This window comes from Petromyzon marinus, chromosome 63 (assembly GCF_048934315.1).
Source record: "Petromyzon marinus isolate PM22_M1 ecotype Great Lakes invasive population chromosome 63, UKy_Petmar_22M1.pri1.0, whole genome shotgun sequence".
NCBI lineage: Eukaryota > Metazoa > Chordata > Hyperoartia > Petromyzontiformes > Petromyzontidae > Petromyzon > Petromyzon marinus.
Window position 1 is genome coordinate 4,125,978 of NC_133729.1, and position 109,044 is coordinate 4,235,021.

The 109,044-nt window shown below is 50.7% G+C and overlaps 2 protein-coding genes across 4 annotated transcripts; one reads left to right on the plus strand and one right to left on the minus strand.

Annotated features, from left to right (window-relative positions):
• Nucleotides 1–32,686: 32,686 nt before the first annotated feature.
• SHCBP1 (SHC binding and spindle associated 1) lies at nucleotides 32,687–76,092 on the minus strand. The gene is made up of 14 exons (XM_032977473.2): nucleotides 75,970–76,092; nucleotides 75,175–75,348; nucleotides 73,157–73,272; nucleotides 71,206–71,507; nucleotides 66,598–66,690; nucleotides 65,671–65,910; nucleotides 63,310–63,499; nucleotides 60,930–61,050; nucleotides 56,858–56,989; nucleotides 56,227–56,345; nucleotides 54,448–54,534; nucleotides 49,120–49,279; nucleotides 39,802–40,007; nucleotides 32,687–38,652 (listed from the first exon to the last, which is right to left on the minus strand). Exons 1-14 carry the CDS (start codon nucleotides 76,001–76,003, stop codon nucleotides 38,530–38,532), a joined length of 2,097 nt encoding a protein of 698 aa, XP_032833364.2. The 5' UTR covers nucleotides 76,004–76,092; the 3' UTR covers nucleotides 32,687–38,529.
• Nucleotides 76,093–83,314: 7,222 nt separating this feature from the next.
• On the plus strand, nucleotides 83,315–105,143 carry ANAPC7 (anaphase promoting complex subunit 7). Of its 3 annotated transcripts, XM_032977487.2 has the most exons (12): nucleotides 83,315–83,842; nucleotides 87,006–87,183; nucleotides 88,120–88,239; nucleotides 91,265–91,376; nucleotides 92,228–92,381; nucleotides 93,159–93,301; nucleotides 94,770–94,887; nucleotides 95,512–95,708; nucleotides 97,093–97,317; nucleotides 99,211–99,361; nucleotides 99,681–99,894; nucleotides 104,094–105,143. In XM_032977487.2, the coding sequence occupies exons 1-11, from the start codon at nucleotides 83,742–83,744 to the stop codon at nucleotides 99,886–99,888; spliced, it is 1,707 nt and encodes a 568-aa protein (XP_032833378.1). In that variant the 5' UTR covers nucleotides 83,315–83,741; the 3' UTR covers nucleotides 99,889–99,894; nucleotides 104,094–105,143. The 3 variants fall into 3 exon arrangements, with proteins under 3 accessions (XP_032833378.1, XP_075910105.1, XP_075910106.1); XM_076053990.1 differs by having other exon boundaries at nucleotides 99,681–105,143; XM_076053991.1 differs by lacking the exon at nucleotides 83,315–83,842 and adding an exon at nucleotides 85,339–85,427 and having other exon boundaries at nucleotides 99,681–105,143.
• Nucleotides 105,144–109,044: the final 3,901 nt, after the last annotated feature.

The following is a 109,044-nucleotide window of genomic DNA, read 5'->3' on the forward strand; positions in this document are numbered from 1 at the left end:
GTGGCACGGCCTTCATGAACCCCATCAAGAAGAGAGAGACACCCAGACCCAGGGCTCGAACCCAGGCACTCAACAGCGCTGGCTTGGTGATTGTGACACGGCTTTCATGAACCCTATCAAGAAGAGAGAGACACCCAGACCCAGGGCTCGAACCCAGGCACTCAACAGCGCTGGCTCGGTGATTGTGGCACGGCTTTCATGAACCCCATCAAGAAGAGAGAGACACCCAGACCCAGGACTCGAACCCAGGCACTCAACAGCGCTGGCTTGGTGATTGTGACACGGCCTTCATGAACCCCATCAAGAAGAGAGAGACACCCAGACCCAGGGCTCGAACCCAGGCGCTCAACAGCGCTGGCTTGGTGATTGTGGCACGGCCTTCATGAACTCTGTATATTTGGTCGACAGCTCAAGCTCGCGAGTAGAATAGAAAGACACGCAAAGCCGTGGTGTTCACGTTTAAAATTACGTTTCAACAGAACGCAATGTGTTGGATTAACTAAGACGGTTCTATTAAAGTGATTTCCAAGTAAAAAACGCTGAAATTACCCTTGGCAATTTCAGACGCTCACGTTTTCTTTACATCATTAAAGATATTTATCTGTACAGAATGAACACAAAATATCTTTAAAGAATAATAAAATGTATCTTTATATAATTAAAAAAAATATCTTTACGTTCTAAAAATATATACCGTTAGAGATATAATGAGAAATAACTTAACAAAATAAAAATCATTCCTTAGATAATAAAAACATATCTTTACATGAAAAATATATCTTTAAATAATTAAGAAATATTTTTAAGTTCTAAAAATGTATATATCGTTAGAAATATGATGAGAAATATCTTAACAAAATAAAAAATAATTCTTTAGATAATAAGAACATATCTTTACATAATAAAAAATATATAAATATCTCTTTACAAAATAAAGTAATGTTTACCATTCAAAATCATCTTTACGATTAAAAAATATCTTTATATTAAATATATATAAATATTTCCATGATTTTCATAAAACCGCCAGGCGCTCAAATGAGAGCGGAGAGTTCTCGATCATGGGGATGATTTAACCGCTCGTGATGCTCTTTAAGGATCGTTCTAATATGTTCCCTTTTTTATAATATATACACTTTAATCATTGTGCCTAATTTCACGTTCCATTAGCGACTCGGCGCGCAGACTTCTAACGCGACTCGAACAAATTAAGCGGCTGAAAAGTCTCTCCCTGGAACATCCGAGCGGTCTTGCAGACCCGCCAAATGCCACGTGTCTTACGTTTCAATGCGTCGGACTAATGTGTTCTTAGGAAGACTGTTACATCTGTATATGTATGTACCATTACTAAATCCGTATTTTTTTTACATCACGATTGCTGAACACGGGGACCAAAGTCCCCGAAACGCCAAGCGGTCAGCGACAAACAGCACTGTTGAAGGTTGTAATGGATACAAGTGCAACGCGTTTCTTAAACTGAGAGAGAGCTTATTGTTGCTGTTGGAGCTTGGGGGTAAAGATACGATGATGATGGTGGTGGTGATGGTGGTGATGATGATTGGTGGTGGTGGTGGTGATGATGGTGGTGGTGGTGGTGATGGTGGTGGTGGTGGTGATAGTGGTGATGATGGTGGTGATGATGATGGTGGTGATGATGGTGGTGATGATGGTGATAGTGGTGATGATGGTGATGGTGATGATGATTGTGGTGATGACGGTAATGATGGTGATCGTGGTGGTGATAGTGGTGATGATGATGGTGATACTGATGGTGATCGTGGTGATGATGATGATGATGGTGGTGGTGGTGGTGGTGATGATGGTGGTGGTGGTGGTGATGGTGGTGATGATAGTGGTGATGATGGTGGTGATGATGATGGTGGTGATGATGGTGATAGTGGTGATGATGGTGATGGTGATGATGATGGTGATAATGATTGTGGTGATGACGGTAATGATGGTGATCGTGGTGGTGATAGTGGTGATGATGATGGTGATGATGATGGTGATCGTGGTGATGATGATGATGGTGATGATGATGGTGGTGGTGATGGTGGTGGTGATAGTGGTGATGATGATGGTGGTGGTGGTGATCGTGGTGATGATGATAGTGATGATGATGATGGTGGTGGTGGTGGTGATGGTGATAGTGGTGATTATGATGGTGATCGTGGTGATGATGATGATGGTGATGATGATGATGGTGGTGATGATGGTGGTGGTGGTGGTGGTGATGGTGATGATGGTGATGATGGTGGTGGTGATAGTGGTGATGATGATGATGGTGATCGTGGTGATGATGATGGTGATGATGATGGTGGTGGTGGTGGTGATGGTGGTGGTGATCGTGGTGATGATGATGGTGATGATGATGGTGATCGTGGTGGTGATGATGATGGTGATGATGATGGTGATGATGATTGTGGTGATGACGGTAATGATGGTGATCGTGGTGGTGATAGTGGTGATGATGATGGTGATGATGATTGTGGTGATGACGGTAATGATGGTGATCGTGGTGGTGATAGTGGTGATGATGATGGTGATGATGGTGGTGATGGTGGTGATGGTGATGATGATTGTGGTGATGATTGTGGTGATGACGGTAATGATGGTGATGATGGTGGTGATGATGATGGTGATGATGGCGATAGTGGTGATGGTGGTGATGGTGATGATGGGAGAGGAGATTCCAGAGTGGAGCAGTGCGAGGAAAGACGCAGAGAGAGAGAGGTAACATGTGGTGCGGTGAGTGGGTGAGAGTGTGAGTGAGTGGGTGAGTGGAAAAGTGAGTGAGAGGCTGAGTGAGTTAGTGAGTGGGTTAGTCGATGAGTGAGTGGGTGAGGGAGTGGGTGAGTGGGTGAGTGGGTTAGTCTATGAATGAGTGGGTGAACGAGTTCACTGGTGAGTGAGTGGATGTGTGAGTGGGTGAGTGCTTTGGTTAGTGGTTGTGTAAGTAGGTCATTGAGTGAGTGGTCAGTGAGTGGGTTAATTAATGAGTGAGTTTGTGGGTGATTGAGTGGGTTAGTGGATGGGTGAGTGGGTGAATGGGTGAGTGAGTGGGTGTGTGAGTGGGTGATTGAGTGGGTTAGTGGATGAGTGAGTGGGTGAGTGAGTGGGTGGGCGTGTGAGTGGGTGATTGAGTGGGTGCGTGAGTGGGTTAGTGGATGAGTGAGTGAGTTGGTTAGTGAGTGGGTTTGTGAGTGGGTGAGTGAGTAGGTGGGTTAGTGGATGTGTGAGTAGATGATTGAATGAGTGGTTAGTGAGTGGGTTATTGAGTGAATGGGTTCGTGGATGAGTAAGTGGATGAGTGGGTTTGTGAGTGAGTGAATGCGTGGATTATTGGATGAGTGCGTGGGCGAGTGGGTGTGTGAGGGGGTGAGTGAGTGGCTGGGTGAGCGAGTGAATGCGTAGGTTACTGATTGAGTGGGGAGTGAGTGGGTCAGCGATGAGTGAGTAGGTAATTTAAGTGAATGTGTTAGTGGATGAGTGAGTGGATGAGCGAGTAGGTGGGTTAACTACCTCGCCTGCTTTGCAGGAGGTCGTTGGCTTATGGCCAACACCAGTGTCTAAGCATCGCCACTGGGGAGACAAAGGCGGTCGGGCGTGGTGGCTGGCCACCCACCCACCCCCTCGTGTGCCGTTCCGGCCCACATAGGTGCTGCTCGCTAACAGCACTTGCCCCTACAGTCTGTTAAGGCTACACGGGGTGGCTCGGGGGGGCTTTGTCTTTGTGATTATTCGCACACTAGCCGAGTATTCTAATGCGCCCTACCCTCCCAATGCAGACGTCATTTTTGGTAAAGCCAATGAGGCAAAGGCGCAGCCCCTGCAAGGGCTCACCCACACCACTGTGGCGGAGCTCACTCTCAGGGCCATCCGTGGACATTCCACGTTTCCATGGCGAGCGCCAGTCCCTCCGCGCAACGACCGCTGCTGACTTCCCACGAAGTGGTTTTTAATTTATCGACCTTGTACACGCTGATGATGATGATGAGTTGGAATGACCCACAACCACGATTTGAGATTTGTAAACATCTGAAGAAGAAGACGACGTAAAGTAAGAAACGTGAACAAATAATCTAACAATGCGAGTTAAAATCAGTTTAACACTTAGTAGGGCTTTCGCGAACAATATCATCCACAAAGGAGGTTTTTGGGTTAGATCGCGTTAATATATAACCGTGTCATTAAACCCGCCACCACCCCGACACAGCCAACTAAGTGACGGTCTTGTCGCGTAAACAAAACCGTGGCCAAATCGTTACAAGTACAGCACCAGCGGTTGTGTCTTGGAGGGTAAACCCCGCTACAGCACTTTACAATCCGACTAGCCGTGACGTTTCGCCGGTAATGACAACAACAACAGCAACAGCAGCCAGCATCATCAGGCGGCAGCCACAGAGTTGTGGAAGACAATCTTCCTCCCGCTTCGGTCTTAAATAGACGGGGAGGGGGATAAATGTGACGTCATCACTTGTGAGCCAATCAGGTGCGAAGACCAGAGGTGGGAGTGGGGGGGGGGGGTTATTGTGTGCATACACAACGTGCCAATTCGATATTCCCAAAGCTGTCAACCCCGAATCAGCGCCCTACCTCATTACAGACCAATTCAGAACTTACTGGTCACCCCCGTGCCCCTTAGCAATCTCAACGTTCATCCCACAAAGTCCCATCACAAGGAGAGAAACACAACAGAAATAGACACAAATATTCATGTTGCCCGTATTGAAACGGCTGTTACGCCGTATCGAGCTGAACAATTTCCCTGTACAAGCCATGCGGAGTAAAGCAATAAGGGGTAAACCGTATGGCTTGAAACTACTGTACACTACACTACTATACACTACACTATACACTGCACTACTATACACTACTATACAATATACTACTATACACTAAATTTCGATTTAAAGCTTTCGTGACTGCAAGGATTCATCTTCTTTGGTTCTTTCGGTAAAGACACCACGTAGAATGAGAAATTAATAAAATAAAATAACACAATAAAATTCTCACGACGTTTCGGCCACAACACAAGTGGCCTTCATCAGGTGAAGGGACGAGACTGTCTGGAGGACAGCGCTGGAGCGAACACAGCTGCGCTGTCCTCGAGACACTCTCGTCCCTTCACCTGATGAAGGCCACTTGTGTTGTGGCCGAAACGTCGTGAGAATTTTATTGTGTTATTTTATTTTATTATTTTATTCTCATTCTACTATACACTACTATACACTACACTACTATACACTACTATACACTACTGTACACTACACTATACACTACTATAATTTCATACCTGTCAACCACGTATCAGTGCCCTACCTCATTACAGACCAATTCGGACCTTAGTGCTCACCCCGTGCCCCTTTATAAATCTCAACGTTCATCCCACAAAGCCCCATCGCAAGGGAGAGAAACCTAAACAAATTGACACAAACACATGTTTGATGGTTGGCCGTCTTCAAGCGGCTGTTACGCCGTATGGAGCTGAACTCTCAATTTCCCCCTGGGCACGAGAACACGGAGCAAATCGGACTGGGGACTGACAGCTCCTGGACTGTGTTGGTCGCCACCCGTGGACCCGATGAGGCGGCGAGGACTTACAGAGTTTGGAGTCACGGACACGGCAGACTTGGCACGGTTCATTTAAACTTTAAATTGTGTTTCGGAGAGCTATTAAAATGTCAATCGCTTCACGTGATTTAAATCTCGAGGAGAATGTTTTTAAGTGAAGTACAAAAACAATATGAACCTTGACAATTCGTGTTCTTGGTTCTTTCGGTGAAGTCTACGTGAGCCAAACATATGAATCCCTGCAGTCACGAAAGCTTGAAATCAAAATCTGACAATTCATATTAAGTTGCCATTTTATTATGACATAATGAAACGGATTAGTCTTCGTGCTTCGAGTGCAGGGGGAATGTGAGATGAGAAATCATCACGGTGTGCTAGGAGATGTTAACTACCTCGCCTGGTGTCTAGGAGGTCGTGGGTTCGATCCCTACCCTGACAGCCTGCTGCTGTGTATTTGGAGTTTGCGTGTCTCTCTCTCATCATCATCATCACGGTGGCTAGGAGATGTTAACTACCTCGCCTGGTGTGCAGGAGGTCGTGGGTTCGATCCCTACCCCGACAGCCTGTTGCTGTATTTTTGGAGTTTGCGTGTCTCTCTCATCATCATCACGGTGGCTAGGAGATGTTAACTACCTCGCCTGGTGTGCAGGAGGTCGTGGATTCGATCTTGACCCTGACGCCTGCTGCTGTATATTTGGAGTTTGCGTGTCTCTCTCTCGTCATCATCATCACGGTGGCTAGGAGATGTTAACTACCTCGCCTCGTGTGCAGGAGGTCGTGGGTTCGATCCCTACCCCGAGAGCCTGCTGCTGTATATTTGGAGTTTGCGTGTCTCTCTCATCATCATCATCATCACGGTGGCTAGGAGATGTTAACTACCTCGCCTGGTGTGCAGGAGGTCGTGGGTTCGATCCCTACCTCGACAGCCTGCTGCTGTATATTTGGAGTTTGCGTGTCTCTCTCATCATCATCATCATCACGGTGGGTAGGAGATGTTAACTACCTCGCCTGGTGTACAGGAGGTCGTGGGTTCGATCCCGACCCTGACGCCTGCTGTTGTGTATTTGGAGTTTGCGTGTCTTAACATGATACGCCACTTCGTTGAGCTATTATTCGTGAAAGCCAAGGTCGATTCTGAAAAATAAATGCATAGCAGCTCAAGTGGGGCCTTACGCCTGATAAAATAAAACATAGTTTATCGTTGTTCTTGGTTCTTTCGGTAAAGTCACGTAGAAGGGAAACATTAAAATAATAAAAATATAAAACAATTTTATTGTTTCCCTACTACGTGACTATACCGAAAGAACCAAGAATATGAATCCCTGCAGTCACGAAAGCTTTAAATCAAAAACATAGTTTATAGTGGTTCAAGTTTGAACGACTACGTCCTGTTTTCCGTTACAAAAAAATATTATAATACCCCGAAATGCGTAATTCGACAAACGCAAGTTTCGTTACAACGAACTTTGTATTATCATTTAAAAAAAGATAGTAACATATTAAATACCTAAATACTCTAACATGACTACATAAAATAAATCGCCTGCTGATGGACGTTTGTGTTGCGCCCGAAACGTCGTGATTTATTTTATTTTCCACCTACTACTTTACCGAAAGAACCAAAAATAATTGCTGTGGATTCCTGCAGTAACGAAAGCTTCAAATCAAGAATGACGACATGAGTCGCACGTGTGTTGATGGTACGGTGCCATAGAAATGAATCGTCAAATTACATTTCTTCAAATTTCTTCAGTCCGTTGCTTTTATTAACGTCAACACTTGTACAGGATGGAATACGTTAAATTATGACGTCACCCTGCTGCTGCTCTATTTAAGACTGGGAGCAAGTGAGGGCTTTACCATTCTGGCGAATTGCCCGATGATGCTGGATGTAATTAGCAGCGAAACGTCGTACTCAAATTTTAAATGATGTTGATTCACTCTTCAACACGCCGGTGGGCTAAAGTAGTGAACTATTTGTCCTTTGTAAACGTGACACATTTTTTACTGTTTGGCCGTGTCGGGTGGTGGAGGGTTACGACACATTTATAAATAACGCGATCTAACCCAAAAAACCTTTATTATAATGAAATACAATATTATACTGGTAGGAACCTCCTGGTTACACCAGCCCACAGGGGATTATTGTGTCCGTCCGTTGTGCATCCAAAAATGGGAGGGGTGGGGCTGGGTGAGGAGGGGAGGGTGGGGAGAGGCTGGGTGGGGAGGGGCTGGGTGGGGAGGGTGGGGAGGGGCTGGATGGGGAGGGGCTGGGTGGGGAGGGGCTGGGTAGGGAGGGGAGAGTGGGGAGGGGCTGGGTGGGGAGGGTGGGGCTGGGTGGGGAGGGGCTGGGTGGGGAGGGGCTGGGTGGGGAGGGTGGGGCTGGGTGGGGAGAGGCTGGGTGGGGAGGGGCTGGGTGGGGAGGGTGGGGAGGGGCTGGGTGGGGAGGGTGGGGCTGGGTGAAGCTGGGTGGGTGGGGAGGGGCTGGGTGGGGAGGGGAGGGGTGGAGCTGGGTGGGTGGGGATGGGCTGGGTGGGGAGGGTGGGGCTGGGTGGAGCTGGGTGGGTGGAGCTGGGTGGGTGGGGAGGGGCTGGGTGGGGAGGGGCTGGTCACCCCGTGGTGCCCTTATAAAACTCAACGTTTAACCTACTCACGCCGGCTTGTGCCCGCCCTCACAGTCGGGCATATTGTGCGGAATACACCACGTGCCGCCATTGTTGACCCTGGCCATTGACCGAGCAACCCAACGTTCCTACCAGCTCCCTCCGCAGGAATGTGTTTTACAAAGGTCATTGTTTACAACGCGGGTGGTCAGTTACGAAGGCTGGGAACGCTCCCCCATGGTGCTCATGTGATAAGTTATTAACGATACGAAGTTACAACAGACGAACGAAGCTGTATCGTGGTAATCGTCGTATCGCGAGAGTTGATATCGTATCGCGAGAGTTGATATCGTATCGCGAGAGTTGATATCGTATCACGAGAGTTGATATCGTATCGCGAGAGTTGATATCGTATCGCGAGAGTTGATATCGTATCGCGAGAGTTGATATCGTATCACGAGAGTTGATATCGTATCGCGAGAGTTTATATCGTATCGCGAGAGTTGATATCGTATCGCGAGAGTTGATATCGTATCGCGAGAGTTGATATCGTATCGCGAGAGTTGATATCGTATCGCGAGATTTGATATCGTATCGTGAGAGTTGATATCATATCGCGAGAGTTGATATCGTATCGTGAGAGTTGATATCATATCGCGAGAGTTGATATCGTATCGCGAGAGTTGATATCGTATCGCGAGAGTTGATATCGTATCGCGAGAGTTGATATCGTATCGCGAGATTTGATATCGTATCGCGAGAGTTGATATCGCGAGTTGATATCGTATCGCGAGAGTTGATATCGTATCGCGAGAGTTAATACCGTATCACGAGAGTTGATATCGTATCGCGAGAGTGGATATCGTATCGCGAGAGTTGATATCGTATCGTGTCCTGTATTGCGGGAATTCGACGACGACGTTGACACGCGTTCACACTTGCACCTGCAACCTTACAAAGATAAAGGTCCCCCGTGTAGCCTTCACAGCCTATTGGGGCAAGTGCCGTTAGCGAGGAGCACCTGTGAAGGCCGGAACGGCACACGAGGGGGTGGGTGGCCACCATGACGCTCGACCGCCTTTGTCTCCCTAGTGGCGATGTCTACCACACACCGCACCAGGTGCTCATTTGAGGCTGAGTCGACCTAGGGGGAGGCCCAGGACCGGTTCAGATAATCGTCACCGGTGTTGGCCGTGAGCGGGAATCGAACCCGGGTGGCCGGGTTCGGAGCGCAGCGTAGTGCTAACCGCTGCGCCACCGCTCCCCACTTGATCATCTTACGCACAGCAACATACACTCGCACACAAAGACAAAGCTCCCCCGTGTAGCCTGCACAAGCTGTCGGTCCAAGGGCTGTTAGTGAGCGGCAACTATGAATCCGGCACGGCACACGAGGGAGCGGCTGGGGTGGTCAGCCACCACGCCCGGCCGCCTTTGTCTCTCCTCGTGGCGACATCTACGCACCGCACCAGATACTAATTTGAGGCTGAGTTGACCTAGGGGAGGCTCAGGACCGGTGCAGTTAATCGTCACCGGTGTTGGTCGCGAGCCGGAATTGAACCACGTGTTTCGCCGAGGTCTTTCGCAGCCCAGCGCGCTAACCATTGCGCCACCGCTCCCCGCGTAGAGACACACCACACACACCACACCACACACACCACAAACACCACACACACCACACCACACACACCACACAAACCACACAAACTACACCACACACACCCACCACACACCCACCACACACACACACCACACACACCACACACCCACCACACACACACACCACACACACCACACACACACACCACACACACCACACACACACCACACACACACCACACATACCAATCACACACTCACTACACACACACACCACACACACACACCACACATACCACACACACCACACGCACACACCACACACACCACACACACCCCACACACCCACCACACACTCACCACACCACACACACCACATCACACACACCACACGCACCACTGTAACATCCGTTTGCACACACCACACACACCACTCACACACCCACTACACACACACACCACACACACACCACACACACCACACACACACACCACACACAAACACCACACACACCACACGCACCACTGTAACATCCGTTTGCACACACCACACACACCACTCACACACCCACTACACACACCACACACACCCACACACCCACACCACACACACCACACACACACCACACACACGAAGTGCCGCGAGTGGAGGTAGGTGGGGGTGAGACTATTTGGCGAGATTTGCTGCTTCCACGTGAGGTTACCAGGCCAACAGATTTCCCCTTCTCCGCTCCACCCCCCCGTGAGCTGCATGCGAAATGAGGAATCTCAAAGCCGCGTCGGGGTAAGGGATGTCGCGTGGGGAGCGGTGGCGCAGTGGTTAGCGCACTGCTGCCCCCAGCTGAGCCGCAGCACCCCCGACTTTGAAACCCGCGCACGGCCAACAGCGTTGACGATGATCTGAAGCGACCCCACAGCAGCTCACCCCCTAGGTCGACTCAGCCCCAAATGAGTACCTGGTGCGGTGCGTATATGTCGCCACTTGGGGGAGACAAAGGCGGCCGGGCGTGGTGTGCCGTGCCGGCCTTTGTAGGTGCTGCTGCTACTCGCTAACAGCACTTGCCCCTGCAGCCCGTTACAGGCTACACGGGGGATCTTTGTTGTCTACGTGGGGAGCGGTGGTGCAGTGGTTAGCGCGCTGGGCTGCAAAATCACGGAGACCGCGAGGTTCGATTCCGGCTCGCGGCCAACACCAGTGCCGATTATTTGAACCGGTTCTGCCCTGCCTCCTACTCCTCCCTCCCTCTCAACCCCTAAGTCGACTCAGCCTAAAATCAGTGTCCGGTGCAGTGTCGAAATATCGCCGTCTCTTGTGTCCGCGTCCGAGTGAGATTCCCCGTTTTACGACTGCTGTTGTTGTTGCTGTTGTTGTTGGTATTGTTGTTGCTGCTGTTGTTGGTGTTGTTAGTGTTGTTAGTGTTGTTGGTGTTGCTGGTGTTGTTGCTGTTGTTGTTGGTGTTGTTGTTGGTGCTGTTGTTGTTGTTAGTGTTGTTGTTGTTGGTGTTGTTGTTGGTGTTGTTGCTGTTGTTGCTGCTGTTGTTGGTGTTGTTGTTGATGTTGTTAGTGTTGTTGTTGGTGTTGCTGTTGTTGGTGGTGTTGTTGGTGTTGTTGCTGTTGTTGTTGGTGTTGGTGCTGCTGTTGTTGTTGGTGTTGTTGTTGCTGTTGTTGTTGGTGTTGTTGTTGGTGCTGTTGTTGTTGGTGTTGTTGTTGGTGTTCTTGGTGTTGTTGGTGTTGTTGTTGGTGTTGTTGGTGCTGTTGTTGTTGGTGTTGTTAGTGTTGTTGGTGTTGTTGGTGTTGTTGTTGGTGCTGTTGTTGTTGGTGTTGTTGTTGTCGCTATTGTTGCTGTTGGTGTTGTTGCTGCTGTTAGTGGTGTTGTTGGTGCTATTGTTGCTGTTGTTGGTGTTGCTGTTGTTGGTGTTGTTGTTGGTGGTGTTGTTGGTGTTGTTGTTGGTATTGTTGTTGGTGTTGTTGTTGGTGGTGGTTTTGTTGGTGGTGTTGTTGGTGTTGTTGTTGGTGTTGTTGGTGGTGTTGTTGGTGCTGTTGTTGTTGGTGGTGTTGTTGTTGTTGGTGCTGTTGTTGGTGGTGTTGTTGGTGCTGTTGGTGTTGTTGTTGTTGGTGGTGGTGTTGTTGTTGTTGTTGGTGCTGTTGGTGTTGTTGGTGGTGCTGTTGTTGCTGGTGCTGTTGTTGTTGGTGTTGTTGTTGCTGTTGTTGGTGGTGTTGTTGGTGTTGTTGTTGGTGTTATTGGTGTTGTTGTTGGTGTTGTTGGTGTTGTTGTTGGTGCTGTTGTTGCTGGTGCTGTTGTTGTTGGTGCTGTTGTTGTTGCTGTTGGTGTTGTTGGTGTTGTTGTTGCTGGTGCTGTTGTTGTTGCTGTTGGTGTTGTTAGTGTTGTTGTTGTTGGTGCTGTTGTTGCTGGTGCTGTTGTTGTTGGTGTTGTTGTTGCTGTTGTTGGTGGTGTTGTTGGTGTTGTTGTTGGTGTTATTGGTGTTGTTGTTGTTGGTGTTGTTGGTGTTGTTGGTGTTGTTGTTGGTGCTGTTGTTGCTGGTGCTGTTGTTGTTGGTGCTGTTGTTGTTGCTGTTGGTGTTGTTGGTGTTGTTGTTGCTGGTGCTGTTGTTGTTGCTGTTGTTGGTGTTGTTGTTGCTGGTGCTGTTGTTGTTGGTGTAGTTGTTGGTGTTGTTGTTGCCGCAATTGTAGGTCGCCTCTGAAGCTGCCACTGAACAAGAGCGATGAATGGCAAGAAGAAGAAGACGAAGATCCGTGCGTGAGAGATTTTATTTACTCCCCAAGGTTGTCATCATCGTCGTCGTCATCGTCGTCGACGACGTTCAGAACGCATCACGTTCCCGTTTGCTTTGACGCCGTTAGAGTGCGCGCGGGCGTGTATGTGTGTATGTATGTGTGTATGTGTGTGTATGTATGTGTGTGTATGTATGTGGTGTATGTATGTGGTGTATGTGTGTATGTATGTGTGTGTATGTATGTGTGTATGTATGTGTGTATGTATATGTGTGTGTGTATGTATGTGTGTATGTATGTGTGTGTATGTATGTGGTGTATGTGTGTATATATGTGTGTGCATGTATGTGTATGTATGTGATGTATGTGTGTATGTATGTGGTGTATGTGTGTGTATGTATGTGTGTATGTATGTGTGTGTATGTATGTGGTGTATGTGTGTATGTATGTGTGTGTATGTATGTGTGTATGTATGTGGTGTATGTGTGTATGTATGTGTGTGTATGCATGTGTGTATGTATGTGTGTATGTATGTGTATGTATGTGATGTATGTGTGTATGTATGTGTGTGTATGTATGTGTGTATGTGGTGTATGTGTGTATGTATGTGTGTGTATGTATGTGGTGTATGTGTGTATGTATGTGTGTATGTATATGTACCGTTCCGGCCTTCATAGGTGCTCGCAAACAGGACTTGCCCCTACAGTCTGTTAAGGCTATACGGGGGATCTTTGTATGTATGTGTGTATGTGGTGTATGTGTGTGTGTATGTATGTGTGTGTATTTATGTGTGTGTATTTATGTGTGTGTGTATGTATGTGAGTGTATGTGAGTGTATGTGTGTGGATGTGTGTGTGTATGTATGTCTGTGTGTATATTTGACCCCCTGCTGATTTTGTACGTTTGCCCACTGACAAAGAAATGATCAGTCTATAATTTTAATGGTAGGTTTATTTGAACAGTGAGAGACAGAATAACAACAAAATCCAGAAAAACGCATTTCAAAAATGTTATAAATTGATTTGCATTTCAATGAGAGAAATAAGTATTCGACCCCCTCTCAATCAGAAAGATTTCTGGCTCACAGGTGTCTTTTATACAGGTAACGAGCTGAGATTAGGAGCACACTCTTAAAGGCAGTGCTCCTAATCTCAGCTTGTTACCTGTATAAAAGACACATATCCACAGAAGCAAGCAATCAATCAGATTCCAAACTCTCCACCATGGCCAAGACCAAAGAGCTCTCCAAGGATGTCAGGGACAAGATTGTAGACCTACACAAGGCTGGAATGGGCTACAAGACCATTGCCAAGCAGCTTGGTGAGAAGGTGACAACAGTTGGTGCGATTATTCGCAAATGGAAGAAACACAAAAGAACTGTCAATCTCCCTCGGCCTGGGGCTCCATGCAAGATCTCACCTCGTGGAGTTGCAATGATCATGAGAACGGTGAGGAATCAGCCCAGAACTACACGGGAGGATATTGTCAATGATCTCAAGGCAGCTGGGACCATAGTCACCAAGAAAACAATTGGTAACACACTACGCCGTGAAGGACTGAAATCCTGCAGCGCCCGCAAGGTCCCCCTGCTCAAGAAAGCACATATACATGCCCGTCTGAAGCTTGCCAATGAACATCTGAATGATTCAGAGGACAACTGGGTGAAAGTGTTGTGGTCAGATGAGACCAAAATGGAGTTCTTTGGCATCAACTCAACTCGCCTTGTTTGGAGGAGGAGGAATGCTGCCTATGACCCCAAGAACACCATCCCCACCGTCAAACATGGAGGTGGAAACATTATGCTTTGAGGGTGTTTTTCTGCTAAGGGGACAGGACAACTTCACCGCATCAAAGGGACGATGGACGGGGCCATGTACCGTCAAATATTGGGTGAGAACCTCCTTCCCTCAGCCAGGGCATTGAAAATGGGTCGTGGATGGGTATTCCAGCATGACAATGACCCAAAACACACGGCCAAGGCAACAAAGGAGTGGCTCAAGAAGAAGCACATTAAGGTCCTGGGGTGGCCTAGCCAGTCTCCAGACCTTAATCCCATGGAAAATCTGTGGAGGGAGTTGAAGGTTCGAGTTGCCAAACGTCAGCCTCAAAACCTTGACTTGGAGAAGATCTGTAAAGAGGATTGGGACAAAATCCCTCCTGAGGTGTGTGCAAACCTGGTGGCCAACTACAAGAAACGTCTGACCTCTGTGATTGCCAACAAGGGTTTTTCCACCAAGTACTAAGTCATGTTTTGCAGAGGGGTCAATTTCTTATTTCCTCAATAAAATGCAAATCAATTTATAACATTTTTGACATGCGTTTTTCTGGATTTTGTTGTTGTTATTCTGTCTCTCAGTGTTCAAATAAACCTACCATTAAAATTATAGACTGATCATTTCTTTGTCGGTGGGCAAACGTACAAAATCAGCAGGGGATCAAATACTTTTTTACCTCACTGTAGCTACGGGCCCCGCACTTTCAAGGGCCCCGCGCTAAACGCTTTCGAGCTGTCAATTCCGGTTCAGTGATTCTGCACTTGCTCTATCACTATAGTACTATACCGCTTTCGACTTTCACGAACGACTGGGTGTTTACGGTTTTTGCGAATTGTCGTATTTTCTGGCTGTATAGCAAATAAATAAAAAATACAATTACTTTACAGTGCGATTAAAAAATGTGTGTTTTAATATTTACGTGTCTTTTTTTTAGGGCCCCTTTAATACATCATGCTGCAGGCCCCGCGACAGCTTCATCCGGTGCTGGTTTCACAGCAGATGTTCTCCCATGTATTATTGGTTTTGCCATTTCAGTGACACCCCCCCACCCTCCAGATCGCCTCTTGCAACTGAGACTTAACGAAGCTAAACTCTATTTTTATTGTATCAGGTGCAAGGCTCCAATGAGCTGTAGAGAGAGCTTCATCTCAGAAGCGATCTTGGCTGTCACAGATTAAAATTATTACAGGTCTGCGAAGTTGCTGATCGTGCGGATATTCAGTTTGACACGTATTTGGCTTTCGCGACCAATATTATCCACAATAGAGGCGGGTTTTTTTTTTTAGGGTGGGGGTGGGGGGGTTGATCGCATAAATATAAATGTGGAAATGTATAACAGTATCCACATACTCTAAATGCGTGGTGTTCATTCTAAATGTGGAGGCCACGCACAGTGATGAGTTGAGTTCGTTGTTGTACACGTGGTGTACGTTGAACTTCTTTCGCACCGTACGCAGCCAGCCGTGCTCATTGGAGGTTCGCGGGGGGGGGGGGGGCGGGGGGGACAAACTACTGAACACAACAAAAACCAGGTCTAAAGACATGAGTTCGTCGATCTAGATTCTAGACGATGATGATTTCAAAGTGCCGCCATATGGGGAGGAAGAGAGAGCGTTCCAGACGGCCGCAGGAGCAGCGCGTCTGAAAGCACCGCACGATAATGACGACGACGATGTCGACGATGACGACGATGACGACGACGACAAAGACGACAATGACGACGATGACGAAGTTGATGACGATGACGACGACAATGACGATGGTGACGACGACAATGACGACAATGATGACGACAATGACGACGATGTCGACGATGACGACGATGATAATGATGACGACGACAATGACGATGACGACGATGACGACGACAGTGACGACGATGTCGACGATGACGACGATGATGATGACGACAATGATGACGACAAAGACGACAATGACGACGATGACGAAGATGATGACGACGACGATGACGACGACAGTGATGACAATGACGACGATGATGACGATGATGATGATGACGACAAAGACGACAATGATGACAATGATGACGATGACGACGACAATGACGACGATGTCGACGATGACGACGACAAAGACGACAATGACGACGATGACGACGATGATGACGATGATGATGATGACGACGACAATGACGATGATGACGACGACAATAACGACAATGATGACGACAATGACGACGATGTCGACGATGACGACGATGATGATGACGACGACAAAGACGACAATGACGACGATGACGAAGATGATGACGATGACGACGACAATGACGATGGTGACGACGACAATGACGACAATGATGACGACAATGACGACGATGTCGACGATGACGACGGTGATAATGATGATGACGACAATGACGATGACGACGATGACGACGACAGTGACGACGATGTTGACGATGACGACGATGATGATGACGACAATGACGACAATGATGACGACAAAGACGACAATGACGACGATGACGAAGATAATGACGACGACGATGATGACGATGATGACGACAGTGACGACAATGACGACGATGACGACGATGATGATGATGACGACAAAGACGACAATGATGACAATGATGATGATGACGACGACAAAGACGACAATGACGACGATGACGACGATGATGATGATGACGACGACAATGACGATGATGACGACGACAATGATGACGACAATGACGACGATGTCGACGATGATGACGATGATGATGATGACGACGACAAAGACAACAATGACGACGATGATGAAGATGATGACGATGACGACGACGCTGATGACGATGCTAACGACAATGACGACAATGACGACGATGACGACGATGATGACGATGACGACGACAATGACGACGACAATGACGACGACGATGATGACGACGACGACGCGGTGACCGCCATCTCTGCTCGATGGTTATCCACTATTTTCGGGTTGTGTTTTGTACACCACTGCCAACGCAGCAGTGATGGCCAATTCATTGGTATGACCCCCCGACCCCCCTGCATCCATCATTGGTATGACCCTCCCCGACCCCCCCCCCCGTACCCATCATTGGTATGACCCCTCCGACCCCTCCCCGACCCCCCCCCCCTCTGTACCCTTCATTGGTATGACCCTCCCCGACCCTCCCCCCCATACCCATCACCATCATTGGTATGACCCTCCCCGACCCTCCCCCCCGTACCCATCACCTTCATTGGTATGACCCTCCCCGACCCCCCCCCTCTATACCCAACATTGGTATGACCCCCCCGACCCCCCGGTAGCCATCAGTCGGCACGAGTACACGGGAAGTGCCCCACGTGGTGCAGCCCACGTGGGTCTCGCGCCGCGTGTCGAGGGGCCACGCGGAGCGTCCCAGGGGGAGGGGGGGGGGTCGCTCCCCCCTCGTGACGCTGCCGTGACGTTACCGTGACGCTACCGTGACGTTACCGTGACGCTGCGGGCGTCACTTCAGCGTCACGAGACGACGCGCGTCGCACGCTCATCGTCATCGACTGCTACTGATGATGCTACTGATGATGCTACTGATGATGCTGCTGATGATGCTACTTATGATGCTACTGATGATGCTGCTGATGATGCTACTGATGATGCTGCTGATGATGCTACTTATGATGCTGCTGATGATGCTACTGATGATGCTACTGATGATGCTGCTGATGATGCTACTGATGATGCTGCTGATGATGCTACTGATGATGCTGCTGATGATGCTACTGATGATGCTGCTGATGATGCTACTGATGATGCTGCTGATGATGCTACTGATGATGCTACTGATGATGCTACTGATCATGCTGCTGTTGCTGTTGCTGCTGCTGTTGCTGCTGCTTCTGCCATTGCAGTAGTGCACACAAACACAATTAACAACTACAACAAGTCAACAGCAACACTCAACACACTCGTCAACAACAAGACTGTGGCCTTGGAAGTCTGTGGGTCTCTGTGTGAGTCTATGGGTCTCTGTGTGTGAGTCTATGGGTCTCTGTGTGTGAGTCTATGGGTCTCTGTGTGTGAGTCTATGAGTCTCTGCGTGAGTCTATGAATCTCTGTGTGTGAGTCTATGGGTCTCTGTGTGTGAGTCTATGGGTCTTCGTGTGAGTCTATGGGTCTCTGCGTGAGTCTATGGGTCTGTGTGTGACTCTATGGGTCTCTGTGTGTGAGTCTATGGGTCTCTGTGTGTGAGTCTATGGGTCTCTGTGTGAGTCTATGGGTCTTCGTGTGAGTCAATGGGTCTTCGTGTGAGTCTATGGGTCTATGTGTGAGTCTATGGGTCTCCTTGTAAGTCTGTGGGTCTCTGTGTGAGTCTATAGGTGTGTGTGTGAGTCTGTGGGTCTCTGTGTGAGTCTATGGGTCTCTGTGTAAATCTATGGGTCTCTATGTGTGTTTATGGGTCTTCGTGTGAGTCTATGGGTCTCTGTGTGAGTTTATGGGTCTTCGTGTGAGTCATTGGGTCTTCGTGTGAGTCTATGGGTCTCCTTGTAAGTCTGTGGGTCTCTGTGTGAGTCTCTGGGTCTCTGTGTCAGTCTATGAGTCTCCTTGGAAGTCTGTGGGTCTCTGTGTGAGTCTTTGAGTCTATGTGTGAGTCTATGGGTCTCTGTGTGAGTCTATGGGTCTATGTGTGATTCTATGGGTCTCCTTGTAAGTCTGTGGGTCTCTGTGTGAGTCTATGGGTCTCTGTGTGAGTCTATGGGTCTCTGTGTGAGTCTATGGGTCTATGTGTGATTATATGGGTCTCTGTCTCAATCTGTCTGTCCGTCTCAATCAATCAATAAATCACTCTCTCTGTCTCAATCAATCACTCTCTCTGTCTCAAATAATGTCTCAATCTGTCTGCCTCAATCAATCAATTAATCAATCTCTGTCTCAATCAATCAATCTCTCTGTATAAACCAATCAATCAATCACTCTGTCTCCCACACACACACTCTCTCTCCCTCTCCCACGCTCATCACTCGCCATTCATTCACACTCCTGAGATTAATTAGCGGGGATTTATGTTTCGAGAAGAAAAAACCCATCATAATAATAATAACAACACGGTGATTTATCCCGCGCAACAGACCGCACAATGCAGACCAGGGCCGTGTTAAGTATGACAACAGCACCCAATGCGTCACAAGAGCAACAACAGTAATCGTCATCGTTAAGACGTTCAAAGCGCTCTGGTGACAAGAGACTACGTCACTCCCCACCTCTTCGTGTGTCTTTGCCAGCCTCTGCAGACTGAAACTGTTTGCATTCATTCGCTTTCCCGCACGGGGCGCCAGGTCGAACCCGTGGGTTGGAGTGACATCATTCAGGGCACACTTCTCAAGACGCCCTCTGAGATTGCGTTCCAAATTTAAATGCAACGCGGAGCCCACTGCAAGCGCCCCCTCCACGCTGCTGCGAACTAAACGACCGCACGGCAGCTTCTTCGTCGTCGGTGCGTGGTGGAAATTCCACGTTCTCTTGTCGGGTGCGCGCGCGCGTGCACGTGTGTGTGTGTATGAGTGTCCGCGTGACGAACGACCAGCAGTGCAGGGCTGATTTCTCATGCGGGGGCGACTCGTTACATTGCCCCCCCCCCCCCCCCCCGGAGGCAGGGACGTGCGGTCAGGGGAGGCAGGGCAGGCAGAGCCTCACCTGTCATACTCCAATGAAAAGAGCTGTTAGGAAAAGTAAAAATAATAATTAAATAAAACTTTCGATATTTTTTCCCCCCCCCCTTCCCCCCACTGATCTGTGTTGTCTCATTTCTGTACGATTGCAATCGTTTTTTAGAGTCAAAATCGCCAAATTTGCGGAGCTCCGCTGCGAATACAGGCAGAGACGAGAGGTGAGGCAGCGACGCGCTCTGCCTCCCCTCTGATTGCGCAACCCCTCGGAAACCGGATGGAGCGCGGGCAATAAGCTCGCGCCTGTTACTATGCCTCTGTAATGACTAGAATCAAACAGAGACGGCATTTATAACACATATCAAGGGGGAAAATGTTGAAATTTTTCGAAACAGCTGTTTTCATTTGAGTATGACAGGTGAGGCTCAGCCTGCCCTGCCTCCCCTGACCGCACATCCCTGGTTGAGTGACCCCCCCCTACCGCCTCCTACTCTGCGAGTATCAAGATCGTGAGACACCGGGTCTCCTGGAGCCCAGCCTCAAGGCTCTACTCCTGACATGCCGGTCTCGCAGAGTTTGCGGGATTTTAAAATGCAAAGTGCCTCCTTGTTCGCTGGGATTAATGGCATTCTCTCAGGATCAGCGGCTTCGCTGTTCATTTGCCTGAATCCTGTCAGCCGCCAGCAACTCGCAGTGATGTTGGCCGCTCGTCCGCACATTCCCAGCGCTGTTTGGGCGACGCTCGTAGGCAATGTGTAGAAATACAAAAAAAATAAGATAACAATTATCATGAACGACATTGATAAGCGCCGCTTTGCGCTGAATTATTTAATGAACTCCGCTTTTGTGACGGCGGTGAGTTAATGAACAATACATCTTACTCGGGCATTTAATAGTTGTCGTTGTTGTTTGCCCAGGGAAACCTGAATCAAGATGTCGCGGTATGGAGGGGGGAAGGCATGTTGTTGTTGTTATTGTTGTTGTTGTTATTGTTGTTGTTGCTGCTGCTGCCGTGCATAATCCAAATTGAGTAATTTGCGGCCCTACACTATCGCCATCGGGGATCATGCGCGCGTGTTTAACGTTTTGTGTTCCTTTGCAAAGGAAGCGGCCGAGAGCTTCTGAAGCACCCCCCCCCCCATACAGAACGAGGAGTGTGGTGGGGGTGGACACGCAGGAAGACACCCGGGTGGGTCGGGAATTGAACCGAGGGCCCTTCTAGCTGTGAGGCACGTGGATTACCGCTCCGTCAACGCCACGCTGCCGTACAAATCTAAAGCCAGAACCTCAGCGGTGACAGCCCCGGGGCCTTCAACCCTGAGACACGCCGCGGTGGCTATGAGATGTTGACTACCTCGCCTGGTATACAGGAGGTCGTGGGTTCGATTCCGACCCTGACGCCTGCTGTGTATGTGGAGTTTGCGTGTCTCTCTCATCATCATCATCATCACGGTGGCTGTGAGATGTTAACTACCTCGCCTGGTATGCAGTTTGTCGTGGGTTCGATCCTGATCCTGATGCCTGCTGCTGTGTATGTGGAGTTTGCGTGTCTCTCTCTCATCATCATCACGGTGGCTAGGAGATGTTAACTACCTCGCCTGGTATACAGGAGGTCGTGGGTTCGCACCTCCCCTCGCCCCCTCACCTGGAGGTGCGAGATGACATTTCTGGGGGGGGGGGTAGCGAGACACGGTCAGATTTCTTTCGAATTTAAATCGACATTAACCCCCCCCCCCCCCCCCCACGGCTACGTGTTTACTAACGTTGTAACATTTTTGTTACAATTGAGACGCAAACGAGTTGCAAGGCCGCAGTGAAGGTGAGGAATCCACGTGGCCTAGAAGCGTCACGTGCGACGCCTTCTTTTCACAGATACCAACTTGTCGTTTCGCGCCTCCTCCATCAGTACGGTTGGGTATGTACGGTGTGAAAGAAGTCCAACATACACACACGTGTATAATAGTGCAGTGTATAGTAGTGTGTACGTGTCGTGTATAGTGTAGTGTATAGCGTAGTGTATAAGAGTGCAGTGTATAGTAGTGTACTGTATAGTGTAGTGTATAATAGTATAGTGTATAGTAGTGTAGTGTATAGTAGTGTAGTGTATAGTAGTGTATAGTAGTGTATAGTGTAGTGTATAGTAGTGTAGTGTATAGTGTGGTGTATAGTAGTGTATAGTAATGTAGTGTATAGTAGTGTATAGTAGTGTATAGTGTAGTGTATAGTAGTGTATAGTAGTGTATAGTGAAGTGTATAGTGTTGTGTATAGTAGTGTAGTGTATAGTAGTGTATAGTGTAGTGTATAGTAGTGTATAGTGTAGTGTATAGTAGTGTATAGTGTAGTGTATAGTTGTATAGTGTAGTGTATAGTAGTGTATAGTGTAGTGTATAGTAGTGTATAGTGTAGTGTATAATAGTATAGTCTAGTGTATAGTGTAGTGCAGGGGTCACCAAACTACGGCCCGCGGGCCGAATCCGGCCCGCGACGTCAGTCCATCAGGCCCGCCGACGGCACTTGAATTTGGTTGATAAAACGTATGGAACACGAGACGTTGTGATACAATTTAAATATTGTTTAGAATACTAGGAGATCTTCACGCGTGCGGAGACCTCCTGACTGCTATGTGCCTTAAATTTACTATTTCAAATTATTGTCTCTAGATGTTCTTGTTTATTGTAATGTTTGCTTATTTCGCGCCATCCCAAGTCCTTCCCAGGCTCGTGGTAGCTCCGCCTACGCTCTGACGTTACCATGGTTTCCATGGCAACGTCATGGCAACACGTTGCCGTGGTTTCCATGGCAACGCCATGGCAACACGTTTGCCATGGTTTCCATGGCAACGACAAGGCAACACGATGCCATGGTTTCCATGGCAACGTCATGGCGATACGTTACCATGGTTTCCATGGCAACGTCATGGCAGCACGTTACCATGGTTTCCGTGGCAACGTCATGGCAACACGTTGCCATGGTTTTCATGGCAACGTCATGGCAACACGTTACCATGGTTTCCATGGCAACGTCATGGCAACACATTACCTTGGTTTCCATGGCAACGTCATGGCAACACGTTACCTTGGTTGCCACGGCAACGCCATGGCAACACGTTACTATGGTTGCCATGGCAACACACACAAACACGCATCTTTCCCGTCCCCAGATTTTCCAGCTGGTCAACACAGGTCCGACGCTCCAGAAATATTTACTTCTTTTTGCCTGTCATCCATTTTATAGGTATGTGACAAGGATTTATTTGTTTGACAGTGATAGGTCAGTGAACTACAAGTGTGATTAGAGGTCATAAAGTAACAAACATAGAATAACAATGCCATCGAAGCCTCGTGTTATTACGATATTATTATCCCTAGCTCAGAAAAATTCCCCGGTCAAGGTGTTTATAGGCTGTTTATTTAGGCCCGCCCTATTTATATATTTTGTAAACCTTATTACGTGATATATTCGATTACCAAAGGTACTTATAAACTTTATGTGTACCTTTGGTGAGCCGCAGCTTCACCAGTGACACCTGACTCCTCTGCTTTTCTTGTGTTTCAATAGGAAATAATTCAATGTCTTTTTCATTTTCAGATCCCGTTTTCTTCACCCGTCATTATGGATACTAAGAAAAGTGAACGCCGACTGTCGCGTTTTCAATGAAGAATGTGGAGTAAAGTACTTCTTCGTGGAAACAAAGGACCAGAAAGCTAGTTGCATAATATGCAGCGAAAGAGTGCAATCTTCGGCGTCACTATGAAACAAAACATCTATCAACATATTCCAAGTTTTCTGGAAAGTTACACTCTGAGAAATATGAGTCCATGAAACGTGGTTTTAGAAACTCAAAGAAATCTCTTCACGAGAAAGTTTGCTGAAAATGAATCTGTCGCTCGTACAAGTTACAAAATAGTGCATAAGATGGCAGAACGATAACCGTTTACTGATGGCAACTTCATCAAAGAGTTTATGATGGAAGCAGCAAATGACTTGTGTCCTGTGAAAGCCGATTTGTTTGGAAGTATCAGCCTTTCGGCAAGTTCAGTTGTGCGGAGAACAGAAGAACTTGGGGAGAACATAGTGCTACAGATACGCGAGAAAGCTCGGAATTTGCTGTGGTATCCTCTGGCGCCGGATGAATCTGCTGATCTCCCGGGTACATCCCAACTTCTCGTGTTCATTCGTGGTGTCAATTTGGACTTTCAGATAACGGAAGAGTTGGCATCCGTTTGCGGCATGCATGGAACAACAACTGGAGAAGACATTTTCATGGAAGTGCAAAAAACCTTGCAAGACTATAACCTTCGGTGGAATCAGCTTCGAGGTGTTACAGTTGATGGAGGAAAAAACATGGCTGGAGTGAGGAAGGGTCTGGTGGGGCAGATCAGGACTCAGTTGGAAGATTTGCAAATTGCGGGCGCTCTGTTCATACATTGCATCATACATCAGCAAGCACTCTGTGGGAAAGACTTAGATATTTCTTGTGTACTAAAACCAGTCGTTCCTGCTGTGAACTTCATTCGGGGACATGCACTCAATCACCGTCAGTTCCAGGCTTTTCTTGAAGAAATGGATTCTGATTTCTGTGACTTGCCTTGTCACACAGCAGTGAGGTGGCTCAGCTGCGGTAAAGTCCTGTTTCGTTTTTACAAGCTCCGATACGAAATAGATGTTTTTCTCACTGAAAAATATAGAGCTGATCCACAGCTGTCAGATCCTACCTGGCTGTCAAAGTTGTCATTTTTGGTCGACATCACATCCCACATGAATGAACTGAACTTAAAACTTTAAGGAAAGGATAACCTCGTCTGTGATCTCTACAGAATCATCAAAGGATTTCGGAGAAAGCTGTCATTGTTTGAAGCACAACTGGAAGGAGAAAACTTCCCTCATTTTCACTGTTTCAAAGAGTTTTGCGCTACAATCGCTGAAGATGTCAACCTAGATTTTCCGAAAAAGATTATTCGTGACTTGAAGAAGCATTTTTTGAAGAGATTTTCAGATCTTGACAGAATTGAGAGTGACATTCTTCTGTTCCAGAATCCGTTTGATTGTAACCTTGATGATGTGCCAGTTGAACTACAGTTGGAGCTCATTGATTTGCAAGCAAATGACTTGTTGAAAGAGAAGCACAGATAAGGAAAACTTGTTGAATTTTACCGCTGCTTACCTGATGTTGAGTTTCCGAAACTGAAGAAATTTGCCGCTGGTACGGCATCAGTGTTTGGAACAACTTATGTCTGTGAGCAAACATTTCAAAAATGAAGTATGTGAAGTCAACTCATCGAACGAGATTGACTGATGAACATTTGAAAGCAATTCTCTTGATTGGTTGCAGCAATTCCAAACCAAACATTGATGATATCTTGAAAGCCAAACGTCAGTTTCACAAATCTCACTCACCTTTTTTGCTGCTTAGTTTGTGAGATTCGGATATGTGCACACTAGGTCTGATGTAACTATCTATCTTTTTGCTAACGTCGCCTTCTTTGATAACTTTTTAGTAAATAAATAAGGTTGTTTGTCTTTGTTTTTTTGTGCATTGCACACCACTCACCCATGATTAACATGGAATGCTAAACTTAGTTTTTCGTCTTTTCTCCCCGAGCTTTCGTTCTGGCTTGCAAGTATTGAACAGAATGTTTATGCGGCCCGCGCTCGTCATTCTTTCAGTTATCCGGCCCACTGTGAAAAAAGTTTGGTGACCCCTGGTGTAGTGTATAGTAGTGTATAATAGTTTAGTGTATCGTAGTGTATAGTGTAGTTTAAAATAGTGTATAGTAGTGTCGTGCATAGTAGTGTAGTATATAGTGTAGTGTATAATAGTGTATAGTGGTGTCGCATATAGCAGTGTAGTGTATAACAGTGTCATGTATAGTGTAGCGTATAGTGTCGTGCATCAGCATCATCATCACGATCCATGGGCGGACAGCCCCGTAGTAGGTGTCCCACTGCACGTTTCGTCAACTGATCCTCATGACGGTACCCTGGGGGGGAACCAAATAATACAAAAAAACGGGCCGAGGCAATTAAAGATTTTATCTCTGGGACACTTTTTCTTTTATCCAGGGGTTGTTACTCAACTCCGCGGCTGGGGTTACCAATCAATCCGAAATCGGTGGCGCTAACTCCGCGATGTCGAAGCGCAGCGAGGACAATGATAGCGTCGAAACCCCCCGATGGCTCGCGTCACGCGCGCCGCGTGCAGCTCGTCGAGATGAGTCATGGTGCTATAGTTCACCCGGCGTGCTATTGTTCACCCGGCGTGCTATGGTTCACCCGGGGCGCTATGGTTCACCCGGGGTGCTATGGTTCACCCGGCGTGCTATTGTTCACCCGGGGTGCTATGGTTCACCCGGGGTGCTATGGTTCACCCGGCGTGCTATTGTTCACCCGGCGTGCTATGGTTCACTCGGCGTGCTATGGTTCACCCGGGGCGCTATGGTTCACCCGGGGTGCTATGGTTCACCCGGCGTGCTATTGTTCACTCGGGGTGCTATGGTTCACCCGGCGTGCTATTGTTCACCAGGGGTGCTATGGTTCACTCGGCGTGCTATGGTTCACCCAGGGCGCTATGGTTCACCCGGGGTGCTATGGTTCACCCGGGGCGCTATGGTTCACCCGGGGTGCTATGGTTCACCCGGGGTGCTATAGTTCACCCGGGGTGCTATGGTTCACCCGGGGTGCTATTGTTCACCCGGGGTGCTGTGGTTCACTCGGGTTGCTATGGTTTACCCGGGGTGCTATGGTTTACCGGGGGTGCTATGGTTCACCCGGGGTGCTGTGGTTCACCCGGGGTGCTATGGTTCACCCGGCGTGCTATGGTTCACCCGGGATGCTATGGTTCACCAGGGGTACAGCCATAAGATTCAAGTGTTTTCTCGACTTTCCTCTCTGTCTAATGGTGCCAATCTGCTTAAGTCGTGGCCACGTCTCTCGTGATGACGATGTCGTCCTCGTCAACCCACCATTCTCTGTTGGGTTCTTACTCTCTCCTTTCCGGCTCGTTCCATTTCCCCCCCCGAACACCAACAACAACACGGACAATAACAACACCAACAACAACACCAACAAGAACACCAACAACACCACCAACAACAACACCACCAACACCAACAACAACACCAACAACAACACCAACAAGAACACCAACAACACCACCAACAACAACACCACCAACACCACCAACACCAACAACACTAACACCACCACCACCAACAACACCAACAAGAACACCAACAACACCACCAACAACAACACCAAGAACACCACCAACACCAACAACAACACAGACAACAACAACACCAAGAACACCACCAACAACACCAACAACAACACCAACAACACCACCAACAACACCACCACCAACAACACCAAGAACACCACCAACAGCAACACGGACAACAACAACACCACCAACAACACCAACAACAACACCAATAACACCAACAACACCAACAACACCACCACCAACAACACCACCAACAACACCACCAGCAACACCACCAACAACACCAACAACACCAACAACAACACCAACAACACCACCAACAGCACCAACAACAACACCACCAACACCATCAACAACAACACCAGCAACAACACCAACAACAACACCAACAACCGCACGCTTTCCATCTCCTAAATTATTTCGGTAAAGTCACGTAGATAGAAAATAAAAATAACAGATAATAAAATTAAATAAAACAAAAGACTAAAAACACAACTAATATATTTAAAAAAAAATAAAAGCACAAAAAACCCACGACGTTTCGATCGCAACGCAAGCGGACTTCATCAGGCGGAGAGACTTCACCGCAAGAACCAGGAATACGAATTCATGCAGTCACGAAAGTTTAAAGTCTAAACTTTGTGACGCTTTCCATTCTCCTGTAGTCGTCCACGCCACTCCACGGTCCTGTGGCTAGAACCGTGCTCGGTTCGCCTTCTCGTCACTGCGCTGGTGTGTGTGGTGTGGTGTGTGGTGTGTGTGTGGTGTGTGTGGTGTGTGTGTGTGGTGTTTGTGTGGTGTGTGTCTGGTGTGTAGTGTGTGTGTGTGGTGTGTGTGTGTGTGGTGTATGTCTGGTGTGTGTGTGTGGTGTGTCTGTGGTGTGTGTGGTGTGTGTGGTTTGGTGTGTGTGTGTGGTGTGTGTAATGTGTGTGGTGTGTGTGTCTGGTGTGTGTGTGGTTTGTTTGGTGTGTGTGTGGTGTGTGTGGTGTGTATAGTGTGTGTGGTGTGTGTGTGGTGTGTGTGTGGTGTGTGTCTGGTGTGTGTGTGTGTGGTGTGTGTGTAGTGTGTGTGTGTGGTGTGTGTCTGGTGTGTCTGGTGTGTGTGGTGTGTGTGTAGTGTGTGTCTGGTGTGTGTGTAGTGTGTGTGTGGTGTGTGGTGTGTGGTGTGTGTGTAGTGTGTGTGGTGTGCGTGTGGTGTGTGTGTGGTGTGTAATGTGTGTGTGGTGTGTATGTGGTGTGGTGTGTGTGTAATGTTTGTGTGGTGTGTGTGTGTGGTGTGTGTGTGGTGTCTGTGTGGTGTCTGTGTGGTGTATGTGGTGTGTGGGCATGGTGTGTGTGTGTGGTGTGTAATGTGTGTGTGTGTAATGTGTGTGTGGTGTGTGTGTGTGTAATGTGTGTGTGGTGTATGTGTGGTGTATGTGATGTGGCTGTGATGTGTGTGTGGTTTGTATGTAATGTGTGTGTAGTGTGTGTGTGATGTGTGTGTGCGTGATGTGTGTGTGTGCGGTGTGTGTGCATGGTGTGTGTGCATGGTGTGTGTGCTGTGTGTGTGTGTGTGGTGTGCGTCTCTCTCGCAAGGCCGGCCTATCAGCGACGGGGTTGGGTTTTGGGTTTTGGGCCCAATTCCTTTAAGCAAATAAATTCTCTTTAGCACGTTCATCGGAAATCATAAAAAACAACAACCTCGTGCAAAGCCCATCGAGGCTGATTGAACTTCCCTGACCCCCTGACCCCCAGCCCGCCCGCCAGCCCGCCCGCCCGCATTTTTATTTGCACCGGAGCAACGCGAAAATAGCTTTTATCAGAATTTTGATAAATAAGAAAGGAGGGAGAAGGAGGGGGGGGGGAGTCTGGAGGCTGTAGGGGGCTGGAGGCTGGAGGTGGTGGTGGTGATTGTGGTGGTGCAAAAAAAATCAACTTTGAGTGTGAGAAGAAAGGGGTTGCCCCGTACCCCCGCGCCGAGGTGACCGCTGGGGTCAGAGGCCTGCTGAGCCCCGGAAGATGGAGAGGAGAAAAAACAGGAGGAACATAGACATTGAGTAGGGAGAGAGGGGGTAGAGAGAGGGAAGGGGTAAGAAGGAGGAGAGCAGAGCGTGGAATCTTTTGTGAAATCTTTCATTTAAACAGGGGGGGGGGGGAATGATGAATGAAGTAAAGTGCCGACTACACCGAGCATCTTCTTGTTTCCTCTGATCGTTAAAAATAAAAGAGAGAGAGAGAGAGACAGAGAGAGAGAGAAGACAAACGGAGAGTCGTGAGGTGCCCCCCCCCCGCCCACCACCACGAATTTTGCCGTCACAAGCCGAAGATTCTAAAATGGATGGGACGATTAAAGAACATGAAAAAACAGAACAAGAGAGGCGGGTGGAGCTCGTCGCTCATGTCCAGGGGGCAGTCGTCGCTGGAGACGGGGAGAGAGGGAGAGAGGGCGCGGTGGTTGATCGACGTCGATGATTTCTCATTGTGACGGGGGAGCGGTGCCACGTGACGCACATCGTGGGGGCGCCTCGCTGGCTAGATGTTAACTACCTCGTCTGGTACACAGGAAGTCGTGGGTTCGATCCAGACCCTGACGCCTGCTGCTGTATATTTGGAGTCTGCGTCTCTCTCTCATCATCATCACGGTGGCTAGGAGATGTTAACTACCTCGCCTGGTGTACAGGAGGTCGTGGGTTCGATCCCTACCCTGACAGCCTGCTGCTGTAATATTTGGAGTTTGCGTGTCTCTCTCTCTCTCTCCCCGTGGTCGCGTGGATTCTATCCGGCTCCTCTGGTTGTTTTTCCCTCCACATTCTAGAATCGACGTCACGCACTTGGAGTGTTTAGCCACTGCTGTACGTGTCCACGTGATGATGACGACGATGATGATGATGAGCCACTTCCGCTGACCTCTCATTTGCGGTAGCGAGGTGGCTCCTGACAAAGAGCTACACAGCTCAGTTGGGCCTTTTCCTGATAAAATCAAAAAATAAAATAGTTTTAGGTTTAGTTTAGGAGTGCTGCTATCGCCCGAGCCCAAGGTCATCGCGTGTTGTAGGCCCTTCTTACAGGCCCTCCGTTTCCTGTTGACTGCTACAGCTGTAGAGGCAGCAACAGCGAGGGTCGATGGATCACACACGGATGGGATTGCGAAACTCCCTTCTGCCCGTGGGTGGGCGTCGAGGAGGGGCCGTGCCCCCTTGGCTCTGCCCCGCGAGAAGTCGGCGCAGGATAAAGCGTGGACTCCATCTGTTCCACCTGCGTGGGATAGAGCGTTGCCTCCTCGCACGCGTTTGGGGTTTCTCCAGGCTGTTATTGGTGATGTAGATGACGATGCTATTGTTGGTGATGTCGATGTTGATGATGTTATTGTTGATGATGATGTTGATGTTGTTGATGTTATTGATGATGATGATGTAGATGATGTAGATGTTGATTATGTTACTGTTGATGATGATGTAGATGTTGATGATGTTACCGGCTTGACGGGGAGTGACAACAGCTGATGATGTAGTATGTATATATTTGATGCGCAATGTAATTTTTCTACAAGCTCCCCTCCCCCATCAACGGAGTCTCTCTCTCTCTCGCTCTCTATCCTTCCTTCACTTAAATCTTCTTTCCGTTTCCCAGCCGTGACCTGCCGCGCGACTCCTCATCAACGCGCGGGCACCTAAGCCAACGACATCCGAGACCCTGGGGTTCAAGGGCCTGCAGGCAACTTTGTTCCAATCCCACGGGCCTCGCAATGGTTTCGACGGTATCACGGGAGCCAGCAAACATCCGTGGACGTTCAGTTCAGTTTCATTGTATTTAGGCAGAGCGCCCTGTGAGCCATGCGGCCCTTGACTCGGGCGCAACCGCAACAAACAAAAACATGAACAAGCAACAGACGTGAGAGAATCTTCACTTAAAGCGTCCGTCACTGCGGGAATTCATATTCTTTGGGTCTTTCGGTGAAGTCACGTAGCTAGGTAAAATTTCACAAAATAATAAAACATCACGACGTTTCGATCGCAACACAAGCAATCGCCTTCAGGTGAAAAAAGTACAGCAGGCGGACTGCCGAGGCAGGAAGAAATACAGCGAGAGAGCTACTGCAGCCAAAGGTTATTAAGGTTTCAGATGGGTACAACCCAAGGGTAAGTGGGCGGGGCTAGAGATGTAATTTGCAAGTCAATGTAAGATCGCAGAGCTAGGAATACCTCAGCTTATTATGTCAGCATTAACCACAATACTTGTGGTCAGAATGCAAAAGACCCAAAGAATACAAGAGGCGTGAGGTTCAAGCCCTGGTGGGCGCGGAGTGCTGGGCCGGTTTCTCCGTATCACGGGGAGGTGTTGCACGATAACGGTTGTGAAAGAATGCATTGAGCCAGCGACTCTTGAGATCCCGAGTTCACGTCCCGGAGACCAGGTGTCTATCCCACGCAGTTCGTACTGGCCTCGGCATCGTCGGCGAAGCGGGGGGGATGAAAACAAATCTGCGCTCCCGGGTTTCAAGCCGTGGGTTCTGGGTGTCTCTCGTACTCTCTCTCTCTCTGGGATTCACGATGGCTACGACTGATGGACTGCGCCCAACACCGCTCAGAACCCGAGTCTGAGCCGCCGGGAATGCGTTACGCGGGCGTTGGAATCGGCCCAGTGCCGGATGAAGCGAGTGCGGGGCCTGTAGCGAAATTAACCTTATGGCTGGACCCCGGGGTCCCGAATAAACGGAAGTCAAAATCGTAATGAATGCATTTATTTTTTGGCGACTCCGTCCCACCGCGCACACAAACGCCGCGACCCGCCTGGCGCGGATCATTCTGTCATGTCGTGTAGTCCAAGTACAGCAGCGAGGATGAATGCGCAAAAGAGCTGAACAAGCGAATGCGCTCCACGCTCGGGTATGGGCAGGATCATAATAAGTCTTATCCAAAGCTGCTCAAACTGCCTACACGACTTAAGTCCTTTATTTGTCATAACGGTATGCATAACACAGTGAAACTGCTCTCTTTAATCTTCATTATTTGTGAGCTACAAATATCTGCAGCCAGGATCAATCGATGGCAATCCTATTCCCTGCAAATATTTAACAGATGAGATGCGTTGCACCGTTAATTCCTCCTGTTTGATAATACTTCTCTTGTCCGTATGCATCTGTGCAGATAGGTTTGTTTTTTTTGTATCGATGCGGATAAGAGGAGCGGCGACCCACTGCTCTGTAGAGTAACTTTGGTATTCACGCTTGTTACAATATGAACAGCGCATTGCAAACGCGTACTATTTTATGTACCGTTGACAAAGTGCGTTCACAAATCCACACTGAGAAACACGATGATTGACAGAGGGGTGTAAATTATGTTCCATCGTGTATTTAAATAGAGGTACTGCAGGTAAGCAGTTGTCAGTTGTAAAGGCATAGTTTAACAAGACAACACTTGCCACCATCCTTCAAACCCATTGGTGAGAAAGAGCAAAGTTTTTGCTTACATTATAGCAAATATTGACTTAAAGCTTTCGTGGCTGCAATAATTAATATTGTTTGGGTCTTTCGGTAAGGCCAAGTAGACAGAAAAAAAACACGGTAGGACCAATACCTCAACCCTGGCTGGTCATTGTTTTAATGCTGTGGGCACACACGAAATTGATTTTTCCAAGACGAAGGTACTCTGCAAGCCCACTGGCTATCAACAAAGATTCGTTCATGAAGCCATCCAGATATATAATCACAGAGACAATTTCAACCGATGGGTACAAACTGAGCAATCATTGGAAGGACGTTATTAACCAGTTTAAGTCATAGCTGGCTGTGATGTTCCCAGCCGACCACCTTCCGATGTTAGTTGTTATTTTCGGCTCTCTGATTTTTTTACGTTAACAGATTAAATTTCTCACACGAACACAGCCACCTCGCGCGCCATCCTCGAGGCTGCTGCTTCACGATCTCCCATTAACATGCTCATCTCTCACATTAACATAGCCACCTTGGCACGCTCGCCGTGTACAAGGCCCGGCGGTCTCCCATTAACATGCTCGTCTCTCACATTAACATAGCCACCTTGGCACGCTCGCCGTGTAGAAGGCTCGACGATCTCCCATTAACATGCTAATTTTAGCCTGGCACCCCTCTGATTGGTGGAAAGCCCACCACCGCCGCGTTGGCATTGGCTGCTGACATTTGGGCTACGCCCATTTAAAATCTTTATAAGCAGTTGTCTTTAGAAGCTAACCCCCTTTTCCTGAAGACAACCGCTTGTGTTGCGATCGAAACATCGATATTTTTTCTGTCTACGTGGCTTTACCGAAAGACAAAGAATACATTATAATAGATTGTTTATGCGAGAGCTTATGGGACCCTGGGGTCCCGCCATAAGGTTCATATGTTATAAAGAGGCCCAAAATGAAATAAACACTTAAATATTAAAACACGCTAATTTTTTACTTGCGTAGTAAAGTTATTGTATTTTTTGCATTTTCTATACAGCCAGATAATACGACAAATCGCTAACTTCAAACACCCGGTCGTTCATGAAAGTCGAAGGCAGTATAGTACTATAGTAATAGAGCGAGTGCAGAATCGCTGAACCGGAGTTGGTAGCTTGAAAGCGTTTAGCGCGGGGCCCTTGAAAGTGCGGGGCCCGTAGCTACTACTACATTTGTAGCCACTTTTGCTACCAGCATCATCCGGCACTGTATTAGCCGTGTCAAAATACCTCCCTCCAAAGCGCTTCACTCAATTTCTTCAGAACCCCTTTCTTGTTTCCTTATTTCGTCCTTCTTCACAACCACCTTTTCGTGTTCGGTTTGCGCTCCTTCAGTACAGTGACACGTGGACTCCGTCGCGTGCGGGCGCAGGCCCATTCATAGCCGCCCGCTCGCGAGCAGCATTTGCCTCAACAGTCCCCAAAAAGTCTAAATTTTGACTTAAAACTTTCGTGACTGCAGGAATTCATATTCTTGGTTATTTTCGGTAAAGTCACGTAGGAAAAAAAAAATGGAAAATAATAAAAGCTTAATAAGAGCTTTGATTATTTTCAATGTTTTTTATTATTTTATTACTTTTGTACATCGCGAAAGAAGTTGAACGTGACCTGTGCATGCGCCGGGTTAGAATACACCACTCGCAAGTGTCTCTAGGCCCAAGTTTCAAGTCCAAGTCGGGGGTTGCCTCAGCTCATCATCATCACCACCAACATCCCCCCGGGCTTGATCAAAACGAGTAACCGCTTTGCATGTACGTTGAACTTCTTTCGCACCGTACACAGCCAATCGGAGGTGTGGGGGAAGGAGGACGACAAAACACGTGGGAGGCCGAGAGTGGTCGCCGTCACGTGGACAGACCGAGCCTCCGCCGCCCGCCCTGCCATGGGAACGTGGAATGTCCACCACAGGCGCCAAGAGACGCCCAGCTGCGACGAGCGCAGCGCCCCGCGCATCTCTTCGCACACATTTCTCAGTTACGATTTTGTTGTTTTGTAATTGTTTATTTATTGTTACACGTTTTGCTTTAAAATTGTACACACTGAGCTTCACGAGCTGACGAACACTCGGGGGGGGGGGGGGGGTTTGCCACGGGGTCACGGTTTCGCAAGAAGACGCGAGAGTCGCGATATGTGACGACCATCATAACGGCATCAGTTCCCCCCAATAAAAACCCTGAAATTCACATTTTTTTACCAAAAAGATTTGTTGTACTGCCCGGTACGAAGTCATCGCCAACACCCCCGCCCCGCTGGTGGTCACATCTGTGAAAAAGAGCCTCACGGATAATCGGATTCCTCCTGCAGTCAAAATACGGATTCCGATTCCGAGTGAAGACCGCTTGAAAGTGATCTAAAACGGGCGCTCACTCGGCGGCTTGAGCCTGCCGCGATCATTACAAATCTTTACAAATCGTTACAAATACGCCGGCTTGCGAAAAATAACGCCGACGTCAGCATCGCAGCGTCGGTTGACCCCCCCGACAAGGCAATTTTAACTAACGTTGAACCGGCGGACCCGTTTCGCGACCTTTCGACCGTCGGTTCGAGTCGTTTCGAAACGAAAAAAAAAACGTCAAAGCGGTGCGACGGGGGGCGGTCGCGGACGACGCTTCGGCCAACGGTCGCGGTTCCTAGCGCCGCGCGGGGCTCGCACGTGGCATCGCGGCCAAAGCTTCGACGGGCCAGACGGATCCGCGCGCCTCTTGCCGAGGCTTCCTGCGAAGCGCGCGGATCCATCGGGCCGTCGCGAGGGGCGGCTTCCGGCGACCTGCCCCCCCCCCCCCCCCCGAGGCTGACGACGGCGGCTTCCGCGCGCGGTTGGCCACGGCGCGTCGCGAAAGGAGCGCGACACGCGGACGCGCACGTTGCGCCGCGAGCGTGCAAGCCCCGGGTGGTGGTGGGGGGTCTCCTGGAGAGAGGGGCTGCCTTCTTGCAATTCTGCCGGGGGGCTGTCCCCTGTGTAGTCGCTGCAGCAGCGTGCCTCAGGAGGATAACATCAGCACGCGTCGCATATACGCAAAGCTTTCGGTAGGTGTATCCGCGGAACAAGAAATATACATTAACGTTTTACTCTCAAAGCAATTGCAGGGCTGCGCCTTTGCCGTTAATTAACAAACAAAAAAGTCACCTTAAAGGCAAACAAACGTAAGCTCTTAAATAGATTAGTTATTTATTTGCACTTCGCCATCGGATAAAATTCCCAGTGAGGAGCCAGCGGAGGCCGAGCGGGCGAGGAGTCGCCCCTCCCGCGGCTCCTCCTCACGGCGGAGCCCCCCGGCGTCGTCGGGGGCTCCGTGGGGAGCCTCCTCTTCAGCTGGGGGGGGGGGGGCTCCCTCGTCAGCCGCTCCACCGCTCCCATTGCACCACACACACAGCGAGTCACTTCGCCACGATGAACCCAGGACCGAGAGGCTGGGTTAGAGTCCGGGTGTGAGCTGTCCTCAATGAACCCAGGACCGAGAGGCTGGGTTAGAGTCCGGGTGTGAGCTGTCGTCAATGAACCCAGGAGTGACAGGCTGGGTTAGAGTCCAGGTGTGATCTGTCCTCAATGAACCCAGGACCGAGAGGCTGGGTTAGAGTCCGGGTGTGAGCTGTCCTCAATGAACCCAGGAGTGAGAGGCTGGGTTAGAGTCCGGGTGTGAGCTGTCCTCAATGAACCCGGGACTGGGAGGCTGGGTTAGAGTCCAGGTGTGAGCTGTCGTCAATGAACCCAGGAACGAGAGGCTGGGTTAGAGTCCAGGTGTGAGCTGTCCTGAATGAACCCAGGACCGAGAGGCTGGGTTAGAGTCCAGGTGTGAGCTGTCCTCAATGAACCCAGGACCGAGAGGCTGGGTTAGAGTCCGGGTGTGAGCTGTCCTCAATGAACCCAGGAGTGAGAGGCTGGGTTAGAGTCCAGGTGTGAGCTGTCGTCAATGAACCCAGGAGTGAGAGGCTGGGTTAGAGTCCAGGTGTGAGCTGTCATCAATGAACCCAGGAGTGAGAGGCTGGGTTAGAGTCCAGGTGTGAGCTGTCCTCAATGAACCCAGGACCGAGAGGCTGGGTTAGAGTCCGGGTGTGAGCTGTCCTCAATGAACCCAGGTCTGAGAGGCTGGGTTAGAGTCCGGGTGTGAGCTGTCCTCAATGAACCCAGGTCTGAGAGGCTGGGTTAGAGTCCAGGTGTGAGCTGTCCTCAATGAACCCAGGAGTGAGAGGCTGGGTTAGAGTCCGGGTGTGAGCTGTCCTCAATGAACCCAGGACCGAGAGGCTGGGTTAGAGTCCGGGTCCTCAATGAACCCAGGAGTGAGAGGCTGGGTTAGAGTCCGGGTGTGAGCTGTCCTCAATGAACCCAGGACCGAGAGGCTGGGTTAGAGTCCAGGTGTGAGCTGTCCTCAATGAACCCAGGACTGATGAGGATGGGTTAGAGTCCGGGTGTGAGCTGTCCTCAATGAACCCAGGACCGAGAGCCTGGGTTAGAGTCCGGGTGTGAGCTGTCCTCAATGAACCCAGGACCGAGAGGATGGGTTCATCGCAGCGACGTGAAATCTGCAGGCGGTGGACCCGCCGTGTGTGTGGTGCAACGGGAGGGGAGGAGCGGCGGCCTCTAGCGGCAAGCGAGGGAGGATCCCTCACCTCGTCACTACTCCCTCACCTCGTCACTCCGCCTCTACTCGTCACTACCCCTTCACCTCGTCACTCCGCCTCTACTCGTCACTACCCCCTCACCTCGTCACTCCGCCTCTACTCGTCACTCCCCCTCACCTCGTCACTACCCCCTCAACCTCGCCACTACCCCCCTCACCCGCGCCACTCCGCCTCTCTACCGCTCACCTCGCCACAACTCCACTCTCGCACAGCGGTGCCGCTGCGGCTGCATCACTCCCAACGGGGATTCAAAAAGCCACGGCATAATTGCGCGCACGTGCACACATTGCAACGGTCTGCATCAAAAAGGCGATTAACCCGATCGAAGCGAAAACAACGCAGAGCGATCGGGGTGCGCGGAACGGCGATGCGGATGATGAAACGTGACCGCTCGTACACCCGGACGGGAAACGTCTGCCCTGCGAGGGCGAGTGCCGAAATATAATTTGCGGACAGGGCACGCGGGCGGCTTGGGAGGTTGGGACGAGAGCCCGGCAGGAAAGAGCCGCAGGTGGCATCGGGGAGAGGAGGAGGTTGGTGTGGATGTGGGACGCGCGTGGAGGATGGATGGAGGAGGACAGGGTGAGCGACTCGGTGGGTCGAGACTGGAGCGTGGCACGAGAGCGGTGTGGACGCCACCAGGAAGAGGAGGTGGGATGCTTCTTCTTTGGTGCTTTCGGTAAAGTCACGTAGAATGAGAATAAAATAATAAATTGATAAAATAAAATAATAATATTATTGCGTTATTTTATACAATAATATTATTGTGTTATTTTATTTTATCAATTTATTATTTTATTCTCATTCTACGTGACTTTACCGAAAGAACCAAAGAAGATGAATCCTTGCAGTCACGAAAGCTTTAAATCGAAATTTGAGGTGGATGCTGATGAGGCGGGACGCGTGCGCGGGGTGCCGGAGGTCAGGTGACCACGACGGACGCCGGAGTGGCGCCCAGGCGGCCAGCGACCAAGGTGGCGGAGGCGATGACGATGATGATGGAGACTGTAGGAGGAGCGCACGAAGCACGTGCCGACTGTGTAATCAAGGAGAAGCCCCCCAAACGTCAGATGGTAGTGGTGGCGAGATTGCAAGAGGGTCGGGTGTCGACCTGAGCAACGGCCGCGGGATCTGGCAGGGGGGAGGGAAGGAAGGGCGAGTCGTCGCGGCACCAACATCAATGATGCCACGGTGAGGTCCTCCGATCTGGAGGTTGTGAGATCCTCCGAGTCCCTCCGACGTGCTGCGGCGGTGGCGGCCGCGTCGACCGATGGGGGCAGGGCGTGGGGGGCAATGACGCCGGACGGCCCCCCCCCCCCCCGCCCGCGCAGGAGTCGGTCAGTAGTAGAGGATTCCGAAACTGCCCTTTCCGTTCTGGTGGAACGAGTTGCCCACGATGGAGATGAACATCTCGGCGGGAAGGTCGCCCGACGTCTCCGTCGCCGCGCCTGTCCCGCACGCCTGCCGCGACGACGACGACGACGACGACGATGCCCGCCAGACGCACCCCGACGTGACGGGAGGGGGAGAGGCGTCGGGAGGCAGGAGACAGAAGCGCGAGCGAGCGAGCGAGTCAGTGAGCGAGCGAGTCAGCGAGCGAGCGAGTCAGCGAGCGAGCGCGTCAAACGAGACAACTGCGCCTTTGGAGAGAAACGGCGTTTCCGTTGCGGAGAGCGGCGGCGCGGGAGATTAGCGCACGGCGCTGTGGGCCCAGCGATCCCAGTTTACCCTTTCTGGCAGTAAAATAGCTGTGCTGAGATGTTAAAACAGCAAACAGAAACATTTTGGCAAGGAATCGTGTCTGCATTAACCGCATGTACTTGTGGTGAACACGCAAACGGACAAAAAAACACGCTCTGGTAGTATACGATGATGCGTCGTCTTTAAAACGGATTGGTCCACACGAGAGGAGAGTTTTATTTAGGGTCTCGTCTCAAACCGGCGTTAGACCAGAGGAAGCCAAAAGGTGCACAGAGCAAAGGCAACGCCACTTTTAACATCTCAACACAGCCGTTTTATTGCCAGAAAGGGTAGATACCTATTCTTAGATTGTGATACTGGCAAGGGATGGTCCCGTGATCCAGTCTGATTCTTTACCAGGGCTCGTGGTCAGCATCAAGCAATATCCGAATCGATGCCGGGCCACCCGCTCTCCTTCGCTAAGCCCACACTCGCGCATGTGGTGAAGTATGGTCAAACAGCCGCCGTGATCAACACGGCATGGGGCGGCAAGCCTTTATATCCAACAGTGGATTGACGGTGGTTGTGAATTATTCCATTGCGTGACCGCAACGTGTGTGGTCAGAGAGACCCTTAGGAACACGCGACTGTGGTTTACGAATCTAAAGTTTCACTTTATCGGTGCGATGTGCGAGTATATCGCTGTGACCCCCCCCCCCACTAAAACCAGCCCCCCGCCATTACCTCTCTAAAAACAAAGATCCCCCGTATAGCCTTAACAGACTGTTGGGGCAAGTGCTTGTTAGCAAGCAGCACCCTGGGGGAAAAGAGAGAGACAGAATACACAACGGTCGGGGTCAAGCTCGAACCCACGACCTCCCGCGCACCAGGCGAGGGAGATAACATCCCGCCACCGTTTCCGTCAGTCACCTGCGTTTCCATCGGCTGCTCAGAGTTGGCGGCGGCGGCGGCGATGCTTTCCCTCCACTCCCTCTTCGTCTGCGACGAGTTCATCAGCTCCACGGCGATCGCCTCCTCGGGCTCCAGCAAGTCTGTCGTCGTCGCCCGCCCGCCATCGCCGCCCCCCTCCTCCTCGCCCTCGTGAAACGGAAGCGACGGGCTCTGTCCGAGGTTGCCTGCGGTTGCAACGGGTGGGAAACGCAGGGTCCGGCGAGAAGGGGCGATCGGAGTCATCGGGAATCTTTGTATTAAGTTTTGTTAACAGTTCTTTTGAGGCATCCATGCCCGCTCGTCGCGCTCGCTCGCGCATCGTCAACCGCTCGCCCACCGTCACTTTCATCATCGTGTTATTTCACGCATCGTCGTATTTACAGTATGCACAGCAAGCAAAAGCGCTATCCGGCACTTTGCCATCCAGAATGCTCCATAAACCGGGAGCTGTCATAGACTGTAAAGGCCCACCGAGCAACGTAGCTCTTTTTCAGAAGCAACCTGATCACAAATGATAGCCCAACGAAGTGGCTTATCACGTAAAAATGTATAGCGGCCAAATACTCTTGAATGCATGTTGATTCTAAACGTGAAAGGGGAAATAACCGGAGGTCGGGGAGAAAAATCCACACGACCACGGAGAGGGAGACGGAACACGCGCAAACTTCCGAATATACAACAGGTGTCAGGGTCGGGATCGAACCCACGGCCTCCTGCATACCAGGCGAGGTAGTCAACATCTCGCCCCCATCGTGAAGCCATTCGGCGTCTTGCCGTGCGCTTATCGAAGATCCGTTGTTGTTTACGGAAGTCTCAGGGATCTGCCGAGTGGTGGTGCTAGCGGCAGCCTGTACACAGAGTACTGTACTGTACCACTGCATACTGCACTCACTGTACTACTGTATACTGCACTCCGCACTGTTTCACTGTACAGTACTGCTTTTGCATTACTACCGTGCATTGCACTGTATTACTGTGCACTGCACTGTACTACTGGGCACTGTGTGGCGCCACTGAACTGTACTACTGTATACTGTTCTGTGTTACTTGTACTGTACTGTATACTGTACTCTAAACGGGCCCCGTTGCTTCTCTACAATCAACTTGAGAATAATCCACAACGGACTGGCGAGTACCTTTGTGCAAAAAAAACATACATCGATCATTGGAATCGTAGTTCAAATGTAGGCCTAGTTAGTTTATTTCGTTTTAAAAAAGGGTTTTGCGCGCTCGGAATATTTTGTCGCACCGTAGGCACGACTCCCTGATTCTTGGAGGTTCAGGGGAAGCACAACAGGGGTGGTAGTGCAGCAAAACGCTCTGCTGTCCCCGGCATCCGTGTGGGAGATAAGATCCGATGAGCTGTGGAAGCTCTTTTTCACAGATGTCCAGTGAGGGGGCACAGGGCGAGCGAGTTACCGCAACGACCAATACAACAACAAAACAACAGACAGAGAGAGCGCAAGATAGAGAAGGGGTTGTGAAGTGACGAGCATACACACGCAGACAGTCCCCGGGTTGCGCAAGACCCGACTTACGGAAATCCCACCTTAAGGAAATGCTCCCAAGAATCGTGTTTGAAAAAAGATCCGAGTTCAACTTGCGGGAATGTTTGCCTTGGTTACGTAAGCAGTGTGTGGGATGAGTCGAGGGTTCTGTATTGGGTTCTGTATGGGATGAGTCGAGGGTTCTGTATTGGGTTCTGTATGGGATGAGTCGAGGGTTCTGTATTGGGTTCTGTATGGGATGAGACGAGGGTTCTGTGTGGGATGAGAGTTCTGTATGGGATGAGACGAGGATTCTGTATGGCATGAGGGTTCTGTATGGGATGAGACGAGGGCTCTGTATTGGGTTCTGCATGGGATGAGACGAGGGTTCTGTATGGGATGAGACGAGGGTTCTGTATGGGATGACACGAGGGTTCTGTATTGGGTTCTGTATGGGACGAGACGAGGTTCGCGTGTCTCGGCACACGAGCGATAAGTGTCGGACGAGACGAGGCTTCCGTATTGTATAATTGTTCTGCATTGCACCACGCTGCCGCGCCAGACGAGAGACGGGGGCTGTATGTCGCCCAGAGATAAGGGCTTCCAAACAGATCGGTCTACGGGCTCGACGTCGCGTCTCCCTCCACGGGGGGGTTGGGGGGGGGCCGTCGTTTCTTAACCCATTTTCTCCGGGGGCAATGAGGCGTTCCGGCCGGCGCACTAAATAAACCCGCCGCATTCGTCCCAAGTCAACTCCGACCGATGAACATACATCGAAAGCCCCGCTTTGCAGCCAACGATAGATAATTTCACTTTAAAGAAATTTGTAAAAAAAATAAACTCCCGCCGACATGAACCTCGGCACACGGGTCAATGGTTCCGACCCCGTGGGGAAACGCGCGGATCGACGCGAGAAAATGCTACAAGCGGCACTGATCGGGATCTCGCCGATCAACAGAATCAATCCCTCCAGAGCGCTCGCTTGCTCGCTCAGGTTCGCAAGCACGTGGTTGGGGTGGGGGAGGGGAAGGGCTGGGCAGAGCCGCCGAGTTCAAATCCCGACCGGGGTCTGCACATTCCCCGTACGTGGCCGGGGTTGCCACGCGCGCGTTGCTGGCGGAGCGGTGACCACGCTCGTTGCATCGCGGCGAGAAGGGACTCGGTTCGATTCCCGGTCATCACCTGATGATGACCGTTTGTGTTATGGTCGAAACGTCGTGAGAATTTTTATTGTTTTATATATATTTTATTATTTTATTGCTTCCCTTCAACGTGACTTTACCGAAAGAGCTAAGAATATGAATTACTGCAGTCACGAAAGCTTTAAATCAAAAGGTTAAAACCACTTACGCAACATTGCCCTCGATTGCTAGACTAGCTATTTACTATTTTTAAAAACTTTACCAGGCAAGGCCCACTGAGCCACGTAGCTCTTTTTCAAACGCGGCCTGACCACCAATTGTAGCTCAACGGAGTGGCCTATCAACGTCACGTGGACACGTAGAGCAGCAGCCAAATACGCTAAACGCGTGACGTCGATTCTAATTTTGGAGGGGGAAAAAATCGGGAGGACCCGGAGAAAAATTCACAACGACCACGGGGAGAGGGGACACGAAAACTCCAAACACACAAGCAGGCGTCAGAGATCGGGGTAAAACCCACGACCTCCTGCACACCCGGCGAGGTAGTAAACATCTCCTAGCCACCGCGGCACCACGGCGATTATACCCGTCTGTGAAACGTAGCGCCTTCGCGACAGCTTCACACTGTGCGAATGATGCCAACACCAAATGTACGACTTATTTTTATCATAACTCTTACGAGCTTAACCCCTGCCTCCCACCCTTCTGCCACTTGTTCCCGAGCGTTCTTCATGCGATCTCAATGTAGCTTTTCCATCCTCGCAGAGGGTTCGCTTAATGTACCTAGATGGTTTCACTTCAACCCTCGGGTTTGCAAGAGCTTAGAAGGTGCATCACTGGTGGCCGGGCTGAGAGACTCGCAACATAGGGTCTCAGTCTGGGTTCATCACGGGCAGCTCAGACCCGAATTCAAACCCAGGCTCTCAGTTGGTGTTCACCACGGGCAGCTGAGACCCGGACTCAAACCCAGGCTCTCAGTCTGGGGTTCATCACGGGCAGCTGAGACCCGGACTCAAACCCAGGCTCTCAGTCTGGGTTCATCACGGGCAGCTCAGACCCGAATTCAAACCCAGGCTCTCAGTCTGGGGTTCATCACGGGCAGCTGAGACCCGGACTCAAACCCAGGCTCTCAGTCTGTGTTCATCACAGGCAGCTGAGACCCGAATTCAAACCCAGGTTCTCAGTTGGGGTTCATCACGGCCAGCTGAGACCCAGACTCAAACCCAGGTTCTCAGTTGGGGTTCATCACAGCCAGCTGAGACCCGGACTCAAACCCAGGCTCTCAGTCTGGGGTTCATCACGGGTGGCCAAGTCCCGGACTCAAACCCAGGCTCTCAGTCTGGGGTTCATCACGGGCAGCTGAGACCCGGACTCAAACCCAGGCTGTCAATCTGGGTTCATCACGGGCGGCTGAGACCCGGACTCAAACCCAGGTTCTCAGTTGGGGTTCATCACAGGCGGCTGAGACCCGGACTCAAACCCAGGCTCTCAGTCTGGGGTTCATCACGGCCAGCTAAGACCCGGACTCAAACCCAGACTCTCAGTCTGGGGTTCATTACGGGCAGCTGAGACCCGGACTCAAACCCAGGCTCTCAGTCTGTGTTCATCACGGGCAGCTGAGACCCGGACTCAAACCCGGGCTCTCAGTCTGGGGTTCATCACGGCCAGCTAAGACCCGGACTCAAACCCAGGCTCTCAGTCTGTGTTCATCACGGGCAGCTGAGACCCGGACTCAAACCCAGGCTCTCAGTCTGGGGTTCATCACGGGCAGCTGAGACCCGGACTCAAACCCAGGGTCTCAGTCTGGGGTTCATCACGGGTGGCCAAGTCCCGGACTCAAACCCAGGCTCTCAGTTGGGGTTCATCTAGTGGCTGGTGAGAGGCTCCTCTTGGTGAAGAGGCTGCCGTTGCCGACGGGCTCCGCGCCCGTCGCCTCGCGGGGCCGTGCCCCCGGAGCGACGGCGATTTCAGAGTCTCGCGGAGCCGTGCACAATGATCTTTGATATTCATTAATCTTTTTTCCCGGAATCCGATCGACTGTACGTATGCGGTCGATGGGAGAATTCAATTTTTGTGAATCCACCTTTGGTCACGTGGTCGGGGTGGCCTCTGAATTGTCCATTAGTTTGCTTCCCAACGATCGCCGTAAAACGAATTACGTGCGCAATGCGGGACAAATGGGGCCTTGCAGTCCTTCTAGTCGGTTTTGTCTCTCCGTTCGGACAGGAGAATGATTTAGGCATCACTTCACGATTGACGAATTTCATTTCCGCGCAGGCATTTAGTCAAATAGGTTCACCGATTGTGCTCCAACAATTGGTCCCGCTTCCTTCATGTTCACGCGCAGTCATTCCATCTCGTGCAGGAGCGTTCCCTGTGCCCACGCTGCCAAGGACAGCGTTTGACTGCTCGAAATGCGCCATCGCTTCCATCTGCAAAACGGTACAATCCCTGGCAAAACGTCATCTCGGTTTTTTTTCGCTGTCGAGATGCGCATAAAATTCCTCCGCCAATTTTACCATTTTCACCCCTTCCCGCTCTCATCCGCGGAAGAGTCACCCATGACATAAACAAATGCGGCTGGGCTGCCACGTGATGTTTTCGCGAATAATCGCCCAAAACCCTCAGCCGGGCGGTGGTGGCTATGCACATGGCCTCTGCAATCCTGCAGCGCGGAGGCGGCGAAGGTTGGTGGATCGTCGCACGACCATATTCCCTGGCTTGCCAGAAGGCAGTATATGTTGATTCGATGCAAATAACCCAACCAATAAGAGGTGGTGCACATTCTCGGATTAACGTGATGCATTGCAACTTACGCGACGACATTAACCCCTCTGGTCTTCGCACCCGATAAGCTCACAGAAGTCACATCACCTTTACTCGCACGCGTAGGTTGTACTGCGGGTACTCCAGTGTGTCCCCCCCACATGTATATCACATGTATAATCACTCGTTAGTGGGGGTTGGATAAACATCCAAAAATATGATCACAGAGCTTGGGCGATTGTTAAGTCTGTGGAATCCCTCGCCTCTGAGTCTAAGGAAATCTCACAAATTCGTAACTTTCACTTAGATTTATTTTTATTACATAAAATATATTAGATATTGTACAAGATCCATACTCTTTGGTTCTATTCGGTAAAGTCACGTAGGTAAAAAATAAAATAACAAAAATCACGACGTTTCAGCCACAACACAAGTGGCCTTCATCAGGTGAAGGGACCGTGCTGTCATGAGGACAGCGTTGGAGTGAGTCCTCATGACAGCACGGTCCCTTCACCTGATGAAGGCCACTTGTGTTGTGGCCGAAACGTCGTGATTTTTGTTATTTTATTTTTTACCTACGTGACTTTACCGAAAAGAACCAAAGAGTATGGATCCTTGCAGTCACGAAAGCTTCAAATCTAGAATTGTACAAGATGTTTTTTTTTTAAGTCTCAACGGAAGTGGCTTATCATGTGAACATGTACAGCAGCCAAATACTTCAAAAGCACCTTTATAAATGTGGAGGGAAAAGAAAATAAAGAGGGCCATGAAAAAGAAATCCACACGACCACGTGGAGAACATGCAAACTCAAAAATACACAGCCGTCAGGGACGGGATGGGGGACCGAACCCCGACGCCCTCCTGCACACCTGACGAGGTAGTTAACATCTTGCCACCGCGGCGCCGCATAGCGTGGCAGGAGGAGGTTGCGGTGGTCGGGAAGCGCCTGCGGGGGCGTGGAAGGATGGGGCACGCAACGTTGGAGGTCGGGACGTAGGGCGTGGCAGATCGGTGCTGTAGACGTTATCGTGAGGCGCTAGCGATGGGTGGGACGCACGGTATGCAGGGCGGTGGAGGAGGGATAGGGTAAACAGGTTGGAGGTTGGGAAGAGAGAGTGGTGCAGGAGGCGGCAGGGATAGGTGGGACGCAGGGTGCGCGGGGTGGAGGAGGGCAGGACAGCGAGACGAGCATTGGAGTGGCACCCAGAGGTCAGCGACCAGTGGGGAAGAGAAGACGTAGAGACAAACGCGGTGGCGGAGGTGAAAAGGGCAGACCCCGGGGGGGGGAAGAAAAAAAAAATCGGGTGTCAACTGTTCAACAGCTCGGTGGACCTGGCAAAAACGGAAGGAAGCGATGGCGGGGCTGTGGTTGTTGTGGCACCGAATGGCACTGGCCGAGACTGACCTTGACAAGATCCGCCCCCCCCCCCCCCCCGACACACAAAGACGTGCGCCGATAGAAATCAACGAGAGAGCGCGCCAATTTGACGCGTTTTTAAACCCACTCGAATTAAGGGAAGGAACCGTCCGAGCGCGATCATTACCGAGTCGTGGAAGCGGGCCGGCAGGCTTGCTGTGTAATTCATTATAATTTCCAACAGAATAATCCCTCTTACTCCGACTACATCAATATTGCCATGGCTTAACTAGATAACAGCTGGTGGTGTCCAATAATAAAGCCACCCCCGTCCCACTTGCAACGTCTATTATCGTCGAATTTTTTTTTATATATATACACAAAAAAAATGTCTTCACACGGAGGATGATTATCACGCTGCGGGGCGTTCGGATCGCAAGCCGGAGGGGGTCGCGGGTTCGAATCTCGCTCGTCCGTCGACCCGGACGATGATCGTCATTATAATCGTCGTCATCTCTCCGTGATCGATAAACAGCAATTGGTGTCCAATAATAAAGCCACCGCCGTCCCGCTCCTAATGTCTATTCTCGTCTAATACTTTTTTTACAATACTTATTTTTTTGCACTTCACGCAGAAGATGATTATCACGCGCTGCGTCTTTCCGCTGCGGTGCGGGCCGTTCGGATCGCGAGCCGGCCATCGACGTGGACGATGACCGTCATTATCATCATCATCATCCACAAAATGAGCGCCAGCTGGTGAGAGGTCAACACGTTGCTGCTGTGCGGCGCCATTTGTCAATCCACTGCTAAACGTATCTTTTTCCTGTGCCACGAAGTAGGACCGTTGCCCGAAACGTCACCTATCATATATAATTCCCCCCCCCCCCCATTTAAGGGCACACACACGCACGCGCGAAGTGTTGATGACGGACGCGTTGAGTTTCCACTCCTTGAACGAGGGCATGCCCGCGCTGTGCAAAGCCAAGGAGGTCATAACGACCACACTTCGCCACGCCGGCGAAAGCTGCGAGCGTACACATGGGAGAGTGCACAGGCAGGGTTTACGGTAAGTGGATTCGTTCCGCTGCCATCTGCTGCCCGCCGCGTAGCCCCCCGAATGCCGGCATATGACAACGGTGGTCACCTGCCCGAGCAATATCCAGGCTCGGCCGCGCTGGGTTCCCCACATCTGACGACATCGTGCACATTTCCACGTGACCAGTTGGCCTGTGGGCACGTCTACGGCACTGCAGCTCCCCTGCTGCTGGAGCAGCCTGCTGCACCGTATTTGAGTCGACGCTTCTACTACCCTGTTATGAACTGTACCTTGTGTTCGTCAATCTAGATGACGATTTAAAAGTGCAAAGCTTCAGTGGCTTCCTAATATCGGAGGGAAGAGCGTTCCAGACGGCCCCATCACCAACATCATCAACATCACCAGCATCCCCCACTCCCTCATCATGCCCGTACCTCCTTAACATCAACACCATCGACATCAGCATTACCACCACCATCACGTACATATATGCATGTTGAACTTCTTTCTCGCCGTACGTAGCCAACCGTGCTAATCGGTAGTGAGGAGGGGGGGGGAAGGACAACAGACCTAACACAAAAAGCAGTTCTAAAGAAATGAGTTTGTCAATCTAGATTATAACTTAAAATTGCATAGCTCCAGTGGCTTCCTGATATTGGAAGGAAGAGCGTTCCAGACGGCCGCAGAAGCGCGCATCTGAAAGCGCCGCGCGACGATGCGGTGACCACCATCTTTGTTCGACGGCCAGCAGCCAAAAGCCGCTGCTGCGAGGATTACCGGAGTCCGCGTAATGATGGCGCGTACTCCTTGATCTTAAATCAACGGAGGTCAACTTCTGTGGGCTCCGCCCCTTCCTATTTAGGCCCCACCTTACCCCACCCCCTTCCTGATTTCGCCTCAGCACTTTCCCTTTTTAGGCCCCACCCCTTCTTCGTTAGGCCCCGCCCCTTCTTCTTTAAGCCCTGCCTGATTTTTGTTTTGATCCCACCTCTTCTTTAGGCCCCGCCTGCTTTCCTTTAGGCCCCGCCTGTTTTCGTTTAGGCTCCGCCCCTTCTTCTTCAGCACCCGCCTATCTTTGTTTAGGCCCAGCCACTTCCTCCGGACATGGAGTCGGCCTGGCTTTAGTGGTGACGGTGGTGGTGGGATGTTATGTAAGAGGGGTGGAGAGGAGGGGGGTGCACGTGACCCAGTGGGGGGGTAGCAGGTGGGCGCTAAGTCAGTTGGGGCAGCAGGGGTGGGGGGTGACGTCACGAAGACGACCCAAGTCCCTCTTCGAGGAGCAGTATAAGATTTGGTTACACGCGTCGTTTACGACAATTTCCTTCATACGACTGCTGCTGATATTGATGACGACGATAACGATGTTGGAGAAATATCGAACCCCGTCCAGGATTTGAACTCTTAACCCCTTCGCCCGTGGGTCAATCGCTCCGACTACATCACGGCATAGCCGGGGGTAGATGGGATTAATAAAAAAACGTTTTATAAAGAAACGCCGAACCTACCGGATGCGTTGTTGAGCGAAATTTGGCCGTGCTTCTCCACGTGGCACCCGGGCTTCAAGACTTCTGGTTTCACGAGGCTGACGCCATGGCCGTCGTTTTTGCTGATGAGGTTGTTCCTCATGGACAGCTTGGGCATGTCATAGAGAGACTCCATGAAGTCCTGTGGCAGAGAAGGGGGCGAGGTGAAAACCTGGGATCATGGTCTCTTCGAGTCGAGGCTAAAGACGCTATTCCTGAAACCCAATCGACTGGAGCAGAGTCTCAAGATTCCGAACCTGGGACCCCATCTCCCAGAGAAGAGTCTCAAGACTCCGACCCGGAGACTCAGTCTCCTGGAGCAGAGTCTCCAGGACGAGGTGATTATACTATCTCTGCAGTTATTAGCAGTGGAATATATATGTAGCACGTACAAATTATTTAAAAACAATGGCTAAGTATTAAGGCAGATAGCGCCACCTGGTGGAATAGGTAGGATGTGTCTCTAAATTAAGACCTTGACATTTGGCTAATGCTTAAACCGGTAACGCTAACACACGAGCCCCATACGCTACCATTAACACTCGCGGATACACCGACACTTAGCATTAACAGCAACACTAACAATTACCTTATACTGAAACTAAACACCAGTCCAGACACAAGCCCTTGAACGAGCCCAGGGGGGTCGGCAAACCTGCAGTTCCGGAGGACCGCACGCGGCTCTTTAAATGACCGCTTTGTGACGTCGTTTATGAAAGACCGAGCCGTAACATTAGCGGTATGATCACCATGAACACAGAGCCATAACACTAGCGGTATGATCACCATGAACACAGAGCCATAACACTAGCGAACATGCGAACCTACTTATAACAGTAGCCCCGAACAACACACTAGCTCATACACCAGCCCTGACTCTAACAGCAGCCCTGACTCTAACCCTGACAATAACACCAACCCTGACTCTAACACCAACCTTGACACTAACACTAACCCTGACTCTAACACCGGCCCTGACTCTAACACTAACCCTGACTCTAACACTAACACTGACTCTAACACTAACCTTGACACTAACACTAACCCTGACACTAACACCAGGCCCTGACTCTAACACTAACACTGACACTAACCCTGACTCTAACACCGGCCCTGACTCTAACACTAACCCTGACTCTAACACTAACCTTGACTCTAACACCGGCCCTGACACTAACACTAACCCTGAAACTAACACTAGCCCTGACACTAACACTAACCCTGACACTAACACTAACCCTGACTCTAACACTAACCCTGACTCTAACACTAACCCTGACTCTAATACTAACACTGACACTAACTCTAACACTAACCCTGACTCTAACACTAACCCTGACACTAACACTAACCCTGACACTAACACTAACCCCAACTCTAACACCGGCCCTGACTCTAACACTAACCCTGACTCTAACCCTGACTCTAACACTAACCTTGACTCTAACACCGGCCCTGACACTAACACTAACCCTGACTCTAACACTAACACTGACTCCAACACTAACCCTGAAACTAACACTAGCCCTGACACTAACACTCACCCTGACACTAACACTGACTCTAACACTAACACTAACCCTGACACTAACACTAACCCTGACACTAACACTAACCCTGACTCTAACACTAACCCTGACTCTAACACTAACACTAACTCTGACTCTAACACTAACCCTGACTCTAATACTAACACTGACACTAACACTGACACTAGCTCTAACACTAACCCTGACTCTAACACCAACCCTGACTCTAACACTAACCTTGACACTAACACTAACCCTGACTCTAACACCGGCCCTGACTCTAACACTAACCCTGACTCTAACACTAACACTGACTCTAACACTAACCTTGACACTAACACTAACCATGACTCTAACACTAACCCTGACTCTAACACCGGCCCTGACACTAACACTAACCCTGACTCTAACACTAACCTTGACTCTAACACCGGCCCTGACACTAACACTGACACTAACACTAACACTGACACTAACACTAACCCTGACTCTAACACTAACACTGACTCCAACACTAACCCTGAAACTAACACTAGCCCTGACACTAACACTAACCCTGACACTAACACTAACACTGACTCTAACACTAACACTAACCCTGACACTAACACTAACCCTGACTCTAACACTAACCCTGACTCTAACACTAACTCTGATTCTAACACTAACCCTGACTCTAATACTAACACTGACACTAACACTGACACTAACACTAACACTAACCCTGACTCTAACACTAACACTGACACTAACACTAACCCTGACTCTAACACTAACCCTGACTCTAACACTAACACTGACACTAACCCTGACTCTAACACTAACCCTGACACTAACCCTGACTCTAGCACTCACCCCGACACTAACACTAACCCTGACACTAACACTAACCCTGACACTGACACTAACACTGACACTAACACTAACCCTGACTCTAACACTAACCCTGACACTAACACTAACCCTGACACTAACACTAACCCTGACACTAACACTAACCCTGACACTAACCCTGACTCTAACACTAACCCTGACTCTAACACTGACACTAACACTAACTCTAACACTAACCCTGACACTAACACCAACTCTAACACTAACCCTGACACTAACACCAACTCTAACACTAACCCTGACTCTAACACCGGCCCTGACTCTAACACTAACTCTAACCCTGACTCTAACACTAACCTTGACTCTAACAGCGGCCCTGACACTAACACTGACACTAACACTGACACTAACACTAACCCTGACTCTAACACTAACACTGACTCCAACACTAACCCTGAAACTAACACTAGCCCTGACACTAACACTAACCCTGACACTAACACTAACACTGACTCTAACACTAACACTAACCCTGACACTAACACTAACCCTGACTCTAACACTAACCCTGACTCTAACACTAACCCTGACTCTAATACTAACACTGACACTAACACTAACTCTAACACTAACCCTGACTCTAACACTAACCCTGACACTAACACTAACCCTGACACTAACACTAACCCCGAATCTAACACCGGCCCTGACTCTAACACTAACCCTGACTCTAACACTAACCTTGACTCTAACACCGGCCCTGACACTAACACTGACACTAACACTGACACTAACACTAACCCTGACTCTAACACTAACACTGACTCCAACACTAACCTGAAACTAACACTAGCCCTGACACTAACACTAACCCTGACACTAACACTGACTCTAACACTAACACTAACCCTGACACTAACACTAACCCTGACTCTAACACTAACCCTGACTCTAACACTAACTCTGACTCTAACACTAACCCTGACTCTAACACCGGCCCTGACTCTAACACTAACCCTGACTCTAACACTAACACTGACTCTAACACTAACCTTGACACTAACACTAACCCTGACTCTAACACTAACCCTGACACTAACACCAGGCCCTGACTCTAACACTAACACTGACACTAACCCTGACTCTAACACCGGCCCTGACTCTAACACTAACCCTGACTCTAACCCTGACTCTAACACTAACCTTGACTCTAACACCGGCCCTGACACTAACACTGACACTAACACTAACACTGACACTAACCCTGACTCTAACACTAACACTGACTCCAACACTAACCCTGAAACTAACACTAGCCCTGACACTAACACTAACCCTGACACTAACACTAACACTGACTCTAACACTAACACTAACCCTGACTCTAACACTAACCCTGACTCTAACACTAACACTGACACTAACACTAACACTGACTCTAACACTGACTCTAACACTAACACTGACACTAACACTAACCCTGACTCTAACACTAACCCTGACTCTAACACTAACACTGACACTAACCCTGACTAACACTAACCCTGACACTAACACTAACCCTGACTCTAGCACTCACCCTGACACTAACACTAACCCTGACACTAACACTAACCCTGACACTAACACTGACACTAACACTGACACTAACCCTGACTCTAACACTAACCCTGACACTAACACTAACCCTGACACTAACACTGACACTAACACTAACCCTGACACTAACACTAACCCTGACTCTAACACTAACCCTGACTCTAACACTGACACTAACACTAACTCTAACACTAACCCTGACACTAACACCAACTCTAACCCTGACACTAACACCAACTCTAACACTAACCCTGACTCTAACAATAACCCTGACACTAACCCTGACACTAACACTAACCCTGACTCTAACACCAGCCCTGTCACTAACACTAACCCTGACTCTAACACTAACACTAACCCTGACTCTAATACTAACCCTGACTCTAACACTAACCCTGACTCTAACACTAACACTGACTCTAACACTAACACTGACTCTACCACTAACCCTGACACTAACACTAACCCTGACTCTAACACTAACACGGACTCTAACACTAACCCTGACTCTAACACTAACCCTGACTCTACCACTAACCCTGACACTAACACTAACCTTGACACTAACACTAACCCTGACACTAACACTAACCCTGACTCTAACACTAACCCTGACACTAACACTAACCCTGACACTAACACTAGCCCTGACTCTAACACTAACCCTGACTCTAACACTAACCCTGACACTAACACTAACCCTGACACTAACCCTGACACTAACACTAACCCTGACTCTAACACCAGCCCTGACACTAACACCAACCCTGACACTAACACTAACCCTGACACTAACACTAACCCTGACTCTAACACTAACCCTGACTCTAACACTAACCCTGACACTAACACTAACCCTGACTCTAACACCAGCCCTGACACTAACACTAACCCTGACACTAACCCTGACTCTAACACTAACCCTGACACTAACACTGACACTAACACTAACCTTGACTCTAACACTAACCCTGACACTAACACTAACCTTGACTCTAACACTAACCCTGACTCTAACACTCACCCTGACTCTAACACTAACCCTGACACTAACACTAACCCTGACTCTAACGCTAACACTGACTCTAACACTAACCCTGACACTAACACTAACCCTGACACTAACACTAACCCTGACACTAACACTAACCCTGACACTAACACTAGCCGTGACTCTAACACTGACACTAACACTGACTCTAACACAAACCCTGACTCTAACACTAACCCTGACACTAACACCAACCCTGACTCTAACACTAACCCTGACTCTAACACCAGCCCTGACACTAACACTAACCCCGACTCTTACACCAGCTCATACACTAGCCCTGATCCGGAGTCTCACCATGATCAGCACACCCTCGCGGCAGTGGTGAATTCCATTGCCAATGAGGGTGCAGGTGCTGCCTGGGTACACCTCCACTCCCGCTCCCTGCACACACACACAAGCAAAGACAAAGATCACCCGTATAGCCTTAACATGCTGTTGGGGCAAGTGCCGTTAGCGAGCAGCACCTATGAAGGCTGGAATGGCACACGAGGGGATCGGTGGTGAGTACCGCGCCCGGCCGCCTTTGTCTCCCTCGTGGGGATGTTTACACACCGCACCGGGTACTCGTTTGAGGCCGAGTCGACCGAGGGGAGGCCCAGGACCAATTCAATAATCGTCACCGGTGTTGGCCGAGAGCAGGAATCGAACTCGCGCTAACCGCTGCACTATCACTCCTGATACACACACACACCCCCAGACAAAAACTAAATCAGTAGGACAAGGTCTCTTTCACGAATCCATCTCATCACGCAATAAATAAAGGTATTACAAAACACACCGGCCACACGGCCTCGTGGAGGTGTCATCATTTCAGCGGCACCGATCCACGGGACCGGTTTACGACAGCGCAGGTGGAACCGATGCCCTCCTAACGCCGCGTTGACGAGAGGCCCGGGCACGCCATCCCCTCCCCGCGTGTGCCGCGGCCTAGAGGGCCGTAACCTGAGCTTGCCCTGCGCGCACCGTGCGCAGGGCAAGCTCAGGAGGCCCCAGGGGCAGGGGTCGGCACGCCTGCGGCCCTGGAGCGGCGTGGCACTCCGGGGCCTCGTTAAGGACCGCGTTGCGGCTCTCGCGATGTTCAGTTTGGGATTATGGTTGCCGAGCCCTGTCCGTGGGAGTCCAGTTTACCGTGGGTGTCCAGTTCACCGTGGGTGTCCAGTTTACCATGGGTGTCCAGTTCACCGTGGGAGGCCAGTTTACCGTGGGTGTCCAGTTTACCATGGGAGTCCAGTTCACCGTGGGTGTCCAGTTCACCGTGGGTGTCCAGTTTACCATGGGAGTCCAGTTTACGGTGGGTGTCCAGTTTACCGTGGAAGTCCAGTTCACCATGGGAGGCCAGTTAACCGTGGGTGTCCAGTTCACCGTGGGAGGCCAGTTTACCGTGGGAGTCCAGTTTACCATGGGTGTCCAGTTTACCATGGGTGTCCAGTTCACCGTGGGTGTCCAGTTTACCATGGGTGTCCAGTTCACCGTGGGAGGCCAGTTTACCGTGGGTGTCCAGTTTACCATGGGAGTCCAGTTCACCGTGGGTGTCCAGTTCACCGTGGGTGTCCAGTTTACCATGGGAGTCCAGTTTACGGTGGGTGTCCAGTTTACCGTGGAAGTCCAGTTCACCGTGGGAGGCCAGTTAACCGTGGGTGTCCAGTTTACCATGGGAGTCCAGTTCACCGTGGGTGTCCAGTTTACCATGGGAGTCCAGTTTACCGTGGGTGTCCAGTTCACCATGAAAGTCCAATTTACCATGGGAGTCCAGTTGAACCATGGAAGTCCATTTTACCATGGGAGTCCAGTTTACCATGGGAGTCCAGTTTACCATGGGAGTCCGCTTTACCGTGCGAGTCCGATATACCATGGGAGTCCAGTTCACCATGTCCATGGGAGCTTCGTAAGCCCATCGGATTTCTCCAGGATAAATTATTCCGATTGTGATCAGCAGTATTGGGCGGCCGCAACGACCCCTTGACCGAACTGGAACAGGAAGGTTGTGACTTTACCGAAAGAACCAAAGAGAATGGATTCCTGCAGCCACAAAAGCTTCAAATCAAGAAAGAAAGCTGCGGCATGAATGCTCACCTTTGCCCCGTAGAGGTCACAGTTCTTTAAGGTCAGGTGGGCTTTGGGCCTCACCGTGACCCCGGAGGTCTCGCACTGCAGCACGCATTCGTGCAGCTCCGTCTCTCCACGGAGCACACCTAGGGGCGGGACGGTCACATGGTGGCACGTGCGCTTCGCCGCCGCCGCCGCTGCTGCTAATGACAACAACTGCTCGTAGTGATAACCATGCTACTGCTGCAAATTAATGAATGTTGAACTTCTTTCGCACCGTATGTAGCCAGCCGTGCTGATCGGAGGTGATAAATAATGATTATTTAGCAGCTGCCACTGCTATGCCACAACTGTTGCTGCTGATAATATTAGTTCTGCTACTGCTCTTGCTGCCGATATTTCCACTGTTGCGACTGATGATGATGATTCTGCTGCAGCTGATGATGTTGCTACTGCAGCTGATATTACTGCTACTGATAATGCTGTTGATGCTGCTGGTGTTCCTGCTGATGACGATGCTGATGACGATATCATTTGCTGCTGAAAATGTTGTTGCTGCTGCTGCCGATTCAGCTGCAGCTGCTGCTGCTGCCGATTTAGCTGCAGCTGCTGCTACGCTGATGATGCCGATGATGAGTGGAGGGTGTCGCCCACTCACGCAGGATGCCCTCGGTGGCGTCGTGCTGGATGAACTTGACGTTGGAGATCGTCACGTGCCGCGCGCTGCACTCCACGAACACGTCGCTGCGCCCGCTCATCTCGATCACCACGTCGTCGGCGACGCCGAACCCTGAGAGAGGAGAGACGCTGCAGCAAGGGGTCCCCCAACCGGCTTCCAGCCAGCGATGACCGACGCTCCGCCCGGGGGCCCAGTGGCCTCCCATCCCATCTCTACATTGAGGAAGCCCCGTGGCCTCCCATCCCATCTCTACATTGAGCAAGCCCCGTGGCCTCCCATCTCATCTCTACATTGAGGATGCCCCGTGGCCTCCCATCCCATCTCTACATTGAGGATGCCCCGTGGCCTCCCATCTCTACATTGAGGATGCCCCGTGGCCTCCCATCCCATCTTTACATTGAGGAAACCCCGTGGCCTCCCATCTCATGTCTACATTGAGGATGCCCCGTGGCCTCCCATCCCATCTCTACATTGAGGAAGCCCTCATGGCCTCCCATCCCATCTCTACATTGAGGATGCCCCGTGGCCTCCCATCCCATCTTTACATTGAGGAAACCCCGTGGCCTCCCATCTCATCTCTACATTGAGGATGCCCCGTGGCCTCCCATCCCATCTCTACATTGAGGATGCCCCGTGGCCTCCCATCCCATCTCTACATTGAGGAAGCCCCGTGGCCTCCCATCCCATCTCTACATTGAGGATGCCCCGTGGCCTCCCATCCCATCTCTACATTGAGGATGCCCCGTGGCCTCCCATCGCATCTCTACATTGAGGAAGCCCCGTGGCCTCCCATCCCATCTTTACATTGAGGAAACCCCGTGGCCTCCCATCTCATCTCTACATTGAGGAAGCCCCGTGGCCTCCCATCCCATCTCTACATTGAGGATGCCCTGTGGCCTCCCATCCCATCTCTACATTGAGGATGCCCCGTGGCCTCCCATCCCATCTCTACATTGAGCAAGGCCCGTGGCCTCCCATCCCATCTCTACATTAAGGAAGCCCCGTGGCCTCCCATCCCATCTCTACATTGAGGATGCCCCGTGGCCTCCCATCCCATCTCTACATTGAGGAAGCCCCGTGGCCTCCCATCCCATCTCTACATTGAGGAAGCCCTGTAGCCTCCCATCCCATCTCTACATTGAGGAAGCCCCATGGCCTCCCATCCCATCTCTACATTGAGGAAGCCCCGTGGCCTCCCATCCCATCTCTACATTGAGGAAGCACCGTGGCCTCCCATCCCATCTCTACATTGAGGAAGCACCGTGGCCTCCCATCCCATCTCTACATTGAGCAAGCCCCGTGGCCTCCCATCCCATCTCTACATTGAGGAAGCCCCGTGGCCTCCCATCCCATCTCTACATTGAGGATGCCCCGTGGCCTCCCATCTCATCTCTACATTGAGGAAGCCATGTGGCCTCCCATCTCATATCTACAGTGAGGAAGCCTGTGGCCTTCAATCTCATCTCTACAGTGAGGAAGCCATGTGGCCTCCCATCCCATCTCTACATTGAGCAAGCCCCGTGGCCTCCCATCTCATCTCTACATTGAGGAAGCCCCGTGGCCTCCCATCTCATCTCTACATTGAGCAAGCCCCGTGGCCTCCCATCTCATCTCTACATTGAGGATGCCCCGTGGCCTTCCATCCCATCTCTACATTGAGGAAGCCCCGTGGCCTCCCATCTCATCTCTACAGTGAGGAAGCCATGTGGCCTTCAATCTCATCTCTACAGTGAGGAAGCCATGTGGCCTCCCATCCCATCTCTACATTGAGGAAGCCCCGTGACCTCCCATCCCATCTCTACATTTAGGAAGCCCCGTGGCCTCCCACCTCATCTCTACATTGAGGATGCCCCGTGGCCTCCCATCTCATCTCTACATTGAGGAAGCCATGTGACCTTCAATCTCAGCTGCACACCGGATGTGTGGGCAAGCTCCGTGAGCACGGCCTACTGTTATAACCGGGTCTGTCCGGGAAGGCGGCTCACAAAATACGGATGCACCAGGTGCCCCACATCCAGTAGGCCTCTCGCTATGGCTACCGGTAACATGCCTCCGACTCCAGGCTACCAGCACTCCGGCCATCACCCACTGGGGAAAAGGTCACTGATAGCGATCGCCGCAGCATTTGCTGCGGCGAAACAGTGGCTGCTCAAAATCTTGTGGCAGCTGCCGTGGCGTTTGAGTTTGCGTGTCTCTCTCCCCGTGGTCGCGTGGATTTTTTTCACCGGGTCCTCCGGTTTTTCACTCCACATTTAGAATCAACATCGCACATCTAGATTATTTTGCTGCTATAAATTCCCACGTGATAAGCCACTTCGTTGAGCTATCATTTGTGGCCAGGTTGCTTCTGAAAAAGAAGCTAATAGCTCAGTGGGCTTTACCTGGTAAGATAAAAAAAATTGTTCAGTTGTATTTGCGTATTCTAAGTGATTTATTTACCTTCCCTATACTTTGCACTCCGATCGTGTTTTTGTACTATTTGTTGTTGTAACGTTCTGACCCCGTGCCCCTACTTGACATCTGTGAAAAAAGAGCTTTAATAGCTCATCGGATTCCTCCAGTATAAACAAATATTCTGATTCTGTAGTGGGCAACAGGGATGGCAACTTGCAATCGGACCGCCCGACCGTCACGCTCTCGTCGCGTTGACAAACGCAGGTAGATTCGAGGCAGCGCGCGTGCGAGGACGTGGACGGACGAGAGAGAAAACCGCCAACGATTGCTTTTCTGGCCTAATTCGACTCAAGTTTCGAGTTGATTTTGCGTTTTAACCAGGTGAGAACTCGGGAGAGACCAGGATACGGCAGTCTCGTTCGTAATAGGTGACCTTGGTGGCCAACATTACGAAAGCAAGAAAAGTTAATAGTACAGCAACGAAGCGAGCAATCAACTGCTGAGTAACCCATGTGACCCTCAATCTCCATTCATCTGTCCACCAAGTTGCACACGGTCGCTCAGGGTCAACGCGTTGCTGGTGATAGGGCCGTCGACAACGGTAGCTCTAGAACTAAAACAAAACCGAGCTATTTTACACGCTTTTATTTAACTCACTCTGTTGTATCCTCAACTCTGTCTGTTGTTGTACCCTCAAATCTTGTAACTCAATTTTAACCCACTTCCCAATGTGGTATCGACTGCAAACTTGGTATACGTATGTCATACTGATGACAATACAATATTCTATCATTAAAAACAAAAAAATATATATTTTTAAGCAATCTTTTTTATATCTTATGTTTCGGCTTGGGTTTAATTGTCCACGCTCAACTCACGTTGGCTGTAAATCACCACGGGTCCCTTACGTTGTGGCGAGCTTCGGGGCCACTTCCTGGAGTCGTGGAGTTCTGCCATTAACTAGTAGGGTACATTTCATTGAAGCGTGTTTTTAAAAAAAAGTATTTTTAAATATTACTTATTTTTTATTTTACCAGGTAAGACGCCCCCCCACGCCCACCCCTGCCCCCCACTGAGCTGTGCTGCTCTATTGTCAGAAGCGACCTTGGCCATCACAACTGATGGCTCAACGAAGCGGCTCATCATCATCATTACGCGGAAATTTAGAGCAGCCAAATACTCTAAACGAATGTTTCTAATTGTGGAGGGAAAAACTGGAGGACCCCGAGAAAAGTCCAAGCGACCGAGGGGAGAGAGAACACGCAAACTCCAAATAGACAACAGGTGTCAGGGTCGGGATCGAACACACGACCTCCTGTATACCAGGCGAGGTAGTTAACATTTCCAAGCCACCGTGGCGCCCGAACATTGCCCTAGGTCAGCAGCCAAAATAACAAGGGCAGCCGTTTTTCTCGAATTAGTTTAAACAAAAAAAAAACCAAACAGCTCAACATTTCAAGAGCCGCGAACCCACGTGAACACGAGACGGTGACCCCTTCGTAAATAACATCAACGAAGCGGTCCTTAAAAAGAGGCCCCCCCCGTAGCCGGCTCAGCGGCACTTTACGACTTCCGGCACGCCCACACACAAGGGGGGGTGCCGTGCCGGGGGGGGGGGGGCGGCCGTGCGGGGGGAACGCCGGCTCAGGCCACCCACCCTCGATGCTGACCGACTCCGCGATGCTGCAGAAGCCTTCCTCGGAGTAGACGCCGGGGCACAGGACGATGCGGTCCCCCTCGTAGCACGCGTCCAGCGCTCCCTGCAGGCTGCTGTGGAACTGCATGCGCGCCCAGCAGGGGTTGGGCAGGGGAACAGAGAATTACAGTAGAACCCCTCTTAAAGACCACTCCTTTTAACGACCGATCGCTTAACGACGGGCCTCCAGAGCCCAGGGTAACGTTCGATGCTATCGGAACGAATTAAGCCTTTAACGTGCATTTCCTATACTCGCTTAATGACCGGTTTCGTGGAAACAATTACTGTCGTTAAGAGCGGTTCTCCAGGAACAGCCGATCTTCGATTATCCGGCGACTACGGAAGGGGGAGGGGAGCTCCGGATTTTTTAAAAAGCCGGATAATCACTCGCCGTAATTATTTTAAACAGCTTATTTTTGGACATTCTTGCATGACGTTACATTTTTAGGTGTTGGGTGTATTTTTTGGTGAGGAGGGGGGGGGTTGGCGTTTTAAATTTGTTTACTGTATAAAATTGACATGAACAAACGTACAGATAGACGAGCATAAATATGCACCTGTAAAAAGTTACTATATTGCTTGTGCCGTGCTTACCACTCCAATGTGGAAGACTCGGCGTGGGGCGATGTACGTAGCACTACTACGCTCTTGTTTCAACACCACCATGTGTCTGACGTTCGCCGGACTGATGCGGCCATTAGACCGGTACGCCGAATTACACAACGCAACTTTTCGCCGGATCGCACCGTCTATATTTTATGCCTTTGTTACCGTAGTTGTTAGTTATGAAAGATGTACACACGTGCAGTATTTTCATTGCTTAAGTTGTATGTAGTGTATAACGTAGTGTATATCTAATATTTACCACTGAATTCAAGCGTAGCTGCTTTTATCATCAAACACGTGGTGGCGATCGCTGGACTGGTTTGTAGTAAGTTGTATGTAGTGTATAATGTAGTGTATAATATTAATGCAGTGTATATAATATGTATGTAGTGTATAATGCAGTGTATATAATATGTATGTAGTGTATAATGCAGTGTATATAATATGTATGTAGTGTATAATGCAGTGTATATAATATGTATGTAGTGTATAATGTAGTGTATATAATATTTATGTAGTGTATAATGTAGTGTATATAATATGTATGTAGTGTATAATGTAGTGTATATAATATTTATGTAGTGCAGAGCTGGGGAACGTCCAGCCCGCGGGCCTCATACGGCCCCCGGGCTCGACGTTTAGTCTAGCCCTGCCAAGGCAACCGCAGGCGGGACTCGAAATTCAATTAATCCAGGAGCAAACCTGGAAAAGCAGTTGCGAGTAGCAGCAACATCATCGATACCAGCTAACATCATACGCCTCGCCAAAGAGAAGCAGTTCCAGCCATCACATTAGGGGCGAGTTAATTAAATGTTTGACCAAATATAACAGGCTAATTTTTAAGTTGATGATTTTGCATGGCCTGCGAATGATGTTATCAATATCCAAATGGCCCTTGGCAGAAAAAAGGTTCCCCACCCCTGATGTAGTGTACAATGTAGTGTATATAATATTTATGCAGTGTATAATGTAGTGCATATAATATGTATGTAGTGTATAATGTAGTGTATATAATATTTATGTAGCGTATAATGTAGTGTATATAATATTTAACACTGAATTCAAGCGTATATGCTTTTGTTGTCACGCACGTGGTGCCGATTGCCAGACTGGTTGGTTTGTAGATAGTTGTATGTAGTGTATAATGTAGTGTATATAATATTTATGTAGGGGGGTAACTTTGCTACACGCTACGGTAGTGAGATGTTAACTACCTCACCCGGTATACACGAGTTCGTGGGTTCCATCCCAACCCCAACGCCTATATATTTTTGAGTTTGCGGTGTCTCTCTCCCCGCGCTCATGTGGACTTTTTTTCCAGCCCCCACGGTTTTTCCCTCCACACTCAGAATCAACGTCGCGCTTTTTAGAGTATTTGGCTGCGATACATTTCCACATGAGCTGTGACTTGTGGGCTGGGTCACTTCTGAAAAAAGAGCTAACGTGACTTTACCGAATAGAACCAAAGAGTATGGATCCTTGTAGTCACGAAAGCTTCAAATCTAGAAGAGCTATCGAGCTCAAATTTGCCAATCATTATTGTCGACCCCTACTCTATGCGAATGACGTCACCTGTTCGTTAATGTCCACTGTGCAGCAGGCGGCGCTTAAGTTCCACGGTCAAAATACACACCGCGGCATTCACCAGGGAGGCCTGCCGGATCTGAACCGCGGGGGGGGGGGGGGGCCACGTCAACACCGCTCCCCCCACCCCCGCCCCCAGCCCAACCCTCACGTGTATCATCCGGTCGTCGTCTCCGCCGGTGCCGGCGCCAAGCGACTCGGCGAGCGAGCGGGTGAGCGCGCCGAGTGTGGCGGGCGACGCGGAGCGCGCCACCACGTGCGCCGCCGCGGCGCCGTCGGGCCGGGGACCGCGCGCCACTCGCGCCACTCCCCCCGCACTCGCCTGGTATCCCAGCACGAAGCTGAACAGGGGGCGGGCGGCGACAGCAGCGGCAAGGACAAGATAACAAAAAAGAGTTTCGTTTTGTTGGTATTTTTTTTATATATATGTATACGCGATTTCTTTGCCTTGCCCATAATTTTTCGCTTCGGTCGTGTTTTTCGTATTGGTGTTGGTAACGTTCTGAGACCGCGCCCCTTACTAATGCTGATTGACAAGATATACATTTATTATATTTTCGGCAAAGCAAACTTCCAAAAGGCAGAACCACGATATAGGCATCAACAATATTCGAATTTGCGACATTATCATATTAATAATATTTATTTATACTGGAGGAATCCGATGAGCTGTAAAGCTCTTTTTCACAGATGTCGAGTAGGGGCAGGTCAGAATTTTACAACAACAAACAATAGTAATACAAAGTACAAGAAAAGTGAACAAATCACGAAAAATATGAATACATCTATTTTCATGTTACCAGGTAAAGCCCACTGAGCTATTAGGTTATTTTTCAGAAGCTACCTGGCCACAAATGATAGCTCAACGAAGTGGCTTATCACGTGGAAATTTATAGTAGCCAAATAATCTAAAAATCCACGCGACCACAAGGAGAACACGCAGACTCCAAATATACAGCAGGCGTCACGGTCGGGATCGAACCCCCGACCTCCTGCTTACCAGGCGAGGTAGTTAACATCCCACCACCGTGACTGTTGCACTGCTAATTACTCAATTGGGATAAAGATCTTCAGTACAGCCTTAACAGACTGTTGGGGCAAGTGCTGTTAACGAGCAGCGCCTATGAAGGCCGCTATGGCACACGAGGGGGTGGGTGGCCAACACCACCTCCGGCCGCCTTTGTCTCCCCAGCGGCGATGTTTATACACTGCACTAGGTACTCATTTGAGGCCGAGTCGACCTAGGGGAGTCCCACGACCAGATCAGATAATCGTCAGTGGTGTTGGCCATGAGAGGAAATCGAACTCGGGTCGCCGGGTTCGTAGCGCAGCGCGCTAACCACAACACTACCGCTCACACACACACAAATAAACAGCGATCATCGCCCCCTACTGGAAAACTAACGCCCCAGGTCACTCCTGCAAACGACACTCATACTGCTGTCCCACGTTCTCGACGTAGCTCAGTTGGGCCATACCTGATAAAAAAATATATATATACACAAAGAGTCCCCGGGTTACGTAACGATCCGTAACCCGAATTTTCCATATCTCGGAAATTGAACAATCTTCCCCCAAAATCAACGATAAATTCCCACCACTTGGTCGCTTTCCAGTCATCATTACAATACAATTAAGGGTGACACTGCACTGCAAGTTACGAGACGACGTGGCGGCTATACGCACGGTAACAATGTAACAGCGCGACCAAGTGCGGGGCGGCTGTACACCACCGCCTCGGGCAAGATCCTGCACCGACTTACGCCTCGCTCCGCGGTATTAATCCGCAACCTCACCGCGCTTCACTACCTGCGCTTACGTAACTAAACGCAAACACATTGGCGTATTTTAAAAAAACAAAATGCTTAAACACGAATCGTAGGGGCATTTCCGTTAGGTCGGATTTCCATAAGGTCGGGTTCTTCCGCAACCCTGGGACTGTCTGCATATCTATGAAACTGGGTTTACTACCAGGCTTCGCCCCGAGACTTGGATTCTTATCTTGGATTAATACGCGGCCCACGCGGAGGGTGGGGTGGGGGGATGCGTGACGTCAGCAAGCACGCTGCGTGACGCTTCCGCATGCGGATGACATCACAGATGTGACGTCACCGCTCACTTGCCGTGCAAAATATATACATGCATTATTGCGCCCCCCCCCCCCCCCCAAAACACAAAAGTATATTTTTATACTTTTTTCATTGTGTACAGTCTGGAAGCTACCCACATGCCAAATTTCACGTTTGTTGCATGTTGGGAAGTATGCTAAACATTTTGAACGCACACATTCACAAATTTATCTTTTCTATATATATACAAATAGCAGTTTAACACGTAGGCTTTCGCGACCAATATTATTCATAATAAAGGTTTTTGGGTTAGATCGCGTTATTTATAAATGTGTCGTAACCCGGGTGGTGGAGGGTTACGACACGTTTATAAATAACGCGATCGAACCCAAAAACCTTTATTATGAATACAAATAGCAGGAAGAAGTTGTAGCCCTTCTCACCGAAGCACGGGATTCTCCATGATCTGGAGCTTGCGCTTGGCGGTCTCCAGACTCTCGTAGAGCTCCACGCCGCGGGCCACCTTGGCTCCATCCTGCTCCATCTCCTCGGCGTCAGACCCCTCCGTGATGGAGCCGCGCAGGCGGCTGAACTCGGCGTAGGTGGCGTCGAAGTGTGAGCGCAGGCGGGCGTACTCGCTCACCAGCCCCGCCGGGATGCGCCCCTCCAACACGTCGTAATACCTGCAGCCACCACGTCGTTGTCGTCGTCATCATCATCATCATCCTCATCACCACGCCATAGTACCTACAGCCATGTCATTGTCAACATCATCGTCGTCGTCAGCACGTCGAAGTACCTACAGACACGTCATCATCATCATCAGCACATCATAGTACCTACAGCCATATTATTATCATCAGCACATTATAGTACCTACAGTCACGCCACCATCATCATCCTCATCAGCACGCCATAGTACCTACAGCCACGTCATCATCAGCACGCCATAGTACCTACAGCAATGTCACTTCATCAGCATGTCATAGTACCTACAACCACGCCACCATCATCATCCTCATTAACACGCCATAGTACCTACAGCCACGTCATCATCAGCACGTCATAGTACCTACAGCCATGTCAACATCATCAGCATGTCATAGTACCTACAGCCACGCCACCATCATCATCCTCATCAGCACGCCATAGTACCTACATCCACATCATCATCAACACGTCATAGTACCTACAGCCATGTCAATATCATCAGCATGTCATAGTACCTACAACCACGTCGTCATCATCAGCACGTCTAAGTACCCACAGCCACGTCATCATCATCATCAATGTCATAGTACCTACAGCTACTTCATCATCATCACCATCAGCACGTCACGTTAGTTCAACGCAAAAATATTCGTCCTTACAGTTTGAGTCTTGGATCGACGCATCTCACAAAGTAATCGTAATCGTCATCATCTTCTTCGTCCCACGCCCTCCAGATGTGTCCCAGGAAGAAACTAAAAGACAAACGCACGCGCCGGTCAATCACCAACACGTACCAATTACAGTGATCACAACGAGTGATCAAACGCAACGTGAAACGTGTCACGTGATTACGTGCCGAAAGGCAAAGTGTCTCCCGGTTCATACGAGCAATGCGGAGAGGCTCATCTCTGTTGGGTGCTCCGAGCAGAAAAATAAACTTAGGCGCACACTTCCGCGAAATAAAGTCTCGACTATCAGCGAGGCATTTCCTACATAAATAAACGGTGTATTAAATATAGTGATTCGGAACAAAGACAAGGATCCGCCGTATAGCCTTTGTTCGATCACCGAATTCGCGAGCACAAATCAGATTTGAAACACGGCAGAACGAATTATTCTGCCGTAGCTGATCACTGTTACAACGCTGTGGGTGATCACGATATAGTTTTCTCCGATACCAAGGTTCTCTGTAAACCTACGGGTTTTCATCAGAGATTTGTTCACGAGGCAATTCAGATTTACAAACAGACACAATTTCAACCGAGAGGATGGTTTCAAATTAAGCAATCATTGGAAAGATGTTCTAAATCGAACCAAACATTAAACTAATTTTCAATGGTACAGTATATTTATTCAAGTAGTGGCATCCCAAACTCTCACGGTAGTACAGCATTTTTTCCTAATTCCAAGCTCTCACAGTGGCACATTTTATGCTAATTCCTTTGTCAAGGCGTTTTCTGTTTACCCCCTCACAGCTCATTGGTGTTTTCGGTAAAGTCACGTATGTAGGAATACCATAACATTATATTAAAACAAATCAATCACGCCGTTTCGACCGCAACACAAGCGATCTTCATCAGGCGTAAGAAACAAATCACGGAGGTAAATACAACAAGAAGATGAGAGACGAGAATTCAACACACCTAAGGAAAAAATATGTGATACACAACCAGTCAGGTCAACAACACGGTTAGACACCTGGCGGACCACGAATTTCAGAAGAGTGTTAAATTTCGTGTTCAACCTCTGGATTAAACATACCAGCATAGACAGAATGAACAAATACGAGGTACAAGTCAGAAATACATATACAGAGACACCAAGAGGCAAGGACGGACAGAGAAGTAAGGTCGGATGAAACGGAAGCCTTAAATAAGAAGTGAAGGTGGGGGGAGGGGCCAGAGAGAAAGGGCACAGCCGCAGAAGCGGGGGGAGGAGCAGGAGGAAGCACGGGCTGCAACGCAGCAGAGGCGGGGGGCAGGAGCATGTAAGGGGCACACCACGTTTAGGACAGAATTGTAAAGGTAACTTCCCCGTAGAAGTGTGTTAATAAAGAATTAAAGCTTTCGTGACTGCATAAATTACTCAGGTAAGTGTCTAACTGTGTTGTTGACCTGACTGGTTGTGCATCACATATTTTTTCCTTAGGTGTGTTGAATTCTCGTCTCTCATCTTCTTGCTGTATTTACCTCCGTGATTTGTTTCTTATGCCTGATGAAGATCACTTGTGTTGCGGTCGAAACGTCGTGATTGATTTGTTTTAATATAATGTTATGGTATTCCTACATACGTGACATTACCGAAAAAACCAACGAGTAATTTATGCAGTCACAAAAGCTTTAATTCTTTATTTGCCCCCTCACAGCTTAAAGGAGGCGACCTGAGCTTGGCTTTCTTCACTCCAACGCTGTCCTCTGGACAGTTTGGTCCCTTCACCTGATGAAGGCCACTTGTGTTGTGGCCGAAACGTCGTGATTTTTTGTTGTTTTATTTTTTACCTACGTGACTTTACCGAATAGAACCAAAGAGTATGATGGATCCTTGCAGTCACGAAAGCTTCAAATCTAGAATTTTTTTTACCATTTTTTGCCCCCGGACATCGGACAAAATTTCTGAGGTCGGACAACTGGAAAAACCTGTTTGGGCCGAGACGCGTATCCAGGGCGACCGAGACAAAGGCGAATGACCCATTTTACGCGTAGCTCTCTCGTCCTTTATCACTGTGAAGTTCCTGCCCCCCCCCCCCCAAACGACTCCTCTCATCCAGCCCATGGACCAACAGGTAATTTCCAACTTTAAAAAAACTATACACGAAAGCCCTTTTTCAAAAGTGGCAAAATGGGCTGAGTTACACAATTTTGTAGAAAAATATCATCCAGATAAGGCGGTAGCCAGCAGAGCAGGCGATTTTTATAATGATAATGCATTGAGTAATTTCAGAAACATCTTAAAACGGAGGCAGAAACAATCCTCTCCATCAGTTTTTAGTAAAAAGGCCCTCAAGTGAATCACAGTTACTGCTCGAAAAAAGGCAGAGAAGAAAGAACTCCAGAAGGGCAGTTACCCAACGTGTTTATGGAGGGGGACTCCCCTTCCAAGCAACACTGACACCTCCTGCTCCCCTCCTCACCACCTTCCACTCAAGCCATCCACTCTCCTTACTACAGGTAAAGTGAAGTTCAATGTTCATTTATTCTATTAATTATAACTGTGTTTCTTGTTTTTTGTATGCTTTTATGTACTGTGCTGTATTTTAATATTGTAAACTTTGTGTAAAAATGGCCCATAATAGGAGCATCCTTGGGTGGGGAACCAATGAATGCTATTTCCATTCATTCTTATGGGGAAAATTGATTCGGTGTTCGAACAATTCGGTTTTGGAACGAATTAAGTTCGATCTCCGAGGTACCACTGTAAAATAAAACAAATCGCGACGTTTCGATCGCAACACAAGCGGTCGTCATCAGGCAAAGGAGTCAGCCTCTAAAGGCAAATTGTTTATAAAGGTTTGGGGATGGGCGTAGCCCAAGTGTATGAACAACACCAGGAGCATGGGCAGTGCACGAGTGCCAATGCAGCAACAATGCAGCAACAATGCAGCAACAATGCAGCAACAATGCAGCAACAATGCAGCAACAATACCAATGCAGCAGCAATGCCAATGCAGCAGCAATGCCAATGCAGCAACAATGCCAATGTAGCAACGATGCCAATGCAGCAGCGATGCCAATGCAGCAGCAATGCCAATGCAGCAACAATGCCAATGCAGCAACAATGCCAATGCAGCAACAATGCCAATGTAGCAACAATGCCAATGCAGCAGCGATGCCAATGCAGCAACAATGCCAATGCAGCAACAATGCCAATGCAGCAACAATGCCAATGCAGCAACAATGCCAATGCAGCAACAATGCCAATGCAGCAACAATGCCAATGCAGCAACAATGCCAATGCAGCAGCGATCCCAATGCAGCAACAATGCCAATGTAGCAACAATGCCAATGCAGCAGCAATGCCAATGCAGCAACAATGCCAATGCAGCAGCAATGCCAATGAAACAACAATGCCAATGCAGCAAAAATGCCAATGCAGCAGCAATGCCGATGCAGCAACGATGCCAATGCCACCTGTAGCCAGGTCGCTTCTGAAAAATAAGCTAACGGCTCAGTGGGCTTTACCTGGGAGGATTTTTAAAATAACTTTAGTTTTATTTGTATATATATTTTGTAAGTAATTTGTTTACCTTCCCTATACTTTGCACTCCTATCGTGTTTTGTGCCGTTTGTTATTGTAACATTCTGACCCCGTGCCCCTACTGGACATCTGTGAAAAAGAGCTTTATAGCTCATCAGATTCCTCCAGTGTAAATGCATATTCTGATTCTTCTCACACGAAGCCAAACGCTCATTCATGGAATTGGCCAATTCCATGCCAATGAGTAGCAGTACCCTCCTGTTAGGAGAGACTTGAGACTCAGAACTCTCTCCAGCCGTGATTCAAAAAGTTTGGAATTGGGCCAAACCTTAAAAAAGTGGCTTCCATAAAAGACTAAATCTTGACTGAAAGCTTTCGTGACTGCGGGAATTCATAGTCTTGGGTCTTTCGGTAAAGTCACGTAGATAGGTTATAAAAAATTATAAAATAAAAAACTACGTTGTTCTGATCACTTTTTTCCACCTGATGACGGTCCTAGTTTTGATTTTATTAATTTTTGAACCTATCTACGTGACTTTACCAAAAGACCCAAAGAATATCCATAAAGGACTGTTCAAACATTTGCTCGCACCTGCTCTTGGAGAAGTGAGAGTGCAAACCAACGCTAACACACTCGGCTGGGACCCCGGGTCGCTGGAAGACTTGAAAAGGTGGAAAGTGACCACAGCCAGAGCGAGAAGTTTACTCGATGTGGTGTGCCGGATACGGACACATCTGCTCGAAATTGAGCCCTGGGTTTAATCTCAGACAGCTTCAACCCTTTCCCGTTCCGAGACGTCTGCAAGTTGCAAGCTGAATATCGGGGTGGGTGTCCCGTTTCACCGCTGAATATCGGGGTGGGTGTCCCGTTTCACCGCTGAATATCGGGGTGGGTGTCCCGTTTCACCGCTGAATATCGGGGTGGGTGTCCCGTTTCACTGCTGAATATCGGGGTGGGCGTCCCGTTTCACCGCTGAATATCGGAACGCGCAAGCGGCTCGGCGTTCATTTTATTTAGAGAGGCGTAGTAGCGCCGCTGTGTTTAAAGACGTCGTTAGTCACCGCACGCTCACCGGACGTGCTCGATGGCGAGCGCCGTGCGATCCAGCCTGCCCGAATCGTCGTACACCACCCAGAGCTCGCGCAGGTTCACGCGCCCGCCAGACCGCTCCAGGATCTGCTCGGCCTCACCGCGACACGGCGGGGGAGTGGGGGCCGGCGCGGCGGCCGTGGCCTCCGGGGTGCCGGCACGGCACGGGGAACCGCACGCCGCCGACGGCGCCAATGGCGCCGACGCCGGGGCGGAGTACTCAATCAGCAACGGCTCGGCCAGGGACACCAGCGCCTTGAGGTCGTCAAAGTAGACGTCCTGTACCTGTGAGAGAGGGCGTGGGAGGAGGATGCGTCTGCGATTCGCCAAACTCTCAGGCCAACAGAACGCCTAAGCTCCAGCGGCGTCAAAACAACCGCAACCTTCGATGAGCGCGGTTGGCTACGTACGGTGCGAAAGAAGTTCAACGTGCGCACGTACAACCCGGCTGGCGCTGTCCCTGGTATTAGACGTGGACGTATGGCTTCCACAGCTAAGATAAAAACATTTAATTATCTCCCCCACCAAATCAAGGACATGGTATAAAATTGCTATCGTGTGCCACCGAGCTATTTTTCAAGGTCTCCAGCTTTATACCTATTTTAAACTACGTTCACGATAAACAACTTTTTTCTTTTACCAGGTAAGGCCCCACTGAGCTATACGGCTCTTTTTCAGAAGCGACCTGGCAACAAATGATAGCTCAACGAAGTGGCTCATCATCATCACGTGGAAATGTATAGCAGCCAAATACTCTAAACGAAGGGGAGAGAACACGCAAACTCCAAATATACAACAGGTGTCAGGGTCGGGATCGAACACACGACCTCCTATATACCAGGCGAGGTAGTTAACAACAGGCCTACCCCCATCCCTAATCAACATGTTAATTTACAGTCTCTAGATCAATCATTGTTCAGCATACATCAAGGATTGCTTTCATTGGCTAGAGAACTCCATTTACAGTCTCGAGACCAGTGTGGTTCTTAATCTTTACTGCAGCCTTGCACACCCCTTTGCTTCTCAATCGTTAAATACAATTACAATATTAATAAACACACAAGAGGGTTTGATAAAACCATGAAAGTTGTACTTACGTAGGGGAGTACCGGGTGACGTCACGTCACGCTCGCCCTCGGAGAGAGTGGCGTCGCAGAACGTGACGTCAGGCGGACCCTGGGGGATGGTGACGTCATGCCCCAGGAGAGTATTTAAAGGGGGACCCGGGATGTAACCGGGGTTCGTCGGGGGAAGGAGTGGGGACTCAGGGTAGTTGATCCTCGCCCGAGGCTAGGGGAGGTTACTCCGCCCGACCGGCCGAGGTTGGGGTAGTCCCGGCCCGGGGCAGGGAGGAGAGCCGAGTTAGCCGGGGTAGTAGGGATCACAGTCCCCTGTCCCCTGGGGACTTATCGGCTAGGGGGGGGGTTTTGGCTCGGCGTAAGCCCTTAACAAACTTGGCGTAAGCCCTTAATAAACGAGCCCCTAACCGCAACTGCTTCGGAGTCGTGGATTGCGCCGCAACACTTACGTGCCCGTGCTTAATTTGTGTTTCGATGATTTACGTTCAAAAGAAGCCTGGCCATGTCTCGCAACCCCCAGAAAGGGTATCTCACACCCCCAGGGGGTGCGGCGTGCACCCCAAGTTAAGAAGAACCACTGCTCTAGACCAATCATTTTTCAGCATACATCAAAGCTTGATTTGATTGGTAAGACAACGCCATTCCCTTGCCCACCCAATCTGTCACAGTTTCTCACGGTGAATGCATTTCCGGTGACGATCGCCGGCAACGATTGCCCCGAAATGTCGAGAGCGGGCCATGGCCTCTTGGCCGTGCCAGACGCGTCCTTGTTGAGCAACCGCTCGCACCGATGCAGACAAAGCGGTTGCGGGCAATAAAGTTGCTTCGTTCGGACCCCCCGCCACCGCTCCTCACCTCCACGAGGATGTCGAAGGCTCCGGTCCTCCACACGGCGCTCCACCCGCACGACTCCACAGTCTCCTCCAGGTACTCGCCCATGAAGCTCCGCACCTCGGACGGGCGGCAGTCGCCTGCCGCAAACACGTCGTCCGTCATGCCGAAACGATTGATAAAACGAACCGTTTCTTTTATTTTAATCAGGCAAGGCCCACTGAGCTATACAGCTCTTATTCAGAAGTGACTTGCTGCTGCTGCTATGCGTGATCCCAATTGAGTAATCTGCCGGTAATTTTTCAGCAGTGGGACGTTTGGCCAATACCAGTTGCACCGTGTGTATGTGTTTTCATCTACGAGTAGAAACTGGAGGATTTACAACTCCATTGGAAGAGTACGAGCGGAGAAATAAACGGAAATATATTTTCAACTTGAACTTCTTTTGCACCGTACGCAGCCAACTGTGCTCATCGGAGGTGCAGTGTTAGTAGTCCATGTGCAGTACGTATCCATGTTGGAACTTCTTTCACCCCGTACATAGCTAACCGTACGAATCGGAGTTGATGCACGGGCTTAGTGAACAAACAGCGCGAATGAGATTCACGTCGAAACTTGTTCTAGAACCATCCGATGACGCTACCATGCTGTAAAGTTTATTCCACCGCTAGCTGTTTTTGTCCAGTGAAGTTGTAAATCTGTTGCTGTGCAGTTGGTGCCTCTCACAACCTGGAAGAGGGAAACTCCACATTATCTTGCACATATGTGTACATACGGCCTTAACGGAAGGCGCTTTACAACGGTTGTACAATTGTACGGAAGATGACAATGTTTAAAATAACGAGTGGGGTTATGAAAAGTGGTGGTGTAGTTATAGTGACAGAAGGTACAGGTGGGAGTGGTTAAGGAGTGGTTGGGGTAGTGATAGGGGTTGGGGTAGTGATAGGGGTCTGGGGTAGTGATAGGGGTTCGGGTAGTGATAGGGGTTGGGGTAGTGATAGGGGTCTGGGGCAGTGATAGGGGTTGGGGTAGTGATAGTGGTTAGGGTAGTGGTAGGGGTTGGGGCAGTGAAAGGGGTTGGGGTAGTGATAGGGGTTGGGGTAGTGATCGGGGCTGGGGTAGTGATAGGGGTTGGGGTAGTGATAGGGGTCGGGGTAGTGATAGGGGTCTGGGGTAGTGATAGGGGTCTGGGGTAGTGATAGGGGTTGGGGTAGTGATAGGGGTCTGGGGTAGTGAAAGGGGCTGGGGTAGTGATAGGGGTTGGGGCAGTGATAGGGGTCTGGGGCAGTGATAGGGGTTGGGGTAGTGATAGTGGTTAGGGTAGTGGTAGGGGTTGGGGCAGTGAAAGGGGTTGGGGTAGTGATAGGGGTTGGGGTAGTGATCGGGGCTGGGGTAGTGATAGGGGTTGGGGTAGTGATAGGGGTCGGGGTAGTGATAGGGGTCTGGGGTAGTGATAGGGGTCTGGGGTAGTGATAGGGGTTGGGGTAGTGATAGGGGTCTGGGGTAGTGAAAGGGGCTGGGGTAGTGATAGGGGTTGGGGCAGTGATAGGGGTCTGGGGTAGTGATAGGGGTTGGGGTAGTGATAGGGGTCTCTGGTAGTGATAGGGTCTGGGGTAGTGATAGGGGTTGGGGTAGTGATAGGGGTCTGGGGTAGTGATAGGGGCTGGGGTAGTGATAGGGGTCTGGGGTAGTGATGGGGGTCTGGGGTAGTGATAGGGGTCTGGGTTAGTGATAGGGGTCTGGGGTAGTGATAGGGGCTGGGGTAGTGATAGGGGCTGGGGTAGTGATAGGGGCTGGGGTAGTGATAGGGGTCTGTGCGAGGTCTGATCGTAGCTGGGGGGGTGGGGGCAGGGAGTAACAGTAGTTTTCAACTTCTTTGGTTCATTCGGTAAAGTCACGTAGAATGACAATAAAATAATAAATTGATAAAATAAAATAACACAATAGTTTTCAAGGATAGGCAAGGTAGAAGAAGAGATCGCTATTAAGGGTTCCCAGCCGTGTCTGGGAGTCACAGCGAGCACGCTACCGCCGCGGGTCACCTAGTATGTAGTCCTGGTAAACCTTGAAGCGCTCGTAATAGGAGAGGTGCGGGGAGTGGAACACGTCCGGGAACTCCACGCAGCCCGAGGACGCCAGGCGCTCGAGTTGTGAGCCCAGCTCCTCGTGGCTCACGCAGACACCGCTTCGCTTGTCCTTCACGTGTGCGGTGAAACCTGCAGGGAGGCGGAGAGTGGGATGTGGATTCACGGAGACACGCAGCGCACGCTTGCGGCGACGGATGCACATGCTGCAGTCACACTATGACATCCGTGAACGACTGAGCATCTGCTGAAAAGCGCTTCATAGCTCATAGGATTCCTGCAGGCTAATTGCAGATTTTGATTCTGGCACGCAGCACCGATGTTCATTCACGCACATGAACAGCAGCACGCCCATCAACACGAACTTTACAACGAGGACCATTATCACCGCTACCGTCATCACTACCCCCATCACCATCCTCACCAACACTACTCCCCTATCATTATCACCACCCCCATCAACACTACCCCCATCATCACCACCCCCATCATCACCGTCAACCACCATTACCACCCCTACCATCACCATTATCACAACCCCCACTACCCCCATCAGCACCCCCACCCACCACCACCACCCCATCACCACCCTCACCACCCCATCACCACCCTCGCCATCACCACCCTCACCACCATCACAACCATCATCACCACCATCATCACCACCATCACCACCACCACCCTCACCACCACCCTCACCACCACCATCACCACCACCACCCTCACCACCACCACCACCCTCACCACCCTCACCGTCCTCCTCCGCTCCCGAACCGCGCGTCTCCATCTCTCCCGCGCGCGCTCGCTGTTTGAACGGGCGACGTCACGAGCAGCTGTTGAGCCGCCGCGCGCTCCTATTGGTGCGATCGCCGGTCACGTGGCACAAAAATTTTTTGAATTTTTTTTAATTCAAATCTCGCGCGCGCGCTGCCAGTTAACAAATCCCCTCTGCGTGTAAGCAGCGCCTGACAGAAGCCTGTGTTTTCAGACTTCCGGAGTAAATTTGCAACGCCGTGTCAACCCGTACGGTTTTACCATCCCCGCAATCTTGTACAGGGTAATTGAGTTTTTCGGGTCCGTAGGGCGTAAACAGCCGTTTCAATGGTTTTTTTGGTCTATTTCTTTGTGTTTCTCTCTCGTGATGGGACTTTGTAGGATGAACGTTGATATTTATAAGGGGCACGGGGTGACCACTAAAGTGAATTCATAGTTGTCAACCCATGTAGGTTAACCCTTGTGTTCTTATACAGGGTAATTGAGTTTTCAGGTTAATAAGGCGTAACAGCCATTTCAATACGAGCAAAAACATTTGTTTTTTTTTTCGATTTGTGTTGTGTTTCTCTCCCTTGTGATTGGACTTTGTAGGATGAACGTTGAGATTTATAAGGGGCACGGGGTGAACAATAAGGTCTGAATTGGTCTGTAGTAAGGGGTGGACAGGTATGAATTGTACAGTTTAACACGTAGGAAGCTTTCGCGACCAATATCCATAATACAGGGGTTTTTTTGAGGGGTTAGATCGCGTAAATATATAAATGTGTCGTTAACCCCTCCACCACCCGACACAGCCCATTAGTTGTAGAGGGGTAGATGTGATAACATGTTATCATGTTATCACATCTAAGGAACGAAGCAGGAGGATTTCTCCACAAATCTGGCTGTCGCCTGATGAAGCTAGTTGTAATTACTGGCGAAACGTCGTACTCAGATGGTAAATGCTGTGGCTTTGCTCTCCAACACACCGGTGTGCTGTTCTGTTTACGTGACAAACAAATTGGCTGTGTCGGGTGGTGGCGGGTTTCACGACACATTTACGCGATCTAACCCAAAAAACTGTATTATGGATGAATTGCACACTTTACTTCGATGTCAAACTTTCGAGAATAGGTGGTTTAAAAAAAATGACAAATCGAATTGGCAAAGGGTCTCGGATGTACAGCTTGGTGTTCTTATTTAAAAAAATCAGGGGGCTAAAGTTATTTGGGGTTTATTTTTTTTAGATTTGCATGTTATTAGAGGACAGGGCCACTTTTCGCTATTCTAGTAATGTCTTCAAAGTGTGCTTATCGATAAAGTGAATGTCATTTAATTTTGATTTAAAGCTTTCGTGACTGCAGTAATTCATATTCTTAGTTTTTTCGGTAAAGTCACGTTGAAGAGAAACAACAAAATAACAAAATATATATAAAACAATAAAAAATTCTCACGACGTTTCGACCATAACTCAAACGGTCATCATCAGGTGTGTTGGTTTGCATAAATTTATTTTTAAACGGCACATTTATTTATTTAAAAAAAAAAACGTTGGCGTCACGCGCAGCGATTGGCAGTTTGCCCAGGACTAGTCCATCTATTTTTTTGAAAAGAGGAGGGGGGAGACGAAATTTTTTTTTATAATGTATGCTGTCTGAAAGCCACTGTAAGCGTGAACAATCAATCAAGAACTGAAATGATTTATCAAATCTTTCCAATGATTGCTAAGATAGAATCCATCTTCTCGGTTGAAATTGTCTCTGTGCTTGTATATGTGGATAGCCTCATGAACGAATCTCTCATGGAAGCCAGATGGCTTACAAAGAACCTCCGTCTTGGAAAAGTCAATGGCATGTGAGCCTACTGAATTAGAACAATGATCTGCTACGGCCGAGGTGTTGGTCCTACCGTGTTTAAGGTCTGCTTTATGTTCACGAATGCGGTCCGAGACATGGCGTTTGGTTTCTCCAATGTAACTACTACCACAGAGGCAACTTAGTTTGTAGACACCAGGGTATTGTATGTCCGGAATCACATCTTTTACAGATGGAACCAGATCACGGATTTTATGTAATGTGTTGAAACGGACCTGGATCTTGTGTTTATTCAAGATTTTGGAGATCTTTTTTGTGATCCCAGCAATGTAGGGTAAAGTGATGGTTTTGAAAGGCTCCTCAAGAGGGTTCTTCTTCATGGTTTGAGTGATAGCTTTGCGGATTGTATAGTCGGAGTAACCATTAGCCCTAAGAGCTTGGTGTACGTGCTTGAGTTCACTGCTTATGTGTTCCTGGTCGGATATGCATTGGGCTCTATGATACAGAGTCTTGATGAGAGAATTCTTCTGTGATGGATGGTGGTGGGAATCCGGTTTCAGATAAGCATCCGTATGGGTAGCTTTCCTGTAGACAGAGTGGCTCATTGAACCATCAGGTCTCTTTTTAATTAGGACATCCAATGCGAAACTAATTCTTTTCAAAACTAGCTTAGCTCTTATCTCAGAAAAAATCAGACTTATACGCACAGAACTAGATCAGTTAGACAAGACACTCTACAAATCACACTTATCATTGACGGCAATAATGTCCACATCGGATTGGGAACATGTAGACAATATGACTGCCTCTTCAGCTGCTACTATGTCGACCAAATGTAAGGAAAACCTGATTTCCAAATTTAACCTCCTCTTCAACAAAAGACCGGACCCACACACCAAAAAGTTAGATGTTAATAAAGTCGTAATTAATCGCAGTAACAGTTCTATTTCCGATGGTCTGAAATCCGCTTTAGCTAAAGGTCTAAACTTTGCAGTCACACCTAAACACATACCAGTTAATGATATAATTGCCCAAGTAGACGTTGCTCTCAGGGGCCTGGATCACATCGCTGCAGACGTAGCAAGATCTGAAATCGCTGCAACCCTCAAAAACGCTAAGATGCCAGCTAGCAACCTCAGCAAAGTTGAGCGTTTTGAATTATATAAATTAAAAAAGAGGAATGATATTGTAGTTCTCTCAGCTGACAAAGGCAATGCTACTGTCATCATGGATAAAATAGAATACAACAACAAAATTAAAGAATTACTCGATGATGGTAGTTATACAAAAATAAAAAGATCCCACCAACAGCCTCGTCACACAAACCAACAAAATAATTTCTGATTCAACCGCATTAATTGATCAATCTAAACAGTTTTTGTTGAAACCTTCTGCTGCCAGGCCACCAAGATTATACGGCTTACCAAAAATACATAAAGTTGATACACCTCTTCGTCCCATAGTCTCTACTATCAGCTCCCCCACCTACAAACTAGCTCGTTTTTTGTCTGAAATCCTGCGTCCTTTCACTGGAAAGACCACCTCTGCGGTACAAAATTCTACTCACCTGGTATCAACAATCAAGGGTATTTCCCTGTCCCCAGACGACCTGCTTGTCAGTTTTGATGTAGTTTCCTTATTCACCAAGGTTCCTGTACCTGACACCATTGCAATCATTGAAGACTTGGTTCATCAAGGACTAAACACTGAGGTACCCCCCCTGGTGAGACACTGTTTAACCAATACATACTTCACTTGGAATGGAACTTTCTACAAACAAACTGAGGGCAGCCCAATGGGCTCCCCCCTTTCTCCAGTTATAGCTAACATTTTCATGGAGAAATTTGAGACTGACGCCATCCAGACTGCCACTCTGCGCCCAACCTTATGGAAGAGGTACGTGGATGACACTTTTGTCATCTGGCCACATGGCCGGCCTGCTCTAGACCAATTCTTCGACCACATCAATTCCATACACCCAGCCATCAGATTTACCATGGAAGTCGAAATAGATGGCAAGATACCTTTTTTGGATGTCCTAATTAAAAAGAGACCTGATGGTTCAATGAGCCACTCTGTCTACAGGAAAGCTACCCATACGGATGCTTATCTGAAACCGGATTCCCACCACCATCCATCACAGAAGAATTCTCTCATCAAGACTCTGTATCATAGAGCCCAATGCATATCCGACCAGGAACACATAAGCAGTGAACTCAAGCACGTACACCAAGCTCTTAGGGCTAATGGTTACTCCGACTATACAATCCGCAAAGCTATCACTCAAACCATGAAGAAGAACCCTCTTGAGGAGCCTTTCAAAACCATCACTTTACCCTACATTGCTGGGATCACAAAAAAGATCTCCAAAATCTTGAATAAACACAAGATCCAGGTCCGTTTCAACACATTACATAAAATCCGTGATCTGGTTCCGTCTGTAAAAGATGTGATTCCGGACATACAATACCCTGGTGTCTACAAACTAAGTTGCCTCTGTGGTAGTAGTTACATTGGAGAAACCAAACGCCATGTCTCGGACCGCATTCGTGAACATAAAGCAGACCTTAAACACGGTAGGACCAACACCTCGGCCGTAGCAGATCATTGTTCTAATTCAGTAGGCTCACATGCCATTGACTTTTCCAAGACGGAGGTTCTTTGTAAGCCATCTGGCTTCCATGAGAGATTCGTTCATGAGGCTATCCACATATACAAGCACAGAGACAATTTCAACCGAGAAGATGGATTCTATCTTAGCAATCATTGGAAAGATTTGATAAATCATTTCAGTTCTTGATTGATTGTTCACGCTTACAGTGGCTTTCAGACAGCATACATTATTAAAAAAAAAATTTCGTCTCCCCCCTCCTCTTTTCAAAAAAAATAGATGGACTAGTCCTGGGCAAACTGCCAATCGCTGCGCGTGACGCCAACGTTTTTTAAATAAATAAATAAATGTGCCGTTTAAAAATACATTTATGCAAACCAACACACCTGATGATGACCGTTTGAGTTATGGTCGAAACGTCGTGAGAATTTTTTATTGTTTTATATATATTTTGTTATTTTGTTGTTTCTCTTCAACGTGACTTTACCGAAAAAACTAAGAATATGTCATTTAATTTGTTTAATAGTACAATTCACGTTTGGCCACGAAATAAGTTCAACGTACAGCATGTACAATATTGTGTTCGTAATATTAAGCGGACTTAAAACATCAAAAGTATTACAAATATTTTATCATGCCGCTGTTGGGTTGGCTGTGACCGCACAAGCACTGTGTGCGGCTTTAAAAGGAAAAATATAATAGCCGACGTTTTAGACATTGGCCCTTCTTCAGAGCATACGAATGGGCATTTACAGAACCAAAATAATCTAAATAATCTCAATGCATGGGGGTCACGAGACATCTGGACCACCATATTTGTTACAGCACAGGGACTCCTCTACTTCAGAACGTTCGACTTACGAACTTTCAGAGATACGAACAAACCCGTCCGTATGTCCAGTTGCCCGTTCGGACCGAGAGTCGTAAGTTCAACCGTCACGCAACAGATGACGGTGATGGCATCTACATCTGCAGACCGTGAAGAACCAGTGGCATCTACATCAGCAGAACATGAAGAACCAGTGTCATCTACATCTGCAGAACATGAAGAACCAGTGGCATCTACATCTGCAGACCGTGAAGAACCAGTGGCATCTACATCTGCAGACCGTGAAGAACCATTGACATCTACATCTACAGAACGTGAAGAACCAGTGGCATCTACATAACATGAAGAACCAGTGGCATCTACATCTGCAGAACATGGAGAACCAGTGGCATCTACATCTGCAGAACGTGAAGAACCAGTGGCATCTACATCTGCAGAACATGAAGAACCAGTGGCATCTGCAGAACATGAAGAATCAGTGGCATCTACATCAGCAGAACATGAAGAACCAGTGGCATCTACATCTGTAGAACGTGAAGAACCAGTGGCATCTACATCAGCAGAACGTGAAGAACCAGTGGCATCTACATCTGCAGAACGTGAAGAACCAGTGGTATCTACATCAGCAGACCATGAAGAACCAGTGGCATCTACATCTGCAGAACGTGAAGAACCAGTGGCATCTACGTCTGCAGAACGTGAAGAACCAGTGGCATCAACAACAGCAGAACATGAAGAACTAGTGTCATCTACATCTGCAGAACATGAAGAACCAGTGGCATCTACATCGGCAGACCGTGAAGAACCAGTGGCATCTACATCTACAGAACGTGAAGAACCAGTGGCATCTACAGAACCTGAAGAACCAGTGGCATCTACATCTGCAGAACATGGAGAACCAGTGGCATCTACATCTGCAGACCGTGAAGAACCAGTGGCATCTACATCTGCAGAACATGAAGAACCAGTGGCATCTGCAGAACATGAAGAATCAGTGGCATCTACATCAGCAGAACATGAAGAACCAGTGGCATCTACATCTGTAGAACGTGAAGAACCAGTGGCATTTACATCTGGAGAACATGAAGAACCAGTGGCATCTACATCAGCAGAACATGAAGAAAGAGTGGCATTTACATCGGGAAACGTGAAGAACCAGTGGCATCTACATCTGCAGAACGTGAAGAACCAGTGGCATCTACATATGCAGAACGTGAAGAACCAGTGGCATCTACATCTGCAGAACGTGAAGAACCAGTGGCATCTACATCTGTAGAACGTGAAGAACCAGTGGCATCTACATCTGCAGAACGTGAAGAACCAGTGGCATCTACATCTGCAGAACGTGAAGAACCAGTGGCATCTACATCTGCAGAACGTGAAGAACCAGTGGCATCTACATCTGCAGAACGTGAAGAGCCAGTGGCATCTACATCTGCAGAACGTGAAGAACCAGTGGCATCTACATCAGCAGAACGTGAAGAACCAGTGGCATCTACATCTGCAGAACGTGAAGAACCAGTGGCATCTACATCTGCAGAACGTGAAGAATCAGTGGCATCTGCAGGAGATTATACAACTGGACATACGAACGAATCGATTTATGAACAGACCTTTTGGAACCTAACGCGTTCGTAAGTAGAGGAGTCCCTGTAAACGTAATTTTCAAAAACAACAAAACCACGCAGGCACTTGTGCGAGGTGGACACCTAAAACTCGCCGAATAATTGAACCCCGGGGTGGCGAGCGGGGTGGGGGGAGCGGTGGGGGCGGTGGGTCGCGGGGGGGGTAGCGGTGAGGGTTGGGGGGCGGTGGGGGGTGAGGGAGCGGTGGGGGTGGGGGCGGTGGAGACTTGGATCGGGGGGGGGGCAGTAGGGGGGGAGGAGTCGCGGTTGGTGGGTGAGGGGGTCATGGGTCGGGGGGCGGTAGATTGTGGGTGGGGGGGCCGGTTGGTGAGTGGGTGGGGGGGGCGGTTGGTGAGTGGGTGGGGGGGGCCGGTGGGGGAGTGGGTGGGGGGGGCCGGTGGGTGGGGGGGGCCGGTGGGTGGGGGGGGCCGGTGGGTGGGGGGGGCCGGTGGGTGGGGGGGGCGGTAGTGAAGGACCCCGAGAGCGGGCAGAGCCGCCATCTTGGGTAGGGTGCGAGGCGCCACAGGAGTCGCCGCTGCGTCGGCGTCGTCTCAGCCGCTCGCCCTCCCGTCCTCCCTCCCTCCACTTCCTTCCACGACGTCTCAACAATTGAACACCGGCGGCCGGCGTCAATCAAGTTCGAGTTATAGACGCACGGCACGCGGCACGCGCGTATCGATTCCCTGTATCGCCGCGGTGCACGAGCAGCAGGAGCAGGAGCAGCACGAGCAGCAGCAGCAGCACGAGCAGCAGCAGCAGCAGCAGGAGCAGCAGCAGGAGCAGCAGGAGCAGCAGCAGGAGCAGCAGGAGCAGCAGCAGGAGCAGCAGGAGCAGCAGCAGGAGCAGCAGGAGCAGCAGCAGGAGCAGCAGGAGCAGGAGCCGACGCCACCACCATGAGCGTGATCGACTACGTGCGGGAGATGCACGCTGCGGGCCTGCACTCGAACGTGCGGCTCATGAGCAGCCTGCTCATCACGTTCAGCGACAACAACCCGTACGAGCCTCTATTAACACTCCACACACACTACTACCACTACTACTACCACTACTACTACATACTGTGAACGTTGTACTACAGGACACGTGTACTACACACAGCCTCATCACGTTCAGCGACAACAACCCGTACGAGCCTCTATTAATAAACACTCATACACACTACTACTACCACTACTACTACATACTGTCAACGTTGTACTACAGGACACGTGTACTGCACACAGCCCTGCTCATCTAGTTCAGCTACAACCCGTACGGGCCTCTATTAACACTCCACACACTACTACTACTACATACTGTCAACGTACTACAGGACACGTGTACAACACAGCCTCATCACGTTCAGCGACAACAACCCGTACGAGCCTCTATTAATTAACACTCCGCACACACTACTACCATTACTACTACTACTACATACTGTCAACGTTGTACTACAGGACACGTGTACTGCACACAGCCCTGCTCATCTAATTCAGCGACAACAACCCGTACGAGCCTCTATTAACACTCACACACTACTACTACTACATACTGTCAACGTACTACAGGACACGTGTACTGCACACAGCCTCATCACGTTCAGCAACAACAACAACAACCCGTACGAGCCTCTATTAACACTGCACACACTACAACCACTACTACTACCACTACATACTGTGAATGTTGTACTACAGGACACGTGTACTACACACAGCCTCATCACGTTTAGCGACAACAACCCGTACGAGCCTCTATTAACACTCCACACACACTACTACCACTACTACCACTACATACTGTCAACGTTGTACTACAGGACACGTGTACTACACACAGCCTCATCACGTTCAGCTTCAACAACCCGTACGAGCCTCTATTAACACTCACACACACACTACTACCACTACATACTGTGAATGTTGTACTACAGGACACGTGTACTACACACAGCCTCATCACGTTTAGCGACAACAACCCGTACGAGCCTCTATTAACACTCCACACACACTACTACCACTACTACCACTACATACTGTCAACGTTGTACTACAGGACACGTGTACTACACACAGCCCTGCTCATCACGTTCAGCCACAACAACCCGTACGAGCCTCTATTAATTAACACTCCACACACACTACTACCATTACTACCACCACTACTACTACATACTGTCAACGTTGTACTACAGGACACGTGTACTGCACACAGCCCTGCTCATCACGTTCAGCGACAACAACCCGTACGTGCCTCTATTAACGCTCCACACACACTACTACCACTACTACATACTGTCAACGTTGTACTACAGGACATGTGTACTACACACAGCCTCATCACGTTCAATGACAACAACCCGTACGAGCCTCTATTAACACTCCACACACACTACTACCACTACTACCACTACATACTGTCAACGTTGTTCTACAGGACACGTGTACTACACACAGCCTCATCACGTTCAGCGACAACAACCCGTACGAGCCTTATTTAACACTCCACACACACGACTACTACATGCTGTCAACGTTGTACTACAGGACACGTGTACTGCACACAGCCCTGCTCATCACGTTCAGCGACAACAACCCGTACAAGCCTCTATTAACACTCCACACACACTACCACTACATACTGTCAACGTTGTACTACAGGACACGTGTACTACACACAGCCTCATCACGTTCAGTGACAACAACCCGTACGAGCCTCTATTAACACTCCACACACACTACTACCACTACTACATACTGTCAACGTTGTGCTACAGGACACGTGTACTGCACACAGCCTCATCACGTTCAGCGACAACAACCCGTACGAGCCTCTATTAACACTCCACACACACTACTACCACTACATACTGTCAACGTTGTACTACAGGACACGTGTACTGCACACAGCCCTGCTCATCACGTTCAGCGACAACAACCCATGCTCATCTACGATTATACTACGGCAATGTAAAACAGTCTTGTACAATAAAAAAAACAAAGTTGATCAAATATATTTCGAAATTGGCTCAAGCCTCCCGTAAACCACGTGATTGTGTCCACCCTCCACTCTGAATATGTCAACTCGGCCTCAAATGAGTACCTGGTGCAGTGTGTAGTAAACATCGCCACTGGGGAGACAAAGGCGGCCGGGCGTGGTGCTGGCCACCCACCCCCCTCGTGTGCCGTTCCGGCCTTAGTAGGTGCTACTCGCTAACAGCACTTGCCCCTACAGTCTGTTAAAGACTATACGGGGGATCTTTGTCTTTGTCCCTGTGTCACGCCGTGTCTCCGCGTGTGTCCCCACCGCAAGGACCTCCTTTCTCTTTCGGCGTGCACTACCAGCTGCTGGTGTACCACCCGGTTGCCTGCCTCTGTGTGTGTGTCCGTGTCACCCCGTCTCTCCGTGTGTGTGTCCCTGTGTCACACCATGTCTCCATGTGTGTGTCCCTGTGTCACCCCGTGTCTCCGTATGTGTGTCCCTGTGTCACCCCGTGTCTCCGTATGTGTGTCCCTGTGTCACCCCGTGTCTCCGTGCGTGTGTCTCTGTGTCACACCATGTCTCCGTATGTGTGCCCCTCTGTCACCCCGTGTCTCCGTATGTGTGTCCCTGTGTCACACCATGTCTCCGTATGTGTGTCCCTGTGTCACACCATGTCTCCGTATGTGTGTCCCTGTGTCACCCCGTGTCTCCGTGTGTGTGTGTCCGTGTCACCCTGTGTCTCCGTGTGTGTCCCCACCACAGCGAGTTGCTATCTCCCGACGTGCACTACCAGCTGCTGGTGTACCACGCGGTTGCCCGTCTCTGTGTGTGTGTCCGTGTCACCCCGTGTCTCCGTGTGTGTGTCCCTGTGTCACCCCGTGTCTCCGTGTGTGTCCCCACCACAGCGAGCTGCTGTCTCCCAGCGCGCACTACCAGCTGCTGGTGTACCACCCGGTTGCCCGTCTCTGTGTGTGTGTACGTGTCACCCCGTGTCTCCGTGTGTGTGTCCCTGTGTCACCCCGTCTCTCCGTGTGTGTGTCCCTGTGTCACCCCGTGTCTCCGTGTGTGTCCCGATCGCAGCGAGCTGCTGTCCCCCGGCGCGCACTTCCAACTGCTGGTGTATCACGCGGTTGCCTGTCTCCGTGTGTGTGTCCCTGTGTCACCCCGTGTCTCCGTGTGTGTCCCCATCGCAGCGAGCTGCTGTCCCCCGGCGCGCACTACCAACTGCTGGTGTACCACGCGGACGCGCTGCACGCCGAGCGCGAATTCCGCAAGGCGGAGGCCACCTACCGCCAGGCGCTGCAGCAGAAGAAGTTCCTCGGCAAGTGTGTACGGGTTCGATCCGGGGCCGCAGCTCCCCCACCGCCACAGGTGAAAGATCGCCAGCAGACATCACCACCGTCACGGATTCCACTTACCATCTCCCCCCCCCGACACCACCACGGATAAAATACCACCACCCCCATCGGCACCGCCACCGCACCCCCCCCGCCACAGGAGAACTCTCTCCACCAGACATCCACCCTAACATGAACGCCGCTCTACTGCCGGCTCCCATCATCGCATCCCCACCGTCGCTACCACTGTACCACAAAAAGAGGTGAAGTACCACCAGCTGATGTCTACGCTACCACCGCGACCTCTGTCTGCACCACAAGTTGTTTGTCTGTGTGTGTGTGTAGCCGCTCGCTGACAGCACTTGCCCGAACAGTCTGTTAAGGCTGAAACGGGGCGGCGGGGGGGGGGGTGCACAGGCGGTCTCCGGCCTACGACGTTTATATAATGACACCATGGATCGATTTGCGAAGCAGAAACTTGATTTACGACGCATCTTCCGACACGACTCGGCAACACACTTGGACAGCAACGGTCCGGTTTTCCGTTGCGACTTTGGCTTGGAGATTTTGTTATTCTCAAGTGATGAATCACCGTTAAATAGGGTCCGATTCACGACAGTCCGATTTGCGACGACGGGGTTTGCAGGTACGAATTGTGTCGTAAAAGCCGTGGGGACCGCCTGTATACACGGCGACCCGAGTTCGATTCCCGCTCACAGCCACCACCAGTGACGATTTTCCGAGTCGGTTCTGGGCCTCCGCTAAGTTGACTCGGCCTCAGATGAGTACCTGGTGCGGTGGGGAGACAAAGGCGGCCGGGCGTGGTGCTGGCCACCCAGCCCTTTCGTGTGCCATGCCGGCCTTCATAGGCGCTCGCTAACAGCACTTGCCCCACAGTCTGTTACGGCTACACGGGGAATATTTGTCTTTGGGTGCGCTATAGTTGCGTGCGCTGTATGTGTGTGTGTAGGGGCTTCCGTCAGAGCTGGAGGTGAAATACAAGCTGGCCGATTGCTACATGAACCTGCGTCAAGATAAGGACGCCATCGCCGTGCTGGACACGGTGCCTGCCAAGCAGCGCACGCCCAAGGCATGAGCACACCACACACACACCGTGTACACACCGTGTACACACACCACACACACACCATGTACACACCACACACACACCACACACACACCACACACACACCACACACACACCACACACACACCGTGTACACACACCACACACACACACCACACACACACCACACACACACCACACACACACCGTGTACACACCGTGTACACACACCACGCACACCACACACACACCACACACACACCACACACTACACACACACCACACACACACCACACACGCACCGTGTACACACCACACACACACCACACACACACCACACACACACACCACACACACACCACACACCACACGCGCACCACACGCGCACCACACGCGCACCACACGCGCACCACACACACACCACACACACACCACACTCACACACACACACACCACGCACACACCACACACCACACACACCACACACGCGCCACACACACCCCACACACGCACCACACACACACCACACACACACCGTGTACACACCGTGTACACACCGTGCACACACCACACACACACCACACACACCACACACACACCACACACGCACCACACACGCACCACACACCACACACACACCACACACACCACACACACACCACACACACACCACACACCACACACACACCACACCACACACACACACACCACACACACACCACACACACACCACACACACACCACGCGCGCACCACACACGCACACCACGCACACACCACACACACCACACACACACCACACACACACCACACACACACCACACACGCACCACACACACCACACCACACACACACCACACACACACCACACACACACCACACACACACACACACACCACACACACACCACGCACGCACCACACACGCACACCACGCACACACCACACACACCACGCACACACCACACACACACCACATACACACCACGCACACACCACAGACGCACCACACACACACCACACACACACCACGCACACACCACACACACACCACACACACACACACCACACACGCACACACCACACACACACCACACACACACCACACACGCACCACGCACACACCACACACACACCACGCACACACCACACACACACCACACACACACCACACGCGCACCACACACACACCACACACACACCACGCACACACCACACACACACCACACGCGCACCACACACACACCACGCACACACCACACACACACCACGCACACACCACCCACGCACACACCACGCACACACCACACACACACCACGCACACACCACACACACACCACACACACACCACACGCGCACCACACACGCACCACACACGCACCACACACGCACCACACACGCACCACGCACACACCACGCACACACCACACACACACCGTGCACACACCACCCACGCACACACCACACACACACCACGCACACACCACACACGCACGGACCGCGCACATACTACACACCGTGCACGCACGCATTCGCTCACGCTCGTGCACATACACTCGAACGCACGCACACACATTCCCGTGCGCACACGCACGTCATCAAGAACGGCCGCAATTTTGGCGGAGCTTGTGGCGGGCTAGGCGCGCGTTGAGGCTTTCGTGTGAAGTGTGGAATGCTCGCTGCTGGTAGGAAGTCCCGGAACAGACCCAGGGCATTGTGGGTTGGTTCCCGAAATGACCGTGCCCCCCACTGTGTCAAATTACTGCGTTGCGCCCCCCACACATACACGTGTATGTGTGGGGGGGCGCCTCGTTGGCCAGATGTTAACGACCTCGCTTGGTATACAGGAGGTCGTGGGTTCGATCCCGCGCCTGCTGCCTGTATATTTCGAGTTTGCGTGTTCTCCCTGTGGTCGCGTGGATATTTCTCCAGGTCCTCCAGTTTTTCCCTCCACGTTTAGAATCAACGTCACGCGTTTAGGGTATTCGGCTGCCGTAAATCTCCACATGACGATAATCCACTTAATTGAGCTATCATTTGTGGCCTGGTTGCTTCTAAAAAGAGCCATATAGCTCAGTGGGCCTCACCTGGTCAAGTAATAAACTCGTTAAAAAAAAGTTTTTTTTTTTTAAAACCGGTATTATTAACAACTTCGTTTAACTCACGGGCGAAAAATACGTCAATGGCTCCTGAGACACGCGGCGCCTGCGTTTTGTGCGAGCCGATTCCACAGTTTAGGGACCGCGGCGTTTTTGACCAACACAAATATATATAACTAATAATAAGGCGTCCATACAAAATGTAAATTGCTTTAAAGTAGCGAATTAATTGATGCCGATTTTGATACAGGCATGCATTGTCACCGGATCTGAGTACGCGTGCAAAATGTGGAATTGTTTGGACAACGGGAAGTGGACGAAATTTGTATTGCAAGATTTGACCCAGACAAACAGAGGAATCAAGTTAAGTAAAACCGTTGAAAAATAGTTAAATAGTTGAGTATACAACACTCTCCTAATCAATTTAAGAAGCTCGTCAACTTGAATTTACAATCCCAACTTTGTTTTTGTGTTGCTGATCGCGACTGTCTTATGGGCTCGGCACGTTCACCGTACATCCCGATTCGCACGATCGGCTACGTACGGAGCGAAAAAAGTTCAACGGACGTACGCCGATTGACCGTGACGATGCACAAGTGTGCGGTGCCGGATCTGTTCACGTTCGTTAGCGCGCTGCGCTACGGACCCGGCGACCCGTGTTCGAATCCCCACTCGCAGGCAATGTCGGTGACGAATATCTGAACTGATTCTGGGGCCTCCTTTCGGTCGACTCGGCGTCAAATGAGTAACCTGGTGCGGCGTCTGAACATCGGCACTTGGGAGGCAAAAGTCGGCCGGGCGCGGTCCTGGCCACACCAACCCCCTTCGTGTGCCGTGCCGGCCTTCGCAGGCGCTGCTCGCGAACGGCGCTTGCCCCAAAAGTCTGTTGAGGTTACACGGGGTGGGGGGTGGAATCTTTGTCTGTCGTGTGTGTTCACCCCGTGTGCTCAGATCAACATGACCCTCGCGGGGCTCTATCGCAAGACCGGGCAGGAGCGGTCGGCCATCACCTGCTACAAGGAGGTGCTGCGGCAGTGTCCATTAGCCCTGGAGGCCATCCTGGGTGGGTGCCGTGTGGGGCTGGGTATGACTGTCCACGTGACGCGGCGCGCATCGATCAAGCAAGTCGCCGTTCGTTGTTTCCGTCGCGCCTCGCGCTGGCGTGGCAGGTCTCTAGGTGCTGAAAGGGGCCTTCGCACCTGCACGCATGCGACGCCTACAACAAGCTAGCGATGTTGTAGGCGGTGGTTTAGGTAGATTTGCGTTGCAGAGTGGCCTAGAGCGAGCGTGGGGGGCGTTGATGAGTAGTAGTAGGTGGTGGGGTCGCGGTGGCGGTGCGTGCGCGCGTCTGGCTTTGCGGCGGAGGATTGTTGGTTGCGGAGTTACGCAACCAACAGACTGATGTTTGGGGTGCCATGCTTTGTGTGTATTTGTGTGTGTAAGAGGTAGTGTAGCAGGTAGCGCGCCGCACTACGAACCCGGCAAAACTCGAATTCGATTCTCGCTCACGGCCAACTCCAGCGGCAATTATCTGAAGCGGTCCTGGGCCTCCCCTAAGTCGACTCGGCCTCAAATGAGTACCTGGTGCGGTCTGTAAACATCGCCACTGGGGAGACAAAGGCGGCCGGGCGTGGTGCTGGCCAACCACCCCCTCGTGTGCCGTGCCCGCCTTCACAGGTGCTGCGACTCGCTAACAGCACTCGCCCCAACAGTCTGTTCAGGCTACACGGGGGGGGAGGGGGGGTGGGGGATCTTCGTCTTCGTAGCGTTACTATGGAGGGGGGAAGGGGGGGGGGGCTGCCATCGTGCGCCGACGTAGGGCGAGTGGAGTCGCGACGTTGGGGGTTGCCGTTATCGGGTAGCGCTTGACGCGACGCCGTCGTCTCCTCCGCCGTGCGTGTGTGCGTGGAGCAGGCCTGCTGTCGCTGTCGGTGAAGGGCGCGGAGGTGGCGTCGCTCACGGTCAACACGCTGCAGGCCATGCCCTCGCTCGAGTGGCTCTCCATGTGGATCAAGGCGTACGCGTTCGCCTACGCGCGCGACTACCCGCGAGCCATCACAACCTTCTGGTGCCCGCTCGCGCTCGCACGTCCGCACACGTCCACGCGCGCATATTCGCGTGCCCGCACATGAGCGCACGTACACGCACGTGTGTGTACGTGTGGTAGTGTTACGGCTGGCGCGGTGCGCTCTGAACCCCGGCAACTTGGAGTTTGATTCCCACTCACGGCCAACGCCGGTGACGATTATCCGAACCGGTCCTGGGCCTCCCCTGAGTCGACTCAGCCTCAAATAAGTGCCTGGTGCAGTGTGTTAACATCGCCACTGGGGAGACAAAGGCGGCCGGGCGTGATGCTGGCCACCCACCCCCTCGTGTGCCGTGCCGGCCTTCATAGGTGCCTGCTAATGGCACTTGCCCCAACAGTCTGTTCAGCCTATATGTGGGATCTTTGTCTTTGTGTGGGGAGCGGTAGTGTAGCAGTTAGTGCTGTGCTACGAGCTTGGTGGCCAGGGTTCAATTCTTGCTCATGGCCAACACCAGTGACGAATATCTGAACCAGTCCTAGGCCTCCCCTAGGTCGACTCAGCTTAAAAAATAGTACCTGTTGCGGTGTGTAAACGTCGCCACTTGGGAGACAAAGGCGGCCCACACCCTCGTGTGCTGTTCTTGCCTTCATAGGTGCCTGCGAATGGCACTTGCCCCAACAGTCTATGCAGGCTATACGGGGGATCTTTGTCTTTGGTGCTCTCTAACAGCTCTTGCTCCAACAGGCTATTGAGGCTAAATGGGGGCGGGGGGGATCTTTTTCTTTGTGTGTTTTTTTCTTGTCTCGCCTGACCGCAAGCTCTCTGGACAAGCGCATGCTCCTCAAGGACAACGTGGATCTGCTCACGAGCCTGGCGCGCACGTACTTCCGCAGTGGAGACAAGAAGAACGCCATCGCGCGATTCCAACAAGCGCAGATCCTCGACCCGTACCTCATCAAAAGTGAGCCTCCCCCACCGGCGTCGTCGGCGGCGGCTCCCGCGTCGTCCCCTACGCCCCGTCTCTCGCTGGCCTTGCGGCGTAGCGAACCACCGATCAAACTGAGCGCGCTAGCCGATTGCATCGCTCCCGTCGCCGCAGGTTGGAAATCCTCCCCGGCGCAATTCCCCCTTTCGGTCGCCGCTCCCATCTCGGGCATCGTGCCATTGGCGAACCGACGGACAAAGACGATGGGCGCATCGCGCGCTTTCAGATGTGCCTCTTGCGCCCGTCTGGAACGCTCTCTTCCTTCCGATATGAGGAAGCCACTGGAGCTATGAACTTTTACATTTCAATTGAAAACTCATTTCTTTGGAACTGATTTTTGTGTTTAGTTTGTTGTCCTTCCCACGCACCTCCGATTAGCACGGTTGGCTACGTACGGTGCGAAAGAAGTTCAAAATGCACACTTAGATAGACTTGCACAGAGACCCATAGACTCACACTGAGACCCATTTCTTTAGAACTGCTTTTTGGATTTAGTTTGTTGCCCTTCCCCGGCACCTCCGATTAGCACGGTTGGCTACGTACCATGCGAAATAAGTTCCTGCATACCTACACACGTACGTGCCTTCCAGAGATGCATCCTGACCAGGCCCACTTGCTTTTCTTATCCAGGGGTTCCTCTTGCGATCTCTCAGTGTTATTGCGATCGTGCATTAACAGCCGGCTCAACCACAGCCTAAGCGGTTGTTTGCCAACGCAAGCGGCGTTCATTGTTTCGGTTCAGTTGTTGCGGCATCGGTCTCGTGCCGCGAGGTGAAGAAATGCCTATTGGGAACTCTGGTCGCGAGCAGTGTGTGTGCCCGCGTGTGCCGGAGAGCAAACAACTTGGAATAGAGGGGATCAAATGGGCGCTGCACGGGCTAGAGATGGGCTGATATGGTGCTGGAGATCCCAGATCTGAGTGGACTTGCCAATGACCGGTACCAGCGGTGTTAAGATCGGCCTCTATCAAGGAGGCTCGTGAAGGACGCTGCTGCTACTGGGCAGTTGGAGGCAGTCGCCCTCCAACAAGAGCCGAGGGCAGAGGAGTGACGCTCACAACAACGAGCGGAGCGCCGGGCGGCTAAAACGCAACAAGTTGGTGCAGTAGGGGGCATAAGTGGTGCATCGGCCAGTCATCTCATTCAGTCAACCCGTGGCACCTGCTGGGTGTGTCCCGTGACCTCCGGCCAGCGGGCCTTCGACACTTCACGTTGCCTCAAAGTGCACCCAGCCTGGCACAAGCGCCGTGGTGACATGGCGCATCTCTCAGTCACCGTGGCACCTGGTTGGGTTCCATGACCTGGCAGCGAGAGCCTCCGACACATTGGTGTTAAAGGGCATCTCAGTCCGGTACAACCACGGCAGTGACGTCAACCGCCATTAAGTGGCGAATGACGGCCGTCGTTGTGTGTGTGTGTGCGCATGCGTGCGTGCGTGCGTCCAGGCTTAGACCTCTATGGGTACCTCCTGGCCAAGGAACGTCGCTTGGAGGAGCTGGAGAAGCTGGGAGTGAGACTCTTCGGCATCTCGGACCAGCAGGCGGAGCCCTGGGTCGTCATGGGGTGGGTGCCCGTCTCGGCGCAACAGAGCGATAGAAAGATGGGGAATGGGCTCGCTGTACTTGACTACATTTATAAAGCGCTTTGACCGGTGATTTAACGATGGTACAAAAACATCCTGTGGCATGTGCCGAGATGCAACGGGCGCGGTGGATGTTATAAATATGAGGACGCTGATGATGCGCGAGAGGAAAGGGAGGTGAAGACGACGGGGTGAGCGAGGCGATGGAGGATGACCGTGGAGACGGGGAAGGGTGTCGGTGACGTCGTGGGGAAGGTGAAGACGAGGAAGGGCGGGCGGGCGAGCGAGGACAGATGGGGCTTTAAGGAGGAGCGGAAGATAGTGAGAGCGAGGTGACCGTTCGATGCGGAGAAGGGAGTTCCATTCCAGTGCAGAGGGGCTAGGAGCGAGAAGCAACGGAGCCGCGATGGAGCACAGGGAGGAGGAGTGGGGGGGGGGGGGGAACGGAGAGTGGCAACCTGGGACTGTGAACACGGAGAGCGAGAAGGAGCGTAGAGAAGCGAGATGAGAGAAGCGAGGTAAGAAGGCGGGGGGGGGGGGGGAGAGGGGAGCGAGACTGCCGGCCGCATTTAACACTGGTGTGGCCGCCCCCACCCCCCCGGCAGCTACTACTGCTACAAGACGAAGAAGCACACGCGCGCCGTGTACCTGGCGGCGAAGGCGATCCAGCTCAACGGGGGCTGCGTGCAGGCGCTGCTGCTCAAAGGCTCCGCGCTGCGCGCCATGGGCAAGCTGCACGAGGCCGTGCTGCATTTCCGCGAGGCTCAGCGGCTCGCGCCCAACCGCCTCGACTGCTACGAGGGTGCGCGTGGTGTACCTGGTGCACGTGGTGTACCTGGTGCACGTGGTGTACCTGGTGCACGTGGTGTACCTGGTGCACGTGGTGTACCTGGTGCACGTGGTGTACCTGGTGCACGTGGTGTACCTGGTGCACATGGTGTACCTGGTGCGCGTGGTGTACCTGGTGCGCGTGGTGTACCTGGTGCACGTGGTGTACCTGGTGCACGTGGTGTACCTGGTGCGCGTGGTGTACCTGGTGCACGTGGTGTACCTGGTGCACGCGTACCTGGTGCACGTGGTGTACCTGGTGCGCGTGGTGTACCTGGTGCGCGTGGTGTACCTGGTGCGCGTGGTGTACCTGGTGCGCGTGGTGTACCTGGTGCGCGTGGTGTACCTGGTGCGCGTGGTGTACCTGGTGCAGTGTGTACCTGGTGCACGTGGTGTACCTGGTGCGCGTGGTGTACCTGGTGCACGTGGTGTACCTGGTGCGCGTGGTGTACCTGGTGCGCGTGGTGTACCTGGTGCGCGTGGTGTACCTGGTGCGCGTGGTGTACCTGGTGCGCGTGGTGTACCTGGTGCACGTGGTGTACCTGGTGCGCGTGGTGTACCTGGTGCGCGTGGTGTACCTGGTGCACGTGGTGTACCTGGTGCGCGTGGTGTACCTGGTGCGCGTGGTGTACCTGGTGCGCGTGGTGTACCTGGTGCGCGTGGTGTACCTGGTGCGCGTGGTGTACCTGGTGCGCGTGGTGTACCTGGTGCGCGTGGTGTACCTGGTGCACGTGGTGTACCTGGTGCGCGCGTACCTGGTGCACGTGGTGTACCTGGTGCGCGTGGTGTACCTGGTGCGCGCGTACCTGGTGCGCGTGTACCTGGTGCAGTGTGTACCTGGTGCAGTATGTACCTGGTGCGAGTGTACCTCGTGCGAGTGTGTAGTAAACATTGCCACCGAGGGAGACAAAGGCGGTCGGGCGTGGTGTTGGCCACCCGGCCCCTCATGTACCGTGCCGGCCTGCTTAAGGCTATACGTGGATGTTTGTCATTGTGTGTGTAAATAAATGTGTGTGTGTGTATAAATGAGTGTGTGTAAATAAATACGTGTTTTTTATATGTAAATTAATGTGTGTGTGTGAATTAAAGAAGGAATGAGTGTGTGTGTAAATTGGCACAGTAGGGGGCACAGGTGGTGCATGGCCCAGTCATCTCGGTCAAGTCAACCCATGGCACCTGGGTATGTCCCGTGACCTCCTGCCAGCGGGCGTTCGACACTTCACGTGGCCTTCAAAGTGCACGCGGCCTGGCACAAGCGCCGTGATGACATCGCCGCCACTTAGTGGCGAATGGCGCTTGTTGTTGTTGCTGCTGTGTAAATGAATGTATGTGTTGGTGTGTGTGTGTGTGTGGCGCAGGCCTGGTGGAGTGCTACCTGTCACTGCAGCGCACGCGCGACGCGCTCAACCTGGCGAACGCGGCGTGCAAGGCGCTGGGCTGCACGGCGCCCGTGCTCACCATGTACGCCTGCGTGTGGCTGCACGAGGCCAGCGGCACCGACAAGGCCCACGGACTCATCGACCGCGCGCTTGCTCAGCAGCCGGATCTCATCAAGGCGGTCATCATGAAGGCCGAGCTGCTGCGTGAGCCGAGACCACCGTTGTCATCGTCGCATCACACGCACACGCATGAATGTGCACGCACGCACACACAGGCTCTCGTATGAACACATTTACGCTTGAGAAGAGGTTTTGCCCCTCTTTTTCTCGCAACAAAACAGCTGTGTTAAGATGTTAAAACACCAACATGACACCTTTTGCAGGGAATCGTGTCTGCATTAACCACAATACTTGTGGTCAGAATGCAAAAAAAAAACAATACTGTGATAATATACGTGGCATTGTCTTCGAAACTGATTGGTCCACACCAGAGACGGCTTTCTTTTGAGACTCGTCTCAAAACGCTGTTAGACCTCCGAGGACGCCAAAAGGCGAACATTTACACTTCCACACCGGGAGACCAAATCAAACGGGGCCACCTCTGGATTCGCCGAGCGACGGTACGAGGTTCTTAAACTCCCCCTGCCCCGCCGCCTCTGCCCGCCCGGCAGCGTGAACACGCGGCGGGGGTAAAGCGTGGGCACTCTCACGCCTTCCCAGACGCGTGGCCAGCGATGCACCGCTCTGGCGGTGACCCTCGAGAGCACGCCTCTCGCGGATGCCTCCCGCTCCGCCAGCAGTGGCGTGAGCGAGCAGTCGCAGGGCTGCGCCTTTACCGTTGCCTGTAACGACCTCTTTAACCCTTTTCCGTTCCGAGACGTCAGCAAGTCGCGGGGCGTGTGTGCGTCCCGCTCGCCGCGGAATCTGGGAGCGCGCGAGCGGCTCGGCGTTCGCTTCATCCGGAGAAGCGCGGCGGCGCCGTTTGTTTTTGAAGACACTGTCACTCGACCGCGACACGACCGCCCGCACTGTACGATAGCTGGCGCCAAACTGTGCCGTGCGCCCTCCTCGTGGAAGTCTCGGTACCGATAAAGGTTACGGTAAAACCTTGGGTTGCGAGTAACTTGGTCCGCGAGTGTTTTGCAAGACGAGCACATTTTTTTAAAATAAATACATTTTCATTTGATAAACGAGCGAGGGTCTTGCAATAAGAGCAGTACGTGTAGACGCTTTGTACTGCCGAGCGTCACGTGATCACACACTGATATATGACGAGTGCTTTGATATACGAGTGCTTTGATATACGAGTGCTTTGATATACGAGTGCTTTGATATACGAGTGCTTTGATATACGAGTGCTTTGGATGACAAACACGTTTCCGAAACGAATTATGCTACGCAATCCAAGGTTTTACTGTATTTTATTTAAGTTTTCCAGTAGATGGGGAACGTACGTCATCGGAACGGAATTGGAATAAAAACTGACAATGTACACGAACATTGGAATGGGAGGGGGTTAATAGAAGCGCGTGTTTATATTTTCCGGCGATTTAATTTTACGTAATTTGCGTTACCGCCGCTGCGCACGTTTAATTTCTCCTCCGACGGAAACAGTTTTCTGAGTGGTTTACAACAAACACCTTGAGAGCGCCAATCAATGAATTGCCAAAAAAAAAACCCAGCAGAACAAAAACTAGACACGGAGAACCTCATCAAACCCGCTGTGTGCGTCAAATCACCCATTGCGGTAAAGCCGCGATGAAAGCGGCAATCGAGATCGGGGAATGGTGATGCTGGTGGCGATGGAGGAAACGTGAGCGGCCGTGTACCCCACCATCCTCTCCTCCTCTAATTTTGTGATTAGTGAGCAGCAGCAACAAAGGGGCTCCAGGTCGTTGGGGGTAACTGCCACCGGTGTCTACGACTCGAATTCGCACCCGCCGCGGGATGTGCGCGGTGAACTCTGCGGAATGTTCCCCGACGTCGCGCGAGACAGCCCCGGTGGCGTGATAACCACTAACGCCGCAGCGACGTCTCGTCGGATCGTCACGCTGATTAACCCCCCCACCCCCCACCTCGTCTTCCCCCTCCCGTTAGGTCGAGATCAGAAGTGTGAAGAGGCCATGGCGCTGGTGAGAGCGGCACTGACGAACCGCAGCGTGGGAATCTTACACCGCATCCTCGGGGACTTCTTGGCGGCCATCAACAACACACAGGAAGCCATGGACCAGTACAGCATCGCACTGAGGTGAGCACCTGGGGAGGGCTCCAGGAGACCGGGTCTCGGGGTCGGAGTCTCGGTTGAGACTTTGTTCCGGGAGACCGGGTCTCGGGGTCGGAGTCTCGGTTGAGGACTCGGCTCCAGGAGACCGGGTCTCAGGTTCAGAGTCTCGGTTGAGACGGCTCTAGGAGACCGGGTCTCAGGGTCAGAGTCTCGGTTGAGGACTCGGCTCCGGGGGACCGTGTCTCAGCATCAAAACCAAATTTCGTCCCATTTTCAATGTCTCCCCTCTCCCCAATAAACCCCTGTCCCTCTGCTAACCCCTCCCTTCTCTCCCCTCCCGCAGCCTGGATCGGAGTGACAGCAGGGCACTGGAGGGGATGCAGCGGCTGGAGCGGGAGGAGGGGGGCGGCGGCGCGGAGGGGGTGTCGGGGGAGGACGACGGGGACGACGTGGAGGGGATCAGCGGGGAGGACGGCGAGGGGGAGCTCGAGGTCAGCGACACCGAGACGGCGCCCTGGGCCGAGCACGAGCAGTGGTTCGGCATGCAGTGACACGCGGTGACTCCCGCACGGCGACACACACGGCGACACACACGGCGACACACACGGTGACACACACGGTGACACACAGTGACACGCGGTGACTCCCGCACGGCGACACACACGGCGACACACACGGCGACACACACGGTGACACACACGGTGACACACACGGTGACACACACAGTGACACACAGTGACACGCGGTGACTCCCGCACGGCGACACACACGGCGACACACACGGCGACACACACGGTGACACACACGGTGACACACACGGTGACACACAGTGACACGCGATGACTCCCGCACGGTGACGTACACGGCGACACACACAGTGACACACACGGTGACACACGGTGACACACACGGTGACACACACGGTGACACGCGGTGACTGCTGCACGGTGACACACACGGCGACACACACGGTGACACACACGGTGACACTCGGTGACGCCCGCACAGTGACACTCGCCGACACACACAGTGACACTGACACACACAGTGACACTGACACACAGTGACACTGACACACACATTGACACTCGCTGACACACTGACACTGACACACAGTGACACTGACACACACAGTGACACTGGCACACACAGTGACACTGACACACACAGTGACACTGACACACATAGTCACATTTACTGTCACACTCACCGACACACACAGTGACACTGACACACACAGTGACACTGACACACACAGTGACACTGACACACACAGTGACACTGACACACACAAGTCACATTTACCGGCACACACAGTGACACACAGCGACACGGTGACGCTCGCACATTGGCACTCGCTGACACACAGTGATACTTGACACAGTGATACTTGACACACACAGTCACACTCACCGACACACACAGTGACACACGGTGACGCTCGCACATTGACGCCCGCTGACACACGCACACATGATGACACCAACGACAGCCGCCAATTTTCCACCAAGTGGCGGTGACGTCACCGCAACGCTCATGCCACGCAAAGACACGTTGACACAAACGCACGCTGACACACCAGCAGTGTTGCAGTAAAGCACAGTGACACACAGACAGCCATTAGCACACCGTTGCTGTTCTCTGCGTACGATCGGATCGCGCGCCCTCTTAAGTGCTGGGCGGTATGGGGTTAGCCTCTGTTGCTGGGTAGAGATAAACGCATCACCATGAGGCCCTTGTGAGCCTGTGGGGAGGTTGGCCGGTACCATCTGGAGGGATGACAATTTGCTAACAGTATTCCACCATGGGGAAAAATGTTAGCATTACAGAAATGTATTTATATCCACACTTCCTGTTCTCGTATTCCGTGGATGTTTTCACATCACATTTGGGGCTTCCCCCCCCCCTCCCCCCCCAAATAAATGTTTCACTATCAAACGTACTGCAGCGGCCTTTAGTGAAACGCTACCACGGTGAGCTTGTTATTATGCCTGTATGTGATCTGGCGATGGAACGTTTGAAGAAAATTATTGTTAACAATTGGGGGGGCGGGGGGGAAGGGAATTACCGATTGGCTCAAGGGGTCCATACTCTTTGGTTCTATTCGGTAAAGTCACGTAGGTAAAAATAAAATAACAAAAATCACGACGTTTCGGCCACAACACAAATGGCCTTCATCCAGGTGAAGGGACCGGACTGTCCAACGCTGTCCTCTGGACAATCCGGTCCCTTCACCTGATGAAGGCCACTTGTGTTGTGGCCAAAACGTCGTGATTTTTGTTATTTTATTTTGACCTACGTGACTTTACCGAATAGAACCAAAGAGTATGGATCCTTGCAGTCACGAAAGCTTCAAATCTAGAATTGGCTCAAGGGGGACCACATGGGAGGCCCTCCCACTCAATCTGCTCCCCCAACTGGCTCGTTGAAAAATATTCACCATTTATCCTCATTCATTGCGTTCTTTAATGCAGCACCCGTGTGGAAGGCGATGCGAGGATGTGTGCATACGCTGCTGGTCTCGAAGCGGGATTAGATCCGTCGGCGGCGGCTGCTGGACGACGGCCCTCGCCGTGCCACTTGGCCGCCGTGGTGCCACGTTCTAAACTCGCTCCGGCGCACGAGCCGATCCCCTTTCGCTCCGTCTCCGCGTTGCGGGCGCCCCGCCCGTTGCAAGCGCGTTTCCCGCTTTGAGCCGCCCGCTGCGACGTCACCGGTCTCATCCGTCGGTCCGTCGTCCGTCTTGGCGGCGCGTCTCGCCCTAGTCCGCTTTTGCTTGTCTGAGACCCGTCAATGTGACTTCTCCCGCTCGGCGTTTCGTTCCCGATTCCCCCGAGCGTTCACTCATGCCCGCCCGTCTCTTTGCGTCGGTTCCAAGCGCGCCCGTTTGGCCGTAGCTTCTCAACAATTTTTTGTTCCGTTTTTATTCTTGAGCCCACGATTGGAATGCCACGGCAGGAAATTAACATCGCTCGCGGCGCTTTTGGAATTTGCGTCTCGTTTTCGCCATTTTAATCCCAATCTGCGATCAGTCCTTCCCCCCCCCCCAGGTACACATTTTGTCATTTTGCACAACGCGCTTTCACCAACGCAATATTGTCGCGCAAAATGACGTTGCGTCCGCTGAACGTTCACGTATGCGATTTTAGTTTTCGTTTATTACAACAACTTCCCGAAACCTCCTTTTTATTCAAAATAGCCAGCGCCAATTTTAGCGAAGAAGCGGATTGCTTACAGTGGCGGAGCCAGGATTTTCAGCCCGGGGAGACATTCAACAAATTTTAATTTCAAGGATGATTAAGAGAGTCAGGCTGTTGAACTAGATGCCATCGGTTGGCGACACACTCTGACAATGCAGTTGCACGGAGTACGCCAGACCGAGTGTCGTACACTTATACGCAGAATGTTTCAGATTTTCGATTTTTTTTTCGGGGGTGACAATTGTCTACCCTGTCACCCCGCCTGGCTCCGCCCCTGATTGCATATGCAAGCGAACAGCGACTGCGAGCGGCATCAAGGCACGATCCACCACACGGCCCTTATTTTTATCCGTCGGGGTTGAGGAAGCGATGACCCACAGCCTGGCCGGGACCGTCAACCCCGCTCCACTCGAGAGCCGGCTTTGTTCACGGCTGGCTCGACAAACTCGCACATGAACCCAGTACTTAAACCAAGGCAGTGTTCAGTGGTGAAGCGTTTCCCTTCTGTGTTTCTCCGTGCACGTCGTTGGAAGACGCTGCCCAAGACACAAACGGCTCTTTGCAGACTCTTTGGTTCTATTCGGTAAAGTCACGTAAAAAACAACAAAAATCACGTTTCGGCCACAACACAAGCGGCCTTCATCAGGTGAAGGGACCAGACTGTCTAGAGGACAGCGCTGGAGTTCACTCCAGACAGTCTGGTCCCTTCACCTGATGAAGGCCACTTGTGTTGTGGCCAAAACGTCGTGAATTTTTGTTGTTTTTTACGTTATTTTACCGAATAGAACCAAAGAGTATGGATCCTTGCAGTCACGAAAGCTTTAAATCTAGAAAGGCTCTTTGCAGAGTAACGTCGCTTTCCCGAGGCTGTTACCGTCGCCAGAACGCATAGCCCTCCTACGATATTCTTGCTTCTTTCGGTAAAGTCACCACGTAGAAGGGAAACAATAAAATAATAAAAATATAAAACAATACAATTCTCACAACGTTTCGACTGCAACACAAGCAACCATCATCAGGTGTGAAAACCACAGCAAGAAAATGTTCTTGCCTGATGATAGCTTGTGTTGCAGTCGAAACGTCGTGAGAATTTTATTGTTTTATATTTTTATTATTCTATTGTTTCCCTTCTACGTGGTGACTTTACCGAAAGAACCAACAATATGAATCCCTGCAGTCACGAAAGCATTAAATCGAAATTTAACCCTCCTACTGTTAGGTAACACAACTGTGTGACTCTGCAGTCTTTCTGTCTCGTTCACGACGCTTCGGGGAGCATGTATCTTGGACGAGCCGGAAACGCACGATATTAGTGTTGTCTTAATTTAAGTCTCGTTGCGGTGGGGGCGCGGGGGGGGGGTTGTTCTCTGTGTATTGTGACTCTTCAGGTCTTTGACATCAGCCGTGACAGGTAACCCAGACCTTTGCCGAGAATTCTTAAAACGGTCCGACTTGCACAACCACAGCACTTTGTTTTAGCTTGTGGGGGCGTGCGTGCGTGCGTGCGCGCGCGAGCGAGCGAATGAGTGGTTCTCTCCATGTCCCCCCTGTGCCAGATAATGAGAGGCCCCTTTCCGAAAGCGGAGCTTGGAGTGAGAGAGCACGCGGGGAAACGCGCTCGACATTCGGTGCAGCCATCGACGACCGCTTTGCGGCGTCGTCGTCGTCGGCGGCATGTAATTCGCGGTGGCGTTCTTCACTTGACGTGAAAACGGTGGGCGCTGTGGTCACCGACCTCGACCACTCGGCGGGCTTCGGGGAGAGGTTGAACCGTCGTCGGTTCTTATACGAAGTGACCCTGCGGATGGGGTGGGTTTGGGGGGGGGGGGGAAATATGCTGCGGAGTTGTGACGCTTAACCGGGGGCGGGATCACTGTAATTGCTCTGCAGTGTTGTCACCTTTCCTGTCGAGATACGAGTGCACTTTAAAAACCAACCCTCGGGGCCATCGGCAACGTCCGTTGTGGGCGCGATGGATGATAAACATTTGAGAATCGCGGCTGTACTGCCACGGAGATTGCCGCATTCTCCGGGATGGATTATAAGACGCTCCAGATGAAAGTCAGACGCAACGCCCGACTATTATTAACCGGGCGTCAATGAAATTGGACACATCTGATCATGCGCATGCGTAGGATGCACCCACCTCCCCTCGCCGCCAAGATTTGCACGAAAACACGGGGAGGGTGGTGGTGGGGTGGGGGAGGAAATGTGTGTGTGTTGTAATCCGGAGAATGTGGCGAAAAGGGTAAACTGAACGGCTGGCCAATCGTGCCGATCGCATCCAAATTGAAACGCACCACTTATTGGGAGCGATGGCTTAGGGGGTTTAAAAAACGCCCTCCTTCCTCACTCGCTCGCTCTCTCTCCCCACCCCTGCCCATCGGATCAAAGTGTCGCACGCACGCACACGAAGAAGCTGTGCGGGGGTTTCTGTTTTTTTTTTACAAAAAGGAAGTGCGGAGTGCTGCCTTGTTACCGTGCTGTTTTCTTCGTGTCGTTTGAAACCCTGGCCGGTCGCTGCGCCGTTTGTTGCATCTGAAACCGCGAGTTACACGTTGGTATACTGAAATTAATGTCCGTGTAATAAATTCCTTTTTATCGCTTCGGCGAGTGTGGCGTTGTAACATTTGCTCGTGTGTGTGTGTGAGCGAGTGGCGTTGCGATGAAGCTAGTGGTCCCCGTCATCATTGTCGTCGTCGGTGAGCTCTTCCGGCAGGCGAGGCTGCGTTGGCTGAGTCGCGTAGCCAACATGCTCGCTCAGCCGCCGCATGCCCAAGTAGCTTCTGTTAAGGAGATACAGAAGGGCTGCTATGCAGTGAAACCTTGGATTGCGAGTAACTTGGTCTGCGAGTGTTTTGCAAGACGAGCAAAAAATGTTAAGTAATAATTTTGATAAACGAGCGATGTCTTGCAATACGAGCAGTACATACAGTACACGCTTTGTTTGCCGAGCGTCACGTGATCACAACTGAGCCAATGGTTCTTCTCTCGCTGCGGGATTGTGGGTAATCATCCCCCATGCTCGGTCTCAGTCGGCGTGCCTCACTCATATAGTCAACATCCGTGCGAGCGTATCCTGTTTACTATAGTACTATAGTGTTGTGACCACGTGTATACTGTTTACTATAGTACTATAGTGTTGTGACCACGTGTGTACTGTTTACTACAGTACAATAGTGTTGTGACCACGTGTGTACTGTTTACTACAGTACTAAAGTGTTGTGACCACGTGTGTACTGTTTACTATAGTACTATAGTGTTGTGACCACGTGTATACTGTTTACCACAGTATAGTGTTGTGACCACGTGTGTGCGTAAAGCATGTTTTTATTTTGTGTCCAAGTGTAGTGACTCTTCTTTAGTAACTGTACTGCAAGTGAAAGTCGTCTGACACAATAACCCTCTTCTCCTCTCTCGTCTCCCTCACACCAGCCACGATTAAATGTCATTAATAAATTGGATTACTTTATAGTATATTAAAATAATAAAAATATTAAAAGGTATTTTGTATTTACATCATTTTTATATTAACATTTTTGGGTTGTGGAACGAATCATCTGAGTTTCCATGATTTCTTATGGGGAAATTCGCTTTGATATACGAGTGCTTTGGATTACGAGCACGTTTCCGGAACGAATTATGCTCGCAATCCAAGGTTTCACTGTATGCTCTTGAAGATCATAATCAGAATGTGTTATACTGGAGGAATCCGATGGGCTATGAAGCTTTTTCACGGGCGTCTGTAGGGGCTGAGAACTGAAAGGGCCCTTGAAATCTACTTCTGTCTAAAGGCTCGGAAGTAACAGAAGTAAATGAAAGGCAAGGGTTGTCTCATATCATTTATAAATAAAATATGCTTCTGGAAAAATGTACGTAATGGGACAAATTGTACTATCCTCGAGTGACTTTTCTGCAAGAATAACATTATTCGGGGCAACTGGGAATTCCATTTTCTTTTACTGGAACATTCCATGTCATTTAGGAGGCTGGGGACAAACATTATCGAATCGTTGTTTAAAGTGTTTCTGGGAGACGCGCAAACTCCAAATTTACAGCACGCGTCACTCTCCATCGACTCACGCTGCCCTTAGACTCGCGCTGCCCTTAGACTCACCCTGCCCTTAGACTCACGCTGCCCATCGAGTCAAGCTGTCCTTAGATTCACGCTGTCCATAGACTCACGCTGCCCATCAACGCACGCTGCCCATAGACGCACGCTGCCCATAGACGCACGCTGCCTATAGGCTCACGCTGTCCTTAGACTCACGCTGCCCATAGATTAACGCTGCCCATAGGCTCACGGTGTCCATAGGCTCACGGTGTCCATGGGCTCACGGTGTCCATGGACTCACGGTGTCCATAGACTCACGCTGCCCATCGAGTCAAGCTGCCCAAAGACTCGACGCTGCCCCATAGACCGAGTCGGGAATCGAACTGGGGCTCTCTGTGGCCTTGCCGTGCGAGACACGAGCGTTAACCACCGCGCCACTCAGCCGCCCCAAGGATTCTCTTGCCTGGCCTTAAAACTCCTCGGCTTTGTCTTGGTGTGCCAGAGACGGCAGCGTTCGTGACTTACGCCTTTAAACGCAGAGATAGAGCGAGCAGGTTCCATTTGTTGAGGTGCAACTGACGACGCCGACACGGTTATTGAGTAGGGGCGGATGCCAAGGTTTATTAAGGGCTACTGCCGGTAACTTATTAAAGGCTTACGCCTAACAGGTGACAACCCTAATATCTCCCCCAGGGGAAGGGTACCGGGAGGTCCCTAGCTCCACCCAGGCTAGACGTGATCTCCCCCCAGCACCGACCGAGGGATCATCCAACTCGGTCGGCCGGGTGAAGTAGTCACTCTCGCCTGGCGCTGATTCCCCCTACCCTGGATCCCGACTCCTATCTCTCTCCGTTCCTGGCACTTCGCGACGACCCCCTCTACGTCACGGGTCCCTCCTTATATATCCCCCGTAACCTGACGTCATCCATTCTCACCCCCCCCCCGAGTGACATGACGTCACTCCACTACTCTGTATTAAAATGATTTAAAACGGGGTACCAATCAATTCACTCGCTGAGCCTCGTCATACCAGACATATAATAATAATAATAACACGCCTTAACAATTGAAAAACGTTAAGAGTAATCTGTCAAGTTGGCAGATTGTGTAGAATGTTAAATTGTATTGAGGGACTGTGTTGTTGTGTTGCTGTGGTCTGGGCTTGTTATTTTGTTGCCTTGTTGAAACATTGGCAGGAATCGATACAGTAGTACTTTATTCATTTTTATTGAATAGATTTTTAGTGACTTGCTTACCTTTCCTATACAATGTTTACTGATTTCTGTACCTTTCCTATACTTTGCACGCCTATTGTGTTTTTTGTAACTGTTTGTGGTTGTAACGTTCTGACCCCGTGCCCTGACTGGACATCTGTGGAAAAAAAGAGCTTCCACATCTCATCGGATTCCCCCTATCACCAAATCCCCCCAGGTATGTGCCCGATCTTTGATCTCGGAAGCTGAGCAGGATTAATGCTTGAATGGGCGACCACTGGACGGTGTCTATATGTAATGACGACTTGACACACTTCTCTTGAGATGGCACTTTATTGAAGACACGTTCACTCGACATTAGGCGGAGACCCCCACCGCAACAGCCCCGAGTCTCCCGCGCATCTCCTCCTTATATACCGACACGAGGCCACGCCCCCCTTCTCGAACCTGTGGCCACTAGTGCATTCACACTGCAGGCTGACTCCCCTGTCATTACCGCCCGTGGCCACTAGTGCATTCGCACTGCAGGCTGACTCCCCTGTCGTTACCTCCCGTGGCCACTAGTGCATTCGCACTGCAGGCTGACTCCCCTGTCATTACCGCCCGTGGCCACTAGTGCATTCACACTGCAGGATGACTCCCCTGTCATTACCGCCCGTGCGCCCTAGTCCACTCACACTGCATGCAGGCTCTACTGTCATTACATTTGCACGCCTGTAATACAGCACTGCGCAGGCGATGCTTGATGGATCCCGTGGCTGTCGAGGGGGCATAATAGCAATGCCTTGTCAGAAGGCATTAACCCTGTGTGCTTTTATTCATTTTTTTAGTGACTTGCTTACTTTTCCTATACTTTTTGCCCCTATCTTGTTTGTTGTATTGTGTTGTTGGTAACGTTCCGACTCTGCGCCCCTCCAGGAACAGCTGTGGGGGGGGAGAGCCTTGTTCATCGGATTCCTTCCTGCAGTCTCAATCAAGATCCCGATAATGAAAAGGCACTGAAACGAGCGTGGTGAAGTATGGTAAAAATAATCCCCACGTGACCGCACGGCAGTGAAGGAAGCTCCTGGTCCAGCAGTTGATAGACAAGAAGGCTGATCTCCCTCTAGCGTATGGCAAGATCCTGGTCCAGCAGTGGATAGACAAGAAGGCTGATCTCTCTCTGGTGTATGGCAAGATCCTGATCCAGCAGTGGATAGACAAGAATGCTGATCTCTCTCTAGCATATGGCAAGATCCT

Excerpts from the sequence above, each read along its gene's own strand:
- SHCBP1 (XM_032977473.2), bottom strand. The coding sequence starts at position 76,003 with ATGGAGACGCGCGGTTCGGGAGCGGAGGAGGACG. Across the intron at positions 66,691-71,205 it reads CTCGCCATCGAGCACGTCCG|TTTCTTCCTGGGACACATCT; the intron begins GTGAGCGTGCGG and ends TTTGTCTTTTAG. Across the intron at positions 40,008-49,119 it reads TTCGCTCAACAACGCATCCG|GCAACCTCGGACAGAGCCCG; the intron begins GTAGGTTCGGCG and ends TTGCAACCGCAG.
- ANAPC7 (XM_076053990.1), top strand. The coding sequence starts at position 83,742 with ATGAGCGTGATCGACTACGTGCGGGAGATGCACGCTGCGGGCCTGCAC. Across the intron at positions 91,377-92,227 it reads AGCCCTGGAGGCCATCCTGG|GCCTGCTGTCGCTGTCGGTG; the intron begins GTGGGTGCCGTG and ends TGCGTGGAGCAG. Across the intron at positions 94,888-95,511 it reads GAGCCCTGGGTCGTCATGGG|CTACTACTGCTACAAGACGA; the intron begins GTGGGTGCCCGT and ends CCCCCCCGGCAG.